This window comes from Petromyzon marinus, chromosome 52 (genome assembly GCF_048934315.1).
Source record: "Petromyzon marinus isolate PM22_M1 ecotype Great Lakes invasive population chromosome 52, UKy_Petmar_22M1.pri1.0, whole genome shotgun sequence".
Taxonomy (NCBI): Eukaryota; Metazoa; Chordata; class Hyperoartia; order Petromyzontiformes; family Petromyzontidae; genus Petromyzon; species Petromyzon marinus.
Window position 1 is genome coordinate 6,043,163 of NC_133718.1, and position 114,376 is coordinate 6,157,538.

Consider the following 114,376-nt stretch of genomic DNA (forward strand, 5'->3'; position numbering starts at 1 on the left):
AGAAATACATTTCGTGTGAGCCAGCCGCATTGAAATAATGATCAGCCACGGCAGAAGTATTGGTCCTGCCGTGTTTCAGATCTGCCTTATGCTCATGAACACGGTCCCGAGACATGTCGCTTAGTTTCCCCAATGTAACTGCTGCTGCAGATACAGCTTAGTTTGTAGACGCTGGGATATTGCATGTCAGGAATCTTGTCCTTCACAGATGGGATCAGATCACGATTTTATGTAATGTGTTAAATCGGACCTGGATCTTGTGTTTGTTCATGATTTTGTCATTCTTTTTGGTTACCCCTACTATGTATGGCAGGGTGATGGTTATGCAGGACGTCACTCTTGGAAGAGGTGGGAGTACACACACTACACGTGATCGACCTGCAGATCGACTAACTGTGGTGTAGCCATTGATCCTGCTGGGTGAGAGGCTGGGGAAGGAGAAGGTTTAAGAAACTTCCATTGTTGTTTCAAGTACGGAAGACAGTTCATAGATAGCTACACGAAAGAAGGTGGGAATAAGGAACACGAAGACTGACCATGACTTATTTCAATTTCTCTAACTTTTCAATTATTGCTCCTGTTAGTGTCCTTTCGCCAGAATACTCTTGAAATCCTAGAAAATATATTCTAAAAAAACTCACAATATATTATCTTGCCATTTTATTACATTATGAAAATATCGTATTAATTTTAGGGCTCCAACTACAGGCTTGTGAGAAGAGTGTGAAAATGGCAGCTGTATTTTACCTTCCGTTGCAGAACAAATTATGATCTGCGAGTTGCTCTAGAATAAAGTCCACTTCACCACGAGATAGTTTTACAGATGCTTATGTTTAATGGGAAACGTTTTGGTGATGCGGGGTGGGGGGGGGAGCGCGGGTGGACACATTCAGACTCGGAGGTGGCATCATAGTCTCAAGAATCGGTCACTACACAGGAGGAGCTAATTGTAACGTGAAGGGTAACACGCAGATACAATTACAGGGCGGCTATCAATATAATCCATTGAATGGTGAACGCGAGGCAGGTCACAAAGTCCTTCGTCAAAGTCTGTCGTTGCCGAAACGCGTGCGTTGGAATGAAGCCAGCGTTCACGCTTGCCTCCCCGATCCCGTTCGCGACTCAATTCGTCGACGGAGTTCGGCGGCCACGTGGCAATTCCATTGGCAGCCACGAGGAGGCGGCTGCTTTGCAGCGGTCGCGAAAATAAAATGGCGGAAGCAAAGGCGAGTCTTTCGAGCAAAACATCACGTCCGGTGGCAGAACGCGTGGGATAGGCGTCGTGTCAAACAATCTCGTCGAGCAGTGTTCTCCATTGCAAGGCCCGCGGGCCACTGGCGGCCCTTGGTGGCCTTTAGTGCGCCCCCCCCGACAATTACATCAATGAGAAAACATCCCCAACGTGCTGCTGTCAAAAGCCAACGGTTTCAAATGTGTGGCGGCCCTCACAACCGATGATGTCTTATCGGCGAAAACGCCGCCTCCCACCACCTCTGAAAATTACTGAAGAACACTGCGGGGAGAGGGATTGCAAGGATGGTGAATGGGACACTGCCGATGACACCGGCAGCGGCAGAACCAAGAACGGTTTTAACTCCGATGCATGCACAGTGCAGTTATACGTATCTGTGAGTAATTGTAAACATAGCAGTCCCACGTTTTCATTTATTTTTTTATAAGCAGAAGCAAAAGTTACTCTCGGACGGAAATAGAAACATTCTTCACATCGCCACACAGGAGAAAAATTAGTCGATTTTGTTGGGTACATTTTCACAAAATCTGTCAGTCTCACGTGGCATGAAGACAACTGTAACTTACGCTAAATACTACGGCTCGGTGTCAATATTTGTGCACCATGCGTCATTGCAGGTAATGCGCACCGATTGAAAACTCATCTTCAGGCATGACGGTGTCACTTTTCCTGATGATATAGACAGCGTACAGCATGGCTCAGAAACATGGGCACCGATCAAGAAAATGGAACAACATCTGACAAGTGTGCAAAGAAGCATGGACAGATGATTTGGAATCGCGATCGGAGAGAAAAAGAGGAACCGCACATGGACCAGAGAACAACTGCAGATCAAATGTCATATTGACTGTTGGCGCTTGAGTCGAACACATTCCTGGAAGGGACGATGGCGGATGGCTGAGACTGTTCATGGAATGGCAGGCAAAAGGAGGGAACACGCCCGAGATGATTTCCACTGCAGAGTGCACGGGCGTGAGTGGATCGTTGCATCGCAAGGGCACAAGAGATGGAAACAGCGTGGGCAGGCCTATCATCCAGCAGTGGAGAGATAATGGCTGACGATGTCGACTGTAGCTGGGAACATTACAAACACAGTAGTCTAAAACTATTGTCTATACAGGTGTTTATTAATGCCACGAACCTCAATGCAGAATAATGGCACCAAACAACTTTGAATGCCGTACAGGTCTATTGCCTTCCTGTACACAACCACAGTCGGAAATGGACGCACACAAACCACTGTCTAGGTCAGAATAATCTACAGGCTATAGCGGCGTTGTCACATCTGTATCATAGGCACAAAGACATTTGACGTGAATAGGAAAGTCCAAGGTCACATTTTTTCACATTAGCGGTCGAACTTCAGCCAGCGAATGAGCTGTGTGTACAACATATTCTTTGGGTCTTTCGGTAAAGCTACGTAGATATAAAAAAATAATGAAAATATCACGACGTTTCGATCGCAACACAAGCAATCGTCATTAGGTGAAAGAAAATGCGAGAGAGCTGCTGAGGCAGGATGTTATAAACCATTTTTTCCACCTGATGACGATTGCTTGTGTTGCGATCGAAACTTCGTGATATATATTTTTTTCTATCTACGTGGCTTAACCGAAAGACCCAAAGAATATGAATTCCTCTTGCGTGTACAACGTTACTCAGCGCAAATTTCTCAATGGCTTCGGCGGATATGCGATCGAAGCCTCGTGTAGGCCTATGCCAAGCACGTGCCAGCCTATGCCAAGCACGTGCCAGATCCGTTTCATTGAGTTCCAAGGAGATACCACACATTCTTATATATATGATTTTTTTTAAAGGGACTTTATCGAAAGTCGTGTTTAAAAGTGTTTTAACAGATAACGGTCGATCTTACGGAGTCGGCTTTCATGCGTAAACAAAATTGTCTTATTTTGGTTGCTTTCACTGCGGAAAAATAAAACAAATCGGCACATTCGCCCACGTGACAACTTGATTTGTTTGGCTGTGTCGGGTGGTGGAGGGTTCATAGCTCTAGTTGACTTAATACCCATACGTTCAACACCCAAAAAACTTTTTTTTTCCTAATTTGTAAAAAAAATATTTCTGGAAGTGAGAAACTCCTACGCATCTGGCCATTTTGTTCGATTAAAAGAAAACCACTGACGTTGGGGTTCACCTGTCTTTACAACAGCCACGCTCTCCTGCAATTTCCATAATTCCAAATCGGCCCTTATCGTGGGAGGACGACGACACGATGAGTCGAGTTCGTCTGAAGTGGTGGCCAAGGGGCACTTCTGGTCTTGGGATGAGACCCATAGTTGCAGTGTAGTACAACTATCAAAGGCGGAGCAGTCTGAAGGAGTGTAAATTACACCATAGCGGAGCGGCCAATAGCGCTGAAACCTCACCTTACCATCACCTCTTTCCTTATGCTCGATCGCCAACATCTGCTCTCACAGTCTCATCACCACCACCACCTGGTTTCAGGTCTTCCCCTCTGGGCGTCACTCCATCTGTCTCAGTAACCGGCCCTCCTCCATCCTGCCACGTATCCCACCCGTCACCACCTCCTCTGCCTGACTACATCTACAGGTTTGCTGCCAAATCCTCGTCCCAAATTCCAAGTCGTTTACCCTATCCCGCCATTGCACTTCTAGCATCCTCAGCATGCACCCCAATGCAGAGGTTGGAGCGGTGTGACCCTTCGTAACAACGGCGTCTCCGAGGCAAATGAGCCTCTGAGTCGTGACGATTAGCTCCACAACCCGGGCAGATGTGTCGTTGGGTCATCCTAGGATGAGTTCAGTGGACACTAGGAACCAACCACCACACCATGCCACAAGATCTTCTGGGCGATTATTTTGTTGCTATAAATGTCCAAATGATAAGCCACTTTGTTGATCTATCATTTGTGGCCAGGTCGCTTTTGAAACAATAAGTTAATAGCTCAGTGGGCTTTGCCTGGTAGGATGGGGATGGTTTAGTGCTGAAATTGTTTGTGTTTGGGTGATTTGTTTACCTTTCTTGTACTTTGCACTACTATCACGTGTTGTTGTGCACTGTTTGTTGTTGTAACGTTCTTACCCGCCCCGACTGCAACATATGTGAAAAAGAGCTTCATAGCTCATCGAATTCCTCCAGTATAAATCAATATTCTGAATCTGAAAACAAGAACGGCTTAAGACTCAGAGAACGTGTGGCTTTCCGGAGTGAATAATATGGCGTTAAAATTGAAACCTTCCTACCATGGTTTAACGCTGGGGTCGGCAAACTGCGGCACGGGAGCCGCGCGCGGTGCGTTCAAGGAACTGCGTCCTGACAGTTATTTATTCAGGACCACCACCGTCTCGTGTTCACAACGTGCATTGTGCCTCTTGATATCGTGATTTTTGTTTGACCAAAATTCGAAAAAAATGCCTCTTCTTGTTATTTCCATTGCCGACCCCTTGTTTAACGTTTGAATTATGCGTGAGCTCTGTCTGTAATATAATTGGCAACCCGGGGTAAGGAGGGGGGTGGGGGGCATGATAACTCTCGTAACGACGAATCCAATATGCGACTCGCCCGAGACAAATCCAGCCGCGTTGATCTCAGTTTTTTTATGAATGTCCAAAAGTTGGGAGACTCACACCAGGCCAAACGTGGAAGTAGATGATCTGCAACTCTGCCCCAGACAGCTCTCATCCGCTGGCATCGCTCTGCTCAATAAACTTTCCGACGCACACGCATGATATTTCCTTATCGCATCAGCATCATCATCATCATCATTCTCACAGCGATCGTTGTCCTTCTACGTGAGAGACCGTGGAATGATGGTTTCCCGCTGGCGGGCCGTGGTTTTGCCCAGCGAGAGGATCTTGTTTGAAAACGCGACGCAATTTTGACTTTCTCGCGGCTGACCATCTAACTTTAAAAGAGGCTAAATTCACAACCGTGCGCGCTGGCATCGCTACTTTATTAAAAAAAAAACAACAAGCACCAATACGCACGCTCACTCACTCACTCGCTCGTTAGCTCCGGTAAGCACGCGAGGAGATGGGTAAACACTCCGAAGCCACGGCTCCACTCTCGATTAGCGCCCTCGCTGGAGCATGCCCGGGGCCCATTACGGGACTAGCCCCTCCTGACTTGACGGATGGGGTTAGCGGATTCACGGGGCTCTCCCGTCACCGCTCACCGCTCACCGCCCGCGCGTGACCGCAAAGTGAAACCGGTGCCTTGTTGAGAAAGCAAATGGATCGGCTGAGATGCTCTCTGCGAGATGTCACCGCCGTTGTCTGTATAAGAAATACGATTGATAGTTGTTATTTTTTTTTTTAATCCGGGCCACTCGCAGCAACCCGTCACCCTGCAGATTGCCCCCAGGTCGGTAATAGAGAGCTGGCTGCGCTGTGCGAGTGTCTCGATAACGAATACATCGAAGGTGTCTTAGAAGTCGAGACACTCGCACATCGAAGATGTCTTAGAAATCGATTCGGTAAAACGCACGAAAGATTTATAGATATATATATACCGAGGACGAGATACGGACACTTACGATGGGAAAAAGGGATGTTGTTAAAACAGCGAGCTAAACAATTGTCAATGCAAGAGCGATCACATGTGTACCGAATTCTCCGGATTGTAAGACGCATTTTCACCCCCCCCCCCCCCCCCCACTGTATTTAAAGGCCAAGGTTTGTGCGGTGCGTCTTATAATCAGGTAGCCGTGTGCGTGTGTATGGGGAGCGGTAGCGCAGTGGTCAGCGCGCTGTGCTACGGACCCACGTACCCGAGTTCGATTCCCGCTCAAGGCCAATACCAGTCGTGATTGTCTGAACCGGTGCTGGACCTTCCCTAGGTCGACTCAGCCTCAAATGGGTGCCTGGTGCGGTGTGTAAACATCGCTACTAGGGGGGGGGGGGCGAGGGAAGGTGGCCGGGCGCGTGGTGCTGGCCACCTACCCCCTCGTGTGCCGTGCCGGCCTTCATAGGTGCTCGCTAACAGCACTTGCCCCAACACTCTATCACAGGCTACACGGGGTGTCTTTACCTTTGCGTGGGAGTGATTTGTGTGACTCCAATGGCACCGGGCACCCTTTTCCGGTGCGTCTCATGATGCGGAGAATTTCCGTGATCGCGTCGGTGCTGCCGGCTCGACTATTCGCTGATAAACCTCGGTTAATAATTACGTGAAACTTTTTTTTTGGTTGTTTAAAAACAACAACAAATTGCGGTTTGAGAATGTTCGTTCAGAATGCCACGTGTTATATAAAGCAAAAAAAAACCACAATACACAATCCGTCGTTTATAGAAGGAATTTGACGAATGGGGAGGGGGGAGTGGTGGTGGAGAAAATGTAAAGTAAAAAATGTCACAACCAAACACGCGCAAGGTAACTAGTATTTAGCCTAAATATTATTAACGGGCACAACATCGTGGCGATCACTTAACGGACCCTGTAGACACACGCGTACACACACACGCGTACACACACACACACGCGTACACACACACACACGCGTACACACACACGCGCGTACACACACACACGCGTACACACACGCGCGTACACACACACACGCGTACACACACGCGCGTACACACACACACGCGCATACACACGCGGGTACACACACACACGCGGACACACACACACGCGTACACACACGCGCGGACACACGCAAAAATGACAAAGATCCCCCGTGCAGCCTGAACAGACTGTTGGGGCAAGTGCTGTTGGCGAGCACCTATGAAGGCCGGAACGGCGCACAAGGAGGTGGGTGGCCAGCACCACGCCCGACTGTCTTTGTATCCCTAGTGACGATGTTTACACACCGCACTAGGTACTCATTAGAGGCCGAGTCGACCTAGGGGAGGCCCAGGACCGCTTCAGATAATCGTCACTGGTTGTTGGTGGCCGTGAGCGGGAATCGAACTCGGGTCACCGGGTTCGTAGCGCGGCGCGCCAAACGCTACACCGCCGCTCCCCCAACACACACACGCACACACACGCACACACACATGCAGACACACACATGCAGACACACACACGCACACACACACATGCACACACACACACACACCATCAAAACACGCAACTCGCACAACCCTCGTATCAGGCAACGCATGCGTGCATTGCTAACTGTTTCCTTGCGGCGGTGAAGATGTTTTCTTAATATATTAATGTTAGTCCACTCAGCCGCAATTGGCCAACTGTGTGTGGGGGGGGGATTTTGAAAAAAGCAGATGTCTGAAATAACGGGGTTATCTGAGTTCCAGTCCTAAATTTTTAACTGCTCGGTTGCATTTACGTGGTGAGTTACCATCAAAAACGCTGTACACTGTCAGTCTTTAAGTCGTCTGGAAACCCCCATCAGAGACCAGTCAATCTATTGTCTAGAGACCCCATCAGATGCCGGTCCAGTCTACTGTCTACAGACCCCATCAGATGCCGGTCAGTCTATTGTCTAGAGACCCCATCAGAGATCGGTCAGTCTATTGTCTTGAGACCCCATCAGAGATCGGTCAGTCTATTGTCTAGAAACCCTATCAGAGATCGGTCAGTCAGTCTATTGTCTAGAAACCCCATCAGAGACCGTTTTGTTAATTTAATTATCTTGAGACTCTATTATCTAGAGACCAAGTTGAACAATGCTACAAATATTATTCCAGATTCATACATTGCCTATTATCGCAAATGCATTAACAAAGATCCCCCTTGTAAGCCTAAACATAACGTTGAGGCAAGTTCTGTTCGCGAGCTCCTATTACGTCTGGATGGGCACACAAGAGGGTAGTGTGGGCTGCATCATGCCTGGCCGCCTTTGTCTCCACAGTGCTGATACTTTACGCACCACACCAAGTGCCCATTTATGTCCCAGTTGACCTAGGAGATGTCCAATCGGGCCACGGGTATGACTCGCCACTTACATTAACCCTTGGTCAGTAATTGAACCGAAGCCGTTGGGTCCGAAGCACAGTGCGCTAACCGGTGGACCACCACTTCCCGTACACATCAAGAAAGACAAAGGTCCCCCGTGTGCCTTCAATCAGCCTGTGGGTCAAGTGCCCTTAGCGAGCACCCAATATCAGTGGCAATTATCTGTACCAGTCCCGAACCTGGGTCGACTTAGCTATAAATGAGCAACTGACGTGGTGCGCAAACATCAGCACTGGGAATACAAAGGCGGCCGGGCATGCGGGCTGGCCGAAACCACCCACCCCCCCATGTTTTGTTCACCCTGCCGGTGTTAATAGGCGCTCGCTAACTCACACAGGCGGTGACGGAGCGGCGCTCTGCACGATGAGCCCCGGTGAACCGGGAGTTTTGCGTGCGATTTTTAAACTCTCTCGGCCCACGGCTAACATCGGCGGCGAGAGATTTCAAAACTTGCCCCTTGCCCCCCCCCCCCCCCCATTCATGAACTGACCAGCCAAGTGAAGTAAAGTTCAACAATCCGACGGCATAAGCGTTGGTCGGGGTGGGGAGGGGGGAGGGGCGCCTTTGGTCCATTGGTGGATTAGATATGGATGGATTATTATTTTTTAAAGTACATACACACAATATTGACTTGAAGCTTTCGTGACTGCAGGAATTCATATTCGAGGGGTCTTTCGGTAAAGTCACGTAGATAGGTTCAAAGAATAATAAAATTAACAAAAAAAGAACGACGTTTCGATCGCAACGCAAGCGACGGTCGCTGGTCACCCAGCCCCTTGCTGTTAGCGAGGGGGTGGGTGGCCAGCACCACGCCCGGCCGCCTTTGTCTCTCCAGCAGCGATGTTTACACACGGCACCAGGTGTATGTAAACCGGGACCGGTTGAGATAATCGTCACCGGTGTTGGTGGCCACGAGCGTGAATTGAACTCGGTTCGTCGGGTTTCGTAGCACAGTGTAGCGCTAACCGCTGCACTACCGCTCCCCCGAAGACAAAGGTCCCCCGTGTAGCCTTGAACATACTGCTGGGGCAAGTGCTGTTCACGAGCACCTATGAAGGCCGGCACGGCACACGAGAGGGTGGGTGGCAAACATCACACACATACCCACACACACACACAAAAGACAAAGATTCCACCCCCCCCCCCCCCCGTATAGCCTTGACAGACTGTTGGGGCAAGTGCAGCTGCTGCTGTGGATGTCCGGTCTAGAGCAGCGGCACGATGCAGTCCGTCCCAGGGTACTCGGGCAGGTTCAGCTCCATCTTCTTGTGAATGTCCAGCGGGAGGAAGCGCCCTCCCAGGAAGTGGAGGCGCCCTGCGAAGCGCTCCGCGCACCGCTTGGGAGCGCCCAGCGACACGAGAACCTCGGGCTGCAGCTGCTGCAGCTGCTGCTGCTGCTGTTGTTGCTGCAGCTGCTGTTGCTGCTGCTGCTGTGCTCCAGCGGACCCAGCGGTCCCAGTCGCCCCTGGGCACGCCGATCCGTTGCCGCACACGTCCGGGTCCCAGCCTGGGTCGGGAGCCACGGCGGGGGAAGGGCGCGGCACGATTTGTGTATTTGTTTATTTGTGTCTTTGTTTATTTGTGTCTTTGTCTATTTGTGGCTTTGTTTATTTGTGTATTTGTTTATTTGTGTATTTGTTTATTTGTGTCTTTGTCTATTTGTGTCTTTGTCTATTTGTGTCTTTGTCTATTTGTGTCTTTGTCTATTTGTGTCTTTGTCTATTTGTGTCTTTGTCTATTTGTGTATTTGTCAATTTGTGTCTTTGTTTATTTGTGTATTTGTTTATTTGTGTATTTGTTTATTTGTGTCTTTGTCTATTTGTGTATTTGTCAATTTGTGTCTTTGTTTATTTGTTTATTTGTGTCTTTGTCTATTTGTGTCTTTGTTTATTTGTGTCTTTGTCTATTTGTCTATTTGTGTATTTGTTTGTGTCCTTCACTTTCGTCACCTCGCTCACTTCTCATCCCTCTCGCTACGCCCCCCCCCTCACCCACCCACCCTCACCTCCCACTCCCTCCTCCATTTCCACCCTCTCCTACACCCATCTACCACCCCCCCTCCTCCCCAACCTTCCATCCACCCCCACCTCTACCTCCCACCCCCTCCTCCACCCCCCCCACCACAGCCCCACCTCCCCCCACCAGCACCCCCCTCCTACCCCCTCTCCAGCACCCCCCCCCCCCCATGCTTTCCGCGAGTGTCGAGTTCTTAGTCCTTCCCCCGCACCTCCGGTTAGCACGGCCGGCTACGTGCGGTGCGAAAGAAGTTCAAAGTACGGCACGTGCCGACGCACTCCGATTGTGGCCGGAGGAGGCGGTGTGTGAGGTGGTGGGGAAGATGGGGGGGGGGGGGTGATGGGGGTGGGGCGATAGGGTGGGGGGTTGGGGAGGGGGGGTGATGGGGGCGGGGTGAGTGCTCACCAGATGGCACGTCCACGCTAGCGACGGGCGCCTTCACTTGGCGCAGCGTGTTCATGATGCTCGAGAAGGGCTCACGCACCTCGCCACGCAGCCCCGTGCCGAACACCGCGTCCACCACGAAGCAGTAGGCGTCGTTGATCAGCTGCACCTGCACGGGTGAGGAGGGTGAGGAGGGCTGTGACGAGCGAGGAGACCACGAGGGGAAGTGTACGCCAGTGTGTGTGTGTGTGTTGAACTTCTTGTGCGCCGTACGTAGCCAGCCGTGCTAATGGGAGGTGCGGGTGGGGACACCGGCGAGTGTCGCTACTAGCTCAGACTGAAATCTAAACTGTGTTGTTGTTGTTATTCACATTCTTTCGTGTTGCAGTCGATTACGTCGTGAGAATTTTGATTTAAAGCTTTCGTGACTGCAGTAATTCATTTTCTTGGTGCTTTCGGTAAAGTTACGTTGAAGAGAAACAATTAAATAATAAAATATATTGTGTTGTATTTTATTATTTAATTCTTTTCCTTCTACGTGACTTTACCGAAAGAACTAAGAATATGAATCCCTGCAGTCACGAAAGCTTTAAATAAAACTGTGTTGTTGTTGTTTTTGCCAGGCAAGGCCGAGCTGTGTAGCTTCTCTTTCAGAAACGACCATGGCCACAAACGATAGCTCAACGAAGTGGCTCATCACCATCACGTGGAAATATACAGCAGGCAAACGCTCTAAACGCGCGATGTTGATTCCAAACGTGGAGGGAAAACCCGGAGGACCCGAAGGAACATCCACGCGACCACGGAGGAGAGAAAGAGACACTCAAGATTCCAAATATACAGCAGGCATCGCCAGGGTCGGGATCAAATCCACGAGCTCCTGTATAGCTGGCGAGGTAGTTAACATCTCCTAGCCACCGTGATGATGATCTCGTAGCCACCGCCAGGGGCGCGCAACTCAACACGGATCGTCACCTCGGTGGGGAGGTACGAGAGGAAGGGGATGTCGAGCTTCTCGCACTGCGTGGTGAGCGCCTGGCTCAGCGGCTTCACGGAGCGCTTCACGTAGAACACAGTCGGCTCGTACCCCTGCACGCGCGGCACCGCCAACATAGCCAACATCATCATCATCACCGTCATCATCATCATCACCGTCAATATCATCACCGTCATCATCATCATCATCACCGTCATCATCATCACCGTCATCATCACCGTCATCATCATCACCGTCATCATTATCACCGTCATCATCATATTCACCGTCACCATCACCATCATCCTCACCGTCATCATTATCACCATCATCATCATCACCGTCATCATCATCACCGTCATCATTATCACCATCATCATCATCACCGTCATCATCATCACCGTCATCATCATCATCATCACCGTCATCATCATCACCGTCATCACATGTCACCACGTGTTTCCACTTTCCTCCGTCTCGTGCCAGCATGCTGACGGAGTGCGCCACGTCTCTCTGGCACCAATCTCTTATGTCGTCATCGTCGTCATCATCATCAGGCCATTCTCTGTTAGCTCCTCCTCTCTTTCCGATTCCTTCCATTCCATCCTATCATCATCAGCAGCAGCAGCACCAATATCATGAGCGAAATCAGCAACAGCAGCAGTAGCAGCAGCAGCTTGATGAGCTGTAGAAGCTGCATCACGATGGTGTTTATCATCATCAGCCGCAGCAGGTGCCGGTCATCATCATCGTCATCATCGTCGTCATCGTGAGCCGCAGCACGCGAGCTCTCCTTCAGCACACAGATCTCTCGTCCAAGGCCGCGCTCTCACGCGGCACTCACAAACATCTTGAGGTGGCGTGCGCAGGCCAGCCCGCACGCTCCGTTGTAGCCCGGCCCGCAGATCACCAAGCCCGTGGGTTGCTTGCGGGGCAGCGAGGCCAGCGGGAAAGCCTGTGGGGGGCCAGGGGGGGGGGGCACAGTGACAAAGACAAAGTTCCCCCGCGTAGCCTGTAACAGCCTGTTGGGGGCAGAACTATCGATTTAATATCCCACCCCTCCTCGCCTCCACCACCGCCCCTCGAGCTACTGTGGCTGCGCGCGATACCCACCACCCCCCACCACCCCCCACGTGCGCTCTGCGTTCATCACCACACGGCGTGGCTTGATGTCCCCAGCGTTTCAGAGCGCACCCCGTGACTCCGCGCGCGCGCGCGGAACTCTCCGTGTCGTCATGACGTCACAAAGCCCGGGAGGCATTTCCGTCGTCGGGAGTCGTAGCCCGAACCCTGACATCCCCAAAGACAAAGATCCCCCGTGTAGCCTTAACAGTCTGTTGGGGTAAGTGCTGTTAGCGAGTAGCACCTGACTGACACACGCGCACTGACACACACACAACACACAAGCCCCTCCCCCCCCTCTTTTAGATAATTGGCTGAGTCGGGTGATTAAACCCGGACGCCAGACGTCTGGGATTCTCATTGAGTCATTGCGACGAGGCCGGGCGGGGGTGGAGGCGGGGGAGGGGGGTGACCGAGAAGGGGAGAGAGACGACACCCTATGTTGGGCTTTATTGTGTAAAATCCCACATTTCCATGACGGAAGCAAGTCTGTCCGTAGCGGCGTATCGCTTGAGAGAGAGAGATAGATGGACAGACGCGCGCGCACACACACACACTACCCATCATCGTCATCAGCACCACGACCGCCACCAGCCATGATCAGTCCACTGATGGATGAAGGTCTCATAGTGTGCGTGAGTTGGTGGAGACAACTCGCAAAGTCTGCGAGTGCCGTGGAGGGAAGGCGGTTTTTAGAAGCGGCACTCAAACAGTCGCCTGATGAAGCTGGTTGTGATCACCGGCGAAACGTCGTACTCGAATTCTAAATGCTGTGGGTTTACTCTCCAACACACACCGGCGTGCCGTACTAGTAACGAATTTGCATTTGCAATGCTAAATTATATGCTAATTCCTTTGTCAAGGCGCTTTGTTCCTCTCACACAGCTTAAAGGCCGTGATCTGAACGTGGCTCTTTCACTCCAGCGCTGTCCTACCAGACAGTCTCGTCCCTTCACCTGATGAAGGCCGCTTGTGTTGTGGCCGAAACGTCGTGAGAATATTATTGTGTTATTTTATCAATTTATTATTTTATTCTCATTCTACGTGGTGGTGACTTTACCGAAAGAACCAAAGAAGTTGCATTGTTCTGTTGGTGATAAACCTTACACATTGGCTGTGTCGGGTGGTGGACTGGGGGGTTGGTCAGCGACACGTTTATATTCATGCGACTTTACCCAAAAATCTCGATTATGGATATTGGTCGCGAAATCCTCCGTGTTACTATATATATGTGTGTGTGTGTTGAATTTCTTTCCCACCGTACGAAGCCAGCGGCGCTAATCGGAGGTGCGTGGAAAAGACAACAAATGGAACACACAAGAAGCGGCTCTACAGAAATGAGTGTTCAATCTCGGTGATGATTTAAAAGTCGCATCGCTTCAGTGGCTTCCTAATATCGCAAGGAAGAGCGTTCCAGACGGCCGCAGAAGCGCAGTTTAAAGGGCGACTATGCGTTGTGTATGTGTCTACGTGTCGGCCTTCATCGGGCGCTACTCGCTAAACAGCACTTGCCCTAACAGGCTATACGGGAGGACCTTTGTCTACGTGTGTATGTTGAACTTCTTTCGCACCGTACCTAGCCAAACCGCGCCAATCGGAGGCGGCGGTGGAAGGACAACAACAACAACCAAGCAGACGCAGCATGTGTCACGCACGCGTCGCTTTGACAACACCATCCGCACAACTCACGCGTCTGCAACTATTGAATCGCGCGGCAATGCAAGGCGCGTTCGCTTTGAGCTTTGCTTCATGTTTTTTGGTTTCGGAGTTGATGGGCCAAAGAAAGGCGACAATGGCAGTGGAAATAAAAATAAAAATAATCAAGCCTCCGCGCCGTCTTCATTATACATCCGCGCCGTGGCCACACTACTCGAGTGGCGATGAATGAGACTCACCTGGACGATGCCACCCCTACTCCGCCCCCGCATCGGCGTGGTGGCGTTCAAACGGACTCGCCATCCGACGCGCTCTTGCGCGTCGTGGCCCACTTTGAATGCAGCACGAGGGAAGAGGCGGTTCGCCAACCCTTTGTGAGCCGAGTTCAACTCCGTTGGCCGTGTGAAGAGAAATCTCTCTGTATTCGAGGATGTAATCAATGGGATTCTCTTCCGCCCGCCTCCGAGACGGACAAAAACTCGATTAACTATTTTACAAGGTAAGGTCCACTGAGCGACGTAGCTCTTTTTCAGAAGCCACACAAATGATAGCTAAGCGAAAGTTAGCTTATCGCGTGGGAAATGTATAGCAGCCAAATGCTCTAATCGCGTAAATGCCGACAGGAAAAACCTGAAGGGCCCGGAGAAAAATCCACGTGACCACGGGGATATGCAGGAGAACGTGGGTTCGATCCCGGCCCTTGACGCCTGCTGTATATTTTGAGTTTGCGTGTCTCTCTCTCATCATCATCACGGTGGCTAGGCGATGTTAACTACCTCGCCTGGTATACAGGAGGACGTGGGTTCGATCCCGACCCTGACGCCTGCTGCTGTATATTTTGAGTTTGCGTGTCTCTCTCTCATCATCATCACGGTGGCTAGGATATGTTAACTACCTCGCCTGGTATACAGGAGGACGTGGGTTCGATCCCGACCCTGACGCCTGCTGCTGTATATTTTGAGTTTGCGTGTCTCTCTCTCATCATCATCACGGTGGCTAGGAGATGTTAACTACCTCGCCTGGTATACAGGAGGTCGTGGGTTCGATCCGGACCCTTGACACATGCTGCTGTATATTTGGAGCTTGCGAGTTTCTCTCCCCGTGGTCGCGTGGATTTTTTCTCCAGGTCCTCCACGTTTAGAATCGACACCACGCGTTTCGAGTGTTTGGATGCCATACATTTCCACCGCGACGATTCGCCACTTCATCGAGCTGTCTATGTAATAGCCGGGTCGCTTCTGACAAACCAGCTGTGTAGCTCAGTGGGGCCCCTTACGTGGTAAAATAAAAATAAAATTGTTTATAGTTTAAATAATTCACGTAATCATTTTTTTTGTGTGGCATACAAACAAATGGGCCCCCTTATTGATCTCATTCTTCTTCAAAAGGTTATTTGTGCACAGGTGGAAGCAGTGTGTGTGTGTGCTCACGGCACCTTGCCCCTGGGGTCTACAAGGCTAAACGGGGGGTCTTTATCTTTTGTTTGCCGGTGCTCGTGGGGAGCGGTGGCACGGCGGTTAGCGCACTGCGCTACAAGCCTGGCAAAAAATAAAAACAGTACAATTCCCACTCACGAACGATAAAGGGTGGCGAAAAAAATTGAACCGGTCCTGGGCCTCCCCCTAGATCGACTCAGCCTTAAGTGAGTACCCGGTGTAAACATCGCCACTAGGGAGACAAAAGCGGCCCGGTGTGGTGCTGGCCATCCACCGCATTCATAGGTGGTCGCTAACAGCACTTGCCCCACAAGTCGGTTAAGGCTATATGGGGATCTTTGTCTTTGTTATGCGGGGTGGTGGTAGTGGTGGTGGGGGCTCGGGGTAATGGATTAGGTTGAGGGGGGGGGTATGAGCTTCCCCCCACCCCCCCCCCCAAATATCCGCCCCTCCTTCCCTCCAAACACAAATCAATTAGTGACATTTATTTTTGGGGGTCAAAAAAAAAAGTAAGTGTGCATTTACAACGCTGCATTTGAGTGCGAGCGTGAAGCTCCCCTTCCCTCCGTCCCTCGACCTTAATTCGAGTTTCTCGCGGGTTCGCGAAAGGCGCGGGCGATCGTCTCCTCCTAAAGTCTCCCCGAGAGGCCGCTGCCATTAGCGCGAAACGAGAAAAAAACAAACGGACGAGCTGCGAATGTGTCGCAGGCTGCCCCTCGCAGAGACGACATTGAGCGCCGCGGTTGTGCAACTTCCACTGCCGTCTTAACGAAGACTCGAACGCTGGTGGATGGTGGGGAGGGAGGGTGGGGGGGGGGGGGTGAGGAATCCGATGAGCTATAAAGCTCTTTTTTCCACAGATGTCCAGTCGGGGCGTTGCCAGAATGTTGCGACAAACAAACAACAACAGAAACTGTCAATTTCTCTCCCGACTAAACAAACTATACTTGATCATGGGACCTCTCTTGCTGCTCGCCGTTTGGCGTCCTCTGGTTCTTACACAGTTTTGAGACAAGGCTCTGAAAAAAGCTGCCTCTGGTGTGGACCAATACGTTTCAAAGACAATGCATCATATACTACCAGAGCTTTTGTTTTCGATTTAAAGCTTTCGTGACTGCAGGGATTCATCTTCTTGGTTCTTTCCGTAAAGTCACCACGTAGAAGGGAAATAGTAAAATAATAAAAATTAAACATAATACAATAAAACAAAGAGCACGTGTTTTTTTTGTTTGCATGTTCGCCACAAGTATGTGTGGTTTAATGCAGACATGATTCCTTGTTTTATTGCCAGAAAGGGTAAAACCTATCCTCAAACGATACTTCGTCGCTGCAGCCTGTAGCCACCTGCTATGCATGCTGGGTTGCCCATCCAAGCAGGCTTTGTCCGAATATTTCTTCACGCTGGAGGAATCCGATGAGCTATGAAACTGTTTTTCCACGGATGTCCAATACAATACAACAACAAAATAACACCACAGGAGTGCAAAGTCGAGCAAAGGTAAGCGAGCCACTAAATATAAATACGTGCGGTGTCTGAGTACGCATTGCAACGGTACATCAAGTCCCGTCGATTATTTGTCAACAGCTACGAGAAACGATAACGCCATCGGGACCGTCCGTAGTAAGGAGCGCGGGGCGACTTACACTGTGGGCCCTCTTAGACGCCTTCAAACTAAACCAGAAGTAAAACTCCGTCTGACACTGTGACGTCGAAGCGCGTCCCCCCCCCACCGCCCCCACCCTCCCAAAGCGTGGGGCCCAGGGCAGTCGCTCCGATTCGCCGTGTACTCTCGGGACGGCCTCTGGCCACCACCACCACCACAAAGGTGGCTCCGTGACGAGAGACTTTGAACTACAGAGAGGACCACCGTGGCTGTTCCGAGCGCCGCAGAACACACGAAAGGGGGCGGAGGGGGGGGCGGGGGGGGCGGAGGGGAGGGCCCCCACGACCCCAAACCTGCGATGGGGAACGCCGCGCTGATGTGGAGCGGATCGTTTGGCTTCGCGGGCGGAGCGGTTGGCGCGGCGGGTGGCTTCACTGTGGCCCGAAAAGCGTCGACCCTGACTTAAGATTCTTTAAATCCCACGGGGGTGTCCGGGATCGGTTTAGACATCGCCCGTTGACCGACGTGCTACATCTAAACCGGCACTGGGCATCCGCTCATCACTTTGCCAACCCCGGCATTGACCGGAGCGGTGATGTATCGTCAAATAACCCCCATGAACGACACAGCATGAGGGATGGGTGGGTGGGTGGGGGGGGTAGGCATTCATCCAGCAGTGGATTAACAAAGGGCTGCACGTTACTATAATCTGGCCTGAGGTCTGGCTAACGAGATAAACTCTTGTCATTGCGGCACGGCTATTACTGTGCCATGCCGCTGCAGGCGTCATTGCAACGTCTGGGAACGACAGCACGGGGCAACACTAGCACCGGCTGCAGACGGAAAACCACACGTGTTGGGATGTCTGGTACAGAACTCCACGTGCCACTCAACCCGGATCATCGAGTTTCAGTCAAGCAGTGTGGAGTGTGGTGGCACGCGAGTAGCCTGCAGGAGGCTACCGAGGACCTCCTCCATCCATCCGTAATTTCGGGAGGAAATTTAACGCGACCACGGGGAGAGCGACAGAGAGAGAGAGAGAAAACACGCAAACTTCAAATATGCAGCAGGCGAGATCGAACCGACAACCTCCTGTATACCTAGCGAGGTAGATAACATCTCCTAGCATCCGTGATGATCATGATGATAAGAGAGAGAGAGACACAAACTTCAAATATACAGCAGGCGTCAGGGTCGGGATCGAACCGACAACCTCCTGTATACCTAGCGAGGTAGATAACATCTCCTAGCATCCGTGATGATCATGATGATGAGAGAGAGACACACAAACTTCAAATATGCAGCAGGCGTCAGGGTCGGGATCGAACCGACAACCTCCTGTATACCTAGCGAGGTAGATAACATCTCCTAGCATCCGTGATGATCATGATGATGAGAGAGAGACACACAAACTTCAAATATGCAGCAGGCGTCAGGGTCGGGATCGAACCGACAACCTCCTGTATACCTAGCGAGGTAGATAACATCTCCTGGCATCCGTGATGATCATGATGATGAGAGAGAGACACACAAACTTCAAATATACAGCAGGCGTCAGGGTCGGGATCGAACCGACAACCTCCTGTATACCTAGCGAGGTCGTTAACATCTCCTAGCATCCGTGATGATCATGATGATGAGAGAGAGACACACAAACTTCAAATATACAGCAGGCGTCAGGGTCGGGATCGAACCGACAACCTCCTGTATACCGGGCGAGGTAGTTAACATCTCCTAGCATCCGTGATGCCCCACAACACCTCCTCTCTGTCTCTCTCTCTTGCTTGCGTTCATATAATAAAGGTTTTGGGTTAGATCACGTAAATATAAATGTGCCGTTAAACCCGCCACCACCCGACACAGCCAATTAGTAAGGTTTGTCACTCGTTACTTGTACACAATCTAGCTGTCACCTGATGATGCTGGTTATTATTACTGGCGAAACGTCGTACTCGAATTGTGCATGTTGTGGGTTTACTATCCAACACACCGGTGTTGCTAAGGTAGTAACGAATTGGCATATTTTGTTTACATTACAATCCTTACTAATTGGCCGTGTCGGGTGGTGGCGGGTTTACCGACACATTTACATATATTCACGCGATCTTGCCCAAAAACCTATATTATGGATAATATTGGTCGCGAAAGCCTACGACGTGTTTAGCTTCACAACACCTGGATCGTAAATTTCGATTTAAAGCTTTCGTGACTGCAATGATTCATCTTCTTTGGTTCTTTCGGTAAAGTCACGTAGAATGAGAATAAAATAATAAATTGATAAAATATTATCATTGTGTTATTTTATTTGATCAATTTATTATTTTATTCTCATTCTACGTGACTTTACCGAAAGAACCAAAGAAAACACCTGGATCGGTTCATATGGTTGGGTCTCAGCCGAGTCACCTATATGCAGCCAAATTTTTTTTATCAGTCCACTGCTGGATGACCCCCCCCCCCCACCCTCCCCCATGGCGATGCTAGCCCCGTTAGCTCTCCCCGTACTGATTTTATTTTTCTGTGGGGGTGGACAGAACACTCAGGTGGAGCACACCGCGGTGCTCGGTCGACCTATTTTTTGTTCTTTATACCGCACGGATGCACAATACCGCACAAAAGCGTGCACAGCCAATTACGCTTCACTAAAAGGCATCTTGCCATGAGAGAGAGAGAGAGAGACGCTCCGGACACAGAAAGAGAGAGACAGCAGCTCCAGACAGAGGCTCCAATTAACTTGAAAAGCGTCTCACTGTCCAAACGTGCGTGGGATTGCACTGGTCCATCTTACTACGCCACTGCGATATGTTTGTTTTTATTTGAGCAGGTATAACCCACTGAGCTGTATGGCTTCTTTTTCAGAGGTGACCTGGCCACAAACGACAGCGCAACGAAGTGGCTTATCATGCGAAAATTTACAGCTTGCCAAGTACTCTAATCGCGTGTTGATTCTAAACGTGGAGGGAAAACCGAGAGGAGACGGGGAAAAACATTTCCATGCAAATTCCAAATATATAGCAGATCTCCTGTGTACCAGGCGAGGTAGTGAACATCTATATCAGGGGCTAGGGAAATTATACATTCCGATGGTAGGGGAATTGGAATGAAAAGCTGTAGGTATTCGCCGACAGCACTTGCCCCAACGGCGTGGCAAAGGCTACACGGGTAGCTTTGTCTTTGTGCGTACCCTGGTGATGGCGTGCGCCACCGCCATGCCCATCATCTCGACGAGCTGCTCTTGCGTGAAGCCGTAGTCTTCTCTCAGCTCCTTGTCGATCGCCAGCGCCTCTTCCCGGCTGAAGCACACACGCACGCATGCACACACCACACACGCACACATGCACACACCACACACGCACACATGCACACACCACACACGGACAAAGATAAAGATCCCCCGTATAGCCCTTTAACAGTAGGTTGGGGGCGGGGTGAAAGTGCTGTTAGTGAGTAGCACCTATGAAGGCCGGCACGGCACGCGAGGGGGTTGGTGGCCAACTCCACACACACACACACAAACTGGCAAGACAAATATCCCCGTATAGCGTTAACAGACTGTTGGGGCAAGTGCTGTTAGCAGACACACACAGTTTAACATGTAGGGCTTTCGCGACCAATATTATTCATAAATGTGTCGTAACCCTCCACCACCCGACACGGCCAAACAGTAAAAAAAAAGTGTCATGTTGACAAAAGACAATTAGTTCACTACTTTAGCCCACCGGTGTGTTGAAGAGTGAATCCACAATATTGAAAGTTTGAGTACGACGTTTCGCTGGTAATTACATACACACAGGCAGGCACCAGCACCTACGAGTGCCGGCACAGCGCACGAGCACAGGCGGACCCAGGACAGGTTCGGGATATCACTCGCCGCTTGTGTTGTTAGCCATGGTCGGGAATTGAACTCGGGTGTTGGGTTGGCCGCTCTTGAATACAAAAACAACAATTGGAGACGTCCCTCTTCAAATGTTCTCGAGGGGGAGGGGGGGCGCGCTAGAGAGCTGTCCAGTCTCGACTCTCGACTTCTGGGTCTACGCTTCCACGCTAACGAGACGTCTTGGAATAGATGGCAGTAAGCCACACTTTGCCCCAGCGCACGCGACCGGAGACTAAGAGGCAAGGGTGGGGGTAGAGCCGTCCATAGTGGGGGGGGGGGGGGTGTGGGGCCCCTCCCCCCACTCTGTAGGCCCCCCCATTAGCCCCCCCCCCGATGCCTTCAAACCGAATCGTAAGTTTTACATATGCCACCGCGACGCAGGAGCGCGGGGGTCCCCCAACGCGCGGGGCCCCGGGCAGTCGCCCTGATTCGTCGCACCTTGGGGACGGCCTCTGTTTGGGATGGTAGGGTGGGGGGGGGGGTGCGGTGGGGGTAGGGGGGGGGGCTGTGGGGGAGGGGGTTGGTTCATGAACTCGACCCATTGTTGCAAATGCCGCGCCGAGAGACTGAATGGAAGCGGCGTCGTCGTCTGGATTGGGAGCGCCAGCAACGAGGCGCCGTGAAGCGACGCGCGACCGTGGCGGCATCGGCGCTCCGGGCAACGCGTTCCATACGCAGGAGAGAGCAGATGATGTAGGTGGGGTCTCGGTGATGGCCATGCACATGATGATGATTATGACGTTGTTTCTTGATTTGAAGCTTTCGTGGCTGCAGGAATCCATACTCTGTGGTTCTTTCGGTAAAGTCACGAAGGTATGAATAAACTGAAATAAAACAAATCGCGACGTTTCGGGCGCAACACTCAGCATCGGGTCATCAGGTGGGACAACCACAGCAAGAAAAAAAAACAGCTCTCTCAACCACTTCAGCAATTGTCTCTTGCTGTGGTTGTCCCACCTGATGACGGACGCTTGTGTTGCGCCCGAAACGTCGTGATTTGTTTTATTTTAGTTTATTTATACCTACGAAAGAACCAAAGAGTATGATTTTTATTTAAAGCTTTCGTGACTGCAGTGATTCATAGTCTTGGTTCTTTCGGTAAAGTCACGTTGAAGGGAAACATCGTGAGAATTTTATTGCTTTATATATTTTATTATTTTATTGTTTCCCTTCAACGTGACTTTACCGAAAGAACCAAGAATACAAAGAGTATGATGTTGTTTGTTGCGGATTTTATTTTCTTTCTCCGGGTTTTTTTTGTCCCCACCCCCGCCGCCCCCCAATGTTTTAGAAACACGCCTTGAGATGATTTCGATCGTTTTGCTGCCGTAAATGTCCACGTGATGATAAGCCGCTTTCTTGAGCTATCGTTTGTGGCCAGGTAGCCTCTGGAAAATAAGTTAATATCGTCAGTGGGCTTTACCTGGTAAGATGGGGGAAAAAAAGTCAGCGTTACACGTAGCAGGATTTCGCGACCAATATTATTCACAATAAAGGTTTTTGGGTTAGATCGCGTAAGTATTAAAAAAAAAGTTTTATTTGTATCTTTTGAAGTGATTTGTTTACCTTTCCTATAACGTTGCATTCATGTCGTGTTTTTTTTAAATATATTGTTTGTTGTTGTAACGTTCTGACCCGCCCCCAAATCGGAACGCCGGTGAAAAACCAAAGAGCTTCGTAGCTAAATCGGATTCCTCCAGTATAAATATTCCCATCCTGTTGTGGTTTGCTTTTTTTCCTCGACCTGTTTCGCGTCGGTTTAATTTTGTAGTCCGTGTAAATTCACTGTAGCGCGACCTCCCCATCCATAACCAAATACGACGAGCAATAAACACATCACACGCGAACCTTTTAGAGCGAGCGAAACAAAGGGTGCAAGTGGGAGGTCGGGTGCGAAAATGATCGCGTGGCGATGATGGAAATGAACCGACCACTGACCTCCCACGTCGCTCACGCAGGGGACGCGATCGCAGTCGCCTCTCGTTGCATTCCATTTTTAACGTTGACCCCCACCCCCATTCCACCTAAAGCCCGCCCCCCTCCCCCACATTTTATTTTACCACCACCAGCACCATCGCGCTCCATCGCAGTGGGGGGGGGAGTGGGGGGGGGGGGAAGGTCAAAGATTCCCCCCACCCCCGTGTAACCTTAACAGACTGTTGGGGCAAGTGCTGTTAGCGAGCAGCACCTGTGAAGGCCGGAGGAACGGTACACGATGGAGTGGGTGGGCCAGCACCACGCCCGACCGCCTTTGTCTCCACAGTGGCGATGCTTACCGGTTAAAGCCCACTGACAGCACCACGCCCGACCGTCTTTGTCTCCCCAGTGGCGATGCTTACCGGTTAAAGCCCACTGACAGCACCACGCCCGACCGCCTTTGTCTCCCCAGTGGCGATGCTTACACAGCGGTACTAATTTGAGGCCGAGCCGACCTAGGGGAGGCCCCAGGACCGATTCAGACAATCGTCACGGGTGTTGGCCGTGAGCGGGAATCGAACTCGGGTGGGTGGGGTTCGAAGCGTGGCACGCTCACCGCTGCACCACCGCTCCCCACGTGTGTATCAACATTGCCCTCCCTGAGTTTCATGCAAAATTCGACAATAACAACAAAATGTCTCTTCTTGTTATTTCTGCTTGCCGACCCCCCCCCCCTGCTCCATCCACATCTCAACGTTCAATCTCGGGGGGGCGGGGAGGGCAGCGGTGTGGAGATGAGAGGGGATAAGGGCGGGGGGGGGGGCTTTGGGGACTGGGAGGGTGGGGTGGCTGTGGGGGGGGGGGCCTCTGAACCGTGGACGGAAATGTGAATAAAAACTAATTTACTTGGCGTGTGTTTCACGAGTGGCGCGACGCGCTCGGAGGCCGAGGGAGAGAGAGGGGGTGAGAAGGAGAGGGGGAGAGAGAGAGGGGGAGAGAGGGGGAGAGAGGGGGAGAGAAAAATACGTATTTTTTTTTCATTTAAAAAGGGGGGGGGGGAAGCATATAAAGCAAAACAATGCAAAAAAAACTGAAATGATGAACGAAGCAAAGTGCCTGACTAAACCGAGCATCTTCTTGTTTCCTCTGATCGTAAAAAAAGAAGAGAGGGGGAGAGAGGGGATAGTGAGAGAGGGAGGGAGAGGGAGGGGGAGAGAGAGGGAAAGCAACGGCACTTGGCAAGGGACGCGTGGCCTCTGAGACTGAAGGGAACCCAGGGGAGGAAGGGGGAGCGCAAAGACAAAGGTGCCCCGTGTAGCCGCCTTCAACACACTGTTGGGGGCAAGGCAAGTGCTGTTAGCGAGCAGCATCTATGAAGGCCGGCAGGGCCACACGCGGGGATAGGTGGCCTGCACCAAAGACAAAGATACCCCCCGTGTAGCCTTCACCGACTGTTGGGGCAAGTGCTGTTAGCGAGGAGCACCTGTGAAGTATGGAACGGCCACACACGCCCGGCCACCTTTGTCTCCCTAGTTGCGATGTTTACGCTCCACACCAGGTACTCATTTTGAGGCTGAGTCGACCTAGGTGAGGCACAGGACCGGTTAAAATATTCGCCACTGGGAAGCGAACTCAGATGGCTGGGCTTGTCGCGCAGTGCGCTAACCACTGCACCACACACACACCACACATACACGAAACACACACAGCACACACAAGACACACACATACACCCCACACACACACCACACATACACCACACACACATACACCCCACACACACACCACACATACACCACACACACACAGCACACACACCACACACACAATACCCCCACACACACAGCACACATACACCACACACACACAGCACACACACCATACACACATACACCCCCCACACACACCACACAGACCACACACACACCACACATACACGCACACACACACCACACACACATACACCCCACACACACGCACACACCACACACACACCACACACACATACATCCCACACACACGCACACACCACACACACACACATACACACCCCACACATTCAACCCACACACACCACACACATACACCCCACACACCACACACATACACCCCACACACCACACACATACACCCCACACACCACACACATCACACTACACCCTACACACATACACCACATACACACACATACAACCCACACACATACACCCTCACACACACACGTACACAGCAACGTGGCCCACGTGTGGCCGGTCTCAAATCCCAGCCGTATTTATTTAAAACATATATTTACAACAACAACAACAATATAAACGTGTTTTGCCGCCGTTAATAACGTGATGATGGGCACTGCATCGAGAGCTTTCAGATGCGCTTCAGCTGTCGTCTGCAAGGCTCTTCCGATATTAGGAAGCCATTGGAGCTATGCACTTTTAAAAATCTGAATTTAAAACTAATTTAGTTAGTACTGATATTCGTGTTTAGTTTGTTGTCCTCACCCGCAACTCCGATTAGCACAGTCGGCTACGTACGGTGAGATAGAAGTCCAACGCCTCTATATAAGGAACGAAACGGGTGGACTTCTCCACCAATCTGGCTGTCGCCTGATGAAGCTGGTTGTAATTACTGGCGAAACGTCGTACTCAGATTGTAAATGTTGTGGCTTGGCTCTCCAACACACCGGTGTTGCTGTACTAGTGACGAATTGGCCACGTTCTGTTTACGTAGCAACCCTTGCTAGTTGGCTGTGTCGGATGGTGGCGGGTTTTAACGACACATTTATATATATATTACGCGATCTAACCCAAAAACCTCTATTATGGGTGCGAAAGAAGTTCAACGTACATACATAAAACATTTCAAAAATGCCCTATTATTGTGTTACCAGCCCCACCCAGCTATATTGATGTTTTTTTTTCAGACGCGACCTGGCCACAAATGACAGCTCAGCGAAAGTGGCTGAACGCGAGGAAATTTACAGCAACCAAACACTGCGAACGCATGACGTTGATTTTAAATGTGCAGGGGGAGGGGGGGGGAAATACCCGGAGGACCCGGAGAAAAATCCACGCGACCACGGGAAGACGGACGTGCAAACTTCAAGTATGCAGCAGGCGTCAAGGGTTGGGTTCGAACCCACGGCCTCCCGTATGCCTGGCGTGATAGGCACCATCTCCTAGCCACCGCGACGCCCATACATACAACATGCATGTTCGGCGTGGTTCTGGGGGAGCGCATTTCATATCGAATCGTTTCGCCAACACGATGAGTTGACTTCATGTTTTGCTCGTCTCTTAAATGTGTTTTTATTTTACCGAGAGGGGTGGGGGGAGGGGGTCTCAAAAAGGGGAGCTTTTGTAGTTGCTGAGCGAATAACCGGCCACGCAAATACATAAAAAAGTGTTCCCAGGGCTTACACAACAAAAAATACCACACACACACACAATACGGAGCCATTGACCCAGACGCACCGTCACAATTCATTCAATGCTACGGTTAAGACGGCCGGTGGTCTCCATTATATTTTACAATTAAACATTAACGGCCCTTTTATGAATGCACCGCCGGACAAACGCCTCCCTATGCCTTGCAGTTTTTGGGGGTTTGTTTCACCATACTTCACCACGCCGTTCATTGTGTGCCAGTGACGCAGTGGCCCTGGACCGGCTTGCGTTTGCACTGCACCTGATGTTTTTCATGGCCGGGAATCGAACTTCGGTCACCGGGTTCATAGTGCAGTGCGATGAACTAGAGGCTTTAGGGTGGTATTGATCCGAACTTTGGCTTTCATATGCGGTGACCGACACGTTCCACATATTTATTGATCATCGCCATCACGTGACTGGTCCCACGTGTGTTCGGCCTGTCATTAAATAGGCCCTGACCCTCGTCACGTGACCGTGAGCCGCCAATTCAATGACGCCGCTCGAAGGAACGCTCAAATCATAGTCATCATCATCATAATCACCATCATCATTATCATTACCCTCATCATCATCACCTCCATCATCATCACCACAATCACCTCCATCATCATCATAATCACCACCACCATCATCATACTCTCATCATCATCATCATCACCTCCATCATCATCACCATCATCATCATCATTACTCCCATCATCATCATCATTACTCCCATCATCATCACCTCCATCATCACCATCATCATTACCACCATCACCATCATCACCACCATCACTATCACCTCCATCATCATCACCACCATCATCTCCATTTCCATAATCACCATTATCACCATCACCACCATCACCATCATCATTACTCTCATCATCATCATCATCACCATCATCGCTTGCTCAATGCACCACGTCGAGTATCTCAGCTCAACCACCCGGCCGAAGCCTTCACCCAGCCAAGATGCAACGTTGGGCCAACGTTCCATGTTTCGGAATCAGAATTTTCTACTTAGACTGCAGGAGGAGGAATCCGATGAGCTATGAAGCTCTTTGTCACAGATGTCCAGTAGGGGCACGTGGTCAGCGAGTTACACAAACGAACAATACCAAAAACACAACGCGAGCACAAAACAGATACAAGGTGAGCAAGTCACGACAAATAAATACATTTGAAGCGTGTAAGTACAGATTGCATAAATACATAAATTCCTGGACATTTTTCAACACAAAATGCAAGCTTGGGCAGGGCAACAAAACAACAACAACAGTCCCAGACCACACCAAGACAACAACGCACAGTCCCTCCAGTAAATTGCACATGAACATTGGACTATCGATACACGGGTACTGGGCTACGTGGCTCACGACAGCTCGACATTCCAAGTTTAGCTTTTCACACACACACACGCATAATCTACGCATGCACCTCCCCAAGCCAATTCATTAGATAACTCATTTTGTTGATGTTGCTGCTTCTGTGTTGGCAGCAGTACGCGTGCACAAACAACAACAAGCACCTCAACACACTCGTCAAATAGACTCGACATCTCTGGCCTCCCTACGTGCTTGTGAAGGGCCTTTGCCCGAAACGTCGCCTGTTCTATACTTTCTTTTTCAGACCGCAGTGTTATTGACGAACGTGTTGCATCTGTTAGGAACACCCAAGGTATTGAGAATACATTCACCAGTTAGATAACGTTGCCAATCCAGCACTGGGACAATACAATACTAATGGTGATGATGATATATTTTTTTACGCGATTCCAACCGTATCGATTGAGAACATCGATCGATGCGAAGGGGATTCCAGCCAAATTAACCGGAACTTTCTGGACAGGCCACGCATCGAGAACCGGATCGGCGGGGCTATGAAATGACGATGGACATTAAAAAAATCAGTACCACAATACAATTGTTGAAGAAATGTGTGTATGCTGAACTTCTTTCGCACCGTACGTAGCCAACCGCGATAACCGGAGGCTGCAACGTGCCGCCGCGGTTGAAACGGCTTTACAAATAATAATTTGAAAAAATAATTAAACGTTTTAATTATCTCGTGAACGCAAGCCAGACACGCGCACGCACACACACAAAAACTCAAAACCATCCCACCACCATCACAGCCGGGTGGAAAGGGGGAGGCGGTAATTGAATTTGCTGAGCGCGCGGTAGATGACCTTGCGTGCACGGAACACGTTGGTGAAATAGGGGGCAGCGCTTATTCGACAAAGGCGGACGTGAATGAAGCCCGGATTGCATTCACTTCATTGACAAAAGTCTCAGACTAACCCCTCCCCCCCCCCCAAAAAAAAAACCTCGCGAGAATCACGCTGGTGTTAATTCACGGGCGAATTTACCGAATACATGTATTTACACACTGCCTAGGAATCTTTGCATTGCCGCTGTTGTTGAATTTTTCTTTATGCTAGCCGCACAAAACGAGTAGGGGGGGGAGGGGGGGTTGGAATTTTAGACGCATTGTGGAACGCTGCCTGAACGCGTAAGCGACCTCGTTGGAATTCCTTGACCGTTTAAAACGCGCGACGGATGTGGTTGGTTCATACGGTCATCATCATTATTGGCGTGAACAGACGTGCTCTATCCACTGCTGGTTGAATGCCTTCCCCGCCACCCCCCCACCCCCCCCCCCCCCCCACCTTGTGTCAGTCATATGGGTTGTTCGACCATGCTTCACTATGCTGTTGAGCGAAGGGATGGGGTAGATTTGGAGCGTTCGCGACTGCAGGAATTACGTAGAAAGAAAATCAATTAAATTATGGAATACGACGTTTGGATTGCAATGGTTACGGTTGCTTGTGTTGCAATCGAAACGTCGCATTCTATTATTTTATTTATTTTCTTTCTACGTGACTTTACCGTAAGAACCAAAAAGCTATTTAAACTAATTTGTTTTATTTGACCATGTTTAAAGGCCCCACTGAGCTTTTTCAGAAGCGACCTGGCCACAAATGATAGCTCAGCGAAGTGGCTTATCACGTGGACATTTATAGCAGCCAAATACTCCGAACGCGTGGTGATGTGCATTCTGAAATGTCAACGGGAAAACCCGAGGACGCGGAGATTAAAAAAAAATCCACGCGACCACGGGGAGAGAGACAATGAGACGCGCCAACTCCAAATATTACAGCAGGTGTCAGGGTCGAAATCGCACCCACGCCCTCCTGCATACCAGCCGAGGTAGTTAACGTCTCGCCACCATGACGCCTTGGGAAGGGTGGGGGGACAGGGGGCCACAGAGAACCATAATAGACATCACTCGCCACCAACTTGAAGTGTCTGTGGAAATTAAACTCAGGTCGCTGGGTTCACGGTGCAGCGTGCCAATCGCTACGCCACCACTCTCCCCCCCCCCCCCCCCCCCGTTGCAATAACACGTATTATTATTATTATTCCTTCTCCTCCCGCTGCCGCGGGTCACGTCCGTCTGCCCTGCGGCACCTTCGATGAGCAGGGTGGGCCAAGTGCAGTGCTAAAGAAGTTCAACATACGTACACTCACACGCCGGGAGGTCACTCCATCGCTGGCTGACCGTCGGGCCGTGTGTCTGGCGTGGGCCGGCGTTGTCGACCGACAGTAACATTTGTAACGAACCCCGAACGTCGCCAAATCGCACAAATCTGACCAGGTGGACAGATCGAGCGGATCGCGATAGCAAGGTTTGCGAGTTCACATCCTGGCTGTAAGAGTACCCGTGGTGGGGAGCGGTAGTGTAGTAGCGGTTAGCGCGCTGCGCTACGAACCCCCGTTTCCCCAGTTCGATTCCCGCTCACAGCCGACACCGGTGACGATTATCTGAACCGGTCCTGGGCCTCCCCTAGATCGACTCAGCCTCAAATGAGTACCCTGTGCGATGCGTAAATATCGCCACTGGGGAGACAAAGGCGGCCGGGCGTGGTGCTGGCCACTCACCCCCTCGTGTGCCGTGCCGGCCTTCATAGGTGCCCGCTAACAGCACTTGCCCCAATAGTCTGTTAAGGCTATACGGGGGATCTTTGTCTTTGGTGGTTTATACAGCCCATAGTTCCTCCACGATTGTTAAAATAAGCACCACTTTGTGTAGAAGTCAACAGCGGTTGTCGTACGGATAGACACACACACCCCACACACACACACACCCACGTCATAGGAATGTGGAATTTCCATCGCTAGCTCTGCAGGGCTGTAAAAAGGGTGGATGCCCGCCAATGCGTCAATGCATATTTGAGTAGTGGGAGACCACTTTGGGTTTTTTTTCATTTGTTTTAACCGCACAAGTTAATATTCTCACGAAACACAAGCACACACGGTAATTGCACAAAAACTACATTTTGTTGTTGTTCTTCACGACCTATAAGCTGTGCGATCTGAGCGTGGCTTTTTCACTCCAGCGCTGTCCTCCAGACAGTCTCGTCCCTTCACCTGATGAAGGCCGCTTGTGTGGTGGCCGAAACGTCGTGAGAATATTATTGTGTTATTTTATGTTATCAATTTATTATTTTATTCTCATTCTACGTGACTTTACCGAAATAACCAAAGAAGATGAATCCTTGCAGTCACGAAAGCTTTAAGTCGAAATTTGTTGTTGTTGTTGAGCTCCCGTCGCCATCAGAGGCTAACATTTTCCATTTTAATCCTGTTGCACGGTACGGTAAATCTACAGCGGTGCAATCGAAACCCCCTTAATGTCCGAAAGATGGACGCAGTACAAACGCGCCACGTGTCCTTGAACGGCGCTCCGCGCAGCTGACAGCGATTTTATTTAAAATTATTATTATCACGATCGCCATCATTGCGACAAGATCGCCTTGGAAACAACATCAGCATCACCATTGATCAAGCAACAACAACAACAACAACAACCGCCACCACAACCGCATTATTATTTTTTCTCTTTTCTCCAGCGCATTTTTTACCGAATGGGACGGTCGCTTTGTTGACTCGAGCGTGAGCAGAAAGAAAGACCCCCCCCCCCCCCCACCCACTCCGCAAGCCATTAGTCCGGGACAGCGGCCAAAGTGTGTTACATTCATTAGCGGGCGTTCACGATTGCTTAAGGAGGTTAATTAAGGCCTGGGGGCGGGGGGGGGGAGCGGAGAACACTGGGACGCACACCGCCGTCTGTGATGTGTTGTTGTTGCAGTCCGCAGCGTGCGGATCAACCACCCCGCAAACGCTGCATCCCGTCGCAATAAAAAAAAAAACCGCACGCGTCGACGCGGGGAGGAATTCGATGAGCCACGAAGCTTTTTTTTGTTTTGTTTCACGGGCGTCCAGATGGTTGACACCACGACCTAGGCTCGCAAGCCACGGGTTCGTGAACCCGTCTGTGCGAACCGCAACGGAGTGTGGTCCCCTCGTGTGCCTAGGTGATGGGGTTTTTAAGAATTGCTTCCTCTCTCTCACACAGGCCACTCTTGCTTTAGCGCCCACGTGCAATAAAAAAAACAATTAGGGTTGAGAAGGCGGAATCAAAAATGAGTCTTCGGACTCAGTGAGGCTTTCCTGAATGAATGGCTCTGATGACCGACGATGCAATGTGTTGCTAGTATGGTAACGTTATGTAAGCTCAAATTTGCCGTTTTTATATTAAAGTACAGTTATCTGCTTACTGATTTCGCAAAAAATCAAAGTGGTTTCTTAATCAAATCAACATGGGGAGAGACTCATCCGCTGTTTACAGCCTCGACCTAGTGGTGGGAATTCCACGTTCCTATGGCAGGATACCAGCTGTCATTATTCGCTACGAATGAATACGTGTTGCGTTGATTTAAGCTCTGAAATAATTTCCAACGTGTATTTATATCCCGTATCAGTGTGGCCGTCTCAAGATATTGTACGGCAAGAGTGCATTTTTGTTCTACACAGGCTCACATAGAGACCCCTAGACTCACACCGAGACCCAGGGTCTCACACCGAGACCCAGAGTTTCACACAAAGACCCACAGACTCACGTGTAGACTCACGGAGACCCATAGCATTTATGAGGCTCATAGACTTACACAGAGATTATCAGATTGAGATAGAGACCTGAATGCACGGCAACACAATGTGGCTTTATACAGTGGCGTTGAACAAGACCGCGTTCTGAACGCGCTGTACAGAATGAGAATATTTATTTAGACTGGAAGAATCCGATGAGCTATAAAGCTCCCTTTCCATCAGATGTCCAGTGGGACATCAGTAGGACACGTACAGACACGGCGGGCTCGTGTTTACTTCAGAGAGAGAGACCGAGGGAGCCAGTCTTAACGGGAGAGGACAAGAGAGAGGTATTGAACCTTGACTTGAACAGGGGGCAAGCGAGCTGACATCAAGAGGTGTTTTGGAGGTAAAGGGAGTCGCGGTTTTTTTTTAGACCGTGGGGCGCAACAGAGGAGCATGGACGACCTCCCGCCGAGCAAAGGTTCACTTGGGGTGCGTTAACAGAAGGTTCGTGACCGACATCATCCATAATACAGGGGGGGGGGGGGTTGTGGTGAGATCGCATAAATATATAAATGCGTCGTTAAATCCGCCAGCACCAAACACAGCCAATTAGTAAGATGTGTCACGTAAACAGAACGTGGCCAATTCGTCCCTAGTACAGCCACACCGGTTGTGCGTATTGGAGAGCCAAGCCACGACATTTACATTCTGAGCACGACGTTTCGCCAGTAATTACAACTAACATCATCAGGCACCTTAGGATGGCTTTCTGCACAACGCCGCTCAGCGGGTCTGTGCGTCTCGCCGTGGTGCACTAAGTGTGTGTCCCCCCCCCACGTGTTCTGCTCTTCCCCGCAAGCTCTTGCGAATCGGCGTTCGTCTCCGCCGTGCCGTTGTCCGCTGCGAGCAACTCGTTGTTAGCCCGTGGGCCCAACGACGGGAATGGGGGGAGGGAGATCAAGGACGTAGTGTGTGGTGGGTAGGTGGGGGGGGGGGGGGGGCAAAGCAATGAGAGAGGGGGAAGGGGAGAAATAATTGGGAATGAGAGGAGGAGGATGGGGAAAGGCACGGAGACTTTGGAGATAATGGATCAGGAGAAGCAGAATAAAGGATCGGTAGTTATACTGGAGAAATCCGATGAGCTATGAAGCTCTTTTTGTGAAACCGGGTGGTGTAACACCGACGCCTCCACGTGACCCATCGCGTGAGCAGCAGGAAGTCACGTGGACTTTTGAGTGTAACTTGGAACGGCCGTGGAATGCCTCTAACCCAGTTAGTGATTCTTAACATTTAATGCAGCCTAGCACCTCTTTGGTTATCAATCGTTACATTTGTTTATAATGTTAATAAATACATCGGGTTTGATGAAATAAAGTGAGTCGTAACGTACGTGTCCGTGCTTAATTTGTGTTTCGATCATTAACTTTCTAAAAAAAAAAATCTGCCCCAAGGAAGGGCATCTCGCACCCCCAGGGGGTGCACCCCAGGTGGAAAGCCACTGCCCGAGTGGAATGTTTATTTCGCCGGCGGTTGGGCGAACGAGCCGTCATTGCAGGGCTGCGCCTTTAACCATTAGCCGACTACAAAACGACCAACAATAGGAACAATATCCTGTTCGTTCACAGACTGCCTCTGGGAGAAACAACAACTGCACAAGTGCTCCGCGTACGCAGTGAAGGATGGTGCACTGTGTTCGGAATAAATGAAAATGCACTTATCCACGACATTAGCATCGGGGGTCGCTCATTCGTATCGGCGCGGGCCCTTTTATAGGCGGCGCCACAAGTGGACAGACGCAGGCGGTGTGATGCTTTCTACTGCCGTTTCCATTCCACCCGTCACACCCCCCTACACACACACACCACACACTCCCCACACACACACACCCCACACACACACACCCCATACACACACCACACACACCTCACACACACACCCCACACACACCCCAGACACACACCCCAGACACACACCCCAGACACCCCACACACACCCCAGACACACCCCACACACCCCACACACACACACCCCACACACACCCCAGACACACCCCAGACACACCCCACACACCCCACACAAACCCCACACACACACCCCACACACCCCAACCACAAACCCCACACACACCCCAGACACACCCCACACACCCCAACCACAAACCCCACACACACCCCAGACACACCCCACACACCCCAACCACAAACCCCACACACAGACCCCACACACACCACACACAAACCCCACACACCCCACACACACACCCCACACACCCCACACACACACACCCCACACACACACCCCACACACACACACACCCCACACACACACCCCACACACCCCACACACACCACATACACCCCGACACACCCCACACACACACACACCCCACACACCCCACACACACACCCTCTCTTATCCGTGAACACAGCTGATAAGAGGATGAATCTGGCGCTAGCACACGGAGGTCGTGAACCTGCGCCTACCGGAGACGCGCGCGTCTCTTCAAGAAGGACTGCTTCAAGACAAATCCACGCATTCCATCCGTGGCGGAGGAGCGGCGGGGGGGCGAGGGGGGGCTGGTCGGTCCTCCTCCCCTCTCCCCGCGTGGCGTGCAGCGAACCGCGAGCCGCGGTCTCGAACAGGAATCTCCTCTTATCTCCCCGAATGCAATAAAGGATGGAAGAGAGAGAGAGAGGCATGTGGGGGGGGGGGGGGGATGACGCTAATAAGGTTCTGAAATTGTCATTTCAAATCTCCCCCCCCGCCGCCGCCCCTCCACCTCCTCCTCGTCCATCCTCCAGGCGTCTCCTGTCGCCTTCGTCGCTGGGCGCGCGCTCGCCCCGTCCGCGATCAACCCCGGGGGACGTTCGCCGCGCCCGTGTCCGGCGGGGTTCGCTCCGCCTCGTGCCCGCGGGCGTGCGACGAGCGCGGGGCGCCATCGACGGCGGCTCGAGGGGAGTCGCGACTCGCGCAGGGCGCTGGGGAAGTCGTTGCGAGCGAGACGGAGGCGGCCCCCCTAGGTCGACTCGGCCTCAAATGAGCACCTGGTGCGGTGTGTAGTAAACAGCGCCACTGGGGAGACAAAGGCGGCCCTGGGGTGGTGTTGGCCACCCACCTCCTCGTGTGTTGTGCCGGCCTTCGTAGGTGCTCGCTAACAGCACTTGCCCCGACGGTTTGTTAAGTCTACACGGTGGATCTTTGTCTTTACTCATTGTTTTTTTCGGTAAAGCCACGTATGTAGAAATACAATAAAATTATATTAAAACAAAAAACAATCACGACGTTTCGATCACAACGCAAGCGATCTTCATCAGGTGTCAAGAACAAATCACGGAGGTAAATACAACAAAAAGATGAGAGACGAGAATTCAACAAACCTGAAAAAACATTATGTGAAGCACATCCAGTCAGGCCAACAACACAGTTAGACACTTCCTGGCGGACCACGAATTTCAGAAGTGTTAAATTTCGTGTTCAACCTTTGGATTGCACATACCAGCATAGATAGAATGAAAAATACGAGTTACACGGTCAGTAGAAATACATTTACACCAAGAGGTAAGGAGGGAGGAAAGAGGCAGAGAGAGGGGGGGGGGATGAACAGAAGCTTAAATAGGAAATACGGTTGGAGGGGGGGAGGGCCCAGAGCGAGAGCGGCAGCTCAAACACGTGTGAGGAGCGGTGGTGTAGTGGTTAGCGCGCTGCGCTATGAACCCGGCTGACCCGAGATCGATTCCCGCTCACGGCCACCGACACTGCTGACGATGATATGAACCGGTCCTGGGCCTCCCCCCTAGGTCGACTCAGCCTCAACACGATTTTTCGGATTGACCCCCAACAAACTATGACGTCACGTCCGTGCTTTTCCCAGCTGCTCATACGCGCTCGTTCATTGCTCTGTTGTGATCGCGAATCGATGCCGAGGGCACAGAGACTGCCCTCCCCCCCCCGCACACCGCGCCAATAAATACCAAACTGATTCCCATCGACAACAGCGGGATATTAACAGCAAATAATAAATGAATACATACATACAGACATCGACATATATAGATCCATCAATAATGAAGGATCTCTTACATTTTACGCCGAGGCAATCATGGAGCGGCGACAACCATCGCGCAAAAAATCATTTCCGCGTGAAGGAATTGCGACCGCGATGAATTTCGCAGGCGCGTAATGCTCATCGAAAGCCGCCCGCTGATTTGGCGTTTTCTCCCCTTGTTTGTTGTTCAAAAAATGTTTTGAAGCGTTCATTTACCTCCCTGTTGTGCTTGGAGCGCAGCAGGGGGTCTCTGTGTGAGTCTGTGCGTCTCTACGTGAGATGCTGTGTCTCTGTGTGAGTCTATGGGTCTCTCTGTGAGTCTGTCGGGCTCTGTGTAAGTAATTTGTGACCAGGCTGAGACCATCTTATTCACTGCACTTGGAAATCCCGTCTCATCACGGGCGGCCGAAATCCAGATTCAAACACAGATTCATAGCTGCGCGCACTTCACTACAAACCCAGCCACCTGAGTTTGATTCCCTGCCACGGCTACACATCAGTGGAGAGTAACAACTGAACCGGTGCTGGCTGACCCTATCTTTTCACCAAACCACAGTGACCCCACACGCTGACGTATGATCAGAAAACCTATAAATGATCATTATTATTGTTATAAACACTTTGTGCGGACGTGGTCATTATTGGGTTGTCGGCTGTGTGTGTGAAGAAGCCACGTGTGGAAACAGCCAAAACCCGCGCATATCCATCGTGGTGAAGTATGGTCAAACAACCCCCTGTGACCGACAGGGAATGGAGGGGATGGTAGGGCTCATTCTTCAGCGGCTTGTTTAAAGGGCTGCAAAAATAAACAAAAAATGTCGCTGAAGTCCAAATCCCAATGTGGCTGTACATTTACGGGAACAAAAATCGCTAGAAGGGCAAAGTGAAGCAAGCATCGAGTCATTGATGCTCGTCTCCCGTTTACAGCCCTGCAGAGCCGGTTCTGGAAATTCCACATTCCTATGGCAGCGGCGGGTCTATGCATGTACGTTGAACTTCTTTCGCACCGTACGTAGCCAGCCGTGCTAATCGGAGGTGCGGGGTAAGGACAACAAACTAAACACAACAGCAAGCAGTTCTAAAGAAATTAGTTTTCAATATAGATTACTGTATTTAAAAGTGCATCACTTCAGTGGCTTCCTCATATCGGAAGAGCGTTCCAGACGGCCGCAGAAGCGCATCTGACAGGGCGACTATGTGTTGTGTATAAATCAATCAATCAAAGTGTATTGGTCGCATACACAGTTACGCTGATGTTATAGCGGGCGCAGCAAAATGTTTGAGTTGTCAGCTCCACAACATTGCACTAGAATGTCTAAACAAACATTAGAAAGACAAATAAACAATCACGAAATATCCGTGAGTGTGTGTGTGTGTACGTGCCGGCCTTCATAGACAAATTAAACAATCACGAAATATCCGTGTGTGTGTGTGTGTACGTGCCGGCCTTCATAGACAAATTAAACAATCACAAAATATCCGTGAGTGTGTGTGTGTACGTGCCGGCCTTCATAGTCGCTATTTCCCCCCCTCGCCCCCCAACACAGAGGACTTTAATTCGCGACCTTCCCAATGTGAGCCGCTCGCTCGATTTACTGATGAAGTCACCAAGCGACCCGTGAAAATATTTCCGCGCCCGGCACACCACGTCCAGTACACCCCCCCTCCTCAAGCCTCACCACCCCTCCACCACCCCACCCCCACCAACCACGGCCACAAATCCCCATGCCGCCTACTGGGAGTCCACCGTCGAACCGGGAAACCGACGCGCGACGTGAAATGAACATAGGCGAGGAGGAGGAGGCGGGGGGGAGGGGGGCTGGCATAGGAACGCCCCCCCCAACTGCCCCTGCCCCCCCCTCCGACCCCCCCCCCAAATGCCCCCTGCCCTCCCCCTCCCACCCCCCCAAACTGGTCCCTGTACCCCCCCCCACCACCCCCCCAAACTGCCCCCTGCACCCCCCCTCCCACCACCCCCACCGCCCCCTGCACCCCCGGTCCCCGGGCCACGCGGTCTATTTTTAGGGGACACGGAGTGGGGGGCGGAGTGGGGGGCGGGGTGGGGGGCGGAGTGGGGGGCGGAGTGGGAGACGCTGCGAGCGACCGCGTTGACGAGACGGGGGGTCGGCTGGACTGGAGACGAGACGACGGGGCGATGACGCTCAGCCCTTTTGACGGATCGCAGAAGCGCCCAGGGTCGTCGTGTATTTATTGTGTTGCATTCTGAACGAGAAAGTTTGTTTTAACTTTTACCGTTTAAGGCCCCGACGGAGCTGTGTAGATTTGTTTTTATCAGAAGCGACCTGGATATCGTGATAGCTCAAAAAAGTGTGACTTATCACCGTGTGGAAATGTATAACGGACAAATATACTCGAAACGCGTGACGTTCATTCTAAATGTGGAGGCAAAAACCGGAGGACCCGGAGGAAAAAAATCACGCGACTACGGGCTAGTGAGACACGCAAACTCCAATTATACAGCAGACGTCAGGGTAGGGATCGAACCCACGACCTCCTGCATACCAGGCGAAGTAGTAACCATCTCGCCATCCTGGTGATGATGATGATGAGAGAGAGAGAGTCACGCGAGTTCCAAATATAAAGCATGGGTCAAGGTCGGAATCTAATCCACGACTTCATGTATACCAGGCGAGGTAGTTAACATCTCGATATCGTGATGATGATGATGAGAGAGAGAGACACGCGAACTCCAATTATATAGCAGGCATCGTCATGGTCGGGATCGAACACACGACCTCCTGTGTACAAGGCGAGGTAGTTAACATCTCGCCCCCACTCTCGACCCCCCACACAGAGTTGCTGAGCACGGTGCCCCCCCCCGCCCACACCGCCCAACAAAAAAAGGCCCCAAAACGCCAAGCGGTCAGCGACAAACAGCACGAGCGAGGTTGTGAGAGATCACGATAATGCGCTGCTGGGATTGAGCGAGGTTGTGACAGATCACGATAATGCGCTGCTGGGATTGAGCGAGGTTGTGAACGATACGATGATGGGAGGAGATTCCCAGTGCGATAGGAAGACGCAGCGCAGTGTTGTGGCGTGAAGTGCGGTGAGTGCGGAGCGGGTGGGTGGGTGGGTGAGTTAGTGAGTGGATGATTCAGTGAATAGGTGGGTGAGTGGATGAGTAAGTGTTGTTGTGACCTGTAGTGTGGTGGTGGTGGTGTAACACAGTGTGGTGGTGGTGTAACACAGTGTGGTGGTGGTGTAACGCAGTGTGGTGGTGGTGTAACACAGTGTGGTGGTGGTGTAACGCAGTGTGGTGGTGGTGGTGTAACACAGTGTGGTGGTGGTGTAACACAGTGTGGTGGTGGTGTAACGCAGTGTGGTGGTGGTGGTGTAACGCAGTGTGGTGGTGGTGTAACGCAGTGTGGTGGTGTAACACAGTGTCGTGGTGGTGGTGTAACACAGTGTGGTGGTGGTGGTGTAACACAGTGTGGTGGTGGTGTAACACAGTGTGGTGGTGGTGTAACACAGTGTGGTGGTGGTGGTGTAACGCAGTGTGGTGGTGGTGGTGTAACGCAGTGTGGTGGTGTAACACAGTGTCGTGGTGGTGGTGTAACACAGTGTGGTGGTGGTGGTGGTGTAACGCAGTGTGGATGAGATGACGAGTCCACCACGTGGGTGATGAATGAGCGAATTCCATGCGTCAACCATCCGTGGTGGAGTCAATCAGTCAAGCAGAAGAGAGAGAATGGTTGTGGCTTTAAAACAAATTATGTTTTAAATTGCATTTTTACGTGTTCAATCTTGCGCCAATAAAACATCGTTCACGTATCGGACAACTTTTTTTATTGCTGTTAATTTACAAAAATGAAAAATTGCGCCGATAACCTTTTGTTAAGAGCAGCTGCTTTGGATCAGTGGTTCTTTTAATGTGTGTCACGGGCGCGATAAGGCCGGTTAGACTGGAGGTGTTTGGCGATGGTGATGATCATGGGTGGGAATTCAACTTCTGGATGCTCGGCGCATATTTACGACAACAAAGGACGAAGATCCCCTCCCCGCCGTAAAGCCTACGCAGACTTTTGGGGCAAGTGCTGTTGCTAGCGAGTTGCACCTATGAAGGCTGACAAGGCGCACGAAGGGGTGGCTGGACCAACACCACGCCCGGCCGCCTTTGTCTCCCCCAGTGGCGATGTTTACACACCGCACCAGGTACTCATTTGAGGCTGAGTCGAGCTAGGGGAGGCCCGGGACCGGTTCAGATAATCGTCACTGGTGTTGGCCGTGAGCGGGAATCGAACCCGGGTCGCCAGGTTCATAGCGCAGCGCGCTAACCGCTACACTATCGCTCCCCACAACACACACACATTCACACACACAGACACGATCATTCACACACACAGACACACTCATTTACACACACAGACACACTCATTCACACACACAGACACACTCATTCACACACAGACACTCATTCACACACACACAGACACTAATTCACACGCACAGGGACACTCATTCACACACAGACACACTAATTCAGACACATTCACACACACAAACACACAGACACTAATTCACACACACAGACACATTCACACACACAGACACTAATTCACACACACAGACACATTCACACACACACAGACACTAATTCACACACACAGACACATTCACACACAGACACTAATTCACACACACAGACACATTCACACACACACACAGACACTAATTCACACACACAGACACTAATTCACACACACAGACACACACACACACAGACACTAATTCACACACACACACATTCACACACACACACACAGACACTAATTCACACACCTGCGCGCGCTCGCAGCTCAAGAGTTGTCCACGCCACATCTCGAACGCGACACTTTTCTTCCCCGACTCTCCACCCCCTCGGCAATCGCCTTCCGATTGTTGCGGCCGAAACGTCGTGTTCTTTTATTATTATTTTCTACCTACGTGACGACTTTACCGAAAGAACCAGAGAGTGTGGATTCCTGCAGTCACGAAAGCTTAAAATCAATATTGAACTCAGCAATAGCCCATCCCTGAGCAGGTGTGACGACCCCCCTCCGCCCCCCAGGTCACTCGGGTTCGATTCCAAGCTGGGATTTGTGGTCACCGGCGAACTCTAGGATTGTAAACGTCGTGTGGGTCCTCTCTCCAACACGCCGCCGCCGCCGCTGTTGCTGCTGCGGGAACTAGCAACGCATCGGCACGGTTTGATTACTTTTGACAAACCTTACTCAATTGGGCTGGTGGTGTGTCGGGTGGTGGCGGGTTGTAACGACACATTTATAATTACGTGATCTAACCTAATAAAAAACACACACACACATCTTTATAGGGAATCCCAGACTTCTCCGCTCAATGAAGGCACCGCCGCTTCTTTCACTGAAGGCGTCTCACACCGGTGCCGATTGCTGATTTACTCTACGAGTGAGTGGCGATTCTAAGACGTCAATTCAAAAGAAAACATCCCCGTGTCTCTCTCTCTCTTCGCACAGCCGCACTGACCGCCGAGGTGAAGTATGGTCATATCGCCCGCCACGTGACCGTCATGCACTGCGCAGTTTGGAGACTCGGTCAAACAGACACAGATGTGTTTAGTGGCGATCTGCTTGGCTCTACTCTGCATTCCCATTGTGTTTTGTTGTTGTTGTTGTGGCTTTCTGACTCGCCCCAACTGGACATCTGTGAGAAAATAAGAGCTTCGTCGCTCCTATCGGTGGCAATTATTGATGACTCGATGAGTGATGATTTTAGACGCCACGGCAGTCGTTGACCCACGTGTACTCTGCCGTTGCTTTCTGGAGTTTTCAAAGTAACGGGGATGATGATGATGGTGATGCCGGAGGAGATCAGAATCATCATGATATTTATTTGTCCTCGAGAAATCCGATGAGCTATGAAGCTCTTTTTATTTTCTCACAGATGTCCAGTAGGGGCGAGTCAGAAAGCCACAACAACAAACAACAACAACACAATGGGAGTGCACAGTAGAGGTAATCAGATCGCCACTAAACACATCTGTGTCTGTTTGACCGAGTCTCCAAACTGCGTAGTGCATGACGGTCACGTGGCGGGCGATATGACCATACTTCACCTCGGCGGTCATTGCTGCTGGGCGAAGTGAGAGAGAGAGACGGAGAGGTTTTCTTTTTTGCCTTGACGTTTCAGAATCTCCACTCACTCGTCGATTAAATCAGCAATCGGCACCGGTGTGAGACGCCTTCGGTTAAAGAAGCGACGGTGCCGTCGCTGAGTGGAGGAATCTGGGTTCGTTCTAAAGCGGTTTTTTTATGTTCCAGTTAGATGGCGTAAAAATATCATTGTGTCGTTAAAACCCACCGCCACCACCCGACACAGCCAATTTAGTAAGGTTCGTGTGGAAGTAAACAAAGCGTGCCGATTAAGTTACCACTTCAGCAACACCGCTGTGTTGGAGAGTAAAGCCAGGGCATTTACAATTCGACGTTTTCGCTGGTGATTACAACCAAATTCGTCAGGCGAGTAGCCAGATGGAAACACAACGAACTTTATTTTTACGGATAATATTGGTCGCGAAAGCCCTAGGACGTGTTCAACTGAGTCTGGGTTCGCTCTAATGTTTTTTTTTAGGGTTAGATCCAAATATACAGCAGGCGTCATGGTCGGAATCGAACCCACAACCTCCTGTATACCTGGCGAGGTGGATAATATCTCCTAGCCACCGTGATGCACCACAACACCTCCTCTCTCTCTCTTGCATGCGTTCACAACACCTCCATAATAGAGCTTTTGGGGTTAGATCGAGTTAAACCCGCCACCACGCGACACAGCCAATTAGATAAGATTCGTCACGTAAACAAAACGTGGCCAGTTCGTTACGGGTACAGCGACGCCCGGTTGTGTTGCTGGAGAGTGAGAACCCGCGACGTTTGTGAATGTTGCTCTGAAGCAGCAACGAATTTTGCCACGTTCCGTTAACGTGACGAACCTCACTAATTGACTGCGTCTGGGGCGGTGGCGGGGTTTTAACGACGCATTTTCTATTTTTACGCGATCTGACCCAACCAAACCTCCCTCCCCCCTCTCTCTATTATAGATATAGGCCTGCGGCAGCCTTACGACTGCGCGTCAAACCTCGTCTGTTGCCCGTTACCTGATACATCGCCTCTCGGAGGGCGGGGCACTCACGACGAGGTGCTCCTCCGTCGACTTGCCAAGTTTCGCCAAAATCTGCTGCATCCTCCTTCCCCCTCCCGTACGCTGCACCCCCAACGCGTCCACTTTCGAGCGAGCGGAGAATTCCCCCCAGCGCGTGGAACTGTCGCGGGTTCGCTGCTTGATACCGCCGACGTTGCTGCTGATGATGATGCTGCTGCTGCTGATGATGATGATGATGTTGTTGTTGACTGAAGCCCAGAAATAAATTAATTCAGTGGACCCGATTCTAAATTTACAACAAAATATGTGTGTGTGTCTAGTAGTACAAGAAATGTTGATTCTATTTTCTCTCTTCCTTTCTCTCGTTCTCTCTCTCTCTCCACAATTCAACACGAATGCGCTATTTTTTTTGGAAAAGATAATCTGAACCGCAATATTGCGTCGCTATTATTTCTGTTGCTCTTATTGTCGTCGTTGTTGTTATTTACAAAACAATTGCCATCGGTTCCGAAACGCTCCGATGTCTCCGCAAACCGGGGCGCTCGGAGCAGTGCTCGCTCTTTCAAGCTCGACCGCGCGCGGCCAGCAAATAATAAAACACAAAACCCGTTCCCCACGAGAGAGAGAGAAACGCACACGATTTTCTGCCGGCAGCTTCAATGTAAATTTTGATTCATTTTTTATAGAAGCCCATTGCGTGCGTGCGTGCGTGCGCGTGTGTCTGTGAGTGTGCGCGTGTGTGTCTGTGCGTGTGCACGTGTGTATGTGCGTGTGCGTGTCTGTGCGTGCGCGCGTGTGTCTGTGCGTGTGCGCGCGTGTCTGTGCGTGCGCGCGTGTGTCTGTGCGTGTGCGCGTGCGTGTCTGTGCGTGCACGCGTGTGTGACTGTGCGTGCGCGCGTGTGTGACTGTGCGTGCGCGCGTGTGTGACTGTGCGTGCGCGCGTGTGTGACTGTGCGTGCGCGCGTGTGTGACTGTGCATGCGCGCGTGTCTGTGCGTGCGCGCGTGTGTGACTGTGTCTGTTGGCGCGCGTGCCGGTGCGTGTGCGCGCGCGTGTGAATATATGCGTACGAGCGTTGCGCGTGCGCTTTGCCGTCGTACAGGGTTGTGTCCGTGTCTGGCCGCGCGAGCACGAGAGAGAGGCAGAGCACGCCAGGAGGTGCCGTGTCACGGATTGCCGGCTCGGAGCCACGGGCACTTCGCTCGCGCACGCACCCGGGATGTGTTTACGGTCCGCGCGCGGTGTGATGATCAATGCGCACGCATCACCACCATCATCACCATCATCATCACTACCACCTATTCATTTATTTCAATATGAAGCATACAGCCAGGGGTAAAAAAATGAATATAATACGTCTCGGAAATTGGCTATGAGCAGTCTGACCCTAGACACTGCTCTCGGCTCTGTCTGTGTGTGTGTGGTGTGGGGGAGCGGTGATGTAGCGGTTAGCGCGCTGCGCTACGAACCCGGTTGACCCGAGTTCAATTCCTGCACGCGGCCAACACCGATGACGATTATTTGAACCGGTCTTGGGCCTCCCCTAGGTCGACTCAGCCCCAAATGAGTGCCCGGTGCGATGTGTAAACATCACCGCGAGGGAGACAAAAGCGGCCGGGCGTGGTGCTGGCCACAGACCCCCTCGTGCGCCCTGCCGGCCTTCATAGGTGCTCGCTAACAGCACTTCCCCCAACAGTCTGTTAAGGCTATACGGGGGATCTTTGTACATGTGTGGTGTATCGGTTAATGCTTCTCGCTCTGTTCACCCCTCCCCACTCTCATTTACTCTCTCACTGCCACTTAAATGTAGGGATGCATCTCTATCTAGGTCCCTCTGCCTTCCCGCTGCGTCGCGTCTCATCTTCCTGCAGGTGTCTCTCTGTCCATCTCTCTTCGTCTCCCAAGTGTCTCTCTGTCCATCTCTCTTCGTCTCCCAAGTGTCTCTCTATCCATCTCCCTGCAGGTGTCTCTCTCTCTCCATCTCCCTGCAGGTGTCTCTCTCTCCATCTCTTTTCGTCTCCCAAGTGTCTCTCTGTCCCTTTCATCCGCCTCCCGCCGTCACTCTCTTCCAGCGGCCACCGTCTGTCGTGTCCTGCATCTCCTCTCTCTCTCTCTCCGTGTCTCCCTCGCGCTCAGCGCTGCTTTCAATCATCACTGCTCACATCGTCGTCAGCGTCACGCTCGCCCACGATTAAAGTGGTTCCACGTACACTGACCGTGCAAGCAACCCTCTTCAACGCCACCACCACCATCACCACTGCCACCACCATCACTAACATTGCCTTCAAAGCCACAACCATCACCACTGTCAACACCACCACCACCACTAACATTGCCTTCAAAGCCACCACCATCACCCCTGACAGTACCACCACCAACCACCACCAACATTGCCTTTAATACCACCACCACCAGGACAAATATCCCCCGTGTAGCCTTAACAAACTGTTGGGGCAAGTGCTGTTAGCGAGTAGCACCTATGAAGGCCGGCACGGTACACGAGGGGGTGGGTGGCCAGCACCACGCCCGGCCGACTTTGGCTCCCCGAAGTTGCGATGTTTGCACACCGCACCAGGTACTCATTTGAGGCTACCTTGGGGGGAGGCCCAGCACCGGTTCAGATAATCGTTACTGGTCTTGGCCGCGAGCGGGAATCGAACTCGGGTCGCCGGGGATCGTAGCGCAGCGTAGCGCTAACCACCACGACCACCACCAACACAACCGCCGTGACCACCGAATCCACCGTCGAATCCGTTATCATCACTGCCACTGGCATCCCTGTCAACATCAATACCACCACCAGCACCATCAACACCACCACCAGCACCATTATTATCACCGTCAACATCACCGCCATCATCATCACTGCAACCACCACCACCACTGCAACCACCACAAACTCCTATCACCACCACCAACACCACCACCACCACCACCAAAATCACCCCCCCTCCCCTCCCCCCACCCTGTCCACGTCCCTTGACGCTAAGCGTGCCTATAGGCAGCGGTTGCCGGGGCAACGCGGAGAAATGAGATGGAGAGAGGCAGTTGCCATGGTGACGGGCGATGCACGTGCAGGGAGGGAGGCGCGTGCCGTCTCAGGGCCCCGCATTGCCGAGGTCGCGCGCACGGGGGGTGGGGGGTGGGGGTGGGGGGTGTTCGTGGCTCACAATGACCAGGCTCACAGACACTGAGCCGGCACTGCTGGGGGCCTGGGTACGAGTCTGGAATTTCAGTCGCCCACCAGCGATTGAACCGAATTGCCAGGTGCATTGAGTTGATGGTCTCGGAACGGTCGAAGATGACTCCACACAGAGAGACCCATAGACTCTCAAGTGTAGCGAGTTGATGTTCTCAGCCCGATTCAACGACGACGACCGCACCTTGACACAGAACGCAACCGTCACACCTACATTTGTCGTGCTCGCTTAATGCCACCGAATCGAGTCCGTGAGTTACGAAGCGGGGTTGGTGTTTCGATTGGCAGGCGACGAAGAGGCGCGCCTCGCGGCGTGGGCAAGCGGCGACCGTGGCGACGTCACAGACACCGCGCCCGGCATCTGACGTAGTTCCGGTCACACGCCTTAATGACGGCCGTGTCACGTGGCAGTCGAAGCAACGGAGGCTTTTGATTCTCGGAGTCGCGTACAGCGAGTAACGGGCTCTAAAGCAATTCGGTGATCTAATAATAATTTATATTTGTATACAGAGCGCGCCTTCACTCACAAGGCGCTCTATGACAGCTTACAAAACGGTGACGCGGAACGCAATGATGCAGTTGACAGGGGGAGTGCTACAACGTATTGGAGGACATGAGTGACAGCGATAGAGGGGTACTTAGAGGCATCACAAATGAGTAGGAGAGGGACGGGAAGGAGTGGAGGGGCGAGTGGAGGGAAGAGGAAGAGAATGGGCGATGGAGAAGAGGGGAAGCTTTAGGAGTTGAGGATGGGTACTGCCCATAGACTCAACACTGCCCATAGACTCAGCACTGCCCATAGACTCAACACTGCCCATAGACTTAACACTGCCCATAGACTTAACACTGCCCATAGACTTAACACTGCCCATAGACTCAGCACTGCCCATAGACTCAGCACTACCCATAGACTTAACACTGTCCATAGACTCAGCACTGCCCATAGACTCAGCACTGCCCATAGACTCAACACTGCCCATAGACTCAGCACTGCCCATAGACTTAACACTGCCCATAGACATAACACTGTCCATAGACTCAGCACTGCCCATAGACTCAGCACTGCCCATAGACTCAGCACTGCCCTTAGACTCAACACTGCCCATAGACTCAACACTGCCCATAGACTCAGCACTGCCCATAGACTCAACACTGCCCATAGACTCAGCACTGCCCATAGACTTAACACTGTCCATAGACTCAGCACTGCCCATAGACTCAACACTGCCCATAGACTCAGCACTGCCCATAGACTCAGCACTACCCATAGACTTAACACTGTCCATAGACTCAGCACTGCCCATAGACTCAGCACTGCCCATAGACTCAGCACTGCCCATAGACTCAGCACTGCCCATAGACTCAACACTGCCCATAGACTCAACACTGCCCATAGACTCAGCACTGCCCATAGACTCAACACTGCCCAAAGACTCAGCACTGCCCATAGACTCAACACTGCCCATAGACTCAGCACTGCCTATAGACTCAGCACTGCCCATAGACTCAACACTGCCCATAGACTCAACACTGCCCATAGACTCAGCACTGCCCATAGACTCAACACTGCCCATAGACTCAGCACTGCCCATAGACTCAGCACTACCCATAGACTTAACACTGTCCATAGACTCAGCACTGCCCATAGACTCAGCACTGCCCATAGACTCAACACTGCCCATAGACTCAGCACTGCCCATAGACTTAACACTGCCCATAGACATAACACTGTCCATAGACTCAGCACTGCCCATAGACTCAGCACTGCCCATAGACTCAGCACTGCCCATAGACTCAGCACTGCCCATAGACTCAACACTGCCCATAGACTCAACACTGCCCATAGACTCAGCACTGCCCATAGACTCAACACTGCCCAAAGACTCAGCACTGCCCATAGACTCAACACTGCCCATAGACTCAGCACTGCCTATAGACTCAGCACTGCCCATAGACTCAACACTGCCCATAGACTCAACACTGCCCATAGACTCAACACTGCCCATAGACTCAGCACTGCCCATAGACTCAACACTGCCCATAGACTCAACACTGCCCATAGACTCAGCACTGCCCATAGACTCAGCACTGCCCATAGACTTAACACTGCCCATAGACTTAACACTGTCCATAGACTTAACACTGTCCATAGACTCAGCACTGCCCATAGACTCAGCACTGCCCATAGACTTAACACTGTCCATAGACTCAGCACTGCCCATAGACTCAACACTGTCCATAGACTCAGCACTGTCCATAGACTCAGCACTGTCCATAGAATCAGCACTGCCCATAGACTCAGCACTGCCCATAGACTCAACACTGTCCATAGACTCAACACTGCCAACAGACTCAACACTGCCCATAGACTCAGCACTGCCTATAGACTCAGCACTGCCCATAGACTCAACACTGCCCATAGACTCAACACTGCCCATAGACTCAGCACTGCCCATAGACTCAGCACTGCCCATAGACTCAACACTGCCCATAGACTCAACACTGCCCATAGACTCAGCACTGCCCATAGACTCAGCACTGCCCATAGACTTAACACTGCCCATAGACTTAACACTGTCCATAGACTTAACACTGTCCATAGACTCAGCACTGCCCATAGACTCAGCACTGCCCATAGACTTAACACTGTCCATAGACTCAGCACTGCCCATAGACTCAACACTGTCCATAGACTCAGCACTGTCCATAGACTCAGCACTGTCCATAGAATCAGCACTGCCCATAGACTCAGCACTGCCCATAGACTCAACACTGTCCATAGACTCAACACTGCCAACAAACTCAACACTGCCAATAGACTCAACACTGTCCATAGACTCAGCACTACCCATAGACTGAGCACTGCCCATAGACTCAGCACTGCCCATAGACTCAGCACTGCCCATAGACTCAGCACTGCCCATAGACTCAACACTGCCCATATACTCAACACTGCCCATAGACTCAGCACTGCCCATAGACTCAACACTGCCCATAGACTCAACACTGCCCATAGACTCAGCACTGCCCATAGACTCAGCACTGCCCATAGACTCAGCACTGCCCATAGACTCAACACTGCCCATAGACTCAGCACTGCCCATAGACTCAGCACTGCCCATAGACTCAGCACTGCCCATAGACTCAGCACTGCCCATAGACTCAGCACTGCCCATAGACTCAACACTGCCCATAGACTCAGCACTGCCCATAGACTCAGCACTGCCCATAGACTCAACACTGCCCATAGACTCAACACTGCCCATAGACTCAGCACTGCCCATAGACTTAACACTGCCCATAGACTTAACACTGTCCATAGACTTAACACTGTCCATAGACTCAGCACTGCCCATAGACTCAGCACTGCCCATAGACTTAACACTGTCCATAGACTCAGCACTGCCCATAGACTCAACACTGTCCATAGACTCAGCACTGTCCATAGACTCAGCACTGTCCATAGAATCAGCACTGCCCATAGACTCAGCACTGCCCATAGACTCAACACTGTCCATAGACTCAACACTGCCAACAAACTCAACACTGCCAATAGACTCAACACTGTCCATAGACTCAGCACTACCCATAGACTGAGCACTGCCCATAGACTCAGCACTGCCCATAGACTCAGCACTGCCCATAGACTCAGCACTGCCCATAGACTCAACACTGCCCATATACTCAACACTGCCCATAGACTCAGCACTGCCCATAGACTCAACACTGCCCATAGACTCAGCACTGCCCATAGACTCAGCACTGCCCATAGACTCAGCACTGCCCATAGACTCAGCACTGCCCATAGACTCAGCACTGCCCATAGACTCAACACTGCCCATAGACTCAGCACTGCCCATAGACTCAACACTGCCCATAGACTCAACACTGCCCATAGACTCAGCACTGCCCATAGACTCAGCACTGCCCATAGACTCAACACTGCCCATAGACTCAACACTGTCCATAGACTTAACACTGTCCATAGACTCAGCACTGCCCATAGACTCAGCACTGCCCATAGACTTAACACTGTCCATAGACTCAGCACTGCCCATAGACTCAACACTGTCCATAGACTCAGCACTGTCCATAGACTCAGCACTGTCCATAGAATCAGCACTGCCCATAGACTCAACACTGCCCATAGACTCAACACTGTCCATAGACTCAACACTGCCAACAAACTCAACACTGCCAATAGACTCAACACTGTCCATAGACTCAGCACTACCCATAGACTGAGCACTGCCCATAGACTCAGCACTGCCCATAGACTCAGCACTGCCCATAGACTCAGCACTGCCCATAGACTCAACACTGCCCATATACTCAACACTGCCCATAGACTCAGCACTGCCCATAGACTCCACACTGCCCATAGACTCAGCACTGCCCATAGACTCAGCACTGCCCATAGACTCAGCACTGCCCATAGACTCAGCACTGCCCATAGACTCAGCACTGCCCATAGACTCAACACTGCCCATAGACTCAGCACTGCCCATAGACTCAGCACTGCCCATAGACTTAACACTGCCCATAGACACAGCACTGCCCATAGACTTAACACTGCCCATAGACTTAACACTGTCCATAGACTTAACACTGTCCATAGACTCAGCACTACCCATAGACTCAGCACTGCCCATAGACTTAACACTGTCCATAAACTCAGCACTGCCCATAGACTCAACACTGTCCATAGACTCAGCACTGTCCATAGACTCAGCACTGTCCATAGAATCAGCACTGCCCATAGACTCAGCACTGCCCATAGACTCAGCACTGCCCATAGACTCAGCACTGCCCATAGACTCAGCACTGCCCATAGACTCAACACTGCCCATAGACTCAACACTGCCCATAGACTCAGCACTGCCCATAGACTCAACACTGCCCATAGACTCAGCACTGCCCATAGACTCAACACTGCCCATAGACTCAACACTGCCCATAGACTCAGCACTGCCCATAGACTTAGCACTGCCCATAGACTCAGCACTGCACATAGACTTAACACTGCCCATAGACACAGCACTGCCCATAGACTTAACACTGCCCATAGACTTAACACTGTCCATAGATTTAACACTGTCCATAGACTCAGCACTGCCCATAGACTCAGCACTGCCCATAGACTTAACACTGTCCATAGACTCAGCACTGCCCATAGACTCAACACTGTCCATAGACTCAGCACTGTCCATAGACTCAGCACTGTCCATATAATCAGCACTGCCCATAGACTCAACACTGCCCACAGACTCAACACTGCCCATAGACTCAACACTGTCCATAGACTCAGCACTGCCCATAGACTCAGCACTGCCCATAGACTCAGCACTGCCCATAGACTCAGCACTGCTCATAGACTCAGCACTGCCCATAGACTCAGCACCCCCCATAGACTCAGCACTGCCCATAGACTCAACACTGCCCATAGACTCAGCACTGCCCATAGACTCAACACTGCCCATAGACTCAGCACTGCCCACAGACTCAACACTGCCCATAGACTCAGCACTGCCTATAGACTCAACACTGCCCATAGACTTAACACTGTCCATAGACTCAACACTGCCCATAGACTCAACACTGCCCATAGACTCAGCACTGCCCATAGACTCAGCACTGTCCATAGACTTAACACTGCCCATAGACTTAACACTGCCCATAGACTTAACACTGTCCATAGACTTAACACTGTCCATAGACTCAGCACTGCCCATAGACTCAGCACTGCCCATAGACTTAACACTGTCCATAGACTCAGCACTGCCCATAGACTCAACACTGTCCATAGACTCAGCACTGTCCATAGACTCAGCACTGTCCATAGAATCAGCACTGCCCATAGACTCAGCACTGCCCATAGACTCAACACTGCCCATAGACTCAACACTGTCCATAGACTCAGCACTGCCCATAGACTTAACACTGTCCTTAGACTCAACACTGCCCACAGACTCAACACTGCCCATAGACTCAACACTGCCCATAGACTCAACACTGTCCATAGACTCAGCACTGCCCATAGACTTAACACTGTCCATCGACTCAACACTGCCCACAGACTCAACACTGCCCATAGACTCAACACTGTCCATAGACTCAGCACTGCCCATAGACTCAGCACTGCCCATAGACTCAGCACTGCCCATAGACTCAGCACTGCCCATAGACTCAACACTGCCCATATACTCAACACTGCCCATAGACTCAGCACTGCCCATAGACTCAACACTGCCCATAGACTCAGCACTGCCCATAGACTCAGCACTGCCCATAGACTCAGCACTGCCCATAGACTCAGCACTGCCCATAGACTCAGCACTGCCCATAGACTCAGCACTGCCCATAGACTTAACACTACCCATAGACACAGCACTGCCCATAGACTTAACACTGCCCATAGACTTAACACTGTCCATAGACTTAACACTGTCCATAGACTCAGCACTGCCCATAGACTCAGCACTGCCCATAGACTTAACACTGTCCATAGACTCAGCACTGCCCATAGACTCAACACTGTCCATAGACTCAGCACTGTCCATAGACTCAGCACTGCCCATAGACTTAACACTGTCCATAGACTCAGCACTGCCCATAGACTCAACACTGTCCATAGACTCAGCACTGCCCATAGACTCAACACTGCCCATAGACTCAGCACTGCCCATAGACTCAGCACTGCCCATAGACTCAGCACTGCCCATAGACTCAGCACTGCCCATAGACTCAGCACTGCCCATAGACTCAGCACTGCCCATAGACTTAACACTACCCATAGACACAGCACTGCCCATAGACTTAACACTGCCCATAGACTTAACACTGTCCATAGACTTAACACTGTCCATAGACTCAGCACTGCCCATAGACTCAGCACTGCCCATAGACTTAACACTGTCCATAGACTCAGCACTGCCCATAGACTCAACACTGTCCATAGACTCAGCACTGTCCATAGACTCAGCACTGCCCATAGACTTAACACTGTCCATAGACTCAGCACTGCCCATAGACTCAACACTGTCCATAGACTCAGCACTGTCCATAGACTCAGCACTGTCCATAGAATCAGCACTGCCCATAGACTCAGCACTGCCCATAGACTCAACACTGCCCATAGACTCAACACTGTCCATAGACTCAGCACTGCCCATAGACTTAACACTGTCCATAGACTCAACACTGCCCACAGACTCAACACTGCCCATAGAGTCAACACTGCCCATAGACTCAACACTGTCCATAGACTCAGCACTGCCCATAGACTTAACACTGTCCATCGACTCAACACTGCCCACAGACTCAACACTGCCCATAGACTCAACACTGTCCATAGACTCAGCACTGCCCATAGACTCAGCACTGCCCATAGACTCAGCACTGCCCATAGACTCAGCACTGCCCATAGACTCAACACTGCCCATATACTCAACACTGCCCATAGACTCAGCACTGCCCATAGACTCAACACTGCCCATAGACTCAGCACTGCCCATAGACTCAGCACTGCCCATAGACTCAGCACTGCCCATAGACTCAGCACTGCCCATAGACTCAGCACTGCCCGTGGACTCAACACTGCCCATAGACTCAGCACTGCCCATAGACTCAGCACTGCCCATAGACTTAACACTACCCATAGACACAGCACTGCCCATAGACTTAACACTGCCCATAGACTTAACACTGTCCATAGACTTAACACTGTCCATAGACTCAGCACTGCCCATAGACTCAGCACTGCCCATAGACTTAACACTGTCCATAGACTCAGCACTGCCCATAGACTCAACACTGTCCATAGACTCAGCACTGTCCATAGAATCAGCACTGCCCATAGACTCAGCACTGCCCATAGACTCAACACTGCCCATAGACACAGCACTGCCCATAGACTTAACACTGCCCATAGACTTAACACTGTCCATAGACTTAACACTGTCCATAGACTCAGCACTGCCCATAGACTCAGCACTGCCCATAGACTTAACACTGTCCATAGACTCAGCACTGCCCATAGACTCAACACTGTCCATAGACTCAGCACTGTCCATAGACTCAGCACTGTCCATAGAATCAGCACTGCCCATAGACTCAGCACTGCCCATAGACTCAACACTGCGCATAGACTCAACACTGTCCATAGACTCAACAGTGTCCATAGACTCAACACTGCCCATAGACTCAGCACTGCCCATAAACAATGTCCATAGACTCAATACTGTCCCTGTGCTTTAAATAGTCCCCCTTTAACCTCCTTCCGTTACTTTCTCAAACCTCGCCACCTCTTCTCCATCGCCCATTCCCTTCCTCTTCCCACCCCTCGCCCCTCCACTCCGTCCCGTCCCTCCCCTGCAGCCCTTTCTTGACCTCCACGTGCCCTCTGTCACGGCCGCTCATTCCTCGACCCCCTAGCACTGCCCTTGCCACCTAAACCACTACGTTTTTGTTACCACTTTTAAACAATGTAAAGGGCCTTGAGCTAGGGTGCTCGATAAATATAAAACAAGATAAGATAGCGCAATGTGTTTCATTTTGTGCAGTCATTGGTGACCGGGCTACACTTGTGAACGGGGTTTTAATCGCTGGCTACTTAAATGCGGATTCGAGCCCAGGATATCCGCGGCGCCAAGACCCAGGATATGAGCGGCGCCATGAATTGCCTTCATGTCCATGATTAGTTTGACTTACGTAGTAGGAGGATTTCGCATCGAACCAGGATCCAATATCGTTGGGTCCTGATTCAAGATCTGCAGTTCACCAGAGTTGATCAAATCAAGCCTGAATCTGCTGATGAGCCACTGAGTGTCGAAGCCGGTGCAGAGTTTGGCTCGTCCTGGAATCAATGTTTATGAAATAATACACTCGCTGAAGGCTGCGTGGCCGACAGGTTTTGTGAGAAACTGTAGCGAAATTTGTCGGCGTTGAAGCAACAACTTTGTGACGGGAACATTTAATATTGTCTGCGAATCTACTCTGCAATTTTTCGAAGACAATTTCCAATTCTAAGCTCAAAAATATATTGGAGAGAGATGCTTCGAAAATTTCTAAACAGTGGATAGCATGAGAGTGTTGAAAAAATTGTTGTGATGTAGGTCAAAGGTCACGGGTCACGGGTCAAATATGGCTCACAAATCAATACCGTTAGGTCGCTGATTCCTTTCTGGTCAGAATCAGAATGAGCCTCCGCCTTGTCCACACAACGAGCATCGCTCGAGAGCTTTGACTGACAGACTCACAGACGAACAAAGCTGAGAAAGTTCAATATTTAATGCCGACGCTCAATAATGCACAGTGATTTCCCACTCAAATGATCACGGACCAGCAATTATCTTCCATCCCTGAGCTAGTGGTAGAAATTCCCCAATATTACGGCAGGACAGATGCTCTACATATGCATCAGCCGCTTAACTTCCCAGAATGTGGTACCCATTTTCACGACCCTGCGAGGATAATTGAATTGAGCCAGAACCAAACCAAGACCGGTATTCGTGCTCGCAACCTGAGTCTCGTGATGTTAAATGTACAGCTCATGTATCTCCTCTCCATTGCTGGACCTAGGCCTCCCCCCCCCCCACGCTACGTCAGTCACGGGGATTGCTTGACCATACTTCACCGCTCTGGTCAGTGCGGGTTGATGAAGGAGAGAGGGTGAGGGGGGAGGGGGGGGGGGGCGTTCAGACATCACTCACCGTTGATGTCAGCCGGGCGCGCAGTGCGCTAACCGCCGCGCCACCGGCTCCACCAAGGTGAATGTTAATCTCGACCATTGTCTTTGCGGGAAGTGTTCTTCACGTGTATGGCCAAGCCATATTTCTCTCCATCGCGGTGGCTCGTCGTGAGGCTGTACATCCATGGATGTGGCCGCTACTGGCATTCACGACGTGGGTTCCTTGGATCACGAGGACATGGGCGTCACGTGGGTGTTCACTGTGGTCACGAGATGCTCGCACTTGGCCCGGGAGAGTCCCTCAAATGTTCAGTTGGAGGATCCTCGTCCCGGGGCCTATCCGGGGCCACTGTCGTTATTTGGCCCTGAAGAGGGCCGTTGGCGTGGCTTAAGTGTTTGTTGTTTCGTGTTATTGTTGTTGTTGCCGCTCCTGGAGACCGGGAGATCGGCGATCGACGTTCCGTCACCGCGTCGATGGCATTCGCCGCGAATTTTTCACTTCGCAGAGTGGGCCGCGTGATGGCTGCTTGCCATCATCCACTCTGTTGTCTTTGTTTGGTATGGCCACGGTGGTGGAGGTGGTGTGGCGATGATAATGGTTATTAGAGTAATATCCACAACGTAATCCCATTGCTTGGATGTTGATAGCGTGATAAATTATGCATAGCAGATTTCGAATCCGCAATCCGCACATGAATAGTAATGGTTGGGGGCATTATGAATGACATTTATTTAAATAAACTTTGCATTTAATTCTAATCATTCCTAAACACAAGTAATTACAAGCCCCTCTGTTGTGAACATAGCAAATCTAATTAGAATATGAATGTGCAAATGAGCACTTTTCTATTAAACAGATAAACAATGGCTCGCAAAGCACCCGTGTATATATGTTTTGGTGTTTACCACTCAAAGTTTCCGGGTGGTCCAGGAGTCAGAGATGCTGAGCCGGCACCGCTGATAGCCTGGGTTCAAACCCAGGTTTGAGTCACCCAGCTATCCACCCACCCACGCACGCACGCAAGCAGGCATGCACCAAGTCATCGAACCACCCACCAATCCACCCACCCACGCACGTACCCACTAACCAACCCATCCACCTATCCGTCCATCCACCCACCAACCTTCCCACCCACCCACCAACCAATCCACCAACCCACCCACCAACCAATCCACCAACCCACCCACCCATCCACCAACCCACCCACCCAATCCACCAAACCACCAACCAATCCACCAACCCAGCCACCCACCAACCAATCCACCAACCCACCCACCCATCCACCACCCACCCACCCATCCACCAACCCACCCACCCATCCACCAACCCACCCACCCCTCCACCAACCCACCAACCAATCCACCAACCCACCAACCCACCCATACACCAACCCACCCACCCATCCACCAACCCACCCACCCATCCACCAACCCACCAACCAATCCACCAACCCACCCACCCACCAACCAATCCACCAACCCACCCACCCATCCACCAACACACTCACCCATCCACCAACCCACCCACCCACCAACCCAACAATAGCCAGCGTGGTGAAGTATGGTCAAACGACTCCCACATGGCCCTCATCCATCCACGGATTGAAGCATTCATTTAAACGCATACAACAAAAACACACACACACAACCCCCCCCCCCCCCACCAAATCAACGAACGCAAAGTCACACGAGGTGTCTCGAGATAGCAGCATCAAAATCGCACGAGGTGTCTCGAGATAACAGCATCAAAGTCACACGAGGTGTCTCGAGATAGACGCATCAAAGTCACACGAGGCGTCTCGAGATAGCAGCATCAAAGTCACACGAGGTGTCTCGAGATAACAGCATCAAAGTCACACGAGGTGTCTCGAGATAGCAGCAACAAAGTCACACGAGGCGTCTCGAGATAGCAGCATCAAAGTCACACGAGGTGTCTCGAGATAGAAGCATCAAAGTCACACGAGGTGTCTCGAAATAGACGCATCAAAGTCACACGAGGTGTCTCGAAATAGACGCATCAAAGTCACACGAGGTGTCTCGAAATAGACGCATCAAAGTCACACGAGGTGTCTCGAGATAGACGCATCAAAGTCACACGAGGTGGTCTCGAGATAGACGCATCAAAGTCACACGAGGTGTCTCGAGATAGACGCATCAAAGTCACACGAGGTGTCTCGAGATAGACGCATCAAAGTCACACGAGGTGTCTCGAGATAGACGCATCAAAGTCACACGAGGTGTCTCGAGATAGACGCATCAAAGTCACACGAGGTGTCTCGAGATAGACGCATCAAAGTCACACGAGGTGTCTCGAGATAGACGCATCAAAGTCACACGAGGTGTCTCGAGATAGACGCATCAAAGTCACACGAGGTGTCTCGAGATAGACGCATCAAAGTCACACGAGGTGTCTCGAGATAGACGCATCAAAGTCACACGAGGTGTCTCGAGATAGCAGCATCAAAGTCACACGAGGTGTCTCGAGATAGACGCATCAAAGTCACACGAGGTGTCTCGAGATAGACGCATCAAAGTCACACGAGGCGTCTCGAGATAGCAGCATCAAAGTCACACGAGGTGTCTCGAGATAACAGCATCAAAGTCACATGAGGTGTCTCGAGATAGCAGCAACAAAGTCACACGAGGCGTCTCGAGATAGCAGCATCAAAGTCACACGAGGTGTCTCGAGATAGAAGCATCAAAGTCACACGAGGTGTCTCGAGATAGACGCATCAAAGTCACACGAGGTGTCTCGAGATAGACGCATCAAAGTCACACGAGGTGTCTCGAGATAGACGCATCAAAGTCACACGAGGTGTCTCGAGATAGACGCATCAAAGTCACACGAGGTGTCTCGAGATAGACGCATCAAAGTCACACGAGGTGTCTCGAGATAGACGCATCAAAGTCACACGAGGTGTCTCGAGATAGACGCATCAAAGTCACACGAGGTGTCTCGAGATAGACGCATCAAAGTCACACGAGGTGTCTCGAGATAGACGCATCAAAGTCACACGAGGTGTCTCGAGATAGACGCATCAAAGTCACACGAGGTGTCTCGAGATAGACGCATCAAAGTCACACGAGGTGTCTCGAGATAGACGCATCAAAGTCACACGAGGTGTCTCGAGATAGACGCATCAAAGTCACACGAGGTGTCTCGAGATAGACGCATCAAAGTCACACGAGGTGTCTCGAGATAGCAGCATCAAAGTCACACGAGGTGTCTCGAGATAGACGCATCAAAGTCACACGAGGTGTCTCGAGATAGACGCATCAAAGTCACACGAGGTGTCTCGAGATAGACGCATCAAAGTCACACGAGGTGTCTCGAGATAGACGCATCAAAGTCACACGAGGTGTCTCGAGAACGACGCTTTTCCCGTTGATATTCGTGGCCGAGTCGGCTTGGCGGGGACACGCTTGTGAATTAAACGCCAAACAATGAGAATTTGCGATTCCTGATGTCGAGCTAAAGCTTGCTCGGAGGGGGGGGGGGGTAAGGGGGAGGGGGTAGGCGCGATTTGTCCCCCCCCCCGTTCGTTGTGTCGACGCCACTGCCGGATGGAGAACGCACAAGGGGACGTGGGTGGCGGACACAGAAGTGCAGTACAACGGTGGATGTTGCCGCTCGCGCTGCAGCCTGTTGGCCACCTGTTACGCACGCTGGTCGCCCATCCAGGCAGGCTTTGTCAGAGTCAGAATATTGACACTGGAGGAATCCGATGAGCTATAAAGCTTGTTTTTTTCCCCACAGATGTCCAGTAGCGGGGGGGGGGGTGGGTCAGAACGTTACAACAACAAACAATACAAAATTACGGTAGGCGTTCAAAGTAAAGGAAAAGTAAGAAAATCAGTGACTAAAGCTACACTCTTGATTTGAAGCTTTCGTGACTGCAGGAATCCAAACTCTTTGGTTCTTTCGGTAAAGTCACGTAGGTAGAAAAAATAAAATAAATCACGACGTTTCGATCGCAACACAAGCCACCGTCATCAAGGTGAGACAAACACAGCAGGATAACTGCTTAGGCAGGAGAAAGAGCTGCTGCAACACGAGGTTATATAGGCTGTAGGTGCGCTCAACCCAAGGGTCAGTGGGCGGAGCTTGAGATGGAATTTGCATGTAAATGTAAGAGATTAGCATGTCAATGTGAGACGGCTCCAGCATCCGGGGGCTGTGCCAATGAGAAGATTGGCATGTCAATGTCAGAGAGCCAGGCAACAGGAACAAAAATCCCGCAAGAGCAACTACGAGAAGAGACCAGCATGTCAACGAGAGAGATACACATAGAGAGAGAGACACAGAGAGAGAGACACAGAGAGAGAGAGAGACACACACAGAGGGGCAACCCACAAACAGAGAGAGACATCCACATAGAGAGAGAGAGACACACACAAAGACACACACAGAGACACACACACAGAGAGAGACAACCACAGAGAGAGACACACATAAAGAGACACGCGCACATAGTTAGAGACACACACAGAGAGACACAGAGAGAGAGAGACAGAGAGAAAGAGAGACACACGTAGAGAGAGAGGCCCACACATAGAGAGACACATACGGAGACACACACAGACACAACACAGAGAGACACTTAGAGAGAGAGAGAAAGAGACACACAGAGAGACAACCCTACACAGAGAGACACACACACACAGAGACACAGAGATAGAGAGACACACACAGAGAGAGACACACACGGAGAGACACAAAGAGAGAGACACACACACAGAGAGACAAATAAACAGAGAGACAAACACAGAGAGAGAGATACACAGAAACATCACAGCTAGTTATAGTCTGTCAAAGCTACACTATGTTTATTTTAGCAGGTAAAGCCTACTGAGCTATTAGCTTTTTTTCAGAAGCTACCTGGTTACAATTCGAGCTCATTTAAGTAGTTTATCACGTGGAAATTTACAGCAGCCAACTAATCTAAATATAGCGCCTCACCACCTGCTTAGTTGAACATCTGTGGAAACTTCCGGACATCTGTGAAACAACTGGACATCTGTGAGAAAGAGCTTTACAGCTCATCGGATTCATCCGGTATAAATATTCTGATTCTGTCTAGATTTGAAGTGTTCGTGGACTGCAGAGATCCATACTCTTTGGTTCTTTCGGTAAAGTCATCACGTAGTAGGTAGAAAACAAATAATTAAATCACGACGTTTCGGGCGCAACACAAGCGTCCGTCATCAGGTGGGACAACCACAGCAAGAAACAATTGCTGAAGTGGGCAAAAGGGCTGCTGTAACAAGAGGCTATATAGGTAAGAGAGCGGGGGAGGAGCCAGGGAGGAGAGATAGAGAGGGGGGAGGAGCCAGGGAGGAGAAATAGAGAGGGGGGGAGCAAGGGGGGGAGAGAAGAGAGGGGGGAGGAGCTAGGGGGGAGAGATAGAGAGGGAGGAGGAGCTAGGGGGGAGAATAGAGAGGGGGGAGGAGCAAGGGGTGGGAGAGATAGAGAGGGGGGGAGCTAGGAGAGATAGAGAGGGGGGAGGAGCTAGGGGGGAGAGATAGAGAGGGGGGGAGGAGCAAGGGGGGGGGAGAGATAGAGAGGGGGAGGAGCAAGGGGGGGAGAGATAGAGAGGGGGAGGAGCAAGGGAGGAGAGATAGAGAGGGGGGAGGAGCAAGGGGGCGAGGATATAGAGGTGGGAGGAACTAGGGGGGGGAGATAGAGAGGGGGGAGGAGCTAGGAGGGAGAGATAGAGAGGGGGAGGAGACTAGGGGAAGAGATAGAGAGGGGGAGGAGCTAGGGGGGAGAGATAGAGAGGGGGAGGAGCTAGGAGGGAGAGATAGAGAGGGGGAGGAGCAAGGGGGAGAGAGATAGAGAGGGGGTGGAGCCAAGGGCGGAAGAGATAGAGAGGGAGGGCGGCAAGGGGGGGAGAGATAGAGAGGGGGGGAAGGGGAGAGATAGAGAGAGGGGGGGGAGCTAGGGGGGAGAGATAGAGAGAGGGGGGAGGAGCAAGGTGGGGGAGAGATAGAGAGGGGGAGGAGCTAGGAGGAGATATAGAGAGAGGGGGGAGGAGCAAGGTGGGGGGAGATAGAGAGGGGGGAGGAGCTAGGCGGGAAAGATAGGGAGGGGGAGGAGCAAGGGGGGGGAGAGATAGAGGAGGGGGAGGAGCAAGGGCGAAAAGATAGAGAGGGGGGAGGAGCTAGGGGGGAAAGATAGAGAGGGGGGAGGAGCTAGGAGGAGAGATAGAGAGAGGGGGGGGTGCAAAAACTTTTCCGCAGCACTCCCTCCCCCTACTCCAACACTCTAGAGCAGTGGTTCTTAACCTGGGTTCGATCGACCCCAGGGGTTCGGTGAGTCGATCTCAGGGGTTCGGCAGAGCCCCCGCCACGGAGGTCCGGACACACTTGAATTATTGTGTAAATTTGTGATGACACACACGGCCCGCTTGGCCATCACTGGCTGCAGATGATCATGCTACACTGCTTGGCCAATCAGCGCTGCGGGGAATTTAGTGCGTACTCAGTAGTCAACGTGTGACTGTTGTTGTCGTACGTCGTGTGATTTCTTTAATATTTTATCCATACTAACTATGTCGGGCAAAAGAAGAAAGTGGTCGGACGAATATGTACAACATGGATTCTCATGTATCACGGAACGTGATGGGAGTGAGCGTCTATCTGCATGATTTGCAACGTCAAGTTGAGCAACTCTAGTCTTGCACCGGCAAAACTAAAGGAACACTTCTTGAAGCTGCATGGAGACGGGGAATACAAGAACACAACACTTGCTGAATTCAGGGTGAAGAGAGCCAGATTCGATGAAAGGGCCACTCTGCCTGCTCTTGGATTTGTACCTGTTAACAAACCGATCCCTGACAGCATCGTACGAAGTTGCTTACCTGATCGCAAAGCAGGGCAAGCCACACACCATTGGTGAAACACTTGTGAAACCAGCTGCATTAAAGATGGCGAATCTGATACTCGGAACAGCGGCCGAAGGTAAATTATCCAAATTCCCCTTTCAAATGACACCGTCAGTAACAGAATAGAAGACATGAGTAAAGACATCTTGGCTCAAGTAGTCGCGGATCTGATTTCAAGCCGGCAAAATTCAGTCTTCAACTCGACGAAACCACAGACGTTTCTGATTTAAGCCAGCTTGCTGTTTTTGTACGCTATGTGAAAGACGACATGATAAAAGAAAGAGTTTTTTTTTTGTAAGCCTCTTACAACAACAACGAAGGCAGCCGATGTGAAGAAGCTTGTGGATGACTTCTTCAGAGACAACAATCTTTCATGGGATATGGTTTCTGCAGTTTGTACGGACGGAGCTCCAGTCATGCTGGGAAGAAAGTTGGTTTTGGTGCGCTAGTAAAGGCCGATGCACCACCCATCATTGTGACGCATTGTATTCTGCACAGGCATGCCTTGGCAACAAAAACCTTACCTCCAAAAATGGCAGAAGTATAAAAAACTGTGGTGGAATGTGTGAACTATGTGCGAAAAGTGCTCTGAGGCACCGCATCTTCAGTGAGCTGTGTAAAGAAATGGGCTCTGAATTTGAGGTACTTCTGCTCCATTCTAATATTCGGTGGTTATCCCGGGGACAGGTGCTGAATCGTGTTTTTGCCATGTGTGTGGAATTAGCCCTGTTTTTGCAAGAGCACCAACACTGCCATGCAGATTGCTTCAAAAATCCTGAGTTCATTCTCATTTTAGCGTACATGGCTGATATATTCGCAGCTCTCAATCATCTCAATCAGCAGATGCAGGGTGGTGGAGTCAATATCATAGAAGCGGAAGAACACCTGAAGGCTTTTCAAAAAAAGCTACCGTTATGGAAACGACGAACAGAGAACAATAACTTCGCAAACTTCCCGCTTCTGGACGACTGTGCAAGTAAGATCGAAGATGTGTCTGGAATCGGAGATATTTCTGTATCCACGGAACTGAAGCAAACAATTGCCACGCACTTAGATGAGCTTGCAAAGTCTCTCGACGGATATTTCCCTACAAGAGAGTCATATCCAGCATGGGTGAGACAGCCGTTCACGTTTGCTGTTGAAACAGCAGATGTCAATGAGGAATTCCTCGACGAAATCATTGAAATTCAGCAGAGCCAGGTTCAACAGCAACTCTTCAGAACAACAACGCTCTCAACGTTTTGGTGTCGACAAATGAACAAGTATCCAGTTATTGCTAAGAAAGCCCTGGATTTTTTTATACTATTTGTTACAACATATCTTTGTGAGCAATCCTTTTCGAGGATGCTGGACATAAAAACGAAGAAAAGGAACAGACTTTGCTGTGAAAATGACATGAGAGTGGCACTTGCCAAGGTGAAGCCACGCATATCTGAACTGATCTCTCAAAGGCAACAGCAGAAGTCACATTGATTTCCAGGTATGTAATTTGTTGTGAGTTTATGCATTGTGTTGGTTTTATTCTTTGAACAAGGTAATGTTCATGCACGGCTCATTTTGTGTACCAGTAAAAAACATATCTACGTCTTGAATTTGAAAAAAATCACATTTTATTTTTCACTAAAGAGGGGTTCAGTGAATGCGCATATGAAACTGGTGGGGTTCGGTACCTCCAACAAGGTTAAGAACCACTGCTCTAGAGCCTCTTGTCACAGCAGCCCTTATGCCCACATCAGCAATTGTTTCTTGCCGTGGTTATCCCACCTGATGACGGACGCTTGTGTTGCGCCCGAACCGTCGTGATTTAATTTTTTTTTATCTACGTCGTGACTTTACCGACAGAACCAAAGAGTATTCTGATTCTGAGCTTGCTCGATCTGACCTGCTGTGCTCGCGAGGTCCGGCAGCTATGCACAAAAGTTCGTGCGCGAGCGATCGCTGGTAAACTTGAGAGGATACGTTGGCACATCATGGTATTGCGAACAGTGTCGGATGATCCTAGTAGCTACATTAGCTACGGGCCCCGCACTTTTAATTGCCCCGCGCAAAATACTTTCACTTGAGGACGGCTGCTTGCGTTGCGGCCGAAACGTCGTGAGAATTTTATTTTATTATGTTTCATTTCTATTATTTCCCTTCTACTTGGTGACTTTACCGAAAGAACCAAGAATATGAATCCCTGCAGTCACGAAAGCTTTAAATCGAAATCTACCAATTCCGGTTCAGTGATTCTGCACTTGCTCTATTACTATAGTACTATACCACCTTCAACTTTTATGAACGACCGGGTGTTTAAGGTTAGCGATTTGTCGTATTATCTGGCTGTATCGCAAATGAAAAAATACAATAACTTTACTATGCAAGTTACAAATGCGTGTGTTTTAATATTTACGTGGTTTTTTATTCATTTAGGACCCCTTTATAACAGACACTACAGGCCCCGCACTGAGCTTAATCCGGCACTGCTTGCGATGTGGAACCACCAGCCACCGCTCCCTTCCTTCGGATGGGAGCCAGCGGGTGACGAATTTGGGGCCGTCCATAAATGACGTCACGCGATTTTGGACGATTTTTGACCCCCCCCCCACCCCCCAAAAAACATATTTCCATTTGAAAATAAAACATGCTTCAATTCGCTTTACACTATTGTCATTGTAGTGCGTCTGATATTGTAGGAGTGTTGCTATAACAATTCTATATTTATTTAAAGTTGCGCACTTTGATGTGACGTCACATTTCTCACCCCCCCCCCCCTCGTCACACATCGTCACAAATGTCTGACCCCCCCCCTCCCCCCCCAGGTGCATGGGTGTTACCGCACGAGCTTTAGGTCCACAGTGACATCTGCTGTTCGCGTCGCTTATAGCAGCACGCACCGTGCTCTTGGGCACCGGTAGGCGCGGGGACATTAACGATACACTTTTTATTTTATTTTACCAGGTCAGGCCTGGTAAAATTATTTTATCGGGTACTCTATTGCTCTTCCCCCCCCCCCCCCCCCAGAAGCGATTTGGCCACAAATGATAGCTCAACGAAGTGCCTTGTCCGTCACGTGGGAATCTACAGCAGCCAAGTACTCTCAACGCGTGATGTTGATTCTCAATGTGGATGGAAAAACCGGAGCGCCCCGAGGAAAATCCACGCGAGCACGGGGAGACAGAGACACAGCAGAAGCAGGCATCGTCAGGGTCGGGATCGAACCCACGACCTCCTGTATACCAGGCGAAGTAGTCAACATCTCTTAGCCACCGTGATGATGAGAGAGACACGCAAACTCCAAATATACAGCAGCAGGCATCGTCAGGGTCGGGATCGAACCCACGACCTCCTGTATACCAGGCGAAGTAGTTAACATCTCCTAGCCACCGTGATGATGAGAGAGAGACACGCAAACTCCAAATATACAGCAGCAGGCGTCAAGATCGGGATCGAACCCACGACCTCATGTATACCGGGCGAAGTAGTTAACATCTCCTAGCCACCGTGATGATGAGAGAGAGACACGCAAACTCCAAATATACAGCAGCAGGCGTCAGGGTCGGGATCGAACCCACGACCTCCTGTATACCAGGCGAGGTAGTTAACATCTCCTAGCCACCGTGATGATGATGATGAGAGAGAGAGACGCAAACTCCAAATATACAGCAGGCGTCAGGGTCGGGATCGAACCCACGACCTCCTGCATACCGGGCGAGGTAGTTAACATCTCCTAGCCACCGTGATGATGAGAGAGAGACACACAAACTCCAAATATACAGCAGCAGGCGTCAGGATCGGGATCGAACCCACGACCTGCTTTATACCAGGCGAGGTAGTTAACATCTCCTAGCCACCGTGATGATGATGATGATGAGAGAGAGACGCAAACTCCAAATATACAGCAGGCGTCAGGGTCCGGATCGAACCCACGACCTCCTGCATACCAGGCGAGGTAGTTAACATCTCCTAGTCACCGTGATGATGATGATGATGATGAGAGAGAGACGCAAACTCCAAATATACAGCAGGCGTCAGGGTCCCGATCAAACCCACGACCTCCTGTATACCGGGCGAGGTAGTTAACATCTCCTAGCCACCGTGATGATGATGATGATGAGAGAGAGACGCAAACTCCAAATATACAGCAGGCGTCAGGATCTGGATCGAACCCACGACCTCCTGTATACCAGGCGAGGTAGTTAACATCTCCTAGCCACCACGGCGCCCAGGCGCAGCGGTTAGCGCACTCTGCTGTGGGCCAAGCGAGAGAGAAAAAAAAACACACGCACATTTGGTACGAATCAAACCTTTCACACGCAGCAATAAAACGTCGAACGCTGAAATGTACTTACGTTTGTTTGTTTTTTTACTGCCACATTGTAAAACCACGTCGATCAAAGCATACGGTCCAAACGATTGGCCTCGCGCAGCAGACGCGTCTGGAAGGTTGGCGAACGACAGCTGGATCGCGAAGAACAACAACGGAGCGGCAGCCGAGGCATGGAACGCGTTCGACTCGTGCGACCGGAGATGGAGCGATGAAACCGGCCTGTGCGCTGCAGGTGCCGGATGGATCGCTTACACCGCAGGATCGCGAGAGGTGACGGCGTCGGCTTGCGGAGGCATTCATCCAGCAATGGATTGACCGTGGCTGATGATGATGATGTTGATATTAAGCCATCGTTGGTCAATGCTACGTCTACAAATGGTCAGTGATGGTATAAGAATGGTAACTACCGCTGTGACTCATGGTCCGCTTCATGTAAACCACCCTACCGTATACACAGACACACACACACAAACTGTAATCACGTGCACGGCTTCATTTTGGCCGGGGCTGTGTCTGCGCCGGCGACCCGGCACACCACATCCAGTATACTTGCGTGCGTTCGCCAAATTAGCAGCAAACCCAAACGGATCCCTAGCAGGGTCAGAGTTGACGTTGCCTTCAATTCGGGCGTGCGTCCAACGCGCATAGCCTCAACTGTAAGCGAGCACCTATGAAGGCCGGCACGGCACACGAGGGGGTGGGGTGGCCAACACCACGCCCGGCCGCCTTTGTCTCCCTAGTGGCGATGTTTACACAGCCGCACCAAAATATTAATTTGAAGCTGAGTCGACCTAGAGGAGGCCCAGGAGCGGTTCAGATAATCGTCACTGGACACACCCAGGCGCACTGCCACCCAAGCCAACCCACCCACCATCTCTGCTCCTCCTCCTCCAACCGCGAGGGAGAGATGCGACTTCGAAAGCCCTCGGCTGACATTTCCCTGCAGAGAGAGGAGGCCACGCCGCTATCTCGCGATCTCTCCGCGTGGGGATTAAAGTGGCTCGCTCGCTGGGCGTGCGCGCGCGTGTGTCTGTGCGTGTCTGTGTGCGCGCGTGTGTATCTGTGTGCGCGCGTGTGTGCGTCTGTGCGCGCGTGTGTCTGTGCGTGTCTGTGTGCACGCGTGTGTGTCTGTGTGCGCGCGTGTGTCTGTGCGTGTCTGTGTGCGCGCGTGTGTATCTGTGTGCGCGCGTGTGTGTGTCTGTGCGCGTGCGCGCGCGTATCTGTGCGCGCGCGCGTCTGTGTGCGTACGTGTGTGTGTCTGTGCGCGCGCGTGTGTGTGTGTCTATGTGCGCGTGTGTGTCTGTGTGCGCGTGTATGTCAGTGCGCGCGTGTGTCTGTGCGCACGCGTGTGTGTGTCTGTGCGCGCGTGTGTGTGTTAGCGCACGCGTGTGTGTATGCGCACGCGTGTGTCTGTGCGCGCGTGTGTGTGTCTGTGCGCGTGTCTATGTCTGTGCGCGTGTGTGTGTCTGTGTGCGCGCGTGTGTGTGCGCACGCGTGTGTCTGTGCGAACGCGTGTGTGTGCCCGCGCGCATGTGCATGTCTGTGCGCGTGTGTGTGTCTGTGCGCGTGTGTGTGCGCGCGCGCGCGTGTTTGTGTGCGCGCGCGCGTGTTTGTGTGTGCGCGCGCGCTGCGTAATTCCCCCACCGTGCGCTTAATCCACTAGCCTTTAGCCGTCCATGGGAGGCAGCGGGAGAATCCGTTGCTTCATTGTTCTTATACAAAACAGTTTAATCGGGTTGTGTTTTTTTGTTCAATCGCTGAAAAAAAATAATTGTTGGGGAATCTTGAACGCTCCTCGCCCGAAGGATAGCGAGGATCGGTGCCTTAAGATTGTTTGTTTATTTGTTTATTACCATTGCCGTTTAAAGGCAATGGCTTGGCATGTTACATGCACGCGAGTGTGTATTGTCCAAGGCTCGCGGTGGGAATGGCATCAACGTACGGAGAGACGAGTTCTAAGGAACCAAAGGCATGCTTGCCGCACAGGGACAGCTGGCACTGGGGGTGCCCCTATTAAAATCTATGTATCTTGAACTTCTGTCGTAACTCTATGCTGCCAATCGCGCTAATCGGAGGTGCGGGGGGAAGGGCCACAACCTAAACACGAAGAGCAGCGCTAAATAAATTATATTTCAATCCAGATCATTTAAAAGTGCGTTGCAGCTCCCAAATATCGGAAGGAAGAGCGTTCCAGACAGCCGCATCATCAACATCACCACCATCACGCATACATGTTGAACTTATTTCGCACCGTACACGGCCAACCGTGCTAATCGGAGGTGCTTGTGAAAGGACAACAAACGAAAGCAGCTCGAAAGGAACGAGCTTTCAATCTCGATGATAATTTCAAAGTGCATAGCACGCCCAGCGGGCTTCCCAATATCGGGATGAAGAGCGTTCCAGACGGCCGTCTTTGTTCCACGGCGTGGTTGTTGTCTGTTGAGAGAAGTGCAGCGGCCGAGCGGTCGTGACTTCCGTGACCACCACCCCCCCCCCCCCCCACCACCACCACCACCATCGAATTCACTCCGAACGCTCCGGGTTTGACCGTCACGCCCTGTCCACGGACAAACGCACGGCGATCCAAACACTCACAACTCCTCCATCCCCGTGTCTCGTACTCCAAGTCGTTTAAAAAGAACTTCAGTAACCAGTGATTGTGTGCGTGCGTGTGTGTGTGTAAAAATGCAGCAAGTTGGCACGGTATGGGGGGGTACAAGCTGGTGCATTTGCCAGTCATCTATTTTTTTTTTCAGCCAGCCGCACCACGGCCACCTGCTGGGTCTGTCCCGTGACCTCCTTGTCAACGAGCCCTCGACAACTGCACGTGGCCTCAAAGTGCACCTAGCCTGGCACAGGCACCTTGGTGACGACACCGTTAATGAGTGGCGAATGGTGGGTATCGGTGCACGTGTGTGTGTGCGCGCGCGCACACACAGAGGTGCTCGCTAACAGCACTTGCCCCAAACAGTCTGTTACAGGCTATACGGGGGATCTTTGTCCTGTGTGTGTGTCTTACCAATGTGTGGTGCTTGGAAAAGTGACCGTACATTTGTAGACAATTGGAAACGTGTGCAGGATGGAGGAGAATTGGGCGAGCAACTCGGAGGTTTATATTAGACAGTGGCAAGTGATGTGGATGTAATCAGGAACAGGAGGTTGTGATGGGCGGGACAGGATGCAGGATGTGGGAGGAAGGGTGACCGAGAAGGGCGGTGGAGCGGTGGCCAAGGGGGAGACCTCGGATCAGTTGCTGCCGACTGCGTTTGACCTTAAGAGGTCAGATGGCTCTATCAGGAGGAAGGCAGCGATGGCCTGACGCAGCGACCAGGGAGGGGGCCCCCTTTGGTGGTGACATCAACGGCCGTGGAGAAAGAGACAGCAACCAGACACGAGGGAGGCCTTCGTCCAGCAGTGGAGAGATCATCGTCGATGCTTCCAGTGCCTGCCGCACGCTCTGGCTCGGGACAAACCGCGCATTGACCCCCCCCCCCCCCCCCGTTCTGGATATCTCACGGAATTCGCTGTGCCCGGGGCAGCTCGTGCTCAAAGAGTCAACCACGCACCCACACAAAGCGAAAGACGTCCCCCAAAGACCTCCCCCCCTCCACTCCCGCCCCGTACCGCCTTGACAGGCGGTGTTGTTTGGAACTGCTGTTAGCGAGTGTTCTTAGCGAGTAGCACCTACGAAGGCCGGCGCGGCCACACAAAGGGATGGCTATGTTGACGCGCGCACACACGCACACGCAAATAGACGCGCGCACACATAGCGATAGGTACACGAGCACACACACACACACACGTGTCCGCCCCGGGGATTTGCCACGTGTAGTGTAGGATTCAGCTCTGAGCCTTGGCGGTGCCAATTACTGTCGGGCAGCAGCAGCAGTAGTGGGACGACCCTCATCCCCAAGCGGGACAGCGTCCGCGTGGCCTGCACCGGCCCCACGTGTGGCCCGACGCAGGGCCCCCACGTGTGGCACGACGCAGGGCCCCCACGTGTGGCACGACGCAGGGCCCCCACGTGTGGCACGACGCAGGGCCCCCACGTGTGGCCCGACGCAGGGCCCCCACGTGTGGCCCGACGCAGGGCCCCACGTGTGGCACGACGCAGGGCCCCCACGTGTGGCACGACGCAGGGCCACCCTCCACCCCTTCCCCCTCGATTCCCCCACAGCAAAGGTCAGCGGTAAAGGTGTGGCCCTGTTGGGGTGGGGCCCTGCTGGGGTGGGGCCTGCTGGGGTGGGGCCCTGCTGGGGTGGGCCCTGTTGGGGTGAGGCCCTGCTGGGGTGGGGCCCTGCTGGGGTGGGGCCCTGCTGGGGTGGGGCCCTGCTGGGGTGGGGCCCTGCTGAGGTGGGCCCTGCTGGGGTGGGGAGTGGTAGTGTTGTTGTTTTTGTCATTAGCCCACTTCGCTACGAACCCGGTGCTTTCAGAGTTCGATTCCTGCTCAGGAAAAAATATTTGAACAGGTTGGAAGCCTCCCCTAGGTCGCCTAAGTCTTTAAAAAAACGAGTACCTGACGTGGCGTTGACCACACCACCCCCTCGTGTGCCGTGTCGTCTTTAAGTGAGTGCTCGCTAGCAGCACTTGCCCCAAAAGTCTGTGTAGGCTACACGGGGGATATTTGCCTTCGTGTGTGTTGTGGGGAGCGGTGATGTAGCGGTTAGGGTGCTACGCTACGAACCCAACGATCAAGAGTTCGATTCCCACTCTACGGCCAACACCAGTGACCATTATCTGAACCGGTCCCCCCGAGATCGAGTACCTGGTGCAGTGTGCAAACATCGCCGCTGGGGAGACAAAGGCGGCCGGGAGTGGTGCTGGCCACCCACCCCCTCGAGTGCCGTTCCGGCCTTCACAGGTGCTCAGTAATAGCATTTGCCCTCAACAGTCTGTGCAGGCTATACGGGGATCTTTGTATCTTTAAAACCATCAAACAATAAAACACGGTGGGGGGGGGGGACAAGGCGATGCGACCTGTACACCCCCCCCCCCCCCCCAGGATTAAGGCTGTAAATTTCCACAGAATGTCTGTGACGTCTTTGGGGAGGGGGGGGGAGCTTAAGGGGAAACCCCTTGGCCCAAACTACATGTGGCCACAGAACCACAAAGGTGGAGGAAGTTGCCACCACGCTCCCTGCGAGTGTGGCTGCCTGATGCGCCATCTGATGCGCCATCTGCCGCGGCGGTGCCAAGGGGCGCCGCGAGGTGGGTGGCGTAGGGGGATCCCCAACCCCAAGCGCACTGTTGACGTGATAGTCAACCCGAACTTCTTGTTGATATTCTCAAGAGCTGGCATCAAATAAAACATTAACCACAGATCCAACGGTGGGGGTAATGGGGTTAATGTTTCACCATCCCGCATCATCAACATCAACGTGGACATTCCCACTTGCTCATTATGCAGGTACCTCCGCAACATCACCACCATCAACATCACCAACATCACCGCTATCAACATCACCATCATCAACATCACCACCATGAACATCACCACCATCAACATCACCATCATCAACATCACCACCATCAACATCACCACCATCAACATCACCATCATCAACATCACCACCATCAACATCACCACCATCAACATCACCACCATCAGCATCACCACCATCAACATCACCACCATCAACATCACCACCATCAACATCATCAACATCACCACCATCAACATCACCACCATCAACATCACCACCATCAACATCACCACCATCAACATCACCACCATGAACATCACCACCATCAACATCACCACCATCAACATCACCACCATCAACATCACCACCACCAACATCACCATCATCAACATCACCACCATCAACATCAACTTCATCAACATCACCACCATCAACATCACCATCATCAACATCACCACCATCAACATCACCACCATCAACATCACCATCATCTTCTTGGTTCTTTCGGTAAAGTCACGTAGACAGAAAAATAATCATAAAAAATAAAGTGAATAAAAAAACACTACTATCTACATTAGTGTTTTTTTAATCACTAAATTTGTTATTATTATTTTTCTTTCTACGTGACTTTACCGAAAGAACCAGGAATATGAATTCCTGCATTCACGAAAGTTTTAAGTAAAAAAAAAATCACCATCATCACCACTATCATGTATGTATGTATGTTCAACTTCTTTCGCACCGTACGTAGCCACCCATGCTCATGGGACGTGCGGAGGAATGGACAATAAACTAAACACACAGAGCAGAGTTGGTGGGTGGGTAGGTGGGTGAGTAGGCGAGTGTGTGGATGGGCGAGTGGGTGGGTGAGTAGGCGAGTGTGTGGATGGGCGAGTGGGTGAGTGAGTAGGCGAGTGTGTGGATGGGCGAGTGGGTGAGCGAGTTGGTGAGTGTGTGGATGAGTGAGTTGGTGAGCGAGTGGCTGAGTGAGTTAGTGGGCGGTGAGTGAGTTGAGTAGGTGGGTCAGTGAGTAGGCAAGTGCTCGTGTGAGCGAGTGGGTGAGCGAGTGGGTGAGTGTGTGAATGAGTGAGTTAGAGGATGGCGAGTGAGTAGGTGGGTCAGTGAGTAGGCAAGTGCTCGTGTGAGCGAGTGGGTGAGCGAGTTGGTGAGTGTGTGGATGAGTGAGTTGGTGAGCGAGTGGCTGAGTGAGTTAGTGGGCGGTGAGTGAGTTGAGTAGGTGGGTCAGTGAGTAGGCAAGTGCTCGTGTGAGCGAGTGGGTGAGCGAGTGGGTGAGTGTGTGAATGAGTGAGTTAGAGGATGGCGAGTGAGTAGACGGGTCGGTGAGCAGGCAAGTGCTCGAGTGAGCGAGTGGATGAGCGAGTTGCTGAGTGTGTGGATGAGTGAGTTAGTGGGCGGTGAGTGAGTAGGTGGGTCAGTGAGTAGGCAAGTGTTCGGATGGGCGAGTAGGTGAGTGAGTAGGTGAGTGTGTGAATGAGTGAGTTACGTCTGTGTGCACGTTGAACTTCTTTCTCACCGTACGTAGCTAACCGTGCTATTCGGTGGTGCGCGTGGCGAGAGGGGGGGGAGGGGGTTAAGGATAACAAATTAAACAACTAAAAAACCAAAAGCATCATTCGGTGGGCGAGCGGGCCGAGACCACCAAAGGGCACCACACGCGAGAAGCAGCGAACATCGTCATGGGCGGCTGCGAAACGCCACCACGACGCCACGCGAGTGTGTTTTTGTGTGTTTGTGTGTGTATTTGTGTGTTTGGGTCAAGGCCGTAATTATAATATATATTGGGGGGGGGGACACACATCCCCCCCCCAATATTCAAATATGCTCAAAATGTCCCCCCCAATATATTGCTATAGAATAGATTTCTGTTTATATGATTGTGGTTATGGTTGTACTTTATTAATCCCTAATCTCTGCCATTACTTACAATGAAACAAGAAAAGGTAAAAAAACAAAAAAAAACAGAGCAATGTAAATACAATACACTATTAGACATTATTGTAAAAAAAAAAGTTCATCCTACGTGTTAGTGAATTTTGTAATATTTTTAGGCAGGAAATGGCAGGAAATGAGTTTTCAAATTTAGAAAAAATTTTTGGGGCGGAGGGAGGAGAGGGGGGGGAGCCGCCAGACCCCCTCAAAGATTTGGTCCCCCCAATGTTGACTCAATGGCTACGGCCCACCCCCGCGGCTGACCGATCGCCTTCAGCCCCTCCACCCCAGCGGCACGCGGTACGCCCAAGGGGTCGCAGCACCACAGCGGAGACCGCTCGCGCCGCGCCCTCGCCACGGATTCGCTTTCGTTCGCTTGCGCGGGTGTGGGGTGGTGGGTGGGGGGGGCGGTGGGTGGGTGGGGTGGGGTGGTGGGTGGGGGGGCGGTGGGTGGGGGGGCGGTGGGTGGGTGGGGGGGATGGGTGGGTGGGTGGGGGGTACAGGACTAAAGGAGATGAGGTAGCGACGCACCGCGGCTCAGAATGGCAGTCACGCGAATCAGAATCAGATTTATTTAAACTGGAGAAAACCCGATGAGCTATGAAGTTATTTTTCGCAGATGTCCAGTAAAGTGAGGGGTGGGGGGGGGGGGTGGAAAATGGCAGGTCCCATTGTTACAACAACAAAAACACACACCCCTCCTCCCCTCCCCCAATAAAAATTAAAATCCCACGGCGTCCTCCTGCTCCTGCAGCTCGTCGTGGGCACGGCGAGAGACCGAGAATCCGGCGGCGAGACGCGGACGCTTCGTTCGAGGGCGTCGCCATCACCTGGATGGGCAGTGCCAGTTGTCCCCTGTTTGTGGGATTTATTTTTTCGCTTTTTTTCAATCTCTCTCTCTCTCTCAAACCTGATGAAGACCGCTTGTGTTGCGACCGAAACGTCGTGGGTTTTTTTTACTTTTGTTATTTTCAATGTATTATTTTTAATTGTTATTTCATTAATTTTTTTTGCTATCTGATGTGACTTTACCGAAACAACCAAGAATATTTATTTATTTTTTCGTTTTTTTTTTACCCTCAGGACGGCCTCGTCAGAGAGGGCAATCTGACGACCGCTCAAACAACAACAACAGCAACAACAACAATAACAACAACAATAACAACATCAACAGAGGTTGCGGTATAAATAGACATCTGACGACCGAGGTGATGGTCTAAGGCCCCGGGGTCGCCAATTACCGCGCTATGTTGTTGTTGCTGCTGTTGTTGCTGTTGTATAATGACAACAACAAAGCAGATGGTAAATACACGAGCAGAGGAGAGAAAGAAAGAAAATGAATTACGTGAGAATTACAATCGTCGACGTGATTCGCGGTGTGAATGCGACAGCGTCCCAAGACGTCGTACGGAATACAGAAGGGGCGGGGGGGGGGGAGGTGCAGTTTTTATTGACTCGACAGAGACGGGGGAGAGATGCAGAGAGGAAAGCGTTGTTCAGTCGAAGGCCGTGTGGAGGAGGGGGGGGGCAAATCGGGAGCCCTCGACTTAATTGCGCATTCATAACTCCCAGTCATCGATGCCTCATTCCCCCAGTCATTGATGCCTCATTCCTTCATAACCCCCAGTTATTGATACCTCATTCCTTCATAACTCCCAGTCATCGATGCCTCATTCCTTCATAACCCCCAGTTATTGATACCTCATTCCTTCATAACCCCCAGTAATCGACGCCTCATTCCTTCATAACCTCCAGTCATCGACGCCTCATCCCTTCATAACTCCCAGTCATCGATGCCTCATTCCTTCATAACTCCCAGTCATCGACGCCTCATTCCTTCATAACCCCCAGTCATCGATGCCTCATTCCTTCATAACTCCCAGTCATCGACGCCTCATTCCTTCATAACTCCCAGTCATCGATGCCTCATTCCTTCATAACTCCCAGTCATCGACGCCTCATTCCTTCATAACTCCCAGTCATCGATGCCTCATTCCTTCATAACTCCCAGTCATCGATGCCTCATTCCTTCATAACTCCCAGTCATCGATGCCTCATTCCTTCATAACTCCCAGTCATCGACGCCTCATTCCTTCATAACCCCCAGTCATCGATGCCTCATTCCCCCAGTCATCGATGCCTCATTCCTTCCTAACCCCCAGTCATCGATGCCTCATTCCCCCAGTCATCGATGCCTCATTCCTTCATAACCCCCAGTCATCGATGCCTCATTCCCCCAGTCATCGATGCCTCATTCCTTCCTAACCCCCAGTCATCGATGCCTCATTCCCCCAGTCATTGATGCCTCATTCCTTCATAACCCCCAGTCATCGATGCCTCATTCCTTCATAACCCCCAGTCATCGATGCCTCATTCCTTCATAACCCCCAGTCATCGATGCCTCATTCCTTCATAACCCCCAGTCATCGATGCCTCATTCCCCCAGTCATCGATGCCTCATTCCTTCATAACCCCCAGTCATCGATGCCTCATTCCTTCATAACTCCCAGTCATCGATGCCTCATTCCTTCATAACCCCAGTTATCGATGCCTCATTCCTTCATAACCCCCAGTCATCGATGCCTCATTCCCCCAGTCATCGATGCCTCATTCCTTCCTAACCCCCAGTCATCGATGCCTCATTCCCCCAGTCATCGATGCCTCATTCCTTCATAACCCCCAGTCATCGATGCCTCATTCCCCCAGTCATCGATGCCTCATTCCTTCCTAACCCCCAGTCATCGATGCCTCATTCCCCCAGTCATTGATGCCTCATTCCTTCATAACCCCCAGTCATCGATGCCTCATTCCTTCATAACCCCCAGTCATCGATGCCTCATTCCTTCATACCCCCCAGTCATCGATGCCTCATTCCTTCATAACCCCCAGTCATCGATGCCTCATTCCCCCAGTCATCGATGCCTCATTCCTTCCTAACCCCCAGTCATCGATGCCTCATTCCCCCAGTCATCGATGCCTCATTCATTCATAACTCCCAGTTATCGATGCTTCATTCCTTCCTAACCCCCAGTCATCGATGCCTCATTCCTTCATAACCCCCAGTCATCGATGCCTCATTCCTTCATACCCCCCAGTCATCGATGCCTCATTCCTTCATAACCCCCAGTCATCGATGCCTCATTCCCCCAGTCATCGATGCCTCATTCCTTCCTAACCCCCAGTCATCGATGCCTCATTCCCCCAGTCATCGATGCCTCATTCATTCATAACTCCCAGTTATCGATGCCTCATTCCTTCATAACCCCCAGTCATCGATGCCTCATTCCTTCATAACCCCCAGTTATCGATGCCTCATTCCTTCATAACCCCCAGTTATCGATGCCTCATTCCCCCAGTCATCGATGCCTCATTCCTTCATAACTCCTAGTCATCGATGCCTCATTCCTTCATAACCCCCAGTCATCGATGCCTCATTCCTTCATAACTCCTAGTCATCAATGCCTCATTCCTTCATAACCCCCAGTTATCGACGCCTCATTCCTTCGGGGTCAATAAAAATGATCGCAACCTTGTTGGAGGTCAAGACCGGGTGAGTCATCACGAAACGAGAAGATATCCGCTCCCGCCATGGTAACGTGGAATTGCCACCACTGAGCTCGTGAAAGCTACCGGAGCTTATCCCCGTAAGTGATGTATGGGGGGGAGGTTGGTTGTGTTTTTAATTTATTTTTTTGGTGGAGGTTTTTTTGTTTTAACAAGGCGAAGAAAAGTGAGCACTTGCCTACTCACTGAACCCGGAGGAAATCCACACGGAAATCCGGGGGAGTAATCAAACGAAGTCCACGGAGAGAGAGAAAGAGAGAGGCGCCCGAGTCGGGAATCGAAACCGGCTGTTTCGTGCTGCGAAGGACCACTGCGTTGTCACCCTACTGCTGCTGCCGCTATAATTCCTGTAGGGTCATTTATGTTATACCCCCCTCGCACCGCCCCCCCCCCCCCCCCCCCCACAACGGGAGACTTGATTAATTGTACCCTTAAATTTCGATTTAAAGCTTTCGTGACTGCAGGGATTCATATCCTTGGTTATTTCGGTAAAGTCACGTAGAAGGGAAATAATAAAATAATACAAATATAAAACAATAAAATAAAATTAGCACGGCGTTTTCGGCCACAAAACACAAAGCATTGCAGCGCTGTCTTTCCAACAGTTCTGTTTCTTCACCTGAGGACGGCTGCTTGTGTTTGTGGCCGAAACGTCGTGAGAATTTTAATTCATCACGTTTTTTTATCATTTTACCGAAAGAACCAAGAAGATAATCGCACCCTGTCATTACCGACCGATGACGCTCTCTGTACCAGCAGTGGCGACCGCACTGCGTTACAAACCCCCGGGGGCAGAGACGCACCGGAGTGCGGTGGAGGAGAAAGTGCAGGCTGCCTGCGGCACGCCACCTCCTCCGGAATTGTCGTCCACCACTCCGGAGTCGTCCACCTCCCAAGCGCTCCGCGGGCGGCGAAGGCGCGCGACCTCTCGCCGGGTTCCTCTGCCCGCGCGCTGCGGCGTGCGGCGTGAAGCGATCTCCCTCGTGGTGGGGGCCGCGTTTAATTGTCTTGCTACCGTCACGTCCACGCGAAATCATCCTTCATTGCCCGGCGTGCGTGCTAAAAATACAGCGAGTGGAGCGAGTGGGCGGGCGGGCGGCCGGGCGGACAAATGAGTGAGTTGGAGAGCGAGATGATGGGTGAGTGAGTGAGCGAGGGAGCGAGCGAGGGAGCAAGTGAAAAGGGAGTGAGTTAAGTGAGTGAGCGAGCGAGCGAGCGAGGGAGCGAGTGAGGAGGTGAGTGGGTGAATGAGTGAGTGGGTGAATGAGTGAGTGAGGGAGCAAGTGAGAGAGGGAGTGAGTGGATGAATGAGTGAGCGAGCGGGTGAGAATACGAGTAGATGCATGAGCGAGCGAGGGAGAGAGTGAGAAGATGAGTGGATACATGAATGAGTGAGAAGGTGAGTGGATTAGTGAGGGAGCGAGTGAGAAGGTGAATGGATAAAAGAATGAGTGAGAAGGTGAGTGGATGAGTGAGCGAGCGAGGGAGCGAGTAGGAAGCTGAGTGGATAAATGAATGAGTGAGGTGAGTGGATGAGTGAGCGAGCGAGGGAGCGAGTGAGAAGGTGCGTACATTAATGAATGAGTGAGAAGGTGAGTGGATGAGTGAGCGAGCGAGGGAGCGAGTGAGAAGGTGAGTACATTAATGAATGAGTGAGAAGGTGAGTGGATGAGTGAGCGAGCGAGGGAGAGAGTGAGAAGGTGAGTGGATAAATGAATGAGTGAGAAGGTGAGTGGATGAGTGAGCGAGCGAGGGAGCCAGAAGGAAGGTGAGTGGATAAATGAATGAGTGAGGAGGTGAGTGGATAAATGAATGAGTGAGAAGGTGAGTGGATGAGCGAGCGAGCGAGGGAGAGAGCGCACCACTCAACTGGCAGCCTGGCGCGCGCACCCACGAGCACACGCGCGCACACAAGCAAAGACAAAGATCCCCCGTATAGCCTTAGCAGATCTGTTGGGGCAAGTGCAAGGCCCGGGGCCAAACTTCCCCACACGAGATGAGCTCAGCCGACGTCTGCATCAGAATCTCCACCTGCTGCCCCAAACGGCTCTCACGGTCGCGGAAAATAAAAGACAACAATCTAAAGGTAAAGGTCCCCCACCCCCCCCCACCCCGTAGAGCATCAGAAAAGCTTTGTTTTGCAGGAGTGGAGAGTGCGTGTGGAGGGGGGAGCGCGGTGAGATGAGAGGTGGGAGATTGCGTGGAGGGGGAGCAGAGTGAGATGAGAGGGGAGAGGCAGGAGAGAGTGTGGAGGAGGAGTGGAGTGGGATGAGAGGGGAGAGGCAGGAGAGAGTGTGGAGGGGAGTGGAGTGAGATGAGAGGGGAGAGGCAGGAGAGAATGTGGAGGGGAGTGGAGTGAGATGAGAGGGGAGAGGCAGGAGAGAGTGTGGAGGAGGAGTGGAGTGGGATGAGAGGGGAGAGGCAGGAGAGAGTGTGGAGGGGAGTGGAGTGAGATGAGAGGGGAGAGGCAGGAGAGAATGTGGAGGGGAGTGGAGTGAGATGAGAGGGGAGAGGCAGGAGAGAATGTGGAGGGGAGCGGAGTGAGATGAGAGGGGAGAGGCAGGAGAGTGAGTGAAGGGGAGTGGAGTGAGATGAGAGGGGAGAGGTAGGAGAGAGTGTGGAGGGGAGTAGAGTGAGATGAGAGGGGAGAGGTAGGAGAGAGTGTGGAGGGGAGTGGAGTGAGATGAGAGGGGAGAGACAGGAGAGAGTGTGGAGGGGAGTAGAGTGAGATGAGAGGGGAGAGGTAGGAGAGAGTGTGGAGGGGAGTGGAGTGAGATGAGAGGGGAGAGACAGGAGAGAGTGTGGAGGGGAGTGGAGTGAGATGAGAGGGGAGAGGCAGGCAAGGAGAATCGTGAAATCGATCCGGAGGTTGGATTGGGAGCCAACGGGAGATGGATTGTGGTGTCGGGGGGAGACGCGGTGGGGGGGGGGGGGGGACGCGGTGGGGGGAGGAGACGCAGTGGGGGGGGGGGAGACGCGTTGGGGGGAGAGGAAGACGCGGTGGGGGGGAGGGAAACGTGGTGGGGGGGGGGGAGACGCGGTGGGGGGGGGGAGGGAGACGCGGTTGGGGGAAGACGCGGTGGGGGGGGGGGGGAGACGCGGTGGGGGGTGACGCGGTGGGGGGGGGGGAGTCTGGACCACGTGCGTGCTGGGTGAGAGAGCTCCTGTCATGAATTCTAGATTTAAAGCTCCTGTCATGAGTTTGGCGGCACGAAACTTCGCTGTCGCGAGCGCGCCTCTTCATTATTAATGATGAAGCTCGCACCTCGTCCCCCCTGTGTCAGGGGCCTGCCATGGCGGGAGAGACTCCAATTAAACTCGAGCAATCACTCGGGGAGAGGTAATTACAGCATTGGTACCCATTAATCACTCGCCCACAAATTATTGGCAATGCAGATTGGCAATGCAGATTCAACACGCAGCACCCTCACACACACTCACCTACACAAAGACAAAGATCCCCCGTATAGCCTTAACAGACTGTTGGGTCAAGTGCCCTTAGCGAGCACCTGTCAAGGCCAGTATGGCACACGGTGGAGGGGGGGGTGGACATTTCCACGCAGAGCCGCCTTTGTCTCCCCACCACACCAGGTACTCAAATATTTAAAGCTGAGTCGACCTCGGGGGTGTCCCCACGACCGGTTCAGACATTCGCCACCGACGTTGGCTGTGAGCGGAAATCCAACTCGGGTCGCCGGGGTCGTAGCGCGGCGCGCTAACCACTGCCCCCACCGCTCTCCACACGCACGCACGCGCGCGCTCGCTCGATCACGCACGCTTTGTGCGGGTCCATGTTCATTGTGAGAGCGACGCGAGTTTAGTTATTTTAGAGGGATTCCCCGGGGAGCGTGGCTTACGAGCGCCGCGGAGTGACCTTTCCATCGACGCGGACCACCTCCCTCATCCCGCCTCCCCCCACCACTCTCCCCGCTCCCTCCCTCCTGCTACCTCCTACTCCCTCCTGCTCCCTCCTCCACTCTCCACCTCCCTCCTCCTACTCCCTCCTGCTTCCTCCACCTCCCTCTTCCTACTCCCTCCCTCCTACTCCCGTCCCTCCTGCTCCCTCCTCCAGCTCAATGACCCTCCCTCCTGCTCCCTCCTCCAGCTCCATCATCCCCCCTCCTGCTCCCTCCTCCAATCTCCACCTCCCTCCTCCTACTCCCTCCTACTCCCTCCCTCCTACTCCCTCCTACTCCCTCCCTCCTGCTCCCTCTTACTCCCTCCCTCCTGCTCCCTCCTCCACTCTCCACCTCTCTCCTCCTACTCCCTCCTACTCCCTCCCTCCTACTCCCTCCTACTCCCTCCCTCCTGCTCCCTCTTACTCCCTCCCTCCTGCTCCCTCCTCCACTCTCCACCTCCCTCCTCCTACTCCCTCCTACTCCCTCCCTCCTACTCCCTCCTACTCCCTCCCTCCTGCTCCCTCCTACTCCCTCCCTCCTGCTCCCTTCTACACTCTCCACCTCCTTCCTCCCTCATCGTCTCCCCAGCTCCCTCTGCTCCCTCCTCTTTCCTGCTCCCTCTTTCTCCCTCCTGCTCCCCCCTCTTCTCCCCTGCTCCCTCCTCCGGCATCCACTTCCCTCCCAGGTTGGATCGTAGGCAAGGCCTAGAGACGCACGAGACAAAATTCCCCGTGTAGCCTTTAACAGGCTGTCGGGGCAAGTGCTGTCAGCGAGTAGCACCGATGAAGGCCGACATGGCACACAGTTTCAGTTTATTTATTTTGGTATAACCCTGTGAGCCATTCGGCTCTTGAATCGGGTGCAACCACAACAAGCAAAAAAACAAAAACACGAACAAGAAAAACATCTTAAAGTGACTATGTGACTGTGACTGTACAAACAGAAAATCCATGGGAAAAAAAAAAACAGCAAAATATTCCTGGAAAAAAGCACCGTACATCAACGCTGTGTGCAAAAAAATCCCAGTGGGATGCAAGTCAAACAACAACAACAACAACCACAAGAAAACCAGGGGGTGGGTGGCCAGCACCACGCCTGGCCACCTTTGTCTCCCTCGTGGTGATGTTTGCACAAGGCACCAGGTACTCATTTTTAGATTTAGTCGACCTAGGGGAAGCCCAGAACCGGTTCCGATAATCGTCACTGGTGTTGGCTGTGAGCAGGCATCGACACACGCACGAATACAAAGATCCCCCTTATAGCCTTAACAGACTGTTGGGGCAAGTGCCGTTAGCGAAGGCACACAGACACGCAGACACCCAAACACAGAACACATCAACAGACACACAGAAAGCTACATACAGAACACACAAACACACAGACAGCCACACACATAACACACAGACACGCAGTCACACACAAAACAGACAGGCGCGCTCTCTCTCTCTCTCGCTCGCTCTCACAGTTCGATACATAAATTAATGAATGTCGTGCTTTGTGGGGCGAAAATTGCCCCAATTAGCGGGAGAAGCAGCTGCGTTCGCGAACAACCCCACTGAGCTCACCGCCCGCGATCGCTCACACGGCCCGATAAGCCACGCGGTACATCAAGTAGGTCGCTCAGCGCCGGGCCCTATCATCCGGGGCTTAAAATGTCTCCACCGAATGATTTCGCCCGAGCGTCTCTCGGGCTGGAGCAGGAAGCGCGGCGCGGCAGAAGAGGGGCAATACGGTGGCTAGGAGATGTTAACTACCTCGCCTGGTATACAGGAGGTCGTGGGTTCCATCTCGACCCTGGCACCTGTTGTACATTTGGAGTTTGTCTCTCTCTTATATCATAACGGTGGCTAGGAGATGTTAAGTACCTCGCTTGGTATACAGGAGGTCGTGGGTTCGATCTCGATCCTGGCGTCTGTTGTATATTTGGAGCTTGCGTTTCTCTCTCTCATCATCACCACGGTGGCTAGGAGATGTTAACTCCCTCGCCTGGTATACAGGAGGTTGTGGGTTCGATTCCTACCCAGACGCCTGTTGTATAATTATAGTTAGAGTTTGCGTTTCTCTCTCTCATCATCATCATCATCACGGTGGCTAGGAGATGTTAACTACCTCGCTTGGTATACAGGAGGTCGTGGGTTCGATCCCGACCCTGGCGCCTGCTGCTCTATATTTTGAGTTTGCGTCTCTCCCTCTTCCCGTGATCGCGTAAATTTTTCTCCGGGTCCTCCGGTTTTTCCCCTCCACAACATGCAGAATATTTGGCTGCTATAAATGTACGATAAGCCCACTTCGTTGAGCTCTCATTTGTGCCAGCCAGGTCGCTTCTGAAAAAGAAGCTACATAGCTCAGTGGACCTTACCTGGCAAAATACAATTTTAAAAAAATGTTTAGTTTCTAGGTTAGTTTTAGTATAGATAGAGAATGAGCGTTCACAAACCTTCCTGTGATCCACCAACCACCCCCCAACCTCCCCCGCTGCTGTCTCCGCCGTGCTGGGTTACTACAGGCCACGTGCGGCACAGCCACAGCGGGTTCGTTTGCACACTCGACGTTTCGGACAACCGCCCCTCTTCAGAGAAGTCCATGTGACGGCCGGCTCAACCGCGCGCCCCTGGCAGTGAGCCCTGCACCGCGTGAACCCCGCGTGAACCCGAGAGGGAAGACTCGCTCTCTCCCTCGCTCTCTCCCTCGCTCTCTGTCGCACTCTATCACTCACTCTCTCTCTCACCCGCTCCATCACTTTCTCACTCTCTCACTCAGACACTGTCTCTCTCACTCACCTGGCTCCATCACTCTCTCTCTCACCCGCTCCATCACTTTCTCACTCTCTCACTCAGACACTGTCTCTCTCACTCACCTGCTCCATCACTCACTCTCAGCTGCTCCATCACTCTCTTACTCTCTCACTGAGACACTCTCTCTCTGGCACTCACTCTCTCACTCACTGTCTCTCTCACTCACCTGCTCCATCACTTACTCTCTCAGCCGCTCCATCACTCTCTTACTCTCTGAGACTCTCTCTCTCTCTGGCACTCTCTCACTCAGACACTGTCTCTCTCACTCACCTGGCTCCATCACTCACTCTCTCAGCCGCTCCATCACTCTCGCACTAACACACTCTCTGTCTCTCTGGCACTCTCTCACTCAGACACTGTCTCTCACTCACCTGCTCCATCACTCACTCTCAGCCGCTCCATCACTCTCTTACTCTCTCACTGAGACACACTCTCTCTCTCTGGCACTCTCTCACTCAGACACTGTCTCTCTCACTCACCTGGCTCCATCACTCACTCTCTCAGCCGCTCCATCACTCTCTTACTCTCGCACTGAGACACACACTCTCTCTCTGGCACTCTCTCACTCAGACACTGTCTCTCTCACTCACCTGCTCCATCACTCACTCTCTCAGCCGCTCCATCACTCTCTTACTCTCGCACTGAGACACACTCTCTCTCTCTCTGGCACTCTCTCACTCAGACACTGTCTCTCTCACTCACCTGCTCCATCACACTCTCTCTCTCTCTTTCACTCTCTCACTCCCTCACTCTCATTTTCATTTGTTTGCTGGTGATTGTGTATTTCATATCGGAATCGCCCCCAGTGCTGTTGCTGCTGGCGGCAATAAAAGTTGTTTAAAAGTCAAGTCTCTCACTCTCTCTGCCACTCAGTGGCTTGGCGCAATATATCTCCGTCAGCAGAGGCCGTACCAAATGTACGGCGAATCGGGGCTACTGCCCCGGGCTCCGCGCTTTGGGGCGGGGGGGAGGAGGGGGGCGCACTTCGACATGACAGTGTCAGACGTAATGCTTCCAGCTTCGTTTGAAGGCATAAGGGGGGGGGAGGGTACACAGTGGGGTTTGCCCCAGGCCCCGCACCCTCCATGGACGACCCTGCCCCTTGGGTCTTCGTGCCCTGCGCACGAACACCGCGAGGGGTGGGGGAGGTCGCCGCGATCCGAGGTCTCGGCGAGCCGCACGAGTCTGGGCCGACGGTTCGCTCTAACTGTCCCACCGCAGGTACGGTGACGTTAAAAAAACATCCCCACTCGGGAGACTAAGGACGTAGCCAACCGATTAGCACGGTGCGAAAGAAGTTCAATACACACATACGCACCGACGGTTGATGCAGTGGCCTGGCTCACACCACCATCGAGAATCAATTTAAATTCAAAGGCAGCGGAGCTCCAGTATCTGGATTCGAAACCAGTTTTTTTTATACATATAGTTGCCAATTCGGCGCACTGACCGCTGGGGATCCACCCAGCCAACGTTGTTGCTGATAACGAGCAAGCACCCTACGAAGGCCGGCAGGGCACACGAGGGAATGGGTGGACAAGATCACGCCCGGCCGCCTTTGTCTCCCTCGTGGCGATGTTGACTACACACCGCAGCAGGTACTCGTTTGCGGCCGAGTCAACCTAGGAGAGACCCAGGACCGGGTCAGATAATTGGTCACTGATGTTGATGGCCGTCAGCGGGAATCGAACTCGGGTCGCTGGGTTCGTAGCGCAGCGCGCTAACCGCTACACCACCGCTCCCACTACACCCACACACAGACACCATGCACACATATATATATAAATATTACGTAAGTATGGGCTGCACAGTATTTGCGTAACCTTTGCGGCTGACGGGGCGATCCTTGTGAAACGTTCCTTTCTCTCCTGTTGGCTCACATCCTCCACCCAATTATAATATTCCCATTGCCTTGTGAGCGGCCAATTCTCAGAATGACACGCGGGGGAGGGCGTCCTCTCGATGTTCTTCTTCTCGAAGTTCGCAACGAGCCGCGTGACACCGACTTAGTGCCAGACAGCTGTCCTGCAAATATGATGCCCTCTTCATTAAAACCAACACAAAATGTTTCACCAAGTAAAGCCACACCGAGCTATACAATATAGATATTTTTTTTTAGGAAGCGACCTGGCTATCGCAGATGAGAGCTCAACGAAGTGGCTTACAGCAGCCGGAGGACCCGGAAAAAAAAACCCCGCGCCACCACGGGAAGAGAGACACGCAAACTCCAAACATACAGCAGGCGTCTGGGTAGGAATACGAACTCACGACCTCCTGCATACCGGGCGAGGTAGTTAACATCTTGCCACCGTGACGATGATGATGATGAGAGAGAGACACACACGAACTCCAATTATACAACAGGGGTAAGGGTCGGGATCGAACTCACGTCCTCCCGCATACCAGGCAAGGTAGTTAACATTTCGCCACCGTGATGAGAGAGAGAGGCAACAGGCGTCTGGGTAGGAATCGAACCCACGACCTCCTGCATACCGAGCGAGGTAGTTAACATCTCGTCACCATTAGAGCCCCGCCATCGACAGTGCGCCTGTACTCCCTCTAAAGAGTGAATTCGCTCGATTTCAATCATCTGAGTCGTCATTCTTCTTCTTCTTGTCCCGCGTGCGCGCTGTTGCTGTCGAGTCGCCACGAGCCGTGGCATCGCTTTGGATACAAAAAGAAACTCCGATACACAGTACTCTACGGTATATATGATCTCATGCACATCCTCCCTGCACTCGACCCTCCAGCTACGACAAGACTTACCCCCCAATCCCTATCACGAGCACTATCGCAACACCCCTATCACGATACCAAACCCTATCACGATACCAACCCCTATCACTGCACCAACCACTATCACTACACCAACCCCTACCACCACCCCTACCCCTACCACCACCCCTACCACCACCCCTTACCCCAATCACTACCCCTACCACCACCCCTATCCCTATCACCACCCCTACCACCACCCCTACCACCAACCCTACCCCAGCCCCTCCTAAGCCACTCCAACCTGATCTCCTGTCACCATAACGACACCGCCACAGCCCTTAACAAGCGCACTCTCTGTTTTAACGACTTGTCACACCTCGTGTGACACAGTGCCGGCCTCCAGAGGTGCTACTCGCTAACAGCACTTGCCCATACAGTCTGTTAAGGCTATACGGGGGGGGGGGGGGTCTTTGCCTTTGTTTTCATACGTCGCAGGACCGTGTGAGAGATGGGGACGGATTGGGGAGGCCTTCATCCAGCGGTGGATCGATGAGCGCTGATGATGACCATGGCGTACGCACTGCCGAACGCTCCGTCTAAATACATCCAAACACCTCCATGGCCGGAGGAGGAGGTGGTGGGTGGTGGGTGGTGGTGGTGGTGGCTACACACGTGGTCTCTAATCCAGCAGCGTGGAGGCGACGGCGAGGGTTGGTAGATCACCGCGGAGACGTTGCGTGAAAACTCGAGACAGAGCCCCGTACCCCTGGCTCGCGAAGGAGACGGTGGTACAGCAAGAGTGCGGACTAATCCCCATCTGTTACATCCGTGTGGGATCGAGCGTTGCCTCCTCGCACGCGTGGGCGTTCCCCGCGTGCTCCGGTTTCCCGCCACGCGTACACAACGCTCGTCCGTTGGCTGAAAACATGCTCGCGTGTATATATGTCGAGGACCGCAGAACTTGGGCAATTGTTGGTAGCGTTGGTTCACCGCCTGCTGTTGCATCCCGGCCCGTGTCTGCGATTCCCTGGCGGATTGTGAGCGATACAATTTGCAACGAAAGACGACGACACTGCTATATATATAAATCTAACACTTTTTTTTTTTACACTGCACAGATATAGATTAAACAAATTCAGCGACCAGGGAATTACCCCACGGGCAGCCGGCCGGTGGTGGAGGCGCGATGCTGCATAAATTCAAGTGAGAATATCTCATGGAACAGGTATAAAGAAAGGCAGGCTGAGCTGCACGTTAGCGACTCGACACCAAAGAGAGTAAGCGAGAGAGCTTGGACTGAACTTGACAGAGTCACTCTTTGCGAACGACGCGCACGGGAGATCTTTAACGTCCCAGCATTTACGGCTGCTAGACTCGGAGTAATAATCAGGGCAGCTGATAAGTGATTTGTTTACCTTCCCTATACTTTGCACTCCGATCGTGTGTTTGCATTGTTTGTTATGACGGAGTATTAATCAGGGCAGCTGCTGGGTTCGAACCACGAACCTTCGCAACGTGTCACGCGTGCGCCGTGTAGTAATACACTCCAGCTTTAATGTGCATTACAGGTCTAAGGTTCCGTATTCGGTGCATCAGAGCCTTGTCTTTATGCCCGCGTACGGAACGCACAATAAATACACGCGGGAGTGGGTTGGTCAACGCCGCACTCGGCCGCCTTTGTCTCCCCAGTGGCGATGTTTACACATCGCACCAGCTACTCTTGTTGAGGTCGAATAAGGCGTCAGGGAAACGCAGGACCGGTTCGAATAATCGCCACTGTTACTGGTCGTGAGCGGGAATCGAACTCGGGTAGCCAGGTTCATAACGCAGCGCGGCAGCATTAACTACCATACTATGTATGGTGATACAAGGAAAAAGATCCTCCGTATAGCCTTAACAGACTGTAGGGGCAAGTGCTGTTTGCGAGCACCTATGAAGGCCGGAACGGCACACGAGGGGGTGTGTGGCCCAGCAACCACGCCCGGCCGCCTTTGTCTCCCAATGCCTATGTGTACACATCGCACCAGGTATTAATTTGAGGCTGCGTTGACCTAGGGAAGGCCCAGGACCGGTTCAGATAATCGTCACCGGTGTTGGTCGTGAGCGGGAATGGAACTCGGGTCGCCTGGTTCGTAGCGCAGCGTAGCAGCGTTAAACACCGCACTATATACGGGAACACACACACACGCGCGCGTGCGTGCGTCCATGCATAAAACATTGTTTTTACCCATCATAAAATAATGGAATAGCAAATGGCAATTGATCCACATCAACAGTCGGCATATGGCCAATAGCATCTGATTTGAAAATGAAAGCTCCAAACCCCTGCAGAGAGCAGGGCCCGGATGGTTCATTACTAAAACATTGACGCAGCGAGCGAGACACAGAGCCACCAAAATGATCGATTGCACTCGACATGGACGAGGGACACGATTGTGTCCCTGTGAATGTATGCGGCTCTCTGTTTACAGCGTGCAGTAGAGTGCGAACGCGTCTGTGGTGTATACGAGTGTGTGTGTGTGTGTGTAGCTGCGGGGAGCGGTGGTGCAGCGGTTAGCGCGCTGCGCTGCGAACCTGGCACGCCGAGGTCGATTCCCGATCGCGGCACAACACCGGTTACGATTATCTGAAGCGGTCCTGGGCGTGGTGTTGGCCAGCCACCCCCTCGTGTGCCGTGCCGGCCTTCATAGGTGCTATACTCGCTAACAGCACTTGCCCCAACAGTCCGTTAAAGGCTACACGGGGGATCTTTGTCTTGTATCAACTGGATGAGAGGTGGCGCGGTTATTTGCCTGCTAAGCCGAGTTCAATTCCTGACTTTGATCCGAGGTCAAGGACTCACGAAATCGCTTTTTACGCAACCACTCATTCGTCCAATCCAACCCCGCCGCTATCTAAGCCTCACTCATTCACGCAGCCCACTCTGTACCCTACTCACATTACTAACTCACAGATTCACTCACACGCTCCATCACTCGTCACTCTGTCGTTCGCCCTCTCGCTCGCTCTCTCCTATTAATAAGCTAAGCGCAGACGTGGCAATGCATTTTACACCGCCGCGTGACATGAGTGTATGATTTGCATTGGGCGGAATCGGCACTTGATATTGTCGCGTTAATAAATATTATAACGTTACCCTCCCCACCCTCTCCCCAAAGCCAACAAAATCATCGTGGCAGGAGGACTCATGTAGTGACGTGGAACGAGTCACTGTAGCGCGTGCCGCTGGGAGATAGGTACACAATGGAATTAGGGGTAGCAGCCCGTTCTACGAGTTGCACCTAGGGTCAAGGAACGGAGCACTCTGGGGGATCCAGAGGTGTGCGGGGCCGAGGGCGGAGCCTGGCCACGCTGAAGGAGGATAAAAGGACGAGCTCCGACTCCCAGTCGGGGCTGCTGCGATCTGGAGTGGAACTCGCCGTGCTGTCAGCGTCGTGATCTTCACCCTCTTCAAGCTGTGGGTCTGGCAGCATGTTGGCTGTCCCGACCCAGAATGTGGTTATCCCCTAAGGTTGTCAAGGCCGGAATAAAAGAGAGAGAGAATGCCTACACTACACATACACCACGTTCTCATGATTATTACAAGACGCGCTGGAAAGTAAGGCGCATGCCGCACACAAACCTTTAAAATGTGGTGGTGGTGATGCAGCTGCTCCTGAGAGCCGTGACGTCGAAGCGCGCCCGCCTGCCCGCCCACCCCCCCACCCCCAAAACGCGGGGCCCGGGGCGGTCACCCCCCCCCCCCCCGCCAATTCGCCGCTGGCTCTGGGTGGGGCTTGTCGCTACGGCGGCAGGAAAGTAAATATTCATCGGAGCTCCGGCGGTCGATCTGCCCTGGCTCTCCAGATGCACCACCAGTCGGCGACCCTTCAGGCCGGTGCCCAAAACGTCGCCGTTTTTGCGTAACGTTCCCCCCCCCCATTTAAGGCCACGCACGGTGTTGTCGACGATAAATAACTTTCCACCCTCCTCCCCAACCACATCCAACATCACGGCCAGGGCATTCATCCAGCAGTGGAGGGACTGTGCACGCCGGGCTGCGGTTGCGTGCGTGCGTGCGCGCGCGTGCGTGCGTGCGTGCGTGCGCGTGTCCGCGATTTGCACGTCAGCCTTCCCCTCGGCAAGCTAGTGAGTCCCTGGTCGTCTGGTCATGTCGCCCAGAGGAAGCGACATTGTAAAGGAAGCATCGCACACCCCCCACCTTCGTGTTGTCGGGGCAGAGGAGGCGGGAGAGGGGAGCGTGGCGTGTGGGTGGACGGGCGTGTACCGCGTGCGTGTCTCTGTCTGTGTGTGTTAGGGCTGAACGATGAATCGATTTCAAATCGAAGTCGCAACTTGAAACAACGCGATTGGCAAAATCGCAAAGGCTGCGATTGTTTTTGCGATTTGAAAAGTCCTATTACTTTATTGGAATTGTTTTATTTTAATGTTATTATTATTATAACCTTATTTATTTAACTTAACACTCGTTCTATGTTTGATTTTTCTATTTCAATTAAGGACATGTTAATAAATATATGTTGGAAGCAACGCATATATTTTAAGTTCTCATCCTTGCATTAAAATATATAGAGCAGTTCATAGTTTGATGGTATTAGGTGGTAATGCTCCATCACGTGTTTTAAATCGATTACACGGTGAATATTGAACTGAAATCAAATCGCAATATCTGTCAGGAAAATCGCAATTAGATATTTTCCCCAAAATCGTTCAGCCCTAGTTTGTGTGTGCGGCTGCCGGTCTTCATAGGTGCTGCTTGCTAACAGCACTTGCCACAAACAGTCTGTTAAGGCTACACGGGGGATCTTTGTCTTTGCAGTATGCACTGTACACACTACATGTGTGCGTGCGTGTAGATGCAAATGAAGGAATTTAAAAGCAGAAACAGCAAAGAAACTGAAACGATGGAAATCCATTACAAAAAAAATGGGATTTGAGAAATAATTTGTGCTCGGGGGGCGAAAATAACCCGCGGTAGACACGGCAATTATTTTGCTGCTAAAAATGTCGACGTGGCGATAAGACACTTTGTTGAATCATCACGTGTGGCCTGGTCGCTTCCTTCAAAGAAGTGAATACACCTCAGTGAGCTTTACCTTGTATCATAAAACATAAAATCAATATTTTTAAGTGATCTGTTTAACTTCCCCTCCCTATACTTTGCACTGCTGACGTGCCTTTGCCTTGTTGTTTTTTTGTCGTAACGTTCTGACTCCCGTGCCCCGACTGGACATCCGTAAAACAAACAAACAAACCAAGAGCTTCACAGCTCATCGGATTTCTCCTGCAGTTTAAAATAAATATTCCGACTCCGATCATTCATCCCCTCGATCCACGATTCGCCTATTAGAGATGGATTCTTTATGGGATAACTCCCTGGGGGGTGGGGGGGGGGATGAGAGTCGTGTTGCTCATGGAGAAATGAGTCGACTGCCTAGCCACACTCATCAAAGGCTTCATTATTTGCTCAACACCTGCAGATTTAAAACCCAGAGCGCAAAGATGAACTATTTGAAAGTACGCTAATACTGTTGTTGGTTTGTTGTTGTTTGTTGTTGCTGTGTTGTTGTTTTGTTGTTGTTGTTGTTGTTGTTTTGATGTTATCATAAAGGTAGCGCGCCCGCATTCACCGCTTAAACCCTTGGAATCGATACAACGCAATTCCAGAGTCCATGCGCTTGCATGGATTTTCTTTCTTAAATAGTTTCTGCACGCAAGTTGGCGGGGTTTTTTTTTGCTTAATCATCACAAATGGCACAAGTTTTACATGCTATCTTGGGAAGCGATTATATCTATATATGTGTTCTTGTTTTGCTGATTCAGCACTAACCCCCCCCCCCCCGTGTGATTATGGAGGGGGAATTGAAATAGTGATTCATAACCATGGTTAAATTGTTACTTGATTGAAGAGGCATTTTTTCCCCTCCCTTAAAAGGAGGAAATATATATTTTTGTATTATGTTTTATATTATTATTTGTTACGCACACACAATTTGAATTCGTGTTCGCACGCACGCCTAACATAAGTACGTATAACTTCTTTCGCACCGTACTCGCCCAACCGTGCAAATCGGAAGTGCGGGTGAATGGCAAAATGCGTGTGTGCGTGTGTGCGTGTGTGCGTGCGAAACACCAGATACGATTTCTCTGGACCAACCTCCACCAGGTCGAATCACTCAAATGAGTACACGGTGTAGGGTAAGCATCTGCTACTGGGGAGACAAAGGCGGCCGGGCGTGGTGCTGGCCATCCACCCCCTCGTGTACCGTGCCGGCGTTCATAGGTGCTCGCTAACAGCCCTTGCCCCAACAGCCTGTCGAAGGCTATACGGGGGATATTTGTCTCTGTGTGCGAAAACGCGCGCACGGCTAACATCAGTGGCGAGCGATATCTGAAACATATCCAGGCCTTCCCCTCGACTCGGCTTTAATTTAACGCGTGGTATTACACGCGCACACACATACACACGTGCACGTGTGTGTCTACGTATATACAGGGAGGCTAATTCAATACGGATAAAACGTCCGTAACCGCTTCCTCGTATGGTTGTTAATTGAGTAGCAGCTCGAAATCAACGTCTAAGTTGTGAATCCAGCTGCTGGTTTGAGAGCACGGCGAGTGACTCGAATTCGTGCCCTCGGGGGAACGAACGCGCACAGTGACCGTGAGTCCATCACAGAGACCACACAGTCACACAGACAGCTGTAGACTCACACAGACCCACAGACTCACAAAGAGAGACCTCCAGACTAAGGCAGGCAGCTAGAGACTCACACAGACACAGACTCACACAGAGGGCTCTCTAAACTCACACAGACAGCTGTAGACTCACACAGACACAGACTCACACAGAGAGCTGTAGACTCACACAGACCCACAGACGCACACAGATAACTCTCCAGACTCACACAGGCATCTAAAGACTCACACAGACACAGACTCACACAGAGAGCTCTCCAGACTCACACAGACCCACAGACTCACACAGACAGCTGTAGACTCACACAGAGAGCTCTCCAGACTCACACAGGCATCTAAACACTCATACAGACAGACTCACACAGACAGCTGTAGACTCATACAGACCCACAAACGCACACAGAGAGTCCTCCAGACTAACGCAGACAGCTGTAGACTTACACAGATTCACAAAGAGAGACCTCCAGACTTACACAGTCAACTGTAGACTCACAGACTCACACAGAGAGACATCCAGACTAACACAGACAGCGGTAGACTCACACAGACCCACACGCTCACACGGACAGACCTAAAGCCTCACACATACACAACAACAACCGCCATTCGCCACTAAGTGGCGGTGACGTCACCACGACGCTTGTGCCAGACCATGTGCACCTTGAGGCCACGTGAAGTGTCGAACGCCCGCTGGCAGGAGGTCACGGGGCAGACCCAGGTGCCACGGGTCGACTGACTGAGATGACTGAGATGACTGGCTGATGCACCACCTGTGCCCCCTACTGTGCCAGCCTGCTGTGCCCTAGCCACCCGGCGCTCCGCTCGTTGTTGTGAGCGTCGCTCCTCCGCCCTCCGTTGTTGTTGGAGGGCGACTACCTCCAACTGCCCAGTAGCAGCAGCAGTGTCCTTCACGAGCCTCCTCCACAGAGACCGATCTTGACACCGCTGGTACCAGTCATCGGCAAGTCCACTCAGCTCCACGTCCTCCTGTACCATATCACTCCATCTCTTCTCTAGCCCGTGCCGCGCCCGTTTAGCCCCCTCTATCCGGCGGAACAAAAGCTGTTTCGGCATGCGGTGGCTGGGCATGCGGGCTACGTGACCCAGCCATCGCAGCCTTGCCCGCCGGAGGAGCTCACCGATGGGACCTTGCCCAGATCTTTCAAGGATTTGTGAGCTCCTCACACAATCCAGTCTGGTTAAACCCAGGATGGATCGTAGGCAGGCCAGCCTAAATGTTTCTAACCGGCGAAGATGTTCCATTAGGGGGGTCCACGTTTCGCAAGCGTAGAGAAGGGAGGGAATGACCGTGGCCGAGAAGACCTGAAGCTTAGTGCGGAGCGACAGACCAGGTAGCTTCCACACAGCGTTACGCAAACGATGAAAAGATATTGCCGCTCGACTGATTCGGAGTGAGACCCCTGCTGTTAAACTGGAGCCGGTCATAACACATTCACAGGCACAAATACATAGACACATGTACTCACGCAGAAACATATAAGCATACACACAAAGACTGGCACAGTGAGTCATTAGCTCACACAGAAACGAAGATGCTAACACAAAAACCCATAGGCTCACACAGAGAGACTTAGGCTCACACAAGATTCATAAACTAACACAGAGAGGCATAGACTCACACCGGGACCCACAGACTCACACAGAGACTCATAACGCTCACACAGTGTCCTCTAGGCTATCACAGAGCCCCACATACTCACACCGGGACTCAGAGACTCACGCCGGGACCTACAGCCTCACAGCGGGACCCACAGACTCACAGCCGGACCCACAGCCTCACACCGGGACCCAGAGCCTCACAATGTGTGTGTGTGTTATCTACTGTGCACGGCAGTGGACCCAAGGCGATTCCCGCTGTGTGCTCCGTTTGTAAATTCGGTAGCTGCATCTGCCACAGCCACGGTCCACTCATTCGCAATCACGCGATTGGGGCACGATTATCAGTGACTCACACACACACTACACGCTGCAGACACACACACTACACGCTGTAGACACACACACTACACGCTGCAGACACACACACTACACGCTGTAGACACACACACTACACGCTGTAGACACACAGACTACACGCTGTAGACACACACTACACGCTGCAGACACACACACTACACGCGTCACACACACTACACGCTGTAGACACACACACTACACGCTGTAGACACACACACTACACGCTGCAGACACACACACTACACGCTGTAGACACACACACACTACACGCTGTAGACACACACACTACACGCTGCAGACACACACACTACACGCTGTAGACACACACTACACGTTGCAGACACACACACTACACGCGTCACACACACATGCATCACACACGCACACACACACGCGCGCACACACGCACACGCGCACACACACACACGCGTCACACACGCGCGCGCACACGCGGCACACACGCACACACACACACGCACACACACACGCGTCACACACGCGTCACACACGCACACACACACGCGTCACACACGCACACACACGCACACGCGCACACACACGCGTCACACACGCACACGCGCACACACGCGTCACACACAGGCGTCACACACACACACGTCACACACACACACGTCACACACACTACACACACGCGTCACGCACACACACGCGTCACGCACACACACACACGCACACACACACGCACACACACACACGCGCACACACGCACACACACACGTCACACACACGCACACACGTCACACACGCACACACACATGCGTCACATACACACACACGCGTCACACACACACGCACACATACGCACACACACACACGCACACACACACGTCACACACGCACACACACATGCGTCACACACACACACACACGTCACACACAGCGACCGTGACGCGCCACCCTGGCACGCGTCAGGATGCGAGCCGCGTCTGCTGACTCCAGATAAAGAGGCGGTGTGCAACGGGGGAGGGGGCGCGGGGGGCAAGTGGGCGATTGGGGGGAGGGGGGAATGGGGGCTGGCTCGAGAGTGGTGGTGGTGGAATTAGGGGGGAGGGGAGGGGAGCGGTGGCGCAGCGGTTAGCACGTTGCGCTACGAAACCCGGCGAAAACCCGGGTTCGGTTGCCGGCTCACGGTCAAGAGCGGCGACGATTATCTGAAGCGGCCCTCGGCCTCCACTCCCCCTAGGTCGACTCAGCCTCAATTGAGTACCCGGTGCGGTGTGCAGCAAACATCAGCACTGGGTGCCCCAACAGCTTGTTGTTACAGGCTACACGGGGCGGGGGGGGGGTATTTGTATTTGTGGGGCCGTGGCTGCTACGTTCACTTCTAGGTCGACTCAGCCCAAAAACGAGCGAGCCAGCTTAGGCGCAGTGGTGCGCAAAGGAACCCAGAATCAGGAGTTTGATTCTGGACACCCAGCGAGCATAATTGCCCGTTCCTAGACCTACCCCTCGGTGGAATCAGCATTGCGCGAAACATCCCTGGGTGTGTGAGGCTGTGAACATCGCCACTGGGAAGACAAAGGCGGCCGGGAGCGCGGCGTCACCCACCCACCCCCTCGTGCGCAGTTCCTCGCTAACAGCACTTGCCCCAGCAGTCTGTAACAGGCTACACGGGGGAGCTTGTCGTGCTGTCCACAAACCTCCCGTGCCCCCCCCCACTCCTCGTGAACCGTGGCCGGCCTTAAGAGGCCCTCGCTCACTGCACTTTGCTCACGGCGCCTGTAAAAGGGCTACGACAAGGCGCGGTCTTTGTTTCCGTTGCAGACTTTGGGGAAAGGCATCTCGAGAGAGAGAGAGAGAGACGGGGAGTTCATCGGACTGTTCCGCCCACGCACAAAACTCCCCCCCCCCCTACCCCCTATATATAAATAATTCAAACCCGGGTGGAGGAGCGGTGGCGCAGTGGTTAGCGCACAAGCGCTACGAACTCGCGGTGAACCGGTTTGTTTCCTCGACTCCACGTCAGTGGCACATGCAAGGGGTGCGTGGGGGTGAAAATTGTAGCCGGTCATCGAGGCCGGGTGACTTCACCAACGCTCGCTGGCCGGCGTGAAGTGTCGCACGTACGCGCTGTACGTTAAACTTATTTCGCGCACGTACGTAAAAAGACAAAGATCCCCCGTATAGCCTTAACAGACTGTTGGGGCAAGTGCTGTTACACACACACACACAAAGCAGTTGTAAAGACAACTGAGTTCTTAAATCTAGATGATGACGATTTAAAAAGTGGATAGCTCCCAGTGGCTTCCTAATATCGGGAGGAAGAGCGTTCCAGACGGCCGCAGAAGCGCACTTTAAAGGGCGACTATGCGTTGTGTATGTGTCTACGTGTCGGCCTTCATCGGGCGCTACTCGCTAAACAGCACTTGCCCTAACAGGCTATACTGGGGACCTCTGTCTCCCTATGCATGTCTGTTGAACTTCTTTCGCACCGTACGTAGCCATCCGTACTAATAGGAGGTGCGAGGGAATGGCAACAGAAAACAAACTACGCAAACCCTCTCCCTCTCTCTTGAAGCCCTCTCGTCGTGGCGAGCACACCTCGGATGATGGAATTCAGCTCCCTGGACACACTTACTGCCATCATAGTGTAACGGCGACTTGACACGCTTCTCTTGAGATGGAGCTTTATTGAAGACGCGTTTCACTGGACGTCAGGCGGAGACCCCCACCACAACAGCCCCGAGTCTCCCGCGCATCTCCCCCTTTTATATACCAACACGAGGCCACGCCCCCTTTCTCGATCATTCTCGCTGACTCTGGACGCTCGCTCCACCGGCAGACTCCACCGTGCTCTTCCGTCGCCTGACCACGCTCCCTTCTCGATCATTCCCATAGCCACCGGTCCCTTCGCACGCACGACTGACTCCCCTGGCATTACCTCTCGTGGCCACTGGTGCATTTACACTGTTAACTAACTCGCCTGTCATTACCTCCCGTGGCCACTAGTGCATTCACACTGTAGGCTGACTCCCCAGTCATTACCTCCCGTGGCCACTAGTCCCTTTACACTGTAGGCTGACTCCCCTGTCATTACCTCCCGTGGCCACTGTTGCATTCGTACTGTAGGCTGACTCTCCTGTCATTACCTCACGTGGCCACTAGTCCCTTCACACTGCAGGCTGACTCCCCTGTCATTACCTCACGTGGCCACTAGTGCATTCACACTGTAGGCTGACTCCCCTGTCATTACCTCACGTGGCCACTAGTCCCCTCACACTGTAGGCTGACTCCCCTGTCATTACCTCACGTGGCCACTAGTCCCCTCACACCGCATGCAGGCTATATTGTCATTAGAATAGCGCAAGAGTACGCACTTCGAATTAGCACGTTTGGCTACGTACGGTGCGAAAGAAGATCAACATACAAGAATAGAATCTCATCTGTACAATTTTTTTTTTTGGTGGGAAATCCACTCTAGATGCGTGTTGTTTCTAAATGTGTAGGAAAAAACCCGGAGGACCTGGAGAAAAATCCACGCGACCACGGGGAGAGAGACACGCAAACTCCAAACATACAGCAGCAGCAGGCATCAGGGTCGGGATCGAACCGACGACCTCCTGTATACCAGGCGAGGTAGTTAACATCTCCTAGCCACCGTGATGATGATGAGAGAGAGAGAGACACGCAAACTCCAAATATACAGCAGCATGTGTCAAGAGTCGGGATCGAACCCAGGCCCTCCTGTATACCAGGCAAGGTAGTTAACATCTCCTAGCCACCGTGATGATGATGAGAGAGAGAGAGACGCAAACTCCAAACATACAGCAGCAGCAGGCATCAGGGTCTGGATCGAACCGACGACCTCCTGTATACCAGACGAGGTAGTTAACATCTCATAGCCACTGTGATGCCGAAGAGAAAGAGACGCAAACTCCACATATAAAACATGCGTCGATGTCGGGATCGAACCCACGACCTCATGTACACCAGGCGAGATAGTTAACATCTCATAGCCACCGCGGCGCTCACTAATTCGAGTACTGTGACGTTTCACCGGTGATTACAACAACAACAATCACCAGCAGCAGCATCACCGGACGATCAGCCCGAAATCGCGAACAATTCTTCTTATTTCGGTCTTCAATACAGAGGGTTGAGGGGGTGGGGGGAGGTTTACAAAATGATGACGCCATCATCTTCTTTGGCTCTTTCGGTAAAGTCAAAGAAGACGAATCCTTGCAGTCACGAAAGCTTTAAATCGAGATGACGCCATCTCACTCCAGCGCTGTCCTACCAGACAGTCTCGTCCCTTCACCTGATGAAGGCCGCTTGTGTTGTGGCCGAAACGTCGTGAGAATATTATTGTGTTATGTTATTTTATTTGATCAATTTATTATTTTATTCTCATTCTACGTGACTTTACCGAAAGAACCAAAGAAGATGACGCCATCACTTTGAGATCCCCATCCCAAACATTGGAAGGGCACCTGCCCCACTCCCCCCGGTGGAAGCCGTCACCCCGTGCAGCCCAAGGTTGTCTCGGCTCCGAGTTCCAATCGGAATGATTAAATCGTAAAGCCCCACCCCCCGCCCGCCGCACCACCACCCCCCCCCCCCCCCCCAAATGGGGGTTTTCGTGAGTGGCTGTCCAGTGGCTCCGCGCTCACCGCCGCGTCGCGCATGAATAATGCAATCTGCGTCTGCTAATTAATGCGGCAGGTAATGTTGCCCGTGGCTGCTGAAGTGCACTCCTCCGTGCAACGCGCGCGCGTGTGGACACACCACACCGCACGTGCGCGCGACAACAACGACACAAAGGCAAAGATCCCCTCCACCTCCCCCGTATATGTAGCCTTGCAACAGACTGTTGGGACAAGTGCTGTTGGCGAGCAGCACTTGTGAAAGTTGGCACGGTACACAACACGAGGTGGGGGGGGTGGGTGATCATGTTTACAACCACAGCACCAGGTACTCGTTTGAGGCTGAGTCGACCTAGGCGAGAGCCAAGGACCGCCGGTTCAGATAATCGTCACCGGTGTTGGTGGCCGTGAGCGGGATCTCTAACTCGGGTCAACCAGCTTCGTAGCGCAGGGCGCTGACCACTGCGCCACCGCTCCCCACCCACAAACAAACATAGATCCCCCGTATAGCCTTGACAGACTTTAGGGGCAAGTGCTGTTAGCGAGCACCTATGAAGGCCGGAACGGTACACGAGGGGGTGGGTGGCCAGCACCACGCCCGACCGTCATTGTCTCCCCAGTGGCGAGGTTTACACACCGCACCAAGTACTCATTTGAGGCTGAGTCGACCTAGGGGATAGCCGCGACACACGCACACACGGGCTAAGTGCTGCTGTTGAACGACGGCGTGAGTAAGAACCACTGCTGGACGCCTCCGTCTCCTTCCGGCCCCCGCTGCTGTTTACACAACGCATCAAGGTGCTCAGTTTAGGCCGAGTCGACCCAAAGGGAGCCCAGCACAGTGCACGCCCTGCACTTTGAACACCGTGGACATTGCACCCCCCTGTAACGTACGCCCTGCACATTACGCACCCCGCACAATGGCACACCCTTCACCGTACACCCTGCACAACGCACACACCCTGCACAACGCACACACCCTACACACCCTGCACTCTGCACTTGCACACCCTACACACCCTGCACACCCTACACACCCATCCCGTACCGCCGGAATCATCTGCACTCCCCGCACAATCGGCGGGAGGCTGCGGGGATGAATGACTCCTGCACACGTGGCGTCGGGGTTCGTCGTAGGGGTTTTGGGCCATACTTCACCACGCTGGTCTCGACGCGTTCGTGAAGCGGATTTGTTGGAGGTGGGGGGGTGAGGAGCTGGGGCGTTCACTCGCCACTGACGTTAGCCGTGGCCCGGAATCGAACTCTCGCGGCGGGTTTATCACATCGCATGTTGTGTAAGCAGTACAGTCCTCGAGCAATATACAACAAGGCAAAGTCCCCCGTATAGCCTTGACAGACTGTTGGGGCAAGTGCTGTTAGCGAGCGCCTTTGAAGGCCGCCACGGTACACGAGGGGGTGGGTGGCCAGCACCACGCGCGGCCGCCTTAGTCTCCCCAAGCGGCGATGTTTTTTTATACATTGCACCAGGTGCTCAATTGAGGCCGAGTCGACCTAGGGGAGGAGGCACAGGACCGGTGCAAATAATCGTCTCCGATGTTGGCCGTGAGTCGGAATCGAACTCGTGGTCGCTGCTCACGGCGACACAAAGGTTCCCCGGGAAGGGTTACAGGAGCACGGGGCAAGTGCGGTTTGCGAGCTCCTCTTAAGGCAGCGCTCTTCATTGCAAGGCCCGCGAGCCTGGTGGCCTTTAGTGCGGCCTCTGACGTGCGGTCCCCCCCCCCCCACGACACAATACACAACGATTGACACCCCCCCCCCCCCCATCATCATCATCGTGCTGCTGTAAAACCCAACAATGGTTTCAAAATGTTGTGTCGGCACTCGCACTCACGATGTCTTCTCGGCGAAAGTGGCCCTCCTCCTCCTAACTACCCACCCCACCCAACACCCCCCCCCCCCCCGCTCTAAAAATGAGTGAAGAAACACCGCCACCTTAAGACGTTTCGCTCTGTAGCGCTCGACGCAGCTTTACACACCGAGTGGACCTATGGGGGGTTGGAGCGGCGCAGGTCGCCGGCCTTAATAGGCGCTCGCTGGCACCACTCTTGTGACCGCGGTCAAAACAGCACGCACCACACACACACCACACACACCACACACACACCACACACACACCACACACACACACACACCACACACACAACACACCACACACACCACACACACACCACACACACACACACAACTAACAAACACACCACACACACACCACACACCACACACACACCACATACACCACACACACACCACACACAACTAACAAACACACCACACACAGCACACAGACACACCACACACACCACACACACATCGCACACACACACACCACACACACACCACACACACAACACACACACCACACACACACACCACGCACAACACACACCACACACACCACACACACAACACACACACCACACACACACCACACACACACAACGAACAAACACACCACACACAGCACACAAACACACCACACACACCACACACACACACATCGCACACACACCAAACACACCACACACAACACACACCACACACACGCAGACACACACGCAACACACACCATACACACACCACACACAGCACACAGACACACACGCAACACACACGCAACACACACCACACACATCGCACACACACACACACCACACACACACCACACACATCACACCACACACCACACACACCACACCCAACACACACCACACACACACCACACACACCACACCCAATACACACCACACACACACCACATACACCACACACACACCATACACACACCACACACACACACCACACACACCATACCCAACACACACCACACACACATCACACCACACACACACCACACACACCACACCCAACACACACCACACACACACCACACACACAGAGGGAGAGTAATTAAACCCCAGAGGGATTAATTAAACTGGGGCTGCGAAGCCAACAGGTCGCATTGATTTTGTGGTCGTTTTTAGGGGGGACCGCGCGCCTCGCGCCAGTGGAGGAAATTCCACATTATGGTGACGGGGTCCGGTAGATCCCCGATGAACGAGCCCTCCTGACTGCTCACAAAGTGGCCATGCCGCTCGTTGTATATGTAGACCGCGGGCAAATGAAGATGATTCTTCGATTTTTTTTTACTCACGCAGCTGCTGTTACTGCTACTCGTGTTTTTCGTGTTGCTGTTACAACTGCGATCGTTACTCACACAGCTGCTGTTACTCATTCTGCGATTGTTACTCAAGCAGCAGCTGCTGATAGCAAGACGGACGGCTAATAAATGAACGGCTGAGCGAATGAGTGAGTCCATGCATGAATATCGGGTCACTCTTGCAACTGAGACGTCGCTGGTCTCGTGAGACCTCAGCCTCTCACCCGCGTTAAACAAGCGCAGTTGAGTGAATGAGTGAGTGAATGAGTGAGTGAGTGAATGAGTGAGTGAATGGACGAGTGAGTGAATTGGTAAGCGCGTCGAGTACGGGAATGGATAAATGAGAGCGAACGAATGAGTAAATGAGCGAGTGCATACGAATGAGAGTGAATCCGTGAGCGAGTAGGTGAATGAGTGAATGAGCGAATATGCGCGCGCGCGCGCGTTGAACGAGTACGCGAATGAGGTCGCGAATGAACGCGCGGCTATCAATGGTCTCTCTCACCTGATAAACTTGAGGGCAGTCGACTCGTCGCTTTGCTTGCCGTTGTTCGCGCTCGCCATGGCTGACCTCTCTCGTGTGGGCGAGTGAACGAGTCGATTCCTGACTTACGGCACCAATTAAGACTCCACCAAAAACACGGCGGGTGTGTGTGAGCCGCGTGTCTGTGTGCGGGGTGGTCTACGATATCAATACACCCCACGATGTGTATGCATGTAGCCTGTATCTCTGTGTGGTGTGTGGTGTGTGCGCGCCCTATTTAATTCGTAATATACGTCCCGTTGGTGGTGTTTATCGTAGCGACTAATGCAGCAAAGTCTATTTTTGTAACGTGCTCGTCTTCACTTGGTGCCTTTGTGTGTGTGTTGTGCGTGTTGTGTACACGTCGATGTGTCTGTGTGCCTGCACACGCCACGCGTCTGTCTAATAATAGGTGGTCGCTAACAGCATTTGCCCCCGGTGTATGTTCGTGTGCGTCTGTGCAGTTTGTCTTTGTGCGTTCGTGTGTGTCTGCGCGTCTCTCTCTCTGTCTCTCTGTGTATGTTTGTCTTTGTCCCCGACTCTCTGTCTCGTGTCCCTGTGTGTCTCTTGTCCTTGTGTATCTGTGAGTCTGTGTGTATTTCTCTACGTCTCTGTGTGCCTCTGCATTTATGTATATCTAAGCCTCTCCCCGTATATATATCTCCGAGTCTCTATGATGTGTCTCTGTGTTATCTCTCTGTCTCCCGTGTAGCTCTGTATGTGTCGTTGCCTCGTGTGTATCTCTGTGTGAATCTCTAAGAGTGTATCTTTGTATCTCTGTGTGTGAATCTCTCTTTGTGTGTGAATCTCTGTGTGTGTGTGTGAATCTACGTGTGTGAATCTGTGAGAATTTGTGTGTGCATATATATCTGCGTGTGTAAATCTGTCTGTGACAATTTACGTGTGATTCTCTGTGTGAATCTCTGTGTGTGTGTGAATCTCTCTTGAAGTCGCTCTGAGCAGTAAGCGTGCGGTCTTCGCTCTGCGCTCTAAACGCGAAGTGGCACGAACGTCTCCCAACCGAGATCCGCACTCACAACTCCACCCCCCCCCCCGCCTCCTCCTCCTCTCATCCTCCCAGCACCAGGACCCGCCCTCTCCCCTCCCTCTCTCTTCCCCCTCTCTCTCTCTCTTTTCCCCTTCCACTCTTTTCTCCTCCCTCCCTCTCTCTTCCCCCACCCTCTCTCCCCGCACCCTCTCTCTCTCTCTCTTCCCCTCGCTCTCTCTCTTCCCAACCTTCTCTCGCTGTCTCACCCTCTCTCTTCCCCACCCTCTCTCTCTCTCTCGTACACTTAGTCCGGCATGGGAAGCACTCGCTCAGGCCGGGCGTTCTCTGCCTGCCGGTGGGCGAGAGTGACCAGGGTCTAGTGGACATCACCGCCAGGGCCATGATCTTCAGGCCGTCAGGCGGCTGCTGTACGGCCGGGAGGAGCTACCCTGGAAGTCTCCGGGCCCTCGCCCTGCTGAAAAATGCAAAGGGGTGCCAGGGGTACGGAAAGGAGCTCTTCCTGATGGACCTGAGCCCTGGTAGACTAAACGAGGCTGCCGGGTTATCACCGGAGCCTTTTGGACGCGTGGCGGAGCTTCGAGTGGAGCAGAACGCGCGCGCTACAACCTCGCGCAGTTCCTGAACGAGCCCCTCGTTCTGTAACGGCCTCTTACAGGGGATCAGAGGAGAGAGGACCCTGGGGCTCAACGCCTCACATCAGCAGGGCTGCGGACAGTCTTCCACCTCGTGCAGGCCCACCAGCCCAAGTGGAAGACCGCAGCTGAGATCGCCAACACCGCGGGACCCCGCTCCACGCTCGCTGGGGAGAAGCTGCTGCTGGACGTCGCTCCGTGCCATGAAGGAGCTGCGCCTGAAGCTGGAGGCACTGGGGGATGGTGGCGGTCCCCCCCCCCTCCTCCTTCCCAGAGTTGTGCTTCTCCTGCACGCAGCCCCCTGGCCACAGCGACTCCGGCAAGCTACTGAAGCTCCGAGGCTGCAGGAACGTGCCCCTGAAGAGCGCCCCAAACACAGCGCTCTGCACGTGGCTGTGTCAAGGCGCGGCATTCCTGGGACCTGGCCGACCTACCGGACACAAAACGGAGAGACCATTTCTCTCCCCCTCATTGTGGCCGCCCCCCAGTGGAAACAAATGTACAACTCTCCCGTAGCCAAACGCTGCGGTGACCTCCAGTGGCGATTGGCACACTGCACGTTGCCATCGGCCGTGTGGCTCAGTCGAATCTTGCCGGGAGTAACAGACTTGGTGCATTTCCTGCGGTGCCAGGGAGGATCTGCCCCACCAGTACTTACGCTGCCAGCGGCTCAACCCAATGTTCCGCCTTTTGGGGAACATTTTCAGGAAACTGGGGGTACCCTTCTACAACAGCAGCTTCGTATATGGGGTGCCTTACCTGGCAAACAAGGGCCATAACCTCGCCAACTTCGTCTGCACTCAAGCGAAGATGGCGGTGTACAAGACGAGAAAAAAGATGCTGCAAGGTGACAATGACGGCTGCTCTGCGCTTCCAGTGTTCAGGGGCCTGCTCAAGGCGCGGCTCCGGCTGGAGCACGCCACGTACCATACACGTGACGTGCAGCGCGTTTTCTTCTAACGCTGGGAGACTGGATAAACCCTCCGTACCAGCGTGGATGGCATCCTCATGTTCACCTTCTGAAGTGCTCTCTCTCTCTCTTCCTCACCCTCTCTAAAGTCAAAGTATTCCCCTTCCTCTCTCTTCCCCACCCTCTCTCCACGTCTTCTTTGAACGCTGGGGAGCCGGACAAGCCCCTCTCTGTACCAGCGTGGACGGCACCACCCCACGTGTTCACCTTCTGAAGCGCTCGCTCGTCACCGTGGCGTGCGCGATGACCACCACCACCACCACGTGACTTTTCTTTCGTGTTGTGCGCGGTGCATTTAGCGCAACAGCGCGTGGATTTATAGTGATTATTTGTGTTGCTGGTGACTTTGTGTATTTGTGTTGCTGGTGACTTTGTGTATTTGTGTTGCTGGTGTCTTTGTGTATTTCATATCGGAATCGCCTCCAGTGCTGTTGCTGCCGGCGGCAATAAAAGTTGTTTAAAAGTCAAGTCTTCCCTTTCCTCTCTCTTCCCCACCCTCTCTCTCTTCCCTGCCCAACATTCCCTCCATATCCACCCCCTCTCCCGCCATCTCTATCTTCCTCTCTCGCCCCCCTAAATCCCGCCTTTCTCTCCATTATTCTCGTCCATCTCGCCTCACTGTCTCCCTCTCCCCTCCTTCCCTAACTCTCCCTCCGATCTAAAAACAGCCCCAAATGTTCCTTTGATCTCCTCCTGCCCCCCCCACCCGCTCCCCCACGTCTTCCCCTTCTCTGCTGATTATCTCTCCCCCTTACCGCCTCCTTCCCATCTGCCCATCTCCCTCCATTTCCTCTCCCTGCCTCTTTCTTCACTCCCTCCTCATGCTCCCTATCCCCCCCCCCCACTCTCTCCCCACTCCCCCCACCTCCACACGCACCCCCATTAGTCTGTGTAATCTCTCCCTACTCTTGAGTTTCCACGTACACATTGATCCGAGCGTTTTACAAACACGACGTCATGATTATTATTTTCAAAGTAATTTTCAGAAAGAAATGGAGCAAGTCTTATTTGAAAGGTAGCATTTACAAAACACTAATTATGAACGCGGTTAATATTCATTTATGCACGTATAAAAAAAGGAATACATAAATAAGGAGCACTGCGCAGGAAAACTAAACTATGTAAACTATTTTGATTTAAAGCTTTCGTGACTGCAGATTCAAATTCTTGGTTCTTTCGGTAAAGTCACGTAGAAGGGAAACAATAACATAATAAAAATATAAAACAGTAGAATTCTCACGACGTTTCGACTGCAACCCAAGCAATCATCGTCAGGTGTGAAAACCACAGCAAGAAAATTTGAAAAAAGTGCCGGTTTTTTTTTTACGTTAGCACCACGGAGAGCGATTTGGCAGCTATTCAGATGGACGAGTCCATCTATATTCTTAGTTTTTTCGGTAATCAATTAAGACCTGAAATGGTTTATCAAATATTATATTCTTAGTTTTTCGGTAAAGTCACGTTGAAGAGAAACAACAAAATAACAAAATATATATAAAACAATAAAAAATTCTCACGACGTTTCGACCATAACTCAAACGGTCATCATCAGGTGTGTCGGTTTGCATAAATTTATTTTGAAAACGGCATATTTATTTATATATATAAAAATAACGTTTGCGTCACGCGCAACGATGGCAGTTTGCCAGGACTAGTCCATCTATTTTTTGAAAAGAGGAGGGGGGAGACGAAATTTGTTTTTTTTTTGTATGCTGTCTGAAAGGCACTGTAAGCGTGAACAATCAATCAAGAACTGAAATGATTTATCAAATCTTTCCAATGATTGCTAAGATAGAATCCATCTTCTCGGTTGAAATTGTCTCTGTGTTTGTATATGTGGATAGCCTCATGAACGAATCTCTCATGGAAGCCAGATGGCTTACAAAGAACCTCCGTCTTGGAAAAGTCAATGGCATGTGAGCCTACTGAATTAGAACAATGATCTGCTACGGCCGAGGTGTTGGTCCTACCGTATTTTAGGTCTGCTTTGTGTTCACGAATGTGGTCCGAGACATGTCGTTTGGTTTCTCCAATGTAACTACTACCACAGAGGCAACTTAGTTTGTAGACGCCAGGGTACTGTATGTCCGGAATCACATCTTTTACAGATGGAACCAGATCACGGATTTTATGTTATGTGTTGAATCGGACCTGGATCTTGTGTTTATTCAAGATTTTGAGATATTTTTTGTGATCCCCGCAATGTAGCGTAAAGTGATGGTTTTGAAAGGCTCCTCAAGAGGGTCCTTCTTCATGGTTGGAGTGATAGCTTTGCGGATTGTGTAGTCGGAGTAACCATTAGCCTTAAAAGCTTGGTGTACGTGCTTGAGTTCACTGGCTATGTGTTTCTGGTCGGATATGCATTGGGCTCTATGGTCCAGAGTCTTGATGAGGGAATTCTTCTGAGATTGATGGTGGTGGGAATCCGGTTTCAGGTAAGCATCCGTATGGGTAGCTTTCCTGTAGACAGTGGCTCATTGAACCATCAGGTCTCTTCTTTGGTTCTTTCGGTAAAGTCACATAGAATGAGAATAAAATAATAAAATAACACAATAAAATTCTCATGACGTTTCGGCCACAATGCAAGCGGCCGTCTTCAGGTGAAAGGAACCCCTTTGTCAAGGTGCCTCACTTCTCCCAACCAGCTTAAACGTCGCTACGAATCCTAACATCGTTCATTGAAGCTCTGTCGTCCCGACAGGTCTGTTCCTTTCACCTGAAGACGGCCGCTTGCATTGTGGCCGAAACGTCATGAGAATTTTATTGTGTTATTTTATTATTTTATTCTCATTCTACGTGACTTCACCGAAAGAACCAAAGAAGATGAATCCTTGCAGTCACGAAAGCTTTAAATCGAAACATCAGGTCTCTTTTTTATTAGTACATCCAAAAAAGGTAGCTTGCCATCTTTTTTCGACTTCCATGGTAAATCTGATGGCTGGGTGTATGGAATTGATGTGGTCGAGGAATTGGTCTAGAGCAGGCCGGCTATGTGGCCAGATGACAAAAGTGTCATCCACGTACCTCTTACATAAGGTTGGGCGCAGAGTGGCAGTCTGGATGGCGTCAGTCTCAAATTTCTCCATGAAAATGTTGGCTACAATCGGAGATAGGGGGGAGCCCATTGGGGTTCCCTCAGTTTGTTTGTAGAAAGTTACATTCCAAGTGGAGTATGTATTGGTTAAGCAGTGTCTCACCAGGGGGGGGGGGGGGGTACCTCCCTGTTTAGTCCTTGATGAACCAAGTCTTCAATGATTGCGATGGTGTCAGGTACAGGAACTTTGGTTAATAAGGAAACTACATCAAAACTGACAAGTAGGTCGTCTGTGGACAGGGAAATACCCGTAATTGTCGATACCAGGTGAGTAGAATTTTGTACCGTAGAGGTGGTTTTTCCAGCGAATGGCCGCAGGATTTCAGACAGAAAACGAGCCACTTTGTAGGTGGGGGAGTTGATAGTAGAGATGATGGGACGAAGAGGTGTATCTGCTTTATGTATTTTTGGTAAGCCGTATAATCTTGGTGGCCTGGAAGCAGAATATTTCAAGGAGAACTGTTTGGTTTGATCAATTAATGCGGTTGAATCAGAAATTATTTCGTTGGTTTGTATGACGAGGCTGTTGGTGGGATCTCTTTTTATTTTGTATAGCTGCCATCATTGAGTAATTCTTGAATTTTGTTGTTATATTCTCTTTTATCCATGATGACAGTGGCATTGCCCTTGTCGGCTGAGAGGATGACAATGTCATCCCTCTTTTTTAATTTATATAATTCAAAACGCTCATCTTTGCTGAGGTTGCTAGCTGGCATCTTAGCATTTTTGAGGGTTGCAGCGATTTCAGATCTTGCTACGTCTGCAGCGATGTGACCCAGGCCCTGGAGAGCCACGTCTACTAGGGCAATGATATCATTAACTGGTATGTGTTTAGGTGTGACTGCAAAGTTTAGACCTTTAGCTAAAACGGATTTCAGACCATCGGAAATAGAACTGTTACTGCGATTAATTACGACTTTGTTAACGACTAGCTTTTTGGTGTGTGGGTCCAGTCTTTTGTTGGAGAGGAGGTTAAATTTTGAAATCAGGTTGTCCTTACATTTAGTCGACATAGTGGCAGCTGAAGAGGCAGTCATATTGTCGACATGTTCCCAATCTGATGTGGACATCGTTGCCTTCAATGATGTGTGATTTGTAGAGTGTCTTGTCTAACTGATCTAGTTCGGTGCGTATAAGTCTGATTTTCTCTGAGATAAGAGCTAAGCTAGTTCTGGAAAGAATTCGTTTCGCATTACAAGAAGTTACAGCAGCAGAGGTCAGTGTAAATGTGATTGGTATTACCCCAGAGTCGCGGCATCTCTTCATAAAGGTGAGAGACTCGATCACCTGAGCCTTCTTATCCCGGAGTTTGTTGAAGGATCTCAAAGTTAAGTGGAAACCCTCCCCGTAGAGGCGGTTAAATTTTGATTTAAAGCTTTCGTGACTGCAGGGATTCATATTCTTGGTTCTTTCGGTAAAGTCACGTAGAAGGGAAACAAAATAATACAAATAAAAAAAAATTCTCACGACGTTTCGACTGCAAAACAAGCAATCATCATTAGGTGTGGTTTTCACACCTGATGATGATTGTACGTGGATGACACATGGCCGGCCTGCTCTAGACCAATTCCTCGACCACATCAATTCCATACACCCAGCCATCAGATTTACCATGGAAGTCGAAAAAGATGGCAAGCTACCTTTTTTGAATGTCCTAATAAAAAAGAGACCTGATGTTTCAATGAGCCACTCTGTCTACAGGAAAGCTACCCATACAGATGCTTACCTGAAACCGGATTCCCACCACCATCCATCCCAGAAGAATTCCCTCATCAAGACTCTGCACCATAGAGCCCAATGCATATCCGACCAGGAACACATTGCCAGTGAACTCAAGCACGTACACCAAGCTCTTAAGGCTAATGGTAATTCGGACTACACAATCCGCAAAGCTATCACTCCAACCATGAAGAAGGACCCTCTTGTGGAGCCTTTCAAAACCATCACTTTACCCTACATTGCGGGAATCACAAAAAAGATCTCAAAATCTTGAACAAACACAAGATCCAGGTCCGATTCAACACATTACATAAAATCTGTGATCTGGTTCCGTCTGTAAAAGATGTGATTCCGGACATACAGTACCCTGGCGTCTACAAACTAAGTTGCCTCTGTGGTAGTAGTTACATTGGAGAAACCAAACGACATGTCTCGGACTGCATTCGTGAACACAAAGCAGACCTAAAATACGGTAGGACCAACACCTCGGCCGTGGCAGATCACTGTTATAATTTAGTAGGCTCACATGATATTGACGTCTCCAAGACAGAGGTTCTTTGCAAGCCATCTGGCTACCATGAGAGATTCGTTCACGAGGCTATCCACATATTCAAACAGAGACAATTTCAACCGAGAAGATGGATTCTGGCTTAGCAATCATTGGAAGGATTTGATAAACCATTTCGGGTCTTAATTGATTGTTCACGCTTTCAGACCGCATCCATTATTTTCGTCTCCCCCCTCCTCATTTCCAAACATAGATGGACTCGTTCATCTGAATAACTGCCAAATCGCTCTCCATGGTGCTAACGTTGAAAATAACCGCCACTTTTTTCAAATTTTCTTGCTGTGGTTTTCACACCTGATGATGATTGCTTGTGTTGCAGTTGAAACGTCGTGGAATTTTGTTTTATATTTTTATTATTTTATTGTTTCCCTTCTACGTGACTTTACCGAAAGAACCAAGAATATGTAAACTATTGTTTATTTTACTAGGTAAGGCCCACTGAACTATGTAGCTGTTCTTTCAGAAGCGACCTGGCCACAAATGACAGCTCAACGTAGTGGCTTATCATCATCGTCGTCGTGTGGAAATTCAAAGCAGCCAAATACTCTAAAACGTGTGTTGATTCTCAATGGAGGGAGAAAAAACGGATGCCCCATAAGAAAAAAACCCACACTATCACGGACTGAGAGAGATGACACACAAACTCCAAATATACAGGCATCAGGGTCGAAATCGAACCCATGGACTCCTATATACCAGGCGAGGACGTTAACATCTCACCACCATCTCTGACCATCCATACAGAAGCGGTTAATTTGTGCCTTTGTGTAAAAAAAAAAAACATTTTGGCTCAATGTTTCTGACCCACGTTAACAAATGAAATTCAATCAATCAATCTTTCTCAGCCCGTCTAGCACCCTCATCAGAACTGACACGGGTCGCCGCTTGCCCGTTATTACAAGACTTGTCGAGCTTCTACGAAAAGCTAAATTGGTATTTCACACCGTCCATCCGCAGCTGCACTACCGCAAGTGTAAATGCGTCAGGGACATCATGAAGACTTCACAGCCATACGTAGCAGTGATTGTGCCTGGTGCGTGTACGATGGATAAGCACCCCCCCCACTTCCTTTCGTGTGTGTTCTCTCCGCACCAAGATCCCGTCGTGTTGCCCCCAGGTGCCGGAGCGAGACGTCGTCATTCGGGGGGCTTGTTTCTGGTTAGAATTACAGATTTCCCGTCGCTCTCTGTGTATGCGGTAGTGGTAAACAGTGGCAGCAGATCAAATGCGAAAACCACACTCGGAAGACGGCTGCCTGCCGAGGAGCAGACCCACATACACCACGGCGATTCGTTAGAGCGTTCACC

At 51.7% G+C, this 114,376-nt stretch overlaps 1 protein-coding gene across 2 annotated transcripts; it reads right to left on the reverse strand.

The window, feature by feature from the left end:
* Window positions 1–812: 812 nt before the first annotated feature.
* Window positions 813–106,117, reverse strand: LOC116953477 (yjeF N-terminal domain-containing 3). Of its 2 annotated transcripts, none has more exons than XM_032973711.2 (6): window positions 105,060–106,117; window positions 20,531–20,639; window positions 12,373–12,483; window positions 11,528–11,641; window positions 10,574–10,721; window positions 813–9,659 (listed from the first exon to the last, which is right to left on the reverse strand). In XM_032973711.2, the coding sequence occupies exons 1-6, from the start codon at window positions 105,116–105,118 to the stop codon at window positions 9,358–9,360; spliced, it is 843 nt and encodes a 280-aa protein (XP_032829602.2). In that variant the 5' UTR covers window positions 105,119–106,117; the 3' UTR covers window positions 813–9,357. The 2 variants fall into 2 exon arrangements, with proteins under 2 accessions (XP_032829602.2, XP_032829601.2); XM_032973710.2 differs by lacking the exon at window positions 105,060–106,117 and adding an exon at window positions 43,664–45,172.
* Window positions 106,118–114,376: the final 8,259 nt, after the last annotated feature.

What these genes read in the sequence shown, in the direction of transcription:
- LOC116953477 (XM_032973710.2), bottom strand. Translation starts at nt 43,749, where the DNA reads ATGCAGCAGATTTTGGCGAAACTTGGCAAGTCGACGGAGGAGCACCTC. An exon ending in TCCGAGAGGCGATGTATCAG is followed by an intron (nt 20,640 to 43,663) that starts GTAACGGGCAAC and finishes TGTGTGCTTCAG; the next exon opens with CCGGGAAGAGGCGCTGGCGA. An exon ending in TGGCGCACGCCATCACCAGG is followed by an intron (nt 12,484 to 20,530) that starts GTACGCACAAAG and finishes GGCCCCCCACAG; the next exon opens with GCTTTCCCGCTGGCCTCGCT.